General features: G+C 40.3%; 2 protein-coding genes and 1 long non-coding RNA gene across 20 annotated transcripts; 2 read left to right on the top strand and 1 right to left on the bottom strand.

Moving 5' to 3' along the window:
• Positions 1-33,655: 33,655 nt before the first annotated feature.
• Positions 33,656-45,026, bottom strand: ATP6V1G3 (ATPase H+ transporting V1 subunit G3). Its single transcript, XM_084528129.1, has 3 exons — positions 44,686-45,026; positions 37,265-37,365; positions 33,656-34,105 (listed from the first exon to the last, which is right to left on the bottom strand). The coding sequence occupies exons 1-3, from the start codon at positions 44,765-44,767 to the stop codon at positions 33,932-33,934; spliced, it is 357 nt and encodes a 118-aa protein (XP_084384255.1). The 5' UTR covers positions 44,768-45,026; the 3' UTR covers positions 33,656-33,931.
• LOC311440798 lies at positions 38,941-56,602 on the top strand. Of its 2 annotated transcripts, XR_014695595.1 has the most exons (6): positions 38,941-39,071; positions 39,141-39,239; positions 48,402-48,457; positions 50,005-50,147; positions 53,380-53,502; positions 55,884-56,602. It is a non-coding gene; the product is annotated as an uncharacterized lncRNA (long non-coding RNA). The 2 variants fall into 2 exon arrangements; XR_014695596.1 differs by lacking the exon at positions 39,141-39,239 and having other exon boundaries at positions 39,011-39,071; positions 48,397-48,457.
• Positions 56,603-71,989: 15,387 nt separating this feature from the next.
• On the top strand, positions 71,990-135,429 carry PTPRC (protein tyrosine phosphatase receptor type C). 17 transcript variants are annotated; one of them, XM_084528120.1, is made up of 33 exons: positions 71,990-72,126; positions 72,212-72,329; positions 104,036-104,134; positions 104,959-105,048; positions 105,426-105,452; positions 105,921-106,058; positions 106,870-106,956; positions 108,318-108,350; positions 109,134-109,355; positions 109,903-110,022; positions 111,267-111,407; positions 112,294-112,428; positions 113,839-113,994; positions 116,893-117,083; positions 119,438-119,498; positions 120,773-120,881; positions 122,098-122,129; positions 123,271-123,386; positions 123,888-123,978; positions 124,074-124,150; positions 124,382-124,418; positions 124,908-125,005; positions 125,355-125,480; positions 127,319-127,476; positions 127,983-128,118; positions 128,822-128,971; positions 129,418-129,508; positions 130,483-130,616; positions 131,412-131,546; positions 131,874-131,996; positions 132,423-132,601; positions 133,261-133,396; positions 134,159-135,429. In XM_084528120.1, exons 2-33 carry the CDS (start codon positions 72,263-72,265, stop codon positions 134,429-134,431), a joined length of 3,768 nt encoding a protein of 1,255 aa, XP_084384246.1. In that variant the 5' UTR covers positions 71,990-72,126; positions 72,212-72,262; the 3' UTR covers positions 134,432-135,429. The 17 variants fall into 17 exon arrangements, with proteins under 17 accessions (XP_084384246.1, XP_084384237.1, XP_084384249.1 ...); XM_084528111.1 differs by having other exon boundaries at positions 104,956-105,048; XM_084528123.1 differs by lacking the exon at positions 104,036-104,134.
• Positions 135,430-144,179: the final 8,750 nt, after the last annotated feature.

Here is a 144,179-nt window from a genome sequence, read left to right as displayed (position 1 = left end):
TCTCCTTTCTCCTGCTGTGCCCGCGGGCTTGTTTTCCCCAAGTCGTTTGGCTTTGAAGCACTTCCAGAAAGACCCGTGCGCTGTGCCAGAGGAAAAGCACTCTGAAAGATGGAAAGGGATTTCGTAGGCCATAAAGGTAAGGCCTTTATCACAGCTGAACGCAGCTTTGTCAGTGTTGGGAAAGTTGTTTTTATTCCATGTCTGAGCAATTCGTGTGTTGATTTGAGGTGACGGAAGCACAGGGGCTCACACGAGGAGCCCAGAGGTGCTGTCCTTGTACACGGGGGCTCAATGTGGGCAGAGGTCTGGGGGCACATCCCGTGTCTGTGGGGTGCCCCCCACAGGTGGCAAAGGACAGAGGGGATCCCAAAGTGGGAGCAACTGCTAGCATCACATCACAAGTCTCTCTGGTTGTGTCCCTGCAGGTGAGCTGCTGGGTTTCAGAACGAATGGGAAGAAGCAGGCTGAATGTGGCAAAGGGAGAGCTGGAAAATGCAAAGCCCAGCCATCAGGCTTGGCTGGTGATGCTGCTTTTGGGGAAGGGAGGGAATTTTTCAAATAGGGAATTGCCACTGAGGTGGTCCTCGCCAGACCTTAGTATCTGGAATTGGCCTGTCCAGCTGAAACTCCATTTTGTGTTGTAGTCGGTTATGCTCTTAGCTTTTTCACTGTCTTAATACAGAGCTTAAGGCTGAGTTTTACCAAGGTGTGGCCCCAAGCTGGCTGGTGTTTAGGACCGAGCAGAGAGAGTCGATCTTTATTTATTTAAACCAGGGAAAAGTTACTGAAACACATGTTAAAAATTGTTTTTGAGGTGGGAGATGGTTGTCAGAGTGCTGATAGCATCTCCCTCCTGTGGCGGCTGCTGTGTGATGTTGGGGGACCAGGAGCTGCCTCCCCCTGATCCTGCATGGCCTTGGGACCCCGACCGTCTTCCAGCAGGTGCTGCTCTGGGGCTGAGCCCGGAGAGATGCGATTGCCATTGTGAAGCCAGGGGAGCTCCGTCGATTTTGGATCCAGGTTTCCCAGGCCGCTTTGGGAATGCTGTGCTGAACCTTTTTACTTGCTTTGAATGGGCTTTGGCTGCGCAGAGCCTGGCGCACGGTGCCATCTGCCCAGCTTATTGCACGTGTGAGGGTGTAGAGCCGCTCTGGGAAAAAGGGACATATGGAAAAGGATAGCTGGTGAATCCCAAGAAAGAAAAGTCACGGGAAACCACCTAATTACCAGGGCTTAATAGCCAGTGAATTGACAGTAAGGAGCTTGGTCCTGAGGTCCCGTGGCATAAATGCGCGATTACGTTAACGCCCCGCTGCTACTGGGATACTTTTGTGTGTTCGGGGCTTTCTCCGTTATTGCTAAAGGCCTTCAAATCCCAGATAGTCAAAATCTCTATTCAGTGCTGCCTGCTGGGCGTTTAACAAGGGTCCTTGTAAGGGGACCCGCTACAAGCACAAACATGAATGCAGAGTGCAGGGGCCAGCGCGGCACCACGGGCTGCGGGGCGGCCGAATGCAGGCGGCCTCAGAAAGGCAGGGAAGAGCAGACAATGACCCTCGCGCCTCCAGGCATTGCTTCAAAAGGTGTCAACACCAATTAAATTGTGAAGGCTCCGCCAGCTTCTGAAAAGTTATGGAGGCAGGAACAGAAAGTCCGTAATGAAAGGGCCCGCAGCACAGCAGCCCCGCGCGCATCTCCCACCGGTGTGGGACCCGCCGCGAGCCCTGGGTGCCGTGCTGTGCCGTGCCGTGCTGGCATGCAGCTGCAGCCCAGCTCTTGCAGAGCCTCTGTCAGCACCAGCGAGTGTGTGTGAGTACACACACAGGGCTGGCAGAAGGAAAAGCCGAGCGTGCCCCCAGTCAGCGGTTGATACGTCTGAGAGCTGCACGCCGTGTCTTCCCCAGTGAATGCGCTCTGTGCCGACTGAGCAGTTCTAATTTCCCTGTAATAAATGGCAGCTCTCAAATTTCCTTTATTCGCTGCTGAGTAAAATTGCTCATTAGGAGAGGAGATGTTCTTTTAGCAGCGAATTCCTTTTGTGGTTAGCTATCTGTAACTGTGAAATCCTCGTGCTCTCTTCCCCCTTTACTTGCGGGATTGCGAGTTTCTCATCCCCATTTTTGCAGAGATTAAAGTGGTTGGAGGCTCAGGTCGAAGGGGCACACAGGTACTGTTCTGTCTTATTGACGAGGCTGTTGGGATGCACACAGAAGCTTATTGCGGTCTCTTTGGTGCCATGGTTGAGCTGGGGAGCCTGGTGCAGAAGGAAAGGGGGCGAATGTGTGGTAGTGGTGGGAGAAGCGTGTGCCTGCTGTGCAGTGCCCACACCTCCATGTGAATGGGTAAAAATCCTTCATATATAAAATAGTTTAAATGGTTTGTGCTGGAAGTGAGCTTCTAACTATAACATATACTCTCTTCTGTGGTGCTTATTAAAAAACTGCAAGAAAGGTTGATCTTTTTAAAAAGAAACTTGAAATACTAATCAAAACAAGGCATTCAAACTGTTGCTCGAGTCTTACTGTTGGTGCACTAAGCATTGGTATGGCAATTCGGGTAACTGACTGATGCGGATGTTACGTTACCTTTGTACGTATACGCAGCAAATCCGTGAGGAGGTTCATGGTTTTTGTCCAGTGAGTGCTAAATATGGTATTTTGCCAAATCCCCCATGGTACTGTAACAAATTGTTTAAACAAATGCCAGCTTGGGAGGAGGGATCAGAGGTGGAAGGTTTGGGAAAGGTGTTTAGAAGGAAAGTTACAAAGCTACTGGGGAGTTGCTGCCTTTTTGGAAGCTTTGTCCAAAAATGCAGGCATTCCGGTTGACCATACTATAAAAGTAACAGTGGAAATTCCTGGCATACGTTCTCCTCTCTATAGATAAGTTTTTCTCTGACTAGAAGTTTCGACAGTGTGTGTTTTGCATTATCTGTTCCTTGTCATTTGTCTTCAAGTTTCCTCGTTCCTGAATGTCCTGATGCAGTTGGAAACCAGAAGAGCGCTTCCTGGCAAGGAATGTCAGAAATACGCTGAGTCTTTTTCTTTGGGTTTCAGCTCAGTTCAGAGCAAAAATAATCTTCTCTAATGCAAAAGTGCTTTAATAAAAAAAGAAATCTGTACATGGTAGCATCAGCTGAACAGCAGAGCAAGGGCTGGGGGCTGACACCAAGGACGCCCCTCTCCAGCAGTGCCGAGACCATGCTCTTCCTGGCCTTCAAGCAGCGCATTTTGCATAGCTTGTGAGGAGGTTTTGATGGGTGTTTTTGGGTGGCTGTGCCCCGTGGCTGTGCCAGCCATGTCCAGAGAGCAGCAGCCAGGGGGTATATGGCAGAAACACCCCGCAGGGCTCTGGGAAGCATCGCTGAAGCCCTGAGGCTGGGGTCCGTGTCCCTTCCTGCCCTCAGGGAAGAGCAGTTGGTGGCAGCTAAACTCCTGCTCTCTGTGGGATGATTCCCAGGCTTTACTGAGGAGCCAGGACAATAATTTGGGATGGGCACCCACAGTACCACCCGCTCCTGGCAGTGTAACCCTGCTCAACTCTCCATAGTCCTGCTCAGGTGAAACGCACCGTGACCGAGGGTGGGAGCATGCAGCAAGGAGGCTGGGGGAGAACAGGAGCGTGCTTGGGCAGGTACTGGGAGTGGAAGGGAGTGGCTGTACCAGAGCTGCCTCGTCTGCACTCACTGGAGGTGCTGCTGCACGATGCTCCCCGCAGCTGCAGCTCCACCAGAAGCGAGAGGGATGGGGGAGAGCTGCGCCAGCCACAGCTCTGTGCCAGTTTCATTGTGCACAGGTGTCAGCTGGTGCGAGGGAGCTGCCTGGTGGGAGCGAAGAAGCGTGGTGGTGGTGGTGGTGGTGTTTTTCCCCCACCCTTAAAAGCCTTGTTGCAAATTGCCATCCTTGCGTGCGAATGGGTGAACCCCTCCCAGGTACTCTGCACCTGGCTGAAAGCAAGCGAGGCTGCAGGCGGGGTGGGCTCCTGCCTGCCTCCGCATGGCACAGGCACTGCAGCTCGTGCCTGGGCTGTCGGTGGGCAGCTCGTAGCAGAATCCTCTGGTTTATAGGAGAAAAAGGGATCGGTGTGCGGAAAGGCACCTGGTCGTGGTAGGAGAGAGAAAATCAGCAAGGTTTTGCAGTGGTTTAGGGCAGGCTTCCTCAGTGTAATGCTGCTCTGCTTCTTACTGACGCATTTCTCATGTGAAACAAAAGAGCTCAAGGAAAAAGGTATCGTTTGTGTGTTGTGTTCTGTTCTACAAAGCGTGCGCATTGGCTGTAGGTAAAATACACAATCAGTGGGGCAATTTTTGCCCGTCTGCGTGCATCAAAATGAATTGTGCAAGTAGGAGAAAAGGGTTTATGATTTCAAGTGAAGAAAAAGGAAATTTAGTTTCTTTAAAGAGATATCACCGTGCAGGCGTTTCTCTAGACATGGGCAAGTCCGTGGGTGTCCCCCTGGCCACCGAGAGGAGAAACGTGGCCGTGTTTTGTTCTGCAGAGGGCGAGTGGGCGCCTCGGCTCCTGTGGGGCACCTGCACGCTGCCTGCGTACAGCGCGGGGGGGATTTTACATGGCCGGGTGCGTGGTAAACTCTGTCACTTCAGGGGATCGCCCACTTAAACAACATCCTCATCATTTTTCTTAGGAAATGATCTGAGACAAAATATTGAATTATTTAGAGTACTGCTGGGAGAGGGAATTGATTCCTTGCTGTATCAGAGAGAAATAGCTGCTCTTTTGAGGTTTGATCCAAAGCCGAGGGAAGTCAATGAGAATCTTTCCATTGATTTCAATAGGCTTTAGATCACACTTATTCACTCATCAACTATTTCTCTTGTAGCTGGAACAAAACAATGCATCCTTTCATTGCAAGATTCTCAGTTTGCTGTATACCAGAGAGAAATGCATTCTGTGTATAAGAGAGAAATGCATTCTGTCCCATTCTCCTGAATATAAAATCACTTAGGCCCATGGAAATAAGTAGCAAACAGCTTTTTAGCATCACTGGAAGTTAGATTTAGCTGCTATGTATTTGAAATTCTTGTAGTATGTACGCAGCTATCTGTGTACATAATCACTGTATGAACCTGTGACGCTCTCTCCTTTATTTGCAAGTAATTTTGCTTGTTCTGAGGGGAAAAAAATAAAATCATTCTTCTTGTAGGCTTTCAGATGTTTTTTATCCTCTTTGCTGCTAGAAGAAAGTGTGTATGGTACTTTGCATCGTTTGGTTCCCGAGAGCATTGAGGAGCAACATCGGGTTGGGCAGCACGGACATTTCCCCTTACAATGCTGAGTCCTAAGGAACTAGCTGAGCTGGGCAGGGCTACTGCAAATGCCAGCAGCTTTTCCAACAACTTCATTTAAAAAGAGATGTAAAAGTTGTTTCTCGAATGTCCAGCTTGTGTCCTTCCCTTTCCTCGTGCCTTGCGTGTTTAACCAGGATTTAGCCGTGTAAACACAGCCCTGCTGCCCTGCGTGCAGTCACAAAGGAGCCCGAGAGCAGGTCATTAATCCGTTCTCTTTGTTGTCTTTGTCAAGTGACTCCAAGATTGACCTAACCCAAAAGGTAGCAGCAAAATGAGTAACAGTGAGTGCCGTGCTCGACTTGTGACCTCTCGGGTTGCACTCGAGTCAGGAGCAAAGTGAACCCATCGTCCAGCAGCCCGTAGGACATGCTGGAAGGCTCTTCTGGAGCCCAGGGGGAAATACCACTCAGCGTGACTGAGATTAAGCAACGACCACAGTCCCGATGGGTGGCCCAGCGTGGAGCTGCTGGGGACTGGGTACAGGTGCCAGGTTCAGTCCTTTGGATTCCCCAGCCAGACTCAGCTTCAGCAGGTGGAGGAGCAGCCCCGGGGACGGAGCTGGTCCGGTGCAGCCTGGTCCTGCTGCGTGCGTCCCGTGGCGAGGATCGCTGCGGCTGGCATGGCGTGGCAGGGCAGAGATGCTGCACGGGCTGACACGTGTTGTGTAACCCAGTGGTAAACTGTGCTCCGGCGTGTAGCTCGCTGCTAGGTAGGCTTTCTGGTCAGGCACTGCTCTTCAGTAAATTTTCCACTTTAATAATTCAATGTTTTCATTACATTTTGCTTTTAATCTTGAAGGAAATGTTTTCAGCTATATAATTATTCAGTCATCCAGAGGGACTTCAGAACTGCAGATTTATACTGCTCTCAATAACGTGATTCAGAAAATGGGCTTTATCAAATGGCAAACACTTCAGGACTTTAAGAAATGATGGAAGCAAAATGAGCTTATCACTCACAGCAGCGATGGGGCAGTGTGCTCAACTACCACCTGTGAGGACTCCTGCTTTGGGAGTCATCTCCACAGTCAAAGGCTGGTGAAGAGTTAGGGACCCCTTAAAAGAAGAGAAAGGAAAAAAAAAAAAAAAAAATTGTTTATCTTACCCTATGATGCCTATCTCCAAGTAGACTAATGGAAAGACCAGACTGGATTGAGGTTATTTTTGTTTTTAAGCTGACTGAGGCAGGAGTTGAGAGAGGAGCAGCAGAGCGTGGTTTCAGAAAAATGCCACTCAATTTCATAGCCAGAGGGTTCCTGTCAGGGAAGAGGAGAAATAATAGCTTATATAAAATTCTGAAATTTTATAAATATTTACTAATACTGAAATACCCACCAGGATCAATCACAGAATCAGCAAAAGGAGCAAATTTGAGATTTGGTACAAGTTCTACTGAAGTCAATCTGATTGCTTGTATTGATTTTGGGAAGGATGAGAGCAATCAAGATTTTGTCAAAGACTTTGACACAGAAACCAAGAGATTAGAGCTAGCAACCCTTCCAGCTCCGCAGTAACAGGGCAACCACTGAGGCTGGTGTACCTGGAGACCTTGCTGTGAAATTCTGATAACCATTTTGGGGGGATTTTATCAACTCTGTTGTCAGTGAGCTTCATTCCTCAGCTACAAGTTATCCAAGAGCTTGCTTCATTTTTCAAATGGGATTTGGTGCTGCAAAGTCTGGGTTGTGTCCTGTTACTGGGATATAACCATGCTGATGTCGGCATGCCAACATGCAAAGTGTTCTGGAGACAAGCTTGGGGTACCCAAATCTTTGGGTAGGATAACTAATTGTTGAAAACCTTAACTTGCTGGGATGTGCCTATTTATGTGAGTGAGACAAGCAGGATATAAGCTGTTAATCAACACAGTAATACTATAGGAAGGTTTGATTGTCTATTTCTTTAAATTACAATAACTGAACTAATTATTATTATTATTATTTTAATTCTTTAGAATTGGAGAAGATGATTATTTCTAATCAACACTGCATCCTTTTGATTTGTCTTTAAATTTGGAACTTGCTGGCAGGACTCTGATTTTTGTAGTTGCTTAAATCTACTTTCTGTTTAAGTAGCTGATAGCAGATCCATAAGAACAGAGTTTCATTCCATGAACAAGGACAAGAGCAGTTATTCCAGAGAGTGGTGAAGTTATTTTCCTGCCCTGTTTTATGTAAGCCATTTCCTTCCCTTGTGTGCTCCCCCTTGCATTACAATAGAGATTAAGGAAAACAGAATGGCTTCAAAAATGAGGTGAGAAATCCAGTCTCAAAAGCAGACTGCCTTTATTTTGAGAGTTTTTTTTCTTTTTTTTTTTTTTTCTCACTGATTGTCTATTACTAAGAATTTTTGTCAATGCCAGTGACTAAAAGATAGTATTTGAATGTAACATTTCTAAGTAGTACATAAACAGGCTGAATTTGGAATCTTTTTATTATTAATAATCTTGGTTTATTATTGCTTTGAAACATGAAGGTACGAAGAAGGTTACAAAACCTTAAAAAAAAAAAAATTAAATATTTAAGGTGTGTATATGTGGGTAACTAGTAAAGAGTCGAACTGAATTTACTGAGAACCGTCAGGGCAGGCCAAGACTGAATCAGCTCAGTGCTCCCAGCTCTGCTGAGATTCCTGCCTTGCATAACAGCTTGCAGGACTGGGTCATTGATCAGTCTCCTGACAGCACAAAGGCAGCTCCCTGATTCTTCTGCTTGCAGAACTTCTCCTTCCAAAATAAAAAGTTCAGGACATTCGGTGGAGTTAAAAAGCTGTCAGTGATTGATATTTTTATAAATATTGAAGGAAACAAAGATAATATTAGACCCATATGGAGATGCTTTTCATCTAAAATTGTTTTCTTCTTTATTTGCTTTTATTATATACTTTGCTGAAAATGTGATTAGCCCTGGCTATATGCCCATCCTGACAACCATAGATAGTTTTTTATTGTTGTTATCAATTTGTAAGCATAAATATTTAACAAATGAGTTAAAAATTAGATACTCTCGTTACTAGTGCCTGCTCTGCATTTATAATTGATAAAGATAGGAAAGTTTTTGGGTTTTTTTGATTGTATTTATAGGAAAGTGTTCCTCTCCAGATTTGTATAAATTAACTTCTTTGGTTACCATTCTGATTTTAAAAGGAAATAGTAGTAGCTAATCTGGCTGAACCTCTGATGTGGATGCAATTATCTTTAGTTTCTTCCCATACAGAATGAAATTTTCCTAACGAGGATTCTTTCATAAAGATGTAAATTCATCTATTAGCAGACAAAACCATATTGATTTAATGATGCAGGCTTTCTGCATATGCAAGAGAAAATTATTTAGGGAAGGTTTATATAACCTCATTGAATGAGTATTTGACACTTCACAATTAACAGCCATGATTTTACCTGCAAACTGTGGTTAGATTTCTGAACTGAGGTCATTGTTAGAATAATTTTTGCTCAGTCATCTTTTTATTGTCTGATATGCAATCGTTGTCATTAGAATCTACAAGTAATTAACAAACTTGCAGTGTCAAGATGACTTGGTCTTGGAAGATACTTTATAATTACAGATACGCATTCATAATTACAGATAAGCCTTCCCCCATCTTTGGCAAGCTCAGCCTGAAATTCTTCTTGTTATTTGTTGATGAATAATATTCCGATTAGGATGGGTCAGCACTGCTGGAACCACTGCAGTTTTAAAAAAGATATGACTATGGAATTTTTGCTGCTGGAGTCTGTTTCTGAAAAGAGAGCTAGATCATTAGCTGGCGGGAAATGGCATAGTTGCATTGAAAACAATTTTCACTAATTGATTAGCTGGCTGATTCAATTTCCAATCTTGGCTCTCACTTGGACCAGATGCAATATTATTTCTCAGTATAACTCATGGTTAATTTTTTACTGAAATTATATCCCTATGAAATTTCTATTTGTGCAGCAGACTCTATATTTATCTATCTATCTTATTAAAAACTAAAATAAATTGGGGCAATCCCATCCCACATTCAGGAAAGTGTCCTATTTTCGGTCTCCATGCCAACTCTCCAGAGAAGTGTCTACTATTTTGTACCGTCATTACGAGTACATTCTCTTGTTGCAGATAATAAACCTGCTCTCCTTTCTATCACACTAGTCTATTCATTTAAAAATTGTTTCATTTTTACAACACTAATGTTATTCTCACCAGCTTGGCAACCCTGGGATAATAGCATAAATCAGTGAATTATTATTTTTGTTTAAGGCATTTCTAATTTTTAATTAAAAAGAAAAGTCAGACTCTTGCTGATCACCTACAGGATTGTGACTCTCCATGGTTACCTGTCACTCAAAGAGATCTAGCTCTGAGGAATGCTAATTAGCACTGTTAAAGCACTGGTAATTGAACTGTGGAGACAGCCTGCAGAAGGAAGCAGTTTGCATTCAGCACTGCTTTGCCATTTAAATGGACTCGTACAGTCATGAAGGTACGTCGGATAAAAGCGAGAAAAGCACTCGGGCTGTAATTCTTCATTTTGACTTCAAAGTTGTTTACCAAAGTGTTTCCTAGAAACGAGTGCCCGTACCAAAAAAGTGTCACGCGTAGCAACTTCACTGACAACCTACGCCTAAAAAGTGCACAATGCCCTTCATCTCTTACTTTTCTTGTTGTCTGGAACAGCCACTTGTAGCAGTGGAGCTTAAAATGCAGGCAGGATGACCCACGCTGCTCCCTGTTTGCTGCTGAGATTCTAAGTAAGAGATTAAAAAATGAGAAAGCAGCAAATTTAAAACAAGCTGCAGGAAAACCCTAAAGGAAAATAGTCTTCCCGCTGCAGATGACGACTCTTTTCCAGGTATTTATCTGACATCCCGTGCTGTGATATCCAAATGCCCTGGAATAATACACTTCCCATCGTAGTATTTTACAGGTTTGCTGAGGTGAGGCAGAATGTCTCCTGGTGCAGCAGAGAAACCTGAGCCTTATATTGCAAGGGCAGGCTTCTTGTCTGGCACCTTCGGATGGGCTTGATTGTTCTCTGAAGGTAAATATTTAGCGTCTCCTGAAGATGTAGTACGTTTTGAGAAAAGTAGCACAAGCAGACACCCCAACAGCGAGGTAGCCATGTCATGCTGATCTAATATGGCTTTGTCATCTCTTTGTGCAATCTCTTTTTCCCATTGTGCGGTTTCATGTCTCAATTTGTTTTCCATGTCTTCAAAGAACTGTATATTTATTTAGCTTAGTAAATATGAATAATCTCTTTCACTTTCTCGGGTATGAAGTCAAACACTTACCTCGGTCCTTAGATTACCGTGTGACAGACTCGAGTCATGTATTTAGATATTTTGAGAATAATGAATGCTGATTTTAAAACGTGTGGATCAAGTAGCAAATGAAATATGGACTTTTCTGTTTATCAGACAAGTGTGTGCACTTTTAGCACCTGCAAGATCATGAGTCGCTCATTTGATTATGCCAACTGAATAGTTGCAGAACGTCGCTATACTTTATTAAGCTGGGAATATCTGAGAGAGATGCTAACTTAAGCATTTCAGGATAATGATGACTTCTCGTGTTAAAACTTGAATATATGATAATGCAGAAAGCACGACAACTGTTAGCTTTACTGATAAACTAAAGTAGAAATCCATTTTTTCTTAAGTGTAATGCTCCACCTGTTCTTGATGGATACAGTTCTGGCTCAAAATTCCTGTGAATTCAGGATTTCAGGCAGACGTTGCAGTGTGCAAGACTGTGCTAGATGGGTAGCATACAAGTGACATCGTTGTACATCTCCATTTAAGTGTTTAATTAACCCAAACTGTTCTGTGTGAGACATTGCCAGTTTTCTTTGTTCTTAGTGCTTTGTGAAGAGCAGGACGGATGGAAGTTGTCCATGTTGCAAAAAAAAAAAGAAAAAAAAAAAAAAGATCCATTGCTTCATGCTCCTGAAGGACCGTGAGGGCAGCTGAAAGTTAGGATAAGACCATGTTATATGTGGTAAAGCTGACTTAAGGAACTGTGCTATCACATCTTCACGTCACTGCATCCTCTCCCGTCTCCATGTCCACGTGTGTCAGCGGTGTGTGTGTGGTGCTGTTCTCACAGGCCTCTTGCAGGACGCGTCGTCCCTTCTGGCCTCCTGACCATGGCTGTGCTGGTGAGGTGGAGGGGGACCCACACGCTCTTTTTATATGATTTACTCTTTCTGTTATTCAAAAATACCAGGAGGAAGAAAAAAAAATCCCGTCCCAAGGTGTGCTCAGGAGATTTATGGCACGTTGCCAGCTTTTAAGCTGAATTGCCTCACACTGTTGCCTTGGGAGCACTGGCTTTTTTCACTTATTTGCAGGTTGGGTTTGAAGGGGTACCGTCTTTCTCTCATTTATGTCACGCTGTTATCTGCTTAGCCTCTGTGTTGCTTGTGGACTCTTTGTTTCTGAAATGCTTTGTACACTCTGGGACCTGTGTGAAACCCTGGCATGCAGTCAGCCTGGGGCATCAGGCAGGCCTCAGGAGCAGAGGGTGCAGGGTGGCTGTGCTCCCAACGGGGCCGCTGCTGTGTGGCAAGGAGCTCTGGGCATGGCAGAGATGTGGCTTTGCTGCTGCTCACTGTGGCCAGGCAGCACTGCCCACATCCCCACGTGCTGGCAGGCACCTGAAGGTAAGGAAGATCGTCCCCAGTTCCCACCTGTGGGTTAAGCAAGCAAAGATCAACCTCAGGGAAAGGCACTGTGACTGAGCTACCCCACAGGAAGCCTGGAGTCAGTTCTGCTGTCCAGGTATTGTCCTTGGGAGCCTGCAGGAGGAGAAGCACCTCAGGCAGGTGCCTACGGAGACCACACAGGATGTATATCAGGAACAGGGAGCTGTGGCAGGGCCTCCAGAGGTGTGTAGTTGCCCATGGCCCTGCTCCTGCCTCAGAGGTGCTCTGTGGGGCAGAGGTTTCTGCAGCAGCCCACCATGCTCCAGAGCATCTGCACAGCTCTTGGGTAGTGGCGAGTGTTTTAAATGCACAGCAGGGCTTTTGGGACAACACTGAACTATCAGCAAATACATCTGAAGGATGTTTAAACCAGACAGCGGGCTTACTGTATATCCCGTTCACCTAGCAGAGTGAGACGCTGTTCCACGATCTGTTTTAGGACAGCTGAGGTGTCCTGCCACTGTAGTGCATCTCTGCAGCACTGAAAGTAACATGTCGTGCCAAAAGATAGAACTGCTCCTTCCTCTGTGGCTTCAGAGGAAGTTTATTCAAATGTATCTTCGTTCTTCACCTCTCTCTGGAGAATTACACCAGCTACATTCACCCAGAAGAGCTCAGTTTGGGTTGTTTTTCCTGAATATGCAAACCTATTGCAAATGTCAGGATCAGATATGCTGGGCAAAAGGAGCCCCATTTGTGTGGGGAGCATGGCAGTGGGTAATACTGAAACAACAGAAGTTTAATTTTGGGCAGCATCAAGAAGAAAAATTATCAGAATTGAGGAAATTAGACAATGGCTGTATTAAATTGGCATGTCTCCTCTCTTGCCGGAAAAAATATTGGTGTTAGCAACAAACTCAAAGGGAAGAAGACGTGACTTACCTGGTTTCACTTAGTATGTGAAAACCAGGGATGAGATGCTGGTTGTCTCGAGCCTCTGCCCCTTTTGTTAGCCCACGCTGCCTGACACACAGCCTGCTACCAGAGAAGCAAGTAATCAGAGGAAAAAAAATAATCTAATGAAAGATTATTTTTATCTGCCTACTCTTTTCCAGGGCAGAAAAGCCTTTCACTTCTTAAAAAGTTGTTCACAAAGGGTTATCTCCTGTTATGATTATGCCAATGTGATAATGCTATTGCATTTTGGTAGTAGGGAGTTGCATCAGTGTGACTGCAGAGGCTTAGTGCTCAGTTACATCTGTAAAGCTGCACCATTAAATGTCCCCTATAGCCCCCAGACAAGTAGAGCAGTATGGATTTCCCTGCAAGAATCCTCTCAGAGCACTGATTTGCCCTGTGTTGATGACACTTAGACTTGGGTTTGTGGTGCTATGGGACACACTCCAAGCAGCACGTGGCTCAATTTCATACACGCCGCATTGGGTACAGTTGGGCGTAGTGTTTAATTGAATTGGGCCATGAAAATGTGTATGATATGCCCTACAAGAAAAGTTAGTATAAAGGCACAGCTGGTTGTGAGCCTGTAGTGGTTTTCAGTATTTTTTTATACCAGTCCTACCCTCTTTTAGAGTAAGGGTTGCAGTGTGTCCATGTCAATTTGAAAGTACAGAGGACTCTTGAGGCTGGCTCTTTTGCTCAGCTGAAGCCGTGCTGCTCTGTTCTCCCATGCAGTTGAGCTGCGCCGTCACCTGGTTATGTTTGTCTTACTTCTGTGGCAAAAGAGCCATAATGTCCTTCCATTTCTTCAAGTGAACAGTAAGAAACCATACTGCTCAAAAATAGCTTAATAAAAACCCTGAAAAAAACCACCTTTCTCTGCTAACTGTAAATGAATGAGGTTTGCTTATTACGTTGTGAGCATGTTTATATTCTCCTGTCAGTGGAGTTACAAACGGTTTGAGATGCTCTGGATTGGCATGTCTGTACAGGCCATAGTTATAGGGGTATTGCCTTCCGTGCCAGCCTGATTTAACCCGTCATCCTGCTCTTACTTAGTCTGCTCCAGCAGAGAGAAGAAAGGGCAAGATTTAGGATGTCTGCATCCCTTAACTGCTGCTTTTTGGCAGCCTCATGCTACACACATTACCCATGGTGTTGGGTGAATGCCCCCTGATGGGCAGTCTTGCTGGAGATGTCAGGCAGCCAGAGTTTATCATGGAGTACTGGGTGTTGTGTGCTTAGCAAGGGTGCGGCTGACCTCGTGCACTGCCCACTGCGGCATGCGGTGCTGTACACAATGTGCTGGGGGAGGAAACCAGCCCCAACCTCCTGCTTGTCCGTCTCCCAGGAGCTCCCCTAAAGCCTCATCCCCTGCTGAAGTCAGCAGGAGGAAACCCGTGACTTCAGTGGGCGTTGGACCACGTGCAGCTTCTCTTTGCTTGGATATTTGCATTTTGTTCTTCCTTCTGTGCTCTTAGAGCAGATCTTGCTGCATCACCTTTAATACTGAACAAAATTAGCTGTTTGTTTTAAATATGATCTTTCCTCTTCATATTATTAAGCCATTCTTAAAGTAGACATGGAAACCAATTTGCAGTTTTGTCCCTGGAGCTCTCACACTGGTAGTGGGACAAGGGGCTTTGTGTCAAAAGAAAGATGTCTACCTCCTGCACAAGGCTCAAATAGAAAATGATAATAAAACACTTATAAGAATGCATTTCACAGTTTATCCTTAGTGTGAATTGCTTCTTACACTGTGAACTTTTTGGACTGTAGGGCTGAGAGTTTTCCTTCAAACCTGTCCTGGGGTACAAGCAGTAAAGGTCTCGGAGGGGAGATGGCAAAGCTTCTGCTCTAAACTCCAGATAACATGAAAATGGAGCTCTAATGAGGACGTCTGTCCTGTGACAGCTTTCTGAGCAAAACAACAAACTGGCCGTGCTCTTGCTGAGCATGAGAAACCCTTAGGGGATGCTAATGTGGGTATGTACTCACTTCCTGATTAAGTGTACCTGCTGAAAAAGCTTTTTTGTTCTGGAGATCTTATGAATTGCTCCAGTCCAAAGGATTATATTATAAAGCAATTCATGAGTATGGCATTTCCTGGAACATATTTAAAGAAATATGGTGCATGTGCATATATTGGCATACAGTCTTCAACCTTCCTGTAAATAAAATATTACCAAATCTATAAAAGGACCCCCATTGAGGAAAAACAAAAACAACACAAAGCCATTAAGGGTCTGAGATGCTTAATGTGGAACATTTGACAACATTCATTTTGTCAGTATAATATTTTCAGCTTTTGAGTTTGGAATTGAAATTGCTGTTACACAGCCACATATTTGCTAGGGTAGTGCTGACATTAGCACAGTGTTGCATTTGAAGAGCTTGATGCTTCTTCGCAAGGAGATGCAGAATTTGGACAGAAGCTTATCTGCAACTCTGTGGTTGCACAGTTTGAAAACACCCGTGTCTTTCAGGCTGAATTCAGCAGGCTCCAGTACTCACCTGTGGTATAGCTCTTAGGATTGTTTGAGCGCGTTTCAAGCCTCTGGCTGCTCCACAGCCCAGTCAAATTTTGGAAAAGATTATTTCTGTTGTATCAGTAGATGGATGCAAATTTGTTTCTGTCTTTTTCTGTTTGTGGTGGGATACACCTGTGTCTGGATCTGCTGCCAGGTGGCTTCTTTCCCTCCTGTGCTTTATGGTGTCCAGTAAGGCAATTGCTGCTGCAGTGACAATGGGGAGTGCGAGCTGAGAAAGGCACTGGATGGACTGTGAGTTTCGGGAGCAGGACATGCGAAGTGGAGAACTTAGGGTAAACCTTTTCAGACTTGAGCTACAAATAAAAATATGTAAGTAAGCTTTTGGGAGAAAGTATAGGGAGCAGAAAACTTCATAAAGAAAGAACATCATTTTAAGTGGTGAGTGAATTGGAAAGGTGTGGATTTGGTCTAAGAGCCATGTTACTTATTTCTAGAGATAATTGCTAAATTGCAATAACCATCTGAATAATTTGACCTTGCTTTCTTTATGTGAAATATTAATGAAAATTCACACATACCATGTTTACATTTGTCAGAGAAAATTCTCTCTGAATTACTTAGTTCCCCTTCTAAGAGTGGAACAGCAGTTCTCACAGCAGCAATAGCGCTTCAGGCTTAAGATCAGTCACGGCTACTCTGTAATAGTACAGAAGCTGTCTAAACAGTAACCAGCTGCAGGTGCAAATAAAATTAGGAATAGCAGCAGTTCTGAAAACTAGAGACTGGTGCTAAAGGCCCGTCATGTGAAAGGGGCATGGGGTGGTAGGGGTGGCAGAAGGGTGCTGGCAGCCACGTGGCTCCCCTGTTGGAAGAAGCAGCCTTGCGGAGCCACGTAGCATTTTAAGGATACCTTTTGGTTGCTAGCTTAACCATCAGTTTTCTGGCTAAATGAAATTGCTAACAACGTACTACTAATACACAGTGGCACAAATAATGTTAATTTTCCTAAGCCGTGACGAAGATAATAATAGTTTTCTAGTTTTAAACAGCTAGCATTAAAAAGATTTTATCCAACCTGAAGCTGGGAGAAAAATGCATAGAAAAGCCTTCCTAATGAGAAGAAAAGTCTGTAGGGAAGCAATTCCGTCTTGCTAAAACGTGTGAATGAATTACCTAAACTTGTTGTTATTAGCACTGGCCACTTCCTCCTTGCCACTGAATTGTGTAACGCCAACCCCTGGTTTTGTTAGTTTGAGCCAAGCAGCAGTTGCAGGTTGCTGCATTTCAGGCATCAAGGAGGTGCTGGTTCTCACTTCATAACTTTGCTGCTTTAAGCAGGCATGGGAGGCTGGCTTAGTGAAGGCATTGCAAATGACCTGTGGGCACTTTGGCATCAAAGCAGAATTATTTCTAGTACTGGTGGGTGTTTGAGGCCTCAGCTTTTATTTAAGGCCCCACAATCTTTACAAACTTGCAAACGTAAGACAGTGTCTGGCTGCTGTATGGGCACAACCCTATACCCATGGAGAGCCTCGGTGGTGCAGAGGAACTTTGGGGACAGCTCAGGGGCCTGGCTGTGGGACACGCAGCAGGACTATGTTACCTGCTTGCAACCTGTCCTGCCATGATGTTTTGTTTTCTTTAATCTAAATAAATAAAGAGGAGGAACAGGGGGATGGATTTATTGTACCAGAAGGTATCCACATCCCCACGTGTTACTGCATCAAAAGTAAGAAGGGCCTTCCCCAGTCTACAGGCAGACTGAGACACCGCTCCCCAGAAGTATTCCTTTCTCACTGTAATGAAGCAAGAAGTTGCTGTAGTTGGATTTGGGGCTTATTTACCAATACTCTCGAGTACTGCTGATTACCCCTGCAAGAGCATTTCCAGCACAAATTTGGGAAAGACAACCCCAAGGTTTCAGTTTTCTGCCTGAGGCAGGCCAGGGCTCGCAGCAGAGGTCCCCCCATCCCAGGCAGGCAGCGGCCAGGACTGAGGGCACCTCCTCGGTTATCCTTGGCCAAGCTCTGTCCGTGCCTGTGGAGAATGTGGGCTGGGTCTATCTGCGTCTCTCAGGTGAAAACCCCAAATCTCTCGTTACCACCTTCCCAGCCAAAAAAAGACATTTTATCGGTCTGTGTAAGCTGGAGGAGCGTCCCAGGGAAAGGGTGGCCAGGCCCCAGGTATTCCTACAAGGTACTATTGTGTTGGTTTTTTTCGGCCCAGGCCTCAAACAGGAGTGTGCAGCCAGTGCCTGGCTCTGGTCCCTGGCCTCCAGCAGAGCTGCAGCAGGTTTCCACTGGTTTTCCCTCAGTACATGGTGCAGGCAGCCGGGTCTCTGCAGGCACTGGCTGCAGGCCCTCCTGCGTGCCTTTAGCAGGTGTCACAGGGAAGCCTGGAATGTCCCAGCCTCAGGGGCGAGCCGATTCCTTGATTCTGTGCTGTCACTTAATTTCCACCGCTCTGTCTTTCTCCTGAGAATATGGCTTCTGACAGTGCATTTGCTGCCATCTCAGTCAGGCCCGCTCGCACCTTGCTCCAGGGAGAGGCGACATGAAGCCCTTCTTGCTCAGCAAGCGAGGCCCTTGCGCTGCCATTACAGAGCACTGACTGGAGGCAAAACCCAAGCTGGTATTGCTCGTGCTCAATCAGTGGTGTCGCTGCCGATGGTGCTGGTAGTTCCTGAGCTGTGTCTGCTGGGCAGTGCGGGAAAGCACTAAGGAATAGCCAGAAAGAAAAAACGCTTTGGAACAGCCAGGCGTGCAGAGCCTGGGGTGGCTGCAATGTGCAGCTCCTGCTCTGTGGCCATGAGACCCGACAACTCTGCTCTGTCAGGTAGGCCCCTCTCTTTCCTGTGGTGCTACTTTTCTCCCTGAGTTGATACATCAGATGTTTCACTCTGTGTCATGGTTGGGACCCTTGATTGAACTCCCTTCTGTTGGCAGACTTTCTGTGCTTCGCCTGGTAGAGCTGTTGCTTCTCACAGCAATGCTTCTCTTACTGCAGGTTTTAATTACTGCTCACTGAGAGTCGGATAAATGGAGCTGGAGGTCCAGAGCATGAAATCTATTGGTGCCTGTTAGTGTGTGCATAGATGATGTCAGCAGTGTACTAGTTACTTAACCTATAAACGTCGCTGGTGTGATTTGTGCTGCTGAAGAAGATTTGGGTTGAAATTCTGACGCGCAGCAAAAGAAAGAAACCCTTAAGTAACAGATGGACAGACAGGATTTTCACTCTCACTGTTCTCTGTATGGGCATGGAGAGCCCACGTTAGAGGCAGCAGATTTTTGCTGGGGCTGAGCACGTCTTGCACATCGCTTGGTGCACACAGGAGCACGCCTCTCCACACAGGGAGTCTGCCATCAAAGCCCTGTGGCAGTGGGGTGGGCATGGGGAGGTGCTGGGTGGGCACCAGTGGCAAACCAGGTGTCCTACAGCACTGGTGAGGGTAAGCGTGGCCAGGCCAGGAGCAGAGTGAACACCCGTCAGGCTGAGCTGCTCCTCTGAGTGGAGTCTGCCTCCTGGCAAGCAGGCACTTCAGTGGTGAGGGCTACCTCCATGAGCTGCTGGCCTTGCGCTGTGCTCCTCAGGGATGTAGGACATTGCTGAATGGTGAGGATGAGGACATCTCTACAAGCTTTTGGATCCCAGGTAGAAATCTTGCAGTTTGGGTGACAGAAAAAGTGTCTCATAAACTCTTCTCCCCCTCTCCATGCTCAGCCTTGGAGATGCCAACAACCTGTGATGTTCTCTCAAACCCCCTTCTATGCATTTGCACAACGCTGCAGTGTCTGAGCTAACGGGCTTTGTCCATGGAGCAGAAGCCCCAGGTGAGGCTTTCCCAACCCCATGTCAGTCTCTGGGGCCAGATCTCCACCCCTGCCTGCCAGCTTCCCCTCTGTGCTTGCAGGTGGGTGCTCTTGACTCAGCCAGGGGAAGCCCTTCTCTGGTGATGCCACTGTTCAGAGCTAGGGGAGGACAGAAGAAAAGGTTATCTTTTTTTGTTCTCAGTTTCACAAGAAGTCATGAGACAATCTAGATCAAAACAGGGCAAGGGGGGACCATTTTAGGTGTAGCTGCTGTTTCAGTGCATATCACGGTGTGTTCCATAGCAAACTTTATTTGGAGGGGAGGATTGGGCAGAAGGTTGTACCCTCTGAATTTAATTCCTGATTTATATGTGTCAAGTTGGGTGTATGCTTTTGGGGAGGATGAATTTTTACTTCTTTCAGGCCTCCATGCTCTATGATGAATTCATGGTGCCATCTACTGATTAGAGATGGAAGTAGCTCTGAGTTCAGTCAGGGATTGTATTTACTATGTTCTTCATTTTAAAAGAAAATTTAACTATGGGATTAAACAACAGCTGTAAAACTTGAAAAGCACCAAATATCTGGGATTTTAGTTATTTATTTTTTCCCTGGAGGAGCTCACCACCTCTAAATCATACCAAGTGCTTCAGGGCTATGTGGCCCTTTCTGAAGGAGGCTGAACAATAATGGTACTTTTGAAATTTCACCCAAGATGTAAAGCAGAGCCCCAAGGATTCCTCTTTCTCCCCATGCTCAGAGGTGTTTTTACTCCTCCACTAATCAAAATGAGAAATAGTTTTCAAAAGCCTTTGGAGCATTTTGGAAAACTGGAAAACTGCATTATTTTTTTTTTCCTCACTTAAAAAGTAGGAGTAACAACAACAACAAAAGATTAAAATGTTTTGAGTTTGTCTACAAAACATAACAATTATTTCCCCCTCTATCTGAAATCAGCATTGTTCTACAATGTGATTGCTTGGTTAATTCTGCAATTAAAACACAGAAATCATTGGTGAGAGGGAAAAAACTGATCTCATCTGTCTTTGCAGAGGCTATTTCTGAATTTCAGTTTTCAAAAACCCCCCAAACATTTCTGAGTAGAAAATAAGTAAATTATTCAGTAAATAATTCACTGGTTCTGCTGATGGGATGTGAGCAGGGATGATCTCTATTCCAGCAGACCTTTTCTTCAGCTTTAGCTGCTGTCTCATGCTATCACTGTCTCTTCTGCACTGACTGCTCCTTCCATCCCAAACTATCTATTTCTCCTGAAGCATCCTGCTCTTCAGGTGTCTGCTTCCCATCCCTAAGCAGATGCTCAGCATCACCAAACTGAGAACCTGGTGGTCAACCTGGGAAACAGGGTATGGGGCTAGAGGTAGACATCTAGCACGTTTTTATCCCCAGGTGGCTCTTGCCTTATGAAGGACTCTCAGATAAGTGAGCGAGAGAAACTGTGTGGGGAAAAATACAAGCAAGTAGAAACATCTTTACAATAAATAAATAAATGAAATTGAGTAATTCACTGAATGCAGAGCAGCTGAGATGCTTAACTGAGATATATTGGCCTTGCTTCTAAAATATCTCATTCTTTTTCTCTCAGAAGAAAATGCAAAATGTAGCCTAAATGGCAAACAATTTCCACACACACCTTTAAAGCACAGCCTCTTTTCTGCCCTCTTTCTCCAAGCACAGTGATTGCCTGTAATAGCTTGCCAATGTTCCTAAGGTTAATAGATAAAATAGATAAGAGATAATAGTGTTCCATGTAGCGGCGCTTTAGGGAATACTGTGAATATTGAGGTAATTGGGAAGTCTGTAAGGGGGGGGGTCGCTGAGGAGGAGTCAAGCTAAGATTAGAAAAGCTGAGCTGCAGAATTTGGGAATACTTGATAAAGGTCAGAACTGGAGGCCATCGGATCACTCTCTCTTGAAATACTGAGTCAAATATAGAAAGATGAGGGCAGAACTAGAGCAGTACCCATTATTTCCAACATCTAATTATTTATAGACATTGTTATTTTATTAAGATTAGCCAGCAGTAGTGGCAAAGCAGTCCCTTCCCTTCTTTATATATGTTGTAGATTATAGTCTGTCCACCAGCATGCTTAGAGATGGCCATGCTATAATTAGGCATGATAGGGTAGTTAAGAAATAATTTAGATGAATTCAACCACTCCTTGAGCAATTAGATTCAGCTTTGCACAACCTGTTAGTGGCAGGTGGTGGGGAGCTGGCTCCAAGTCCAGAGCTGGCTCAGGTGATGCTGTAAATGGACAGCCAGCATTTGCATGAGGAAGGCTTGCAAATCGGAGAGTTGTAATTTTTAATCTAGGTCAGATCTGTTAAGTTAAAGTCTTTCAGTAAACACAATGCATTTTTTCCACTTTCAGTATGCCTTTTTAATCCTACTGCAAGGATAAACACAAGGAAGATTCTTTCAATCAAACCTAATAGAGACAGGGAAGAACTACTTGCTGCTTCCAGATGTGGAAAGGGTAATGCACTGGTTCAGCCTTTGCAGCCTCACTTGGGTTTAGCAAGGGCTTTGTTCAAGCTGCAAGCAACGTGTTACAGCTGTGTCCCCAAAACAGGTTGTGAACAATGGCTGCATGATACTTCAGGAAAGTCAGCTTCACGCTTGTAATAGTAACTAATTCTCTAAATGTATTTCTTGGCACCCAAACATAATCCACACTTGAAAAACAGCTCAAAGCAGCTCAAAACTGTTCTTCAGTTTGTCTAGAGCTTGGCACAACAGCACCAGGAGCTGTTTAATGGTAATGCTTTGTGCCTGGTAACTCCTGGGCACCAGGGTCTGGGCCAGGATGGCTCTGAGGATGGGACTCGGGGCTGAGGCTGGAGGAGAGGACGGCTCCCATCAGCAGGACTTTGCCAGCTGTAGCACAGCGTGGCAGCAGATAAATGGGGATATGAGACAAAAAAAAACAAATTATTGTGATGTTACTGGGTAATATGATAGTCAGTAGTCTCATAAGACAATTTGTTTTATGGGTGACATGTTCTTTTGTTAGGATTTGTGCTAAAATAAAGCTTTTTTCAGAGGAAAACAAACCAACGTGGTATAAAGAACTCCAGTAAGAGAAAGGAGAAAGTCTAGGAGAAAGCATGAACATGCTGGTTCAGAAAGCTAATTAGAGGGTAATGGAAGCTGTATTCATAAATTATGGAGGCTATGGTGGGAATAAATTATGATGCACCTTAGAAGCGAAGAAAAGCAGATTGATGTGAGAGAAAATGTTGGCTGGATGGACGTAAGAGACCAGGAAAGTTTGGGGGATTATACATTTTCTTTTTTTTTTTTTTTTTTGTTCTTCACAATGGCATTAGGGGATACAAAACAAAAAACAAGAAACAGATCACTGCTGTAATTGAGGAGCTACACAGGACAATTCTTATAATTATGCAGAGGAAGCACCTGGTTTAAAGACTACTTGAGCATCGGGACTTGCAGACATGCCCAGGCCAAGTGAGTGCAAGAAGCAGGGAGGAATGAGAAGCCACATGGCTGTCAGCAAGGGGTGGCCAAGCGTGGAGTTGGGAAGGGATGCAGAGGAGAGCTTTGTTTTAGCTACGCTGAGTGTGAGCAGGAGCAAGGATGAGTTCGAGGCATGGAGTGAGGTTTTGTTTGGGCAGGGGGGTCTAAGCTGATGCAGAGAGGTAATGCTGAGGTGCAGGATAAATCCGAGATCACTGAGAACCTGTTTTCCTTTTCCATGTACAGTACTCTGGGATGATATACAGGAGGAGAGGAAATCAGGAGTGGGGGCCCTGGGATCTGTCTGTACTGAACACTGCAAGAGGCTTGGGGATTACTGGAAGAACGAGGTAGGAACAGGTAGAGAAGCAGAGAGACCCAGGGAAACAGTAATAATAATAATAACATATAGTGACTGTGCTGACACTGATGAGGTTGGAGGATGAGGATGCTAGTGGGGATTAGAATGACAGGAGTGGAAGGCAAAGAGTGAGTATAGGTTGAAGGGTTTCCAGGATGCCTTGAAGGAAATGAATGGAAAGCAGTGAATAAGCTTACGGAGATCCTCTGCAGTGATAAAAGAGGGATGAAGTGGTTAACTGGAGGCAGGCAGAGCGATATTTGAGAAGTTGTGTGTTTGTAAGATGGCTGAAACTAGAAATGTTTCCTTCATCAGGAATAGAACAGGAGTGGGCACCAGGAGGAGATGGAAATGGAAAAAGGGATGAGTGGCTAAGAGCAAAAAAGACCAAAAGGGAAGATGAGGGGATGAAAGGAAAATAGCTTAGAAGGATCTGTGTCTGTGCCAGGGAGGAAAAAGGAATAGTGAAGAAAAAATGAGATGAAGAGGAAAGTAATTTTCTAATCCCTCTCCTCCTTTGGAAAAATAATTTGAAACTTAAATTAATAAAGGATAACATTAATATGTACCAGACAGGAACACCACAGATCAGATTTCTGCCTGAACAGTGAAATAGTTTTGTAGATATTGTCAAATAATTAATACAATGATCATGTTATATTCTGTTACTGGACAAATTTGTGTAGGGAAACATAAATATAAAACCAAAATTAATGAAACCATATATCAATTATATATCTTTTCCAGATCAATGTGATGTCAGTTAATATTTTCAGCCTTTCAGGATAAAGTCAAATAGAATAAGATGATTTTAAGTTTATCGGTGATATTGCTTTGGCATCTCTATTTCCCTGGTGTGGTAGGTACATGTACATTCAGCAGTGATCCCGTGGAAGGCAGATGAACCCAGTATCAAGGATTATGGAGAGATGATTTCAAGCCCTTCAGGCATGGCAGCACCTCTGTGTGATCGTTGGATAACAGGCCTTCTCTGCCTCATGAATGTACCAGAAAAAAATCCACAAAAAATATAGAGCACTGCAGTGGTTGGTGAAAGCCACTGCAGCACAGAGGATCTGGGTATCGCGCCTCTAGCAATTTATTTGGCACATTAGCCAGAGGTTTTAAGTCAAGAACTGGACTCGTTACCAGCCCATGCCATTGGAGTGCGCTTCCTTCAGTTGCTAGGTCTCTGTTAAGATGCTTTTTCAATTCCCAGCTCTTTCACAGACATGCTGAAGTCAGAACTCCAGCAGTAGCCTGTAAGGTCAGCAAATGCTTGTGTATGTACTACTAACGTTTTTGCTGTGCAAACATTTGTAACTGCTTCAGTGCCAATTTATTGGTTGACTTCTGAACTTTGTTACTGTTAGTACTCTGCAAGACTCCAGCCTCACAAGAGCAGCAAAGCGGAAGCCAGGCGTTGTAACATAAACTCAGACACGCTTGTTATGTTACATGCACCTTCAAACTGATCCTCACCTCTCATGGACCTGAACTTTACAAGGCAAAGGAATAGTTAAGAGCTGGAACAAGTCGCAGGGGGGTGAGAAAACAAAGAGGCTCATTAAACTTTATGCCTGCATCTCAACTATAAACAGCATAGTACAGTTTTTGTTAATGCTTTGAATTTTAATTATATGCTGCCTTGGCTAGGGCACGTCTAATCTCATCCTTTTCCAGCTGATATTAGAGAATGAGTCTCAAGTTTAATTTAAAAGCTGCACGCGATTTTGGGGAAAGCTGTAGTGTGTGCTTGTGTGGAGGATACGAGTGTTGCTCACCGTTTCAAGGAAAGGAAAGATATTTTCACTTTGAAGTGTATCAGGGACTCAATTTTACTATCTGCAAAGTAATTAATAACATATTAGTATATATGACTGCATTCAGTGTTTGCTGACAAGTCCACACGTTTCTGTGTAGAACATATTTTCTCCAGAATGACATCTTTCTTAGCCACCAAAGGGTATAAATATTGGTCTTAGTGCTTGAGCAAGTCGCATCTCAAAGAAGCGAATCACGTTTTTTAAGCACCATGTTATACCATGGAATTATCGAATTTCTGCTACAAAGTTTCATGTCACATTGACCATGGTCATATCAATTTGTTATGTTGAAATGGCCAGTATCCTGGGGAGTGTTTTAGAATAGCTTCTGCTTCTTAAAGTTGTTCTCATTTGAACGTAATAGAGCATCATAATTCAAAGCTAGAGCTGATTGGAAAAAAAAAAAAAAAAAAAAAAGGAAAGTTTTCTTGGCAAATGCCAGTTTTATTGAGACACACTCTGGCTTTGAAATTCTGTTTAATTCTCTGTTGTACTCTGTAGCCAGTTTTGTTGACAGTGTGCTGTTCCAGGAGTCAAAATGACTGCATGCAAGGCCGATGAAAATGGTGACTATGGACGTTGTCTTGATTCTCATGCCTTGTTAGTCCAGCAACTCTCTCCATCATAAGGTGTTTTTCTTGCTGAGTTGGTTCTGAGATGAGAAATAGTGTCAAAGGAGCAGTAGAAGCTCAGGGACATTATGGAACAACAGAAACTAGGAAGTGCCTGAGGTATATGCTGATGCAGAGCTCAGAAATTATCACAAAATTGTGTCGATTGCTGCTCCCTTGGCATCATCTGCCTTGCGCTGATTCACAGCAGTTGGCGATCAAGTCTAAGCTGATTTTCTCACAACAGTTCTATGTATCCAAAAGTGTGGAAGGAGTATTGCCAGGAAACCTGCAATTGCTTTGGAGAGCGTTCTCTGAGGTCAGATCCACAAAGCGAGGTGGTGAATGTGAGCTATTACTAGCACTGTTTAAATCGAAACTGGTGAATTATTCAAGCTTGAATTTGACACAGGCAGGAAAGTAGGTTTTGTTTGTTTGGGTTTTCAGGGCAGATAAATAATTAGGATCAAATACTGGAACTGGAAAATGAAAATTGCTTTTTAAAATGTAAAATAACTTTTAAAAATACAATGGATACCTACGGGATGTATTTGTGTGTAGATACGTTTGTATCTGTAAGTAAACATTGTGTTTGGCAGTATGGATTGGAGTACTTCACAAAACGTGAAGGCTCTGCAAACTATTTCTCTTGGAGTAAATTGTTGTATTAATGTCATGTTTGTGAGCAATTCCAAAGGATGTTTAAGAAAAGATGTGGAAGAAAAATTATTTAAACAGAGAAAAGTGCTGAATGATAATTTACTTACTGTAGAGCTGAATGGAAAACCCATTCAGGGAAATAAGCTGACTAGGTTTGGCAGCCTGTGCTGCAAGAAACATTTTCCATTGCCCATGCAGACAGAGCAGTTAAGTGTTAATAGGAAACAATGCTATTTTTTCTTCTTGAAACTAAAATTAGAAGATACATTGTTTAAGAAGTGTTAATCTGATGCAAGGCAACTATTTCATTTATTAAACATTCTTTACTGCTGCTAACTGCTGGGAAACCATGAGGAGGAGCTAAAATCCATCCCCCTCATGCAGGGGTATGAAGCAGGTGTAAGGCAGCTCCTGCAGTGACTGCAGGGTCACGGTGCATGATCCTGGGATGGGAGAGCCGTGGTGCCATGGCCAGGACCAGGAGCAGAGGAAGGGGCCATGGGACAGGACTTGTGGCAGGAGCAACTTCCAGCCCTGTGGTGCCCTGGCAGCCTCTCCTTGCTGGGAGGTGTTGCTTCTGCTCTCGTCACTGCGCTGCCACCACGTCATCTTGGCTTAATTTTAAGCGTGAGTATGAATTATCCTGCTACCATCCCTGGGATGCACAGGTACCTTTTAGTTTCTCTCAGGTAAGTGTGAATGGAAAGAAGACTGCCACAAAATGCTGAATCTATTTACCAAAGTGACACCTGCATAGTTCAGCTATGCTTACCTTATATATCTGCTGCTGTTTTTTATTTATCAATCTGTTTCCTACAATCAGTGCCATAGGACTGTAAAATAAATTTTTACGTAGACTGTAAAGAGCAGGCTATACAAATGAGACAACCTTGCTGATCTGTTTTATACTAGTGTTATTTAGTTTGTTAAAAATTAATGGAATTATAAATACTGTATTTCATTTTTTTAATTGTTTTTAATCAAAATTTATTTAATGCTAGCTATTGAGATCAGTTTTCTGGTATGATATTTGAGTTTTAACCAAACTAATTTTCTTTGGAGCACAGCTCTACTCAAAATTTCTGTTTCCAAATGTGGTAGGGAAATTTGGTAGCAGTTTGGAATATGATGTGCTGGTAAATAAATCAAATATTTTGGGCAAAAGGGGACTTTCAGGAATCACCCTGGGTCAGGTAATTCGGTTGTGGCATATCTTTCATAAAAGCAATGAGGAATCTTGGTAAGTTAATAGGCTTGCAAGTCATCAGATTTTCCACATGCAGTCATGTCCTGTAAGTGCAATGGAGTGCATTAATAGTCCTCCGATGTAACATTTTCCAAGTGTTTTGTAGTAATACTGGTTGGGTCATGTACTTCTAACAAGCGTTAACATTCCTCAGGGAAGACTCAGAGTTTGAAGTGCCTTATTCTACCATAAAATGAGGAATAATCAAATCTGTGAGGGACAGGCGGCTGTGAACTTGGCAGGAATATATGACACTTGTGTATTCTGCAGCAGGCATTTCCTCTTTTCTTGTGACGAGCTGGAGAAAATCATTTTGAAGTATATGTATTGTATACATGAAGAAGAACATAATATTACATAGCATTCATGCTTCCTACTTAATCAACACATGCCTGCGGTAGGTTCCTGGAACAGAATTGGGCTGCAATTGCTGCTGGCACCCCCAAAATCTTTCAGATTATAGCTGCCTGCTGCCTCAGTGCTTTGGTGACATGACAAGATAGTGCTCTGCTGATGGCCAGGACTAAATACAGATGCAAGCACAGTGCTTATCTCATGTAAAGCTTAAGATAATCAATTCCCACCTCTCCTCAATGAAGAAGCCTGTGTGTGGAGGAATGGTTAAGTGAAATAGGACATGTTGATGTTGGGCAGTTAAGAGGCAATGGGCTAGTGAAGCACCGTACTCAACTCACATGAGTCTGGCACGTACGCAGCTGGCTGAGAGCCAATCAGGATCAAGGACACGATGCCCTTGAGCGATTGGGAAAGTCCCTAAGGCGGGGCGGTGGCTAAAAGAAGGAGGAACAAACTGAAAAGAGCGGGAAATGTTAGCCAATGCTGAGCTTAGTTTTTGCAATATGTATGAGTTGATTATGTTCGAACTAGATAAAAGGCGACTGAGCTATCCATTAAAGTTGAAGTTCACTGTTCACTCATACTGAGCGTCTGTGTCTTCCTCCCGTCGACAACAAATTGGCGCCCGAACAGGGACAGGTCTGAACGGGATTTGGACACTGCTGGCAGTGATCCTGGGCCACGTGTTCGACGGAATAAGGGAGGATCCGGTCCTGCAACGCAGCCCAGGAGGTGGAAGGGACAAGAATCCCCGCACACGCGTCGGGAAGGTGAAAGGGACGTGGAGTCCCCGCACCCGGGAGAGGATCCCGCCGGTCACGCGTCGCCGAGGTCTGAAAGGTGAAAGGGACGAAAACTTGGAGTCCCCGCACCCGCAGCTCGGAAGGTGGAAGGGAGTCCCCGCACTCGGGATGAGCCTATAAAGGGTCCCGCCGGAAAAGCGCCGCCGAGGTCTTTGCAAAGGCTGCAACTGTATATATAAAGGTATGAAAGACAAGCGGCGTATAATTTGCTCAGATGCTTTTTAGAAAAGCGGAGCATTTTAGATATAGATTGTAAAAAAAAGAATTACCAGGGTTGTTAGCATGTGCAGTAGCGCAGGGTTGTTTTACAAATCCTGATACAGTTTTTTGAAGAAGCAGAGTGGCGTAAATTTGGGGACAAATTGTTTGATGTTATTAATGATATTAAGTCTGCTAAAAAATTTATTGAAGCCTTGGAGAACAGTCACTAACGCTTTAGCTACACATCAGGCTGAGCAGAGAGTCGCTGCTGCCGCTACAGAGCGACTGGGATTGCCGGGAAGTGCTGGAGCTGGGCATTGCCCACTGCCGTCTTCAGAAAGAATGATAACGCTGCCTCGGGGCTACGGGGCAATGGGAGCCTCCCCACCCCCCTCAGTCACCGCCACGAGCAGCGCTGCGCTTGGAGCTCACCGTGTGGCGAGTCGGCACACAGCAGAGGGACGGACATCAGGACCCTGCAGCCTGTCTGACGTAACCATGGAAGCAGCGGCGGCTGTGCTGCTTCTCTCTGGCATGTTTTTGATCTGTGGAGACCGTGCATGGCAAGGAGTACCAGCCAATGCTTTTGGAGGACCGTGTTACCTAGGGCGACTCACACTTTTCGCTCCAGATTTACACTCGTGGCAGAACTCGACAAGGAGCAGAAGAATTAAACGAGAACTAAAAACTCTGGGTTCTGACTGTAATGATGATGTAGAATTGTGGGGTCCAGCAGAAAGATTCTTTGTTTCTTTGGTGCCTGGTGTGGGAACTGCACAGGCTTTGACTAACATTAATAAGCTTGCTTGTAGGGCTGTTAAACAATCAAATGTAACAACACAAGTTTTTTCTGAAATGTCACAAGATATGGAGAGTCTAAGACATGCTGTATTGCAAAATAGGGCCGCTATTGATTTCTTGTTGCTGGCTCAGGGACATGGGTGTGAAGATGTAGAAGGAATGTGCTGCTTTTATCTTTCTGACCATGGTTAGTCAATTCACGACCAGTTGAAACGGTTAAGGGATCATACACAAAAAATTGTAGTACAAGATAGTTGGTTTGAAGGTTGGCTTAAATCTGTTTTTGGGAACATGGGTGGATGGGTTTTGTTAGTTAAAGAGGGACTTCGCTTTCTACTTATAATTATACTGATTTGTATTATTATTATTATTTTTTTAGTTGCTGCACGTATAATCCTTAACTGCCTAACTAAGAAACTAGAGCAACTCACAGAGAAGGTATTTGTAGCGCAAAATAAAAACGGGGGAATTGTGGAGGAATGGTTAAGTGAAATAGGACATGTTGATGTTGGGCAGTTAAGAGGCAATGGGCTAGTGAAGCACCGTACTCAACTCACATGAGTCTGGCACGTACGCAGCTGGCTGAGAGCCAATCAGGATCAAGGACACGATGCCCTTGAGCGATTGGGAAAGTCCCTAAGGCGGGGCGGTGGCTAAAAGAAGGAGGAACAAACTGAAAAGAGCGGGAAATGTTAGCCAATGCTGAGCTTAGTTTTTGCAATATGTATGAGTTGATTATGTTCGAACTAGATAAAAGGCGACTGAGCTATCCATTAAAGTTGAAGTTCACTGTTCACTCATACTGAGCGTCTGTGTCTTCCTCCCGTCGACAACACCTGTGTGCTTAGCTAGTGATCCATTGCTACCCAAAAAATTATGACTATTTGTCCTAGGTCTGAAGCACAGGTGAGACAGGTAGGGCTCTTTATGCACCAAGAAGGAGCATGTTGAAGAGCTTATTCTAGTTGCAGGGCATGTTGCAGTGAGGGTCATGCATTGTTCTTGTACCCCACCACTTGTTCATATAGCAATGGTTGCCCTGTTCGGTGGACAGAGCAAAATGAACCCCAGGGACCTGCCCAGAGATGTGTTCCTGCAGGCTGCCAAAAGCCCTACTGCTGAGAGACTTTCCTTACAGCTCTGGAAGCTGGCAGAGCCCCAGTGACAATGGTCTGACAGCATTTTCAACTAAACTGAAAGACAGGGAGAAGTTTCCAGGAAATGCTTGGGCTTGTGGCTGTTTAGTTAAGCTCATCCCACTTCTGATCATGTTGAGATTTTTCATCTTCACTGATGAACAAGTAATACCAGGAAAAATGCATTCCTGGAATCCTGACAGAGAAAGCATTGATGGTAGGCATGTTTGCTTATTTTTAATGCATTTAAGAGCATTTTTAAATTAAACCTCTTTGCTTCCATATTTTCTTTTTCTTTGGAGTGGAACGATTGTTTGCCATTACCCTGAATGCTTGAATGTTGCATACAAGATATTTTGTGCACTTGTAAATTCAGCAGACATTTTCTTGGCACCTCAGTATTCTATTGATGCAGCTGGTACTTTACACCCTTCATCAAAAGAAAAAGAAAAAAAAAAAAAAAAAAAAAAGAAAAATAGGTATCTTTCCAATTTACACGAAGTCTAACTTAGCCTTTTACCTCTGCACAGCTCAGAGTGGCGCTACAACCACCCTAATCCCCACCCAGAAGTAGGAATGAATGTAGGAAGAGCAAATGCACAGAGTGCTCAAAGCTCTTGGATTTATCTCTCAACATCAAACAATTTTATCTCTGGTCCACGGAGGGCACAGAGCTGCAGGTGGGTCACTGCCACGCTCACAGTGTGGCTGGGCGAGAGCTGGCGCTGAAGTGGCTAGGCCGGCACTCGCGGCCTAGTTGTGCCTGTGAGGGACCGTGTGCTTTGGAGACGTAAATAAGAAATGTGTGTGGCCTCTCGGACCTGAAGGGTAAAAAGCAGCCCTGAAAGGAGGACAGAAGCTTCACACAAGAAGCTATTGGTGACAAAGGACAGGTTTCAGCAAGACTGAGAGAAAGAGGGGGTGTCACAAATAAGCGATAACTGGCAGAAAGGGCGCTGAGGTAGCGCAGAGGGCAAGTGGAGCAGTCCTGGTCACAGCAAGGAGTGCTCCAGAGAGGTCGGTGCCAACCTTGAAGGGTGCTAGCAGAGGTCCTTGCTGGACTGACTGCTAAGTGTCTGGGAAGAGAAGAACAAATGACTGAGAATTTGTTTAAGAAATAACTCTTCCTGTTTCCAAAATGCTGGTACAACTGTGATACCTTCCCCTCTCCCTGCTGTACAAAGGAATGTCATTTCTTTGCTATCTAGTGATGTCCCCTCTGAAAACCACTGTAGGGCCTTGGGCCTACTTTCTAGCCACTGGAGTAGTTTTCGTATTAGATTTCCACCATAAAGAAAAGCAGAAAGTACTGCTATCTGATTATGTTAAATATAACACATCTTGATAACTAGTCATTGATTCCACACCTCAAACTTCAACTTTTTAAAGAAATTCTCTCTCCTTCTTCAGTCCCTGCTTTGGCATAGCCAAAATTTGAATCAGTTTCACAGTCAGTAACTTCTTTCAGTTCTGCAAAATCTGAGTATTTGTCAGTAACTGCCGAGAAGTCATTTTTCTTATACTGAGTATTCCCTTTGTGTGGAGAATACTCCCCTGGTATGGAGTTGAGGCTGTGTTTCAGCTTATTCCTTTTAAAATGTTCACTTTTTATAGTGTTCATTTAAGTTCACAGAAAATATATGCTTCACGGTTGAGCACTACGCTGGCTCTTCAGCCACGACCCAAGTCAGAGGCGTGTGTGCCTGGGCAGCCCCAGCTGTGCCACACGATGCAGAAGGGTGCTGGCACTGAGACTGGGGTTCCTTCATCCCCGCAGTAAATCAAACCCTATCACAACGTGATTCGAAGCACTCCTAAAGAAATAAGCCTTTCAGCTGATGTCAATAGGATTTCTAGTCTCTTTCCCATTCCTCCGCATCCTTGTGTCTCCAGAGAATATAATCAAGCACAGGAGACAGTAACAATCAGGGCTTTGAGACTGCGTAGCATCAGGCACAGCCTTGAGGAGTCATGTTTGCTGACATTAAGTTGACTACAGCTTTATGGTCATTTTACACATGACAGCATGTCAGCTGTGTAAACCTCTCTGGAACAGGAGATTGCCTATGACTAGCTGCTGTGAAATTGAAATGATTTATCTGAGTCTACGTGGTCTGAAAATCATGGCTATTGTTTGCTAGTCATTGCAGTTTCTCAAGCTTGTTTTCTAATTCAGTATAATTCTGTAGTGAAGACGAGGCATTAATGAGGTTCATGGCATAGGTTCATGAACCCTCCCCCCCCCCCCCCACCTCATCAGTGCCTTCCATCAGATTTAACAGGCTTCCCCTTGGAAGCAACCAGATCGTATTATATTTTCCTAACCTCAGAAATATTTATTTCAAGGGAAATCTGTGCCATTGTGGAGGGAATTATTACTTGAGGTCACTTTGGGTAACAGAAGTGAGCCCTGAGTGACCTGATTTCCATCAACTTCTGCTGGATTAAGGTACTATTTAGTGTAGCAGTGGTGAAGTTTGAGCCACTGGGTTCCTGTGCTTTTGGAGTAACTGAATAGATAATGATGGGCATGCTACAGTGCACCTTGAACCAAGGCAATGTTACACATAATGATTACTCCTGCTCTCACTTTTCAGCCTTAAAAAAGCTACGTAAAGCTTGTGATGTATTTAAACAATAGGACGATACTTGAAGTATGGCTTTTGAACATGATTGTGTACAAGTCAGTTATATATTGCTTTAAATTAGGATTAAACAGCTGAGAGTGTTTTGACTTCTTCTTTCTGACCAAAAGTGACAGTTCCTATATATTCCATAATCTGGCTGCTCCGTGTGTCACAAGGAGAACAGAAATGCTTTATTTTTTTATTTTTGTGGAGTTCTATTTCACATGACTTGAAGTACACTAAAGATTGGGATAAACAGACTTTATGCAACAACACATCTAGTACAGAACATATTATATGAGAAAAAGAAAGAAAGACTCCCACTGAAAAGCTGCTGGTGTCAAATAATCATTTATTCTGCAGTTATTGACTTGCCCCTGTTCAAATGACAGGGGCTTAACTACCACCAGGAAAAAACAATATTCCAACAAATGCTTGTGAAACTCTGTATAATTCTTGTCGCATCAAAAACCTTTCTGGAACTGTGCACTTTTGGCTTTAGGGTTCTTTCTCTCACAAATACAGAAACAATAAAGGAGGAAATATCTATGGTTATCAAGAAAGAAGCCAACTTCTTACAAACGTCTTTCCCCAGCACATAGCTGATCTTAAGCTGCTTGTCGGAAGTTTGGGTGGACTTCAGGGTTGATGTCATATATCATGTTCAAAAGCTTTTTCATCATGGTCTCCTTGTTCTTGTGGTAGCTGCTGGTGAGTTTTTGGATGGTTTCCTTTGTTTGCTCTTCTATTTTAGCAGAGAGGTCACCTTGGGAGCCCATTACCTGAAAAGCAGAAGCCCTCTAAGCAAAAAAAGGCATTGTATATGACCATGTTTATTGTACTTCTCTTTATCATCTAGCATAAACACAATGCAAACATGTCACAGTGTTTTCTAACAGTAAGGGTGTGATCTAGGTTGAACCGTACACATAGAAACAGGATTCGAGGGAACTCTTTCATATGCTCATTAGCAATGGGTATCTCCCCATGAAATGCAAGTTTCCTAGCTCGCTGTGGGAACAACGTTGTACATGTTTTGTCTTTTATACCATTCATTTTAATTTGTTTTCTATTTTAATGACTAGTCAACTAAGTTTTAGCACTAGTGTGCTTCATTTGGCCTCACTGAGAATAAATGTGAGCACCGCTAAGGAGCAAAACATGGGAAAGCCTTCCTGAAAATGCATAATTAGAGTTTCAGAGTATTTGAAGAGTCTTCAGCAGCTACTGATGTATAACCCTCAACAGGCCTCAGACAAGGTCTTTTAATGTTACATTTTCTTATCTGGCAAAATACCAGACAGCTTCTGGCACAGTTAGTATCAGGACATTCGCTTAGAATTTAATTGACTCTAGACTTGCTGAACATTTTAGCAAGGTTATGTTGTAAACAGATGCACACGTTCCAAATCCGTGGCTTTGTTCCTTCCTCCCCCACTGCTCCAACATCCCTTGCATTCTTCCCTTGTGGAAAAGTCCTTCAGATAGCAAGAGAGAAATTTGTTTTCAGCTAGAGAATTCCATGGAGGAGAGCAGAAGACGTTTCTGCACACAAAGTAAGAAAGGAATAAATAACGTATCTTTCTTATTCCTGCCACAGTTTTCTGGCATGGACTAGCAGCTGAACTAACATGTGGGGGTACCTAGAGGCTGACCACAAACAAAGGGAGGGGTCGTTAGCTTTATTTTCCATGTGATTTCAGCCCAACTTAGTACTTGAGAGAAGGAAAAGCAGCTGAACGAAGATCTCCTTTTGCACAAATCACCTTTGCAATTATCTGTACCTGGCAACGTAGTATGAAGTTTGTCTGCACTCCAGATGTAAAACATTTTATGATTTGGAAGATATACAGGATGTAGACACAATAGTAAACACTGGGAAAAGAAGATTGTTTTCTGTAGTAACTATTTTTAGCTGGCATTTTATTTTAGCTTTTAGACAAGTTGTAAGGGCCTCATGTGGGAAGGATTGTACAGCTTAAACTGGATTTATGAAGTTGATTTTTTTTCCACAGGGCAAAATAACTTTCTAAAGATCCCAGATGGTTGCGTGTTATCCAGCTACTAAATACTTTCGCAAAACCTCAGGGAGACCATTCTAATCTGAAGAAGAGCCTCTGTAGACTGGGAACTTGCTCTCCTGGACCGTGCTAATATCGTAATCTGAGATCAATTCTTACTCTCCTTTCTTCCTTCCTTTCTTTCTTTCTTTCTTTCTCCTTTTTTTTTTTTCTGCTTCTGATTTTGAAGATCTTTTTCTTGTCAGCATGCAGGCAACGTTCTGCTTAGTCTGTGATTTCTGCTGACCTTGAAGGCCTGTCCCTTATCTTGCCTATACTGGTCTGATGTTAGTGTCATTCCAAAGTTGGCAAAACATTACACGTTACACAAAACACAAATCCAGAGCCAGGGTTCACATCTCCAGAGTTCAGTGACCTCAGACCCCAAATACAAACACTATGAGCACTATCAAAATCAGCTTGAGCTCTGGGCTTAAATTTTATATGTTAAAAAAAAATCTTTCTAGTTGTCTCTAACCTCAAATTAATCATTGTTTTTGTTGCCATTGTTTGTTCTGGACTGAAGTGGAACTTCTTGTGGTATGAGAGAAGTTACCCAAGCAAGGATATGGCGACACAGAAGGATGAGAAGGAACATGTGTTTGTGCCTGGACACCTGAACCAGCAAAGTGAAGTGGGTATCAGACCTCACTGGCTTAGCTGGAACTCCTGCCTGCCTTCCAGGCACAGGTAAATAACGATGACGTTAGTCTGGGGTAGATAAATGTGCGATGTAATGGGGTCAGGGAACATGAGGGAGGACTGCAGTGATGGGTACAGATAGCCACATGCTGCCATTTGAGGAGCAGTGTGTGCTCTGGCCTGCTTGTGTAACGCGCTCAGTTGACAAACAGTGGCCTTTCCTTGCAGCTTTGTTTGGGATGACAAAATTCAATTCACACCAAAGAAAGGCTTCTGCTATTCCAGACCTAAAGCGAGAAGTTCGTTTTGACTGAAAAGGTGAATAAATTGTAGGCGTATTTTTACTTTATTTTAGTATCAGTAAAAATCTGATATTGTATGTTTGAGACAACACCACCTGGCCTGGCAGTGTGATGGTGTGTCTGGTGGCTGTGTTTGTTGGAGACTGCGTACGTATATCCTTAAGGCTTATGATCTCTGCTGGAGAATGTCTTATGTGAAGTGTGACTGAAATAGCAGGTTTATAAAGCAGTTTTCATTTGGCCTCCTTGGCTTTTTTTTTTTTTTTTTTTTTTTGGCAGTAAAAACAAAACAACACAAGAACAAAAATGTAAGAGGGAGGTCACCAAGTAAAAGAGAACGGTTTTTGAATCTTTATGAAAATACTAGGGAAGACAGCAAGATGGCATAAATGTATAAAATGAACTGCAATTCAGATAGGAAAATATTATCCAGACCACTTTTACTATGAAGATAGGAAAAACCCCAAGGCTTGGATGATTTCAGTTCACCAGAGGTGCAGTGTTGTATGCAGACAAAAAGCTAAAGTGGAACAGAAATAGAAAGAAGGATTTTAAATCGTCACTATTACCAAAACTTCCACCTTATTTCAACCTCCAGTTTCAGGGCAGAATCAAGATCTGTCTGGAATTGAAGGAAAACCTTGAAGGCATTTTACTTGAGGGAGTTAACGTCTTCAAAAGGGCAAGCGTGAACCAAATATAGAATCTAGACAATTTTAGTGTTAAAATCTACAGTACCAGGTACAAATGCATTCCACGCCAGTGAAGAAGTCCAAATGAAGCATCTGCACGTCACAGGAGATGCCTGTGTGACAGCTGGGTTCAATCAGTGTGGTCAGGTTAGGTTGTGGAAAGTGTCCAGGTAATGCTGTTTGAAGCAATTTGTTCTACTAGTGAGCATACTGACAAAAAAAGGCCATGCACGTTTCTTACTTACATTTGTTTGCTTATTCCTAAACTCCTTCTCCCTCTGCAGCCGGTAGTGGTCTATCTCAGCAATGGCTTCTTCTTTGGCCTGCTTCAGCCTCTTTCCCTTTCCTAATGGAGAGGAGAAACAAGGATTTACTTCGCAGGTGTCACTTCATCTCAAGAGGTGAATTGCTCAACATCAGAGGTATTTCTACCTGGTGCAGAAGTTTCCTGGATGAAGCTGTGAGCAAAGTGAACAGTGCTGCTATCTGCCTGGGATTGTCAGAGGGGTGAAGCGAGCTTGTAGGGCACTTTGTGCCTGACAGCCCGTCTCACCAGCACCCATCTTCTGAGCAGAGCTCCCTGGGCATCAACATGAAAAGCGTGTTGGTTTGCTAACAACACAAGTCTTTTTGCAACTATGCATTTTCTCATAACAGAAACGATTTTTTTTTTTTTTTATCACAGCTTTGTGTTTAAATAAATATCTATCTTTCCTTCATCAGCAATAGTAGCAGCCAGATAACAGATTTTAGTTGTCAGTGATTGGAAAAGACGTTATTCTGTAAGTTTTTCTGTATTGATTGGCTGCCAGGATCCCTTCATCCCGCACCAACTGGATGCTGTTTAGAGCTGGCAGATTTCCAGCATGCTGCGAGGTACATCTTAACCACTACCAAACTGAGTTGCAACCTTCAGGCTCTGTCCTCGTCTCCCCCACCCTTTTTCCCTAACATCTGCTAAACGCAGAGGTGAATGATTAAGAGAAAAAGGAAGCTGATGGTATTATTTCTACTAATGTGTAGAAAGTATGAAAGTGATTTTATATATATATATAATTTTATTTTTAAAAAGGATGGTGATCTTGCATCCTTATAGAAGTGGCATTTTAGGCTGTAGTGGAAACTAAACTCTTCTTTCTGGAAAGGGTTGTATTTGCCAACTTCATTTTGTGCACTGATAATAGTTACTTCGTCTTAGGTAAAATCCTAAGGGTATGTAAAATTAAACCCATGTAAATCATTGCAGAGCCAGGCCCAGGTACATCCCGGGTCTCGCAGGGATGTTATGCAAAGGATAAAAGCAGGATTGATGGGCATGCTATACTGAAGTTCTTACATGAGGCAAGCACTGAACATGCCGTGACCAGCCCATGGAGATGCACCTGTCTGCCTGCTTTACAGAAACTCAGTAAGGCACATGGATCTTCCCAGGGCTCTGCTTTTTTTGTGAGGAAAAAGTCACTAGCTGTAAAACCCTTGCCTTGGATGTTGATATGGATGTTGTATTTGAGGCTGCTGGGCTGATGCTGATTTGTGTTGTTGGTCTCTTTCCTCTGTACAACCTGAACTTTGTGAGCAAGAGGGGATGTGCCTGCTCCCTCACCAGGAGAAAGGGCTCCAGGGGCTAAAAAAGCTATTGCTTAGTTGTGTAAATTAGGACATCACCAGAATGAGAGCACAAAGACTGCACAACTGAAAAAGGCACCTCAATTTGGTGCATGAAGCACCCTGATATTTATCTGTTTGTTTATTTATTGGAACCACTTACTTGATATCACTGAGCAACATGAATACTTCCAGAAAGTTGTTAAAAGCAGTACCTTTTCTGAAATCCTAAACAGTATTCTCCAACTAAGCTAGGGAGAGGAGCATTACTACTTCTGATTTGGTTTTCCATGCTGCTGTATCAGATGGGCTACACCTGTACTGGGCTTCTGAAGCCTTCTCAGGTGTGACGTGGGGTATTCCCCTTCCCCTGGGCAGGGCACAACAGCAAAGCCCAATCTGTGAGGAAGACGCTGGTGATACCTCTGTGATTCCACAAAATCCCAGGTAAAATTCCTGATCCTGTAGTAAATTACACGTGCAGCTGGTGGCCCCTTCTAAAGCTATTATTTGCAGATCAGCTGAGGGATGCCTGAAACAGGGATTTCCATTTGAAGTGTTGGTTCCTGGACCGTTGGCTTTTGTGGGTGTACTGACTGTGGGACCTGAGGAGAGGTGAGAGGTGGTCGTGTGACGGCATTTTACAGCAAGGAGGAGTACGGTGGGGAGCTCAACAGATTTACTGACAGTTCACCAGTGGGGAGTGTTCTTTTGTGTAGTTTATTGCTTGTCTCAGAGTGCTCCTGCCACCAAGGCAATCTAATTTGTACGGGGGGCAGTGATGCAGGTTGAAACCTAGCACACACCTTCCCAAAGTTTGTATTTGTTTGATGAAAGCTGATTCCCTCAGCTTCTGTCTCTTGCTGTATGAAGTCTTGGGACCATTACGCTGAACTGACTGATATATGTAAAAGCCTGACATCAGTCTGGACACCGAAGTTCAAAACTAGGTTTAGGTTCCTGTTTTGTTCTTGTTCTCATCTCCAAATTTAGAGCGGACCGGCCTTTTACAGAGTTTTCCTTGAGAGAAGGAGCCGGGAGGAGATTCTGTGGAGCTGTAATTGGAGGGAGTGACTACAAAGAAGCTCTGCCAACTTCACCAGCTGAAGAACTGGGTCTCTATAGCAAATTACATTATTTCAAAATCAGTGGGATTTTAATTTCAAATTCCATCTGGGGGTCCATCTGTAGTAAATATGTTGCATATTTGGCCACAGGATAGATAAATAAATCCATTTTAAATGCACACAATAGAAAGGGATTAGCTGTAAAACAAGAGTTCATCTGCCTCTCACAAAGCAGCTAGTGAACAAAAAGTATGTATACACATACGTGGCACATCTTGACAGTGCACTGGAGTAAGCACAATACATAGGGTGTCACTGTAGGGTGGCAGCCATTTCTTTTTTTTCCACGGTGCCTTTAGGATTGGCACAGCAGGAACCTGCTGCTTCCTATTTAATTAAGTGGAAAAGCTGTGAGTAAATTACTGCTAGTTCAACAACGTTGTGGACAGAATCAGCAACTGCCAACATATGCGATCGTGCATATGCTGCACCTGATTAAGTTAAGCAGAAACTAGAGCTTAACCTGCTGTTTCACTAGAGGCAAACCAAAATTAATTAATCAGTCTGTTATTAACCACTTGTCTGCTACCTTAGTTGTGCAATAAGGGATTGCCTTTTCAAAGTCTCACTGATCTTCTGGACAGGATTCTCTGTATCAAAGAGCTGAGCTGAAATTAAAGCTTATGTCCTTACAGGTAGCAGAGCACTGAAATTCAGCCAAGATCATACAAAAAGAGGGCTAGAAATACAGGAGGGGAGTCAACCAATGTGACCCTGAGAGATTTACTCCAGGACTAAAAAGAAGAGGTGTGGAAAACTCCATGTTTGAGGAGACTTTTGCCCCAGGGGCCAGGTTTACTATTGCCTGCTTGTCTTTTCTTCCTGTGCTTGAATATTAGGAGCTGCAAAGCAGCTGAGCTGCCCAGGTTTCCTGTCCAGGGGTCTGGTAGCTGAGCAGGAGGGAAGGGGACAGTCAGGAGCTTCTAGAATCACATCAAATTGGCCTAATCTTAATCATTTTACTCTCTGGAGCAAGTCAGCCCTGTACTAGATATTGTCTTATCTAACCTGTGGGAAAGCATTACTAGCCTGGAGAAAGGTAATATTCTTTGTAGGTATTGCTCTGATGTTAATGAACTAGCTCAGGTTAAGTTCAAAATGATCAGTTTTGTTACTATTTTTTTAAGGTCTCGCAAGAGAATATTTCTGAAAATTTTGCATTCTAATTTGCTTAAACACGAAGTTATCTTACATTCCTAGAACAGAGTTGCTAAAATTGGCTTGCTGTTTTCAAACAGAACATCTAGGTTTCTAGCTAAATTTCTGCACAGAAATAATGTCATATGCATAAGTTGCCAAAATTTAATGACATTTTCTTTAAATAGGACCATTTCTGTTGTTTTTAAGAGTGCTACGTTGCTAAATGGGATTTAGGAATGCTCTTTTTGGGCAATATTAATGAAAATACAATAGAAACAGCTGATCAGTGGATGTATAGCTTTTTTGGCTAGACAAAGTATGTCCTGGATGTTATCCAAGTGAGTGTGATGGATGTAATTGATGCAATTTTATTTTATTTTTTTAATATCTTATTTTGCTTAATAGTTGTTTTTTAACCTGACTTCCTGAAAGTTTTCATCTGAGCTTTCACTTTTATTAGAAACCAGAAATTCAAGCCAAAATATAAAAAAAAAATCTATAGGAAACCAAGTTTTGCTAAACCCAGTGTTCACGTTACATTTGTTTCCCTTGTTTATCCAGAAGGATTTTCAGGAATCGACATCTTGGCTCTGATAATGTGAAGCTATTTCTGGGATCCAAATTATGCTTAAAGAAAAAATGACAGACAAAGCAGTGCAGCGTACAGAAGGACAGAGAACTGCAGGCTCTTTTCATGTTTGATCAATTTGGTAGCTTCAGCCCTGCGTAAGTGCATTTACCAACAAGCTATTAATAAATGGTCAGGTGTAAATGACATCAGCCCGTGATACGATAAAGAATATTGCAAGGCCAGATAAAGGGCATTGAGCAAGAGGTGTGAAAAGGCATGCACAGAAGAGCTGTAGCACCACGCTTCCGCTTCTCTTTATGAAGATAAACAGAATTCTGGTGTCGATTTTCCAGTTGTGCAAAGTGGGTTTTGCATTGCAGCAGCTGCGTGTGTCAGTAAGGAGGCCCATGATGTGTTTATATACAGCATTAGGCGTGTCCATGCTACCTTTTGATCTGGTGATGTGCATATCAGCTGTAAACACTGACGGTCTTGCATAAGGATAGTTTTGGTAATCACATTTCCTTGAAAATGCCTTTTCCTGGTTGTGTCCCACGAACGACCTGCTGTTCTTCCTTCTCACGTTACAAGGTAAATAGAAAAACCTGACGCACTGGGACGGTGCCGCTGCTCGAGGGCTGTTTGCAGTGACAGCAGAGGTCATGCTTACAGCTCGGCAGGGCAGGTTCAGTGCTTTCACCTGCAGCCCTGAGCCGTGTGTGCCCAGCCCTGAGCAGGGGCTGCTGATCTGAACTGGTACGGGGTGGGTCTGGGCTGCTGTTTGCTGAGCGAAGCAGCATCGCCTCGCCTCGTTCCTCCACACTGTGTGTGCTGGTTCACCTGTGACAGTGGATAGCCATGCGTTGCCTTTTGTTTTAGATTCTGTACTCTGTCTGAAACAAACGAGGCAATACCTTACGTTGACTCAACTACAGAATCACTCTGGGGAAGAAGCTGCTGAAATTATGCTGGCCACAACAGGCTTTGGCCCTAAGAACTCGTTTAGTCCCTGTCCCAAGTTATTTAAGCCATGCTGGTTTAGTTAGGTCTGTCAGGTGGCGCAGCGATGCTGCTGTGAAACACTGAAGTGAAGGACAAGGAAAACTGCTGGTACACTGGAACAGTCTGATGTGTGAGAGCAGAGGCAAGGAATAGAGAAGAAAATCATACCGATAAAATAGTTTTACTGTTTTCTACTGATGACAGAGTTTTTAATAGTTGGTTTTCTGGAGCTACTGAGTAAGTTCTACCTCAGCACTGCAACGCTGGTAGGTGCAGGCAGTGGCTCAATTCAGGCTGCTGGCTCAGGGGCTGGGAGATGGGTCACCTGCAGGAAGCCCTGCGCCTCACACGTGCTGTGCCTGCGGCCGAGGTGGGGACAGGAGTGTGCTCGCCAGCAGAGCAGAGTAAGTGCAGCTGGAGCTCGTGCCCAGATGCAGCAAGATGCTCTCATTAGCAGTCATCATTTGTGTTATTACGATAGTTTGCATTTGGTTTCTTAATTTATTAAACTTTTAAACCTCTTTTAAACCGTCTGTTTCAGAAAAAGCTGAAGTGACATTTTTTGGATTTGAAAAATAAAATAAGGTGAGCAGCATCAAGCTGTCATAGCTAAATGCCTGATTCTGCAGTCCCTGTTCAGACCTAACGCCCATTCCCTCTGTGAGGCTGTGCCTTCCCAAATCATGGGCTTTCTTGCTTCTTGCTCTGGGGAACCATTTGTTTCCTCTGCCCTACATAAGAAGAGAGGCAACATCCCAGTGAGAGCACCTCAGCTGGCTGCATAAAGGCTGAATCACTCACTAATAATTCCTTGCTCTCAAGCTAGGAGCAGCGCCCCCAAACGCCCTCTATTTGTGAGTCTTTTGTGTTATAAAGATGGAAAAATGTTCTTCCTCTGCTTTTGCATGGCTACAAGGTGCAGGCAGTGGCTGGATGCTTAGGAAAGAGGTGTTGCTTTTCTGCTTATTTTCTGTGTGCTGCTGTACAAATTAACATGTTACGCAATTAGTGAGCACACAGCAACGCTGATTTGTACTAGAAGAGATACACAAACTAGACAAATAGTTTTTCTCTAGCTTCTATTTCTGCCTTGAAAACAAAATCCTTCATCAAAGTCTCCTGCAGCACGTGATATCTTCATGCGTTTTAGTTGAGTTTGGAGGATGATGTTGTTTCCTGCTGCTGGTTTCTAAATCAAGATCTCTCCATGAAACAGTGTTAACATTTCATGGCTAATGCAGGCCAGTGACTTGTGTGGTCGGTATCTACACTCAGGAGACATTATGGTGACTATTTTGTATTAAGTCAATGAGAGAGAAATGCAGAAAATGAAGGAAATATATAACAGGAAGACCGCCAGATGAATTGTTTCTTTTATTTAGATCATTAGCGGATTCAGCTACATTTTTTCCCATTTTATTGGGATGTTAATTTCCTTTCCTTATTTGTTGTTACTACTATTTGCTTAGATTTGACTAGAATAAAAAAGGTTGAATTTGTTATTCTTGGGTATCTACACATACTTTACACTGGGCATTAGGCATTCAGCAAAAAAGATGTTTGTTTTAAAATCACCATTTGATCACTCAGTGATTGCTTATTGCTTGTAATAAGACTTACAGCAATGACCACGGTACTGACATTTCTTAGGATTGTACTGTGGCTTTTACTATTATTATTACTCTGAAGTCTCCATTTGTTTCCATGTATTTCTTTTTGAAGCCCAGCTGAGATTAAAAGGCAAGTTACTGGTTTTCATAAGTAAAGAGGAACACTGAAAATATTACGTAAAGAGAAATAGAGTTTGGAGTCTGGTTCTCCAGAGCTGGCAGCCAGAGGTGTGCAGGTTTCTCGTTTAAATGCCTGAAGAAGGATGTAATGACATTATTGGCATTGAGAAAAAGCAGTAATAAATCTAGCTGACAGGACGAACATAACAAAGAAAACCTTGTTCAGTGTGAAGAGGCACGTGCATGCACGCACACACAAGCACACGTGTGCACACGATTTGGAGCAAGCCGTGCACCAAAGGCTGGGATAAATGCCTGACTGCCGTCAAGGCACCGCGCTGATGCGAGTGGGAGGAAAGTGGCACAGAAAAAGAATAGGAGCAGCCCATCTGTGCTGCGTACAGATGAAATAATGCCGGTTTTCCATGAGCCACTGTATTTCTGAAGAGCTTACAGTAGAAAAAGACAGTAAAAACAGGCCAGATGCTTACTTTTTTTGGCTTCCTCCAGCTTGTCCTTGGCACGTTTTTCTGCCTGCAGAAGCTGCTGGATTCCCTGAGACTGGCTGGTCATGCTGGTTGCTGGGGCTGGTGCCCTTCTGCGGGGACTGGAGCTCGGAGGGAGCTTTATATAGCTGCCAAACCCTTCCCTGTGTTTTCAGTCTGTCGGTTATTACAACAGCCTTCCAGATTGCACCAAACCAGCCTGCTCTGTCCGGATTGCTGCTGGGCACAAAGGGCTGCTGGTGGAACCAGAGAAATGCAGTGGCTGGGCTCACAGGGACGCTCCCTCTTCCCCAGGGTCACCCAAGCGTCCCATGAACACGTTGGGGAAGAGGAGAATAACGCTCCAAGTGGCTTGTAGTTTTACTGGGATTTTTAAAAATCTTCTAATGCTGAAGCAGAAAGTGGTTAACCTCGTGAGAGGCACTGGGGAAACAAATCATTTTGTCTCTTGAAACTTGCTTTTAATAAAACTTCCCGTAGCATGAGGAATCAGACTCGGGCAGTCCATGAATTGTTTTGATTGAACACACTGAACTGGTTGTAGGCTTTTGTTTGGTGTTACTTGAAGGTATTTTTTTTTTATTTTTTTATCAGGGACTACAGTTGAAATAAGCGTGTGGTGGAAGAGGTGTGCTCCAAGCTGTAATCTCCCACGAGGCAGCTGAGTGTGGTGAGTGGTAGCCGTGGGAGTCAGCTCTAAGACCCAGGCTCCGGGATGGTGCAGCTCTTGGTCTAGGGCTTCCTCTCAAGCCCCGCTAACGTGTGCAGCGGTCACACAAGCGTGTGCGTGGCTGTAGGTGCACATCCTGTTCCCTAGGGTGGGCGCGTGTCTTGCGTGCTACTGCGAAGGAGCAGCACGATCATAGCTTGAATCCTGAAAAATAAAATAAATCTCACTGACAAAGGTACTTTGGGCATTACACGGGAGGGGAACATGTCAAAAATTGGGATGAGAATAGATCAAGCAGGCTGTGATGTCCTGTTTGCTTGCTGCAGGGCTCTTACCTGCCCCTTGTGAGGAAACGCGTGTTGCTGGTACGAAGGCTTTTCTTCTCCTAGTGGCTGCGGGCTTGAGGGAGAATGGGGGCAGAAACCTCTTGCCCTAATGCTGCCTTCAGCTGCATGCAGAATAAGAGTAAGTGCTAAGGCTTTGAGAAGTTCGTTTGTTTTCTGATCTGTGATATTGTGGAGTCAAATTCCAGCCAGGCTCAGTCTCGGCAAGATGCTCCCTTCTTACAGCGCGTTACTTGCTGGGCTTCTTCCTTCATCCAGAAACCGCGAGTTGCCTCCCCCTGCCTAGCACTGACATCAGGGATCAGCTCTAGCTGCAAGAGAACAGACATGGCACTATTTTTAGCGGGTTTTAAGGCATAGCTTTCAAGTTTATTTTATTTAGAAATAGAAAAGGAAGTGCTGATCAGTTGCACAGAAAAAGGGCAAGCTGCAGGGTTGGCAAGCCTGGTGTGCTGCTGGGGCTGAGCTCCAAGCCTGCTGACCGGCAGAGAAAAGCAGAAGTAGAAAACGAAAGTAAAAAGAGAAAAAAAAGCAAAGATACTTGGTTTACTTGGGGCAGGAAACTTGGGCTCAGAACTTGAAAGCAAGTTACTTAAAAATTTAATAGGAAGCAGAGCAGAGATGTCGTCAGGCCTGTCACAGCCACCAGGAGCATATTCAAGGCAAAGGGTCTTGTCAGGCAAATCTCTGCGCTCCAAGCCCTGTACCGAACCTGCTGGCAAACGGGGCTGCTTCGGAGCCTCTGGACGTGTCAGGGGTGAGGCACGTCGATTCCTCAGAGCAGGTCTCAGTGCTGTAATTATGTTACCTGGACCTCAGTAATGATCTAGATTTTGTTATTTACAACCTGCTAATTTTAATATTTCACAGAAAATAGTTCTATGTGATGGATTTTTATGGAAAAATGGCACACCCTAGAACTGATTACTAAGTTACTCCACAGTTCAAAAATTCATATATTTCTCAAGCAGATCGCCTGAGCTGCAGATGTCACATTCATGTATTTCCATGCCTTTTTCTTTTTTTTCTTTTTTTTTTCTGAATCAAAGGCTCTCAGTTTATAACTTGCCTTGTAGTCAGTTTTCTGGTCTTGGCTCCGGGTGAGCGGGCCGGGGCAGTGCACGGTGGCACGCCGCCCTGGCATCGCTCCTGACGTGGGGTACTGGGACGGCTCCTCGCGGGGGGAGAAGGGTGGTTTACTTTGGCTGGTGCTGCTACACGGTGTGTGAGGCTCCACACAAATGCTGCCACTTGGAACTCATTTTGAAGCTTGTCTGGTGATGATGTCAGGCTGTTTTGACATGGCACCTCTCAGTATCCCACTTCTAGGATAATTCATTAAAATAAAGTAAGTTAAGCCACTGACTGACCAAACAGGCTCCTACTTCATCACCAAGCAAATGAGTAACGTTTCTGTGCTGCAGTCACTGGCTTTCTTTCCAAGTCAGCTCCAAACTCATTTAATTAGAGAAGAGAAGCTGATGGGATGACTGGTGATGGGAGGAGAGGTGTTAGCAGAGAGGTTTCTCTCTAAGATGCCTCCCTTTCCTTCTCAGCATCTCCTCCAGCTGTCTCATGCCCAGAGTGTTCAGAGCCTGCCCTGGTTCCTGCCACCACCAGGACGGGAGGGCAGGCGCAGCTCTGCCGTTCGCACTCCCCAGAGCGAAACTGCGGGGCTGGAAATTGAAGAGTCTTGCAGAGGATGAGAGCCCCTGCAGGGATCCCGCTGCTCATCCTCAGTTCAGCCAGCAGAGGCACTTTAAGCCAGGTGGTTCTGGTGCAGGCTGAGCCGCGCAGCTGCTGTCTGCTGCCTGCGCTGGGTCGGTCAGGGCCAGTGGGGTAATTCACCCCAGGCAGTTCCTATTATTTTATTTGGAAAAGGGCCACTTGCTGTTGTTCAGATTGAGTTCACTTAGCATGAAAGTAGCAACGTCTCAGTGCATCCACCACCGAGCAGTCGAAGCAGTGGAGGCCGCTGGCCTCCTTTTATTGTGGTTTGTGTGCAGAGGCCGTCCTCTATGTAGGGCGGCGGCAGGCAGCTTGCGCTGAAACACGTTTCAGCTGAACGTCTCCCATGCATCATCTCTGTGGCTGCATTTCCCTAAGCACACACGTTTTGTAATCGTTTTTTAAATTATAAAAAACGTTGTTTCCAGATAGAGCTGCTGTGACTACCAAGCAGTGCGCTTTGTTCGGGCTGCGGCTTCAAAGCAGCGGCGCTGGTTCAAGGAGAAAGCGTTAAATCAGCGGCGCGCCAGGCAGGACAGCTGCCGCAGAAGCTTTTGTGTGTCAGCACGCGTGCCTTGCGTTGCGCTGCTCTAGAAAGGCCTCAGGACGGAAAGGCACTGTGCACACCTACGTAGCTTCCTACACCGCAGTCAGGGCCGCTCCTCTACAAATGGAGCACCTTCAAATGGACCGAGCTCTGCCACGGCACGCAGGTCTGCTGCTTCTGTCAGCATCCGCGTCAAATAGACTTTAAAAGGCTTTGCACATAACTTAAACTGTATGCATTGACGACCATCACGTGCCTCTCAAAATCATGCCCTTTTCTGTCACAATCAGACAACTATATCTGAAGAAAAACAATTTTGAACTTGGTATGGAAGGGGTGATTACAGCTGTAACCTGGGATTCTCGCTACAGCAGTTCCTACCGGTGATGTTCTTGCTCTGTTGTTAGTGCAGTTGACCTCAGCAGCCTGAGTTTCTCCCAGAGGCCTGAACAGCAGGGGAACAAACAGGTAAGCAAAGAGGAATAACTATTAATGAACTGCCAGAAGCAGGTTGCTGCCATAGTGTCGGGGCAAGCTCATTGACTGCTGGCCAAGTCTATTGACACAGACCCTGCTTCAGCTGCCATGGCAGCCTGCATGCCCTATGTTGAGTGTCCACCTGTAAACCAGTGCACAGTTTTTCCTAAATTTGGCCTGTGCAGTCTAGATATGAGCAGTTATGCTTGCTTCTGTAGTTGGTTCAGCATTCAGAGAACAACAGTGTTAACTAGTTAATTAGTTTTTCTAAAAATGTCTCCAACTGCAAGGAGGACATTGAAGAGAAATGTCTGCATTTTCTGTTAGTCATGTGATTATTCAGGTACAGTGAACTTAAAAAAAAAAAAAAAAAAAAAAAAAAAGGAAAAAGCAAATATAGTCTTCAAAATGTCCAGGTTAATTTATAACTTGACTATCAGTATGATTGTGATTACTTCCTATTCTCAGTGTATGGTGTGCTCACCCTAGCCAGCAGCTAAGCCCTCCCCCAGAGCAGGACGAGGAGCGAACTGAACGAGCAAAAGTGAGAAAACTCGTGGGTCAAAGTAAAGACAGTTGAAAAAGTGAGGCACGAGGAGAGGAAGAAAGAAAAACAAACAAACAACAACAAAAAAAAAAAACAGCAAAGAACAAAACCCAGGTGATGGGAAGACAAATCAGTTACCACCTCCCACAAGGCGATTGCTATCTAGCCTCAGAGCAATGGCTACTGTGGACAGAGCAGTGCCCCGGTTTCATTGCTGAGCCTTGTGTTACATGGCATAAAGTACCCTTGGGTCATTTGGGGCCTGCTGTCCCAGCTGGGTCCCCTCCCAGCCTCCTGGCCCCTTCAGCTTGCTCCTTGTGGGGGCAGAGTGAGCAGCAGAGGAAGCCTTGACACCCTGCAAGCACTAGGTGTGTTATCAACACTGATTTGGCCACAAATCCAAAACACAGCAACGTGCAGGCTGCTAGGAAAAAAATAAGTCCCAGTCAGACCCAGCTTCAAATAATGTGTTCCTCCTTTCCCCCCACCCCCTTTCCTAGTGCTGTTCTCCACTATTTTCTTACGCACCCTTTGGCACACAGAGCATGCCTCTTCTCTTACCACATCCTCTTGATGACTTTATAGCAGTGCTGCTTTTCCAAAGAGGTTTGCAGCCTCATCAGTGCACTTGTGCAGGCAGGCTTGGAGTAGAGGGGAAGTGGGGGGTCATGAAAATATATTTTTAACTGTGTAAGCTAACCAACAACTTGCATCCATGTCACAGCTCTACGTTCACTTGAAGAAAGTGACTGTAGTGTATCAAAAAATTTCAATGCTGTCTAGAATTAGATTTACTGAGCTCAACAGAGACATCACAAAGTAAATAATTCAGCTTTGCTTGCAGCCTAGAGAAGCTGAACTTGTAATCTGCTGTCCTGTACTTATATGCTGCTGCTGCTTCTATAACTCAAAGGACATTTAACCAATTTGCTGACCTTTGACTATAAAACTTTAATTTTATACTCAGTCATCTCATTGTATTTCATTCCAGCTTTGAGTAATACCAGCTTAAACTGAAAATGAATAAAAGGAATAAGAAGAATTCCTATTCTTCAAGTGAAAATATTAATACTACAATAAGAAGAAAGAAGCCTTTATTTTTAGTCCTCATAAAGCAAGTGAACATTTGGAAAGGTAAGGCACAAAACCTGGGGTGGAAAAATGCTGAATACTGGCAATCTGTCTTTGAGACCAGAATAGACATTGCCTAGTCATTATAAAATTTCCTGATGTTATTCCTGATTTTTTTTTTTTTTATGAGGGAGATGTGGTATTTTTCTCCTTATTTTTATAACAACTGCCTTTGAATTAGTGTTCCTGGAAGGAGAAATGGATGTGTGCAGTTATTCTGGTACAAGTATAGGTTCACATGCATGTGTTTGTACATTTAGATTTAAAATCTCCATTTTTCACCTTTCCACGCTTTCCAAGGTTTTCAGTTTAATAATAATAATAAAACCTTACACTCTCTTCATAAAAAAAAAAAAGAATGTGAACTAATTTTAGCCTATTCACCACTTTACATCATGTCTCTGGTATTTTTATTCTGCATGTCTCTTATTTCTCATGTGACTTTGAGAATAGCAAGTCTTGCATGTCAGTCAGTTCTTCATCTTTGGGGAAGGACTATTCTCGTCAAGGCATGATGCAGTAAACTTGATTTTTTTCTTCAGTTCTGTGGTAACGTACAGGGGTTTGAGTTTTGCTTCACAGAAAGTAATTCTGCTAGTGAGGATCTTTGTATGTTTTATGTATTTCATTTTTCCCCTTTACAGACTTGGAGAAAAGGTCAAAAATCACCATTAGTTTTGCTTTTTTTCCAAACACTTCACTTGCAAGTAATTTCAGAGCTCAGCTAAACTAAGCAGTTACAGCATGTTGAACAAGTCCTGGCTCCAAGTGTCAGACTTCTTTAAAAGTTGGATGATTTATGCTGGTGAGTGCAGAAAGTTAAAAATGTGAGCAACGCAAAAGGTCTGTGTGCCACACACTTTGTTTTCCTTGCTGGAAAATGCAGTGAGGAATTTTGCTGCTTTAACTGGTAAGGGCATGCATCTAAGACTACTGATACAAGGTGTGTTTATTTTGTGTGTGGGGGTTGGTGGTTTTTTTTTTGGTGGTTGTTTGTTTTGTGTTTTTCATTTATATTTTCAGGACTGGAACTGTAAAAATCACATGAGATTATTTTCTGCAATCCAGTTCTGGTGAATATTTTAGGCTCCTGCACAATGCATCATTAAGCAGTCTGTTTCTAATCCAGTAGCATCATTTTTTGAAGTATTGCTTTATACGTAGTATCTTTTAAGATGGAAACGCAAATGCAGAACTTGTGAAGAAAAAAACACGGGAGCTGCAATCAGAAAATTAGAACTAGGTAATGTTTCAAGCTTACAGAAAAGCAGCTTTGTGTGTGGATTGTGAGGCCTTGTGCATAGAAGGAAGCCATCGTCAGTGGATCCAAAGGCCAACGTGTAGATTATTTGCTCTCACTGCAATGCAGGAGACGACAGGTCCCTCAGAAAGGCCAGGGCCCTGGCAGAGAGCACCAGGTTCCTAGAGCTGCTTGTTTGTTGGTACAGGAACTGTAAAGCCCGGGGAGCAAAACCTGAGCTAAGGGAGCGAGATGGGGGTTAGGGGACTGTTCTGAGGCCGTGGGATTGGGAAAGGAGGCTGCAGCTGGCAGGAGACAGCTTCAGAGAAGCTGGGGCCCTCATAACACCTTTACAGAGGAAGGGCAAGACTGGCCTCTAAATTCAGCTTTTGGCCCAGCGTTTCTTGAGACCCATCCTTCACATGAGATGGTCATGATCCAGAGACCAGTCAAAGATGATGTGCATTGCTGTGCTGGAAAGGTTCATTTCTGGTAGGAGTTCTGCTTTTAATAGCAGGGGCTGCCATGGAAGAGCTCCTCATACATGTCTGTCGGAGCTCCTGTGTGGAGAAGCTGGCTCTGTATTTCTGTAGTTTTGCAGACAGGTTTTGTGGGTCAAACTTCACCTGGAAGGTGCAAAGAACAAGGAGGAGCAAAGCATTGTGCAGGAGGAACATTTTGGGAGTTCCTTGTTGACTCATAGCAAGCATTTTCAGGCGCTGCAGAGAACCACGGGATTTCTGGTAACACGCGGTGTTTCAAAGGGGAATGTTCTGACCAGAGATGTGTGCTGGCTCAAAGTCATGAGGGAAAAGTGGATGAATTTTTCTCTACTGGACAAAAAATATAATTAGACTATTACGAAAGCAGAAAACTATTCTCTGTATCTGTCTGATAATACTGTGAATATTTGCATTGCTCTTTTTTTGACACTATGGGGGAACAGCAGAAGCAGTGTGGATTAAACCCTTTCTCATAGAGCATTGCACAGGCTATAATAGGAGAGGTTTCAAAAGAAAATCCATTGCTTTGAAAAACCTCAAAAGATGCATTAAAAAAAAAAGGAAGCTTCATGCTTATAACTACGGATGAAAGGCTACACAATATTGGTTTTCAAAACCCTCTTGAAATTAAATTAAATCCATTGAAATTCTTCAGTAAAGGCCTAAAATGTAATAGCTTTTATTCTGTCAACGTGCCCCACTGGATCTTTTCCTTCCAAGCCACCTGAGCTCCTCCTCTTAATAGCAGAGGTGACTGTAGATATGTGTCCTACAATTCAAAATATTAGAGCAGTTCAGCTGTCCTTGTTACTTCTCCTCTTTTCCCAGGTAGGGATGAACACCTTATGCCAATGTATTGGTACTCTCTGAAATTATTTTTTTACCTCCTTCTGGCCACTCTACTCCTTCTTGCCTACAGAACAAAGATGACTGGAACTTGTGATAATAGAGAGAGCAGCACCTGCATGTTGTAGGTATCAGCTGTTCTCTGCTCAGAGCTGGCTGTCCAGAGCTGTGTGCTCAGAACCTCCTTTGGACAGCCTTCTGCACGCACATGCATGCAGCACCGCCAGCTCTTTCACTGGCACGTGCAGCTGTGTTTTCATGAATCCCACCAGGAAAAGACAGAGAGAGAGAGAGAGAGCATGGTGATGAAAAGGCAGGACTTTCTTCTTGTGAACTGCAGCAATTGGGGGGGGAAAGGAAAGCACTCACCTGTGCATCAAATAACTGTTATGTTACATTTTCAGTCTCTTTGGATGCTGTGCAAGCTGACTCTAGTAGCAACAGATTTGACATACTTTTCATAATGTGCACATTATGTCCTACATACTTGAGGAAAAAAAAAAAGGAACAGGCATTATTATGCTTTGAAGCATTACAGGTAGAGCACTCATTTCCCTGTAATGGTGCACTACAAATTACTACTGTCATTGTAATATCTTTGATATTGGTGTTTTCTTCTGACCGTCTCACATTTCTGTTTTTGCAGTTCTGTAGCTTGTGGAACACTTGCTCTTTCAGCATTGATGATACTGAAGAAATAACAAGGCTCTGCAGTGTAGAAAGTTGTGTCAATAGGTATGTGAATTACAGGGTGGGAGGAGAGCTGACGGTAAGACGTTCAGAAACCTGATGCTTTACAGTAACTTTGACTTCCTCTCGACAAATTTTAGCTGTTTTGAAGCTTGCAGATTAAAAAAATAAAGGGATGACTTAGTTGTGGAAACATTTCCCCTCCCCAGACAGTATCTGATAGCCTAGTACCAAGAAACCAAAGGCTTGTGTGAAAATAAACTCAAACCTATGGCCAGAGGTATTTTGTGCTGGTATTGGTCTCAAAAATCTTAATAACATCTTAACACAGATTCTTTGATAGGGAGATTTTTTTTTTTTTTTTTAATAAAGACTTGAAAAATAATTTTGCAAGAGAAACCTTCACAGTTCTGTGCAGGAACATGACTTGAAAATCCTGAACCCTACCAGCATTTGAGGGTGAAAGATATTTTAGTTCATTGTCTGTCTGAACTTTGGTTGAGCTCTGAAGGAGCAGAATAGTGGTGCAGCAAAAAGGCATCCTTAATCCTTGGAAACTAAAACCATGGGCACTATGGCATGACAGGACGTCATCCATATGGTCTATGGATAGGCTGTCTGTATCCTAGTCTAGAGAGGATGCAGAGATGGCGCAGTTCTTTTTATGTCTTTCACATTGTGTAACAGCTGCAGGCAGCAGTAGGGAACAAGCAGTGTATCCACATGGCTGTAATGAATCATTTCTGGTGTTTGTTCAAAGGACATAAAGTTGGAAAACTGCTTCATACGTTTAGTTTTTAAATCCTTTCTAGAGGTAGCGTTCTGTGGTTTGCACTAGTATCCATATGGGAAAGTGAAAGGGCCTGAGAGGCTGTATTTCCTCCCGTGAAATCAGAGTTCAGTGAAATGTTTTCAGGCCTGTAGTTTTCAATACTATTACTAAATCACAGTCTCTGTCACAGAAACCTTTAAGTGGCAGGCCTTGACATGTGAACAAAGAAATACCTGACTATTGGGAAATGGCTGGAAGATTTGTGTTTACTGCAATTACTGCACAAGTTCTTAGTGCACAGGGTTTTTGTAGAAGGTGAGTGGCAGTAGGCTTTGCACTTGGGGAAGCCCTCACATTTAAAAAGAATGTTTAAAAGCAGAAATATTTGAAATTCCCATAAGAATGGAATGATTTTGGTGAAAACAAGGCAGTCAGGGTCACTCTGGAGAATCATAAACAAAAACCTTTGATTCACTTTTGAAATCCCAAAGTAAAAATTGTCTTCATAGACTGCTCATTCCAGAGGTGGCTACGCATTTAATTATTTCTGATTTTTAGCAAAATGCCATAAAAATTGAAAGAATTTCTAAGTTTGAACATGGTGTGCCGAGGTCTCTGTACTCATTGAATGCTGATGATCTTTCAAGTCTCCATCAATGTTACCTTATCTTTTTCTCTTTGTACAACTTGGTTGTTAGATTGGTCTGTCATCTTAAATCATATGCCAGGATTAAAAGATGAGCTTTGGAAGCCTTTTTTTTTTTCTTCTACCTCACAGTCTGTGGTATCTTGACCTTCCTCTGCTGTCTGTATATTATTTGTGGTATCATTATTGATGAAATAATGGTATCAGAAATATATACTTATGGAAATTAAAAAGTAAATGAAAATATTTTTATCTTGAAATCATCATTTCAGATAGGAAATATCTATGTTTTTCTATTAAAAAAATCAACAGAGCAACTTGAAGTTTAAGGGAAGAAATGAAAAGAGTGGTACTAATTATGGGAGACCAGGTTCTAAGCAAGAAAAAAAAACAAACCAAAACAACAAACATTAGGGTTACCCCAAACAAACTTCATGCACGATTTTGCAAATGCTTGATGGACTGCCTTCAGTTATAGCTCTGTATGCAAATCTGTAAGCTGTAGGTATTAACTAGCTGTACTTCAGTTACTGATTCATAACTATCTTCAGAATTCACCATCCAAGTGCCCACAAGAAATAATAACACTTCAGCTTGCTAGTATTTCAGAGCTAACTTGTTAATTATGCAGAGAATGATAAGGAAATTTTATTTTATTTATTTATTTTGTCAACTGTGTTGATATTCACAATTACAGAACCTTGATTTTTCATAGAATGCATATGTTGGGTATGATGTATAGAAAAAAAAATTGTATTTTTTATATTTTCAACCTTCAAGTAGGCAGCATGGTTTTAAATGATGTGAAGCATTCAGGTAATGTAATTAATTTATTGGGAATTGATGATTATTAATATTCTTAAATTATTTAGGGTAGTTTTCAAAACGAATCTAACTTCTGATTAAAATTTTTCTTTTGTGGTTGCTAAAGGAGATAGGTGGGAATGAATGCAGATGTTGGGTAACTGTCTTACTTTTTAGTGTTCTTGTCACGTTGGAAAATGTTGCTGGACTAAAATACAAAATATGTTATTGTGCATAGGATGAAGGATACTGCTGTGCTTACAGCAGTGAGAAGAGAATCCCTTGATGAAATCTACAGAGCTGCTACACAGAAAGATTGGACACTTGCTGTACCATAGTTGGCAGTGTGATTTTAATTTTTTTTTTTCCTCCAGTTCTTACTGGCAGTTACAGGTTAGGAAAGAAACCTCAGTGGAAGTGTGATTGTTGGTGTGTACGCCGGTTGATGAAAGCAGTCCTTCTCCTTGCTGCAATAATAATTTTAAGGTCTCTCCCCGCCTCTTCCCGAAGCATTCTAGGGATAAGCCCAGAAATAATAAGAAACATGAAATGTGGGATGCAGAAGTATTTATGTATAAACCAGAAGTACATTTTTTTAAAAAAAGTAAACCAAAGATAAGATGCAATGATTACTTTGAATTGCCTAACTAGACACTTCTGCTTATCTGCATCTTTTATTTTTTCTAAACTGTTCTTCATGAAATACAGTTTTAGTATGTTCACAAAGCTGATCTAAAATATGCGGGAATAAGAAACCACAGAGAACATTCAGGGAGCTATTAGCTAATGATACCGGAGAATATGTAGGATCCAGTGTGTTAATACTAAAAACAAGAAGGGGCAGGCTTTTTAATCTGCATGGTTATATGTAGAGTGAAGCATGTGTGTATTTATGTGCATATAAGTGTCTTTATATACATACATACAGATAAATATATAAATGTCAATAAATGTCAACAATAGTGTGCAAAATTCAAAGCTACTCAAATACAATGTAGTAGAACTTTTGTGTTTATTGGGTGCATTTTAAATGCAATTTTTCTTTCCATATGGACTGTATTTTCAATCTCCTTTTCTTTCTCTTCACCTCATTGGTGTATTCATTTTCTTTGTATAGAAGACCAGCAGGAGGTCTCTAGAATAACTCTTTTAGTAAGAAGTACAGGATTTGGCCTATAGTTTTAGTGTGGATGAAAGAAATAATTGATTTCTTTGAAAAAACAACGAAAATCAGGAACATTTTGTTCAATACTGCTGCAGTATTTGCAGTAATTGCCTTGTACTGTTTGCAAGTCTTTCCACTTTATGTAAATACATTAACTTCTGAAAAAATCCCTTATAGCTGTGAGGTGGGGCCTTTTGAAGGAGGTGTTCTTTTGAAGGTTTGTGGGTCTCTTAAACACCCGTTTTTTTTTTTTTTTTCTTCAAAGTAAATCTTGTAGTTTCCCTGTCACAAATCCTTCTTGCTAGGAATTCTGCTTGAAGAACTGTTTGAATTTCAGTATAAGGTATTTCAAACAAATACATCTAATGCCACGATACATTTTTATGGCCAGCCAGTGGACCCTAATAAGAAAGAAAACCTCTGATAGTTTGAAATCTACTCCTACATTTTTTTTTTTTTATTTTTTTTTTCCTTTGCAGAAAATAAATAAAGAAATAACTGAAATGCATTTATAGTTACTTCTGGAAACTAAGGAGAGGAAGGTAAAAGTAAACTTCATATTTTTGAAGCCATTAAAAAACAAGCAACAAAATCCCCAACCTTTAGGAAGTAACTCTACCCCCTCTTCCTTCCCCCTCCCAACCAAATGCTTGAAACTTTCCTGCTTCAGATTTATGCATTGGTGTTGTAGAGTTATGGAATAACATAGGCTGGCAGGGATCTCATAACATCATCTGGTTGTATCCCTTGCTCAGAGCAGAGCCTGTCTCTGTGTTAGTTGATCGTGGCCTTTCCTAATAGAGTTTTCACTCTCTCTGAGGGTGTACGCCCCACTGCCAGAGTGGGCAGCTCCTTCTGCTGAATGATCATCCTTGTGATTTTTTTGTTGTTGTTGTTCTTAATGTGCAGTCATAATTTTCCACAATGCAAATGGTGCTTGTTGCTCCTTGTTCTTTCATTGCACACCTTTGAGAAGAGTCAGACTCTGTCTTCTCTGTAACCACCAACCAGGCAGCCGAGACAGCAGTAAGATCTCCTTTTAGCTTTTTTTTTTTTTTTTTTTTTTTTTTTTTTTTTTTTTTTTTTTTTAAATCCAGAATGACAAACTTAGCTTTCTTATTTTCTGTTTCCTAAACATGTGCTCAGGTTTCTATACTTTTATAATTGTAGAATATCTTAAGTTGGAAGGGTCCTACAAGGATCATGGAGTCCAACACCCGGCTCCACACAGGACCACCCAAAACTCAGGCCATGCGTCCTGCGGAGCCTGTCCCAGTGCCCGACCACCTCTGGGTGCAGAACCTTTCCCTACCCCCCAGCCTGACCCTCCCTTGTCCCAGCTCCATGCCATCCCCTCGGGTCTTGTCGCTGTCCCCAGAGAGCAGAGCTCAGCGCCTGCCCCTCCGCTCCCCTTGTGAGGGAGCTGCAGGCCGCCATGAGGCCTCCCCTCAGCCTGCTCTGCTCGGGGCTGAACAGACCACGTCACCTCAGCCGCTCCTCACACACCTTCCCTTCTAGGCCCTTCAACATCTTTGTTGCCCTGCTTTGGGCACTTGCAAATAGTTTTGTGTTATATTGTGGCACAGAAAACTGAACACAGTGCCTGAGGTGAGGCCACAGCGGCGCAGATAGAGCGCACCATATATAAATGTAGTAAATGAGAGGTACAAAACTCTGTGACAGAAAACAGGCAATATCATATTGTAGGTTTATATCCTGACTCCTAAATAGAGGAAATAATTCATTATAAGCATCTCTGTCTTTATCAACTTAATCTGTAAAGTGAGTAACACTTGTATTGAAGGTTTCTATTCTGAAAAAAATTACTGTTCTGGCAGATTATATTAATTGCAGTAGATTCTGTGTGGATATGGGACATCACACATGAGTGAGGCCCTAAGGCTTGAAAGTATTTAGCTATGAACTATCCCTAACGGTTGCTGTTCGATATGGTTTTGAAAATTCTGATATGCTAAAATGCAAAGGTTTGTTTGCAGGCTGCAACCCTGGAAAGAGAGAAGGTATTTTTAAGATTTGGATCTGAAGAGAAAGAATATCATAATCTCAAGAAAGCTTCAGAATAAAAACTAGAATTTTCACACAGTATCTCTATGCAGCTAGAGATACAAGGAAATACAAACACCAGCTTGGATTTAATGCACTTCTATATAAAACAGTTAAGAGAATATAGGGAATATGTAGATTATCAAGGGAATATGTAGATTACTTGAAAGCTTTTTCTGGTTTGTATTTAATTGTTACAAGATTCCAGGTTGCTACAGCTCAAAGACACATCTCATTTCTAAGAAAAACAGAAGTGAACTTTCTTGAAGTCAAACCTCAATTTTCCAGTCAGGGTCTCCAGAAAGGAGAATTGTAAATCTGTAACATTGTAAGATTTTTTTCCCATCATTCAAGGTCTAGCTACAAATCTAAGTTACCAAGTTACTTGCTAGATATTTTTTTTTCCTGGTTATTAGACCTGAGAACCTTGAAGACATGACCCTTCAAATTCTAGCTGTGGTAATTTCAGCAGGAAATATGAACGTTACCCTTGCTGGGCTGGTCAGTGTGAGTTGCTTAAAACAAATATCTGATGAAGGACTTCTACATAACAGACAAATGGAACATAAAAAAAAAAAAGTCCTCTTATCCTGATAACACTTCCATCTGAAAATGACAACTATTTTTGCAATTTCATACATGTATTCATGCTCGTGTATACATTCCTGTGTATACCTATCCACGTATTCATGATCCTGTATATCAGTATCCCTTTGTATCACTGCTTGGAACTTGCCAAATGCATGTAGTGCAGTGAGTGTAAAGTACAACCATCTGACACCTAGCAGGAGGTGAACATAATGAAGCATGTCATACCAGCACTTGTGCTTCCTCTGCTGAGATTATTACAAGCATTTTACTTTCAGTTGCAGTGCTCTGAGTGATCACACCACTTACTTTGTGACCTATTCTTCTCTGCTCTTCTCCTCCCCCTTCCCTTCCATGCACATTTGCACTGTTAAGCCAGAATATGAGTGCTGCATGGAGCTGGATTAATCAAAGTGTGCGTTTCTCTGAAAGGTTATATGATTACAGGACACCAGCTGAAAAATGAAAGATGCTGTCAGTGCTTGATCCCTGTTTAGGAGAAGGACAACATTGGTCTTGCTACTAGTAATATATCTTCTAAAGATGAAAATTTTTAAATTATACCAAAGGATGCTGCAGATATAACCATAAAGCAACAGTTCCAGCTTTCTAAATACAGAAAACCTCACACCCCTTAGCTGATGAGGGAGGGAGGGAGGTACTAGTTGTGTATACAGTAGGTAGATCAGGCGTATGGTTAAACTACAAGCCAAAACATGCTGAGATATAACAGTTTCTTCTATGGAGACAGGCTGAGGAAGTTGGGGCTGTTCAGCCTGGAGAAGAGGGCTCCAGGGAGACCTTAGAGCAGACTTCCAGGACCTAAAAAGGATCCTATAGGAAAGCTATGGAGGGACTCTTTGTTAGGGATTGTAGTGGTAGGACTAGGAGTAATGATTTAAAACAAAAACAGTGTAGGTTTAGATATTAAGAATAAATTATTTTCTATGGGGGTGGTGAGACACTGGAACAGGTTGCCCAAAGAAGCTATGGATGCCCCATCCCTGGAAATGTTCAAGTTCAAGGCCAGGTTGGATGGGGCTGTGAGCAACCTGGTCTGGTGGGAGGTGTCCTTGTCCATGGCAGGGGGTTGGAATTAGATGATCTTTAAGGTCCCTTCCAGTCCAAACCACTCTATGATTCTGTGACTTCTCATTGACTGCACTGCTAAAAAGTGGTATTGGGATATTTCGTTCTGTACAGCATGTTCAACTCCTCTCTTGTTGATTGGAAGATGTCAACTAGCTGAAAGAGCAGCCAGAGGCCAAGCAGAGCAACAGCCATCCCCCAGCACTTGGACTGGGCTGATCTTCAAGTTTTCTGCACACTTTTGTAACTCCACCACCGCCCCAGAGCTGGGTATGGTACAGTGGTCCTGCAGGACCTGGGAGTCAGCGTCTTGTATGCTTTAGTTCAGTGTAAACTTGAAATAGTTTTGAGGTATCTTGACAAGAGATAAGAAACCAGATTATCAACGTAGAAGAACATGAAGCAACTGATGAAAAAATTTTGCTGAATTTGGGTAGCAATTCACTGTCACTGTTCTTTCCCACTTCCATTGAGAAAGTGCTGGCTCTTGTGGCACTTCAGATACAAAGCCAGACTGGTGAAAATGAGTTATGTACCTCTGATGTACAAAATGAAATCTGAGGTATTAATTAGATCTTCATGAAAGGAAGGATGTTTTCATCCAAACGGTCCAAAGATAAGAAGGCAGATGCTGACATAAAGCATTTTAATATGTTAAATGAAGGCTGGGGAGTAGGGGGGCTGGATGTCAGACTGCTATAGTTTGCTCCCAGAGTATTTCGTAGCAGGAACCAGCAGTGGGCTGCTTCAAAATGCCTTAGCTGTTCTCCAAGGTCCATCTGCAGAGAGGTTGACTACAGACATCATGAGAGCAATTGTGCCTTCACAGATGTAGCTTGGATTTCACTTAGCCAGAAAAGTTTTGAATTTCATTAGACCTCTGTTACAGACTTTGCAGCTCTGCCCCAGTGCTAGGCCTTACTCATTATCATACAGGAACCAGAAAGTGAAACTGCCTTGGAAGGCTGACAGCAGCCCAGCTTTGCAGCCAAGCTGAAACAGAATCAGAAAGCAGAATTTTCATTGTTCAGTTACGTTGACTTCAGCTATAGCATATTTGAGCCGAATAGTTGTAATCAAATGGTCTTGATAATAATGCTGCTGCCAGTCTTTTGTGGAGAAATTGACAGCAAAGACACGAAGTGCATCTCAAGGTGCAGTTGACCAAACTTGCTTCCAGTACACAAGCTATTGACAAACACAGCATGAAAAGCAGTATCAGCAGTGAAGTAGTTTAAGGGATATTTGTTGGATGCAAGATAGAAGTTCTGTTTAACAGGGCTTTCAGTGTTTGCTTTTCCTTTTGGGCTTTCACTTGCTAACTGAGCACTTTTAAGGGGTTTTGAAGCTTGGTGTAAATGATCTATAAAAATCAGATTTACACAGTCTGGTTATTGTAGATCATGCAAACCAAAGTAGTTTATTCCTTTAATAATTTGAATATTAATGAAAGCATGAAATTCTTTTAAAGAAATAAGTGAAGATGCGTCACCTTCAGATGCAGATGTTTGGATGGCTGTACAAAGAATACTTGCATTTTCAGCCTGTTCATCTTTCCAATACTGTCCTAGGACATACGTCAAAACTAAATTTTCTCAAAACACTTTTTCTACTTGCCATTGCCCTTTGGAGCAGAGCAAAGACCACTGTGGAAGCATCAGAAAAAGGCCCTTCCCATCTTATTTTGGCACTTCTCTTTTCTCACCCTGCTTGTGTTCCTCATGTGAACAAAATGGAAAGAAGACTTAACCCCCCCCCCTCCTCTCTGCCGTGCCCCTAACTCAAGGGTTTGACTGGAGCTTGGTTTCCTCGGGACTGGTACTGGGTGCTTTCACTGTCCAAATATTGTAGTAGCATGCAAAAACTTTATTTACAGCTAGAAGTATAAGTCTGACCTTAAAGGATTAAGATTTAAGAAGGCAAACACTCTCTCAATAGTGAGAAAATAAGCATGGTAAGACTTTATGGGTCAGAGACCATGGAGAACAGGCTGGTCTTATTTTCTTCACTGTCTTTGTCTGTCTTTAAATTGTATTCCTGTTTACAGCAGGAGAAGAAAAGGAAAATGAATACCAAATTAGTTGTTTTTCTTATAAAAACTCCTTTGTGAATCTGTATTTTTTGCATAGGTGTTGGTCTCCTCTCCCTAAAATGTCGGTGTGCTGACTGAGAGGGTAAAATCTGTCAGAAACTTCTCCTCTTTAGAATCAGTTTCTATGGATCAGTCTGGAGCAACTCACTGAAAACCAGCAAACTGAAAACGAAGCTGATACATTTCTTGCTCTAAAATTATCTGAAGAAAAAACTGAACTCTTTGTTTACCAGTTTACAGGCCTGATAGACTGACTAACTCCAGGAACTATCTATATTTAACTAACAAGTTTTACATAAGGAGAGTTTTAAATAACGTCTCTGCATTTTGATTCAGAATTTCATGAACTCTAAAGCGGATCTTATCAGCAGATGACAGAGCCTCTTTCCAAATAATTGTTGCACAGTTTCATTTGCAATATTTCCTAACTTACTAAATATAGGAAATAACACTTGCTGTAAGGCAGAAAGAGGATGTGAAAATCTTTTATGCTTGTCTTTGGAGGGAGAGCACATTACCTCAGTTGGTCTGCCAGCCTGAGCTTGGTATGGGAAAAATTAGATATTCTTGCCATGCCAGTATTTATATTACTAAACCTACATCAAGTAAAAGAAAAAGGAAAAAAAAAAAGTGATAGTAGGCCAATGTTTGTTTGTTTCTTGACAAACCAGAATTTTGGTGGTTTATATGTGAGCATAAATTATAAAATTAGCTGTCATTAGATTTTAATATTCCTATGTTTCTTTGTGAGACATGGAAGTTTTTTTTCTTCCCTATGACTCACAGAAACTGCTACTATTTTATTCCCATTGTGATGCAGTAGTTTATATACTGAGAATTCCTGGTGTTTTGGGAGTATCACGGCATGAACTGTTTCAGTGTGATGGATTACGAGCTTTTCCTGCTCTTCCTTCATCATCCTCTTTTGGCCTTTTTTGGCCATTCTGTTACACTGTGTGCAATAAACACACCATATGCCTTTATAAGGGTCCAGCAATATGTTTCTTGAAGTTTTCTGACATGGTTAAAATAGCCAATTTGTGCTAAATATTTTTGAGTGGTTATTACAGAACGTCCTACACTGAAATAGAAATAGGGTATGAAACAAAAATATTAATGAAACAAGTCTTTTTATTTCAGAGTGTTTAATTTCCCAGTGCTGTCTTTCCTCTTACCTGTCTTTAAATCATTCGGCATTTCCTTGGCTCTCAGCCACAATTTCTCTTGCACAAGAGCCCGCTGTTTACCTTGCTTTTGCTTTACAAGTATGTTTTTCAATTATTTCTGCACCTCTGTCAGCTGACTTTAATTACACCCATTAACAAGAAATGATAAAGAAGCATTTGAAATTGCATAAATGACCTTAAAGAATACTCATTTTAATCCATTTAATGAAGTTGAAATGCTTGATTGAGCCTCTCCCACTTTTGCTCAGATTTATCCTCTGCAGTTCTCATTCAGCCTAGAATCAGTCTACCCAATTGTGAGGATTTTCAAAGAAATTTATGAATGCCGTAGAAATTTGGAGAATGTCAAATGAATATGTGAGCTAAAAAAAATCAACCACACCATCTCAAATTAGTAGGTCCTAACTGTAGATCATGGTTTCACCTAAATAATCTAATATTATCTTCATTTTTTATCTCTTCCACTCTCATTTTTATTTGCAGTAAGTTCCTTTAGTGTCCCAAGACAGTACTATTCTTGATTAAAAGAAAGTACAAATTCAGTATGGATGTAACAGAGAAAAGGCTGATAATTTGGTAAGTTTGATTTAAAGTAAATGTTATTGCAGAGTCTTTACCAGCTTAAAATATTTTGACCAAGAAGCACGTATAACGTGGCAAATAACCTTTTTTTTTTTTCTTTTTTTTTTTTCCCCCAAACTACAGCACTCCATCCCACACGTTTAATACCTCTGTCCCCACCTCATCCCCATTTCTTACCTGTGTCATGAAACTGCGGTTTTATTTGTTTATTTAAACATCATTGACTCATTCTGGGTCAGTCAGGGTAAGACATGTGGTAAGATCAGATTTTTAGCACTTCTACTAAAGGAGCAAATAATCAAGGCATGTACTTTCACAAAACTGACTTGAAAATGTTGCTGGGACAACATCTAAATATATTTTTAACAAACATGTTTCTGGATGCAGCTTCATGAGATTTTCAGTGTTACAGAAATCTTCATATGCTACAGAAAGCTCTCAGAAAAGTTAATCTCTGCCTATAGTTTGCTTTTTAAAAATATTTCAAGATTTACAATTATTTTTGTTTAAAGAAAATTTCAATTTACTGCATGCATTAATTACTGTGTTGTTCTTGTGATGTGAGGATAAACAAAGACAACCAGTGTATCTTTAGGTAGTCTTGTTTTTGAGTATCCTCAGTAGGAACTTGCTATGTTTTGTGTTGGCTTAGTGTGTGTGTGTGCACGTGCACGTGTGCATCAACGTAACTAAAATGAAGAGCTTACAGGCTGGGAAACCGAGGCAGGGAGCTGTGGCACGGACCCTGATGTGCAAAGTAAGTCTGTGGGATCAGTCTGGCTTTCTAACTATTTCAAATCCAAAGATGCATATTAGGAGTTAAGATTATAGAAATCTTCTGGACTCTTCTGGCTTTACAACGGTAGCTTCCTGACAAGTCACTGAGGAAGAAGTAATGCCTGCCACATGCTTATCTTTGGAGACATGTATCTAAACCATTTGGACAGCCCCAGAGAGAAAAATCATGTCAGAACTTGGAGAATGATAAGAGATGGGCTGTCAGAAGATGGCCAGCAGCATTACTGCGAGCAGACCAGCCTTCTAGGTAAATATTTGTGGTTTATGCTTGTAACTACCTTGCTGAGAGGCTTTTTTCTGTTTCTATACCATAATGACTGCAATCAGCTGTGGGAACACATTTTTATCCACAAAATAATCACAGTTTGGATATTACAAAGGCATTTGGTATAAAGTCATCTGGTATCTTATTGAAAAGATGAACACAAATACTCTTGGATATGAGCACTGTCAGCTGACATTGCAAAAACATTGGGAGGATTTGCCAGCCCTAGCTAATAGTATATGACAACGAATCTGGCATCCTAGGTGGGAAGCAGTCTGTGTGGAACAAGAACATAGTGCTAGATTACTTGGAAAAAGCTGAAAAAAATGAACAGAGAACTCACAGAAGGAAAGCTAACCTACTTCTTCAAGATAAAGGCTAACCAGCAGTTTCTTAGAGGTATCGTTTTGAAGAAAGGCAGCCTAAAGCACAGGTTCAGTAACCCACCCTGACACTGGTCCTGGCTTTCTCCAGCCAGAACCACACTGAAGAAAGAAGAGAAAAAATCCCCACTCTGTTTCAGAATAAACAGGCATCTCTTGAAGTATGCTACGGAGCACACAGGAAACAATGTCCAAGAGATAAGGGAACGTCCAGTGAACCGTGATAAAGTATGTGACTGCTTTTTTGAAACCAAAATGGAAATAGTTTGGGAAAGATTGTTTCTATAGGCTTTTTCTTTCTTTTCAGTGTGTGTGTGTGGGCTGGTGTTACTATTGCTTTGACTCACGTTCTGTCAGGCTTTCAGTAAACATGGCACAACTATGACTTTCCGTATGTGGCAGGTAAGACAGCGTTTCCTGCAGAGTGTCATGGATTATATATAATATATATATATTTATATGCCTGTATATTATTTTATATATAAATTCATTTTTATATACATCAGTTTATGTATTTATGTATAATATAATTTGGGGAAATTAACTAACAGCACAGAGTTAAACAAGGAGCTTGTGGGTAGCAAATACTTAAATAATTGTTCTGTCCCTCCTATTTATTTTCCCTTTCAAACTGGATGATGGAAGGATAAGATGAAATCCTTTACGCTGTGCATAAAAATGTTTATTTCATGTTGCCTGCATAACTTGTAATGAACTCATTCATAGTGCAGTGTCTGAAAGCTACAAAGCTAAATTCTGAGCTGTTCTCAGATCTAGCCCTCCTCCAAAACCAGGAGGAGGAGCAGATGTTCAGCAAAAATCTGATGCAATGCTTCTGGGTACGCTGCCACTGTCTAAGGGAGCAAATTCTAAAGGAGTGTGTTAAAGAGAGCTATTCAAGAACACCCAGTTCAGAATAGCTACGCCTAGTGTTGTCCCAGAATGATTTTAGGTGTAAGGAAGAAGCAAGTGCCTGGCAATTCTGAGTGTTTATCATAGATGTGTTGCTCGTTTGGGGCCAGATTGTGAATAGTGCCTCAGGGATACCAAAATCTGATCTCTGTCCTGAACAGGTATAATACAGATCATGCAGACAACATATGAAATGAAGATGTCGAATCATCATTGCCTGAGGGTTGATAGTAGCAGAGCAGGATGCCTGCACAAAGAGATGCATTGTTTACTCTTGAGCTTAAAATAATTTGATCCAATACGACAGATTAAGTAAAAATGTCTTCTTTCTTCAAGAAATGTTCCTTGGCAATTGCAAACAAGCTTGAAAAAGTATGTGCAAAATAGATTCTTTAGCAAATACTCAACACAAATTTAAAAGCAGTATAACATATATTCTTTAGCATGGACAATGTTTTCACAGTTATCTCAGCAAATTAATTTCACAGGATGAAATGCAGTATGGAGGTGGCTCCCTTGATTTAAACAGAGTTGCCCTTGGGATGAATTTGTCCTGTGCCTCGTAGTGTTTGCAAAGGTGTGCGACTTCAGATTTTGTGGAACTGCTTAATTCTGATGTGCAGCCATGGTGAATGTGAACATAACTGAATTGAGTCATTTGAAATGACTTCCATGCAAGGAAAATTATGCAAAACAAAGAAAGTGTGCTTAACTTGTCATTTAAATCCAAGTGACGAGTGGAGATCTAGAGAGTTCCATTTTTATTGAATTGTGTGCTCTGTGCTTAACGCTTTGAGGCCTCTGGATCAAAAAAGAAAACAAAGGTGGGCTCTCAGAAGTAGAGTTCCTTGAGAAAACTAATTTATACAACATCCTGTAAGCACATTAGCATAAAGTAGCATCAGGTTATGTAACTATGGAGAACACCACCTCCTAAATTACCATAAACATGCCCTAGTTAAAATTCTTTCCAATGAATGCTGAAGTGACAGCTGTTGAGTCTGGCTATTATTTTATACTTGATGGCACATACAGCATGCCACAGTCTTTTCGGGGCATCCTATGACAATCCAACCTGAGACAGAAATGTATTTTGTCTGTGGCTGTATGAAAACCCTGCTCATACCCAGGTTACTACCACTCCTGGTCTTCACTCTCTCTTTCTGGTCTTCCCTAGCTCTACCTGTTGTACCAGGTAAAGATAGGGAACAGCTCTGGGAACACCCTGTGGGGGTTGAAGTGTGAAGTTTCAAAGTTCCCTGCATGGATGAAGTGTTTGTGCTCTCTCTGCCTCTTGGGTAAATAGTGGTTTTTATGGCGAGACTCTGCTTTCCTCTGCCCTTCATGGGAGCAGGGCATGAGCTCCCCAACCAGCTCCTCCCCAACGAATAGCAGGGGATTTTGAAGCTTCATAAACATGTGATGGAGCTATTTGGGGCAGGATGTGACATGATGCACACACAGTCTTTCTCTTTCTCTCTCTCCCTCGCCCTCCCCCGTGTTATTTAGGACAGAGGAAATAAAGCAGAATTCTGTACTGACAAGAGCAAGATGCCACACATGCCCTGAACCACCTCCTAGTAAAGCTATTGTAAAGCAGGAAGCTATGGAGCAGTTTATGTGGCCTACATGGTTACCTTGTACTCCCCCGTTATTGCTCGTGCTTGTCCTGTCTTAGATGTGTTTGAAAAACGTGGTCTCTTTTTGCATGTTGCCCACTCCAGCCTAATTCAGTGCCTTCCTCACTGACTTCATTCCCTGTGACTTCTGCATAAGCAGGTACAGCCCAAACTTCCCATTTGGTTTTGTCTGAAAGTGGGTGAAATGCACAGGGAAAGGCAATCTGCTTAACCATGCCAGCAGGCACAGCCAGCTGAATTTTCCCTTCCTTGCTTTTGCCTACACAGTGTGATAAGAGCTGGCCGAGCAGGACAACTGCTCCGTGCCGATGCCTTCAGAAGTCACAGAGGTGAAATGCCTTGTGTAGCAGTGTCGAGGTTCACACCATGCCTGGTGCACTCTAATCTGATGCTTTCGTGCTTGCCACAGCACAGCTTAAAAACCAGACCTTCAGAAACACCTCTTAGTAGAAAGGGTGTTGTCAACAACTTGGGAGGCTATGAGAGAGCTTGGTCTCTTTCTGCAACCTCTGAGATTGTTTGGGACCTGGTCAGGGCTTTTGCACCATCTAGGATCAGTCTCTGAGTAACTGCAGTGTTTTTTCCCGATGCTTTATGCGAAGTTGTGGAGGCATTTGCAACAAGGACATAATGTTTTAATTCCTTCTCCTTTGAATTCCCCTTATTTCCTCTGTATGTCAAGGACTTGGTTCTTTACTAATTTTTGGCATAAAACAGGAGACTGCAGTGACAAACAATATCTTGATGTCTGTAGATGTGTATTAGTAATTGCTGCTGTGAGCTGTAGGAGGTTCATATTTGTCTATTCCTCTGTCACCACCCACAATTTATAGCAGAAAACTTTATTTAAAACTGCAAGAAAATATAAATGACTTCAGTGTACCTTTTCTGCAATGCATTTGTGATCTTTTCCGAAGGTTTTAGGTATAATCTGAAGGGAAAATTATTAGCACTTCATCCTATTCTTTTTATATTTTTATTTTTTTTTAGATTTTTTTCCAGTTGTGACACAATTGCCCTTTGAACTGGTGTATAACTGTACAGATTTTTTCTTATGCTAATTTAACATCTGTACTGTATAGTGAGATAGGTAAAGCAGACAATGGAAGACTTACTTGGACTAGGATAGTTCAGTTGGAAGGGACCTCCATCCAGTCCAACTGCCCGAGCACTTCAGGACCAGCCAAAAGTTAAAGCACGTCATTGAGGGCATTATCCAAAAGCCTCTGGGCAGGTCTGGGGCATCAACCTCCTGGCTAGGAAGCCTGTTGCAGTGTCTGACCCCCCTCATGGTAAAGACATTTTTCCTGATGTCCAGTCTGAACCTCCCCTAGTGCTGCTTGGTGCCATTCCTGTGTCCTGTTATCTGCCCAGGGAGCAGAGGCTGCCGCCTCCCTCTCTGCTTCCTCACCTCAGGAGGTGGCAGAGAGCAGTGATGTTGCATCTCGGCCTCCTTTTCTCCAGACTGGGCAATTCAATTATCCTCAGCCATGTGTAGCCATAATATATTAATCTACAGAAGGTTGCAGACTGGTTCTATATTTCTGCTTAGATGCAAACTTTCTTTTGTGTAACTTCTAGCTTTGTGTATGTATTTGATAATGACTGCTTTCAAAGGCTCATTATGAGGGGAGAAAACTTGAGAGAGTTTGCTTCTTGTCACACACTTTCTTCCTCCTTCTTAGGCCAGGTACACAGCTGTTCTAAGGACTTGGTGAGTAAAATGCACATGGCGAGCTTCAGTAAAATATCAGCTTATTAATTAGAGTCTTTGAAATGCAGTGTTTTAGTACCATGATAGCCTTTATTTCTCCTTCAGATGTCCAAATAGACAAATGTCAAATAGGCAGACTACTGAGATTTGTATTTTAAATGCGTTGCAAGCAGATTGAATATTAAAACATCTGAGACTAACCTAAAATCAAAGGCACTATGTATTTTTTGTGAAAGGTGTTTGTTCTCCCTCAGATACAGGGCAACTGTTAAACTCCTTGTGAAACAATGCCCACTGAAATAGTTTTGCTAATGAAGGGTCTGCTCCGGGAAAGAGATTTTTCTTTGCACTTCACTAAGACTTGGTATATGGTTTGAATCAGTGAATCATCTATGAGTTTCATTTGTAACCTTAATCAGTAATTTAATGGCTGATAATGGTTTATAGTTTCTCAGCTATCAAGTGAGAGTAATAATAATATGCAATAATGGTATGATGGCTAGAGTGTGTGATGTTATCATTAAGTAATAATGTGATATGTTGCAATTTTTAAATGATGTGAAGGCTTTTTAAATATCACACAGCCAGGAAAGGTCCACTATGAAGGACTTTTTCTTGAGGAGACAGCTGGAGAAGTCAAGCAGAGGTTGTGTACAACTGCTGGGGCATGTCAGGTAGAAATGGAGCCTGGTTGTTGTTGAGAGCCTTTGCACAAAATTCTCCATTGGCTGCAGTGCACTATATTCATCAGCTGGGATGCTTCAGTAGTAAGGTTTCATCCATAGTAACAGGGACTAAGATGTCATGCTATGGCTATATTCCAAGTTCAACTTACACCTCTAGGATGATGGAGTTATGTATCAAAATTGGTGTCTCTGAAGCATCAGACTTACATAAGTTTCGTTCTAAACACATTTACAATGTCATTACTGTACTCTTTAATGGAAGCTAAGATTTTGGCCTGTGTTATAGGACTTCACTCAATATTGGATGTGTAGAAGTTGGATTTAATCTTATGAGGAGTTGGATTCACTTATATGATCTAAATTATTGTGTGAATATGTGCAACATTTTCAAGTATGATGCTTTAGGAAGTCTCTGAAGTATTTATGACATGAGCAATAAACACAAAATTTGTGGGATGATTGGACCAGGTGTTCTTGGAGATCTTTTCCAACCTTAATGATTCTGTGATTCTACATATATACTCTTCCTTTCCCTTTTAATTTCATGACAGCATTCTGGTGGATCTTTTAAAAACTTTGCAGCCTCTAATAAAAAAAAAAAAAAATTCCAACATTTATTCCCTTTGTAAGCTACCATGTAATGGGCATTTGTTATCCAGTTATTGAATCTTAGCTCAGTGAATATAGTGGGTAAATGCCTTTGGTCTACCTTGCATCTACTCCAGGAAAGGGACCACAATCCTCCATCACTCATGGTAGAGAATTGCACAGAGAATACCAAGTGAAGAACTGACCATCTCAGAAAGCAGAATTAGATGACCTCTATCCATTTGTTGGGTATTACTGTCATGCCTAGAACTGCATTCTTGCAGAAAGATTCAGAAATATATATTTTTATGAAGGCCTGTTGCCAGAGAAAAGATTTTATTCACCGATTCTTTGGGTTTCTCTTTCTTTCAACAGAAATCTCAAGAGTCCACAAATGAGAGGTCTCAGTGAAACGCATACAGTAGAAAAGTGAATACAAAGAAAAAGAATGACTGATTGTTTGTTGGGTCCAGTCCTTTGAAAAGTTAAGTCTTTTTATTCCCTCAGTAGAAATGGCTGAAAACAACCTGTTTCACTCGAATTAAGGAAGCTGAGCATTACTGCAGCAACTTAAGAAAAACCCTGTTGACTTCCTGGAAACTGAAAGAATTTTTTTTTTGAAGAAGTAGTTGTCTCTGACATCACTAAACTGCATAGCAAGTTTGTGAGTGGTTAGTTTGGGGGTAACAGAGGAAGCGACTCCTTCACAGATAAGCAGGCAGTATAATGTATGTGCCTGGTTATTCTCCTTTTTGGTTCAAGTTTTGCTGAGAAATTATTTTGCAGACAGATAACTCTTATTTTGCTTTCCAGTGAGAGACACATGCTGCTTCATAAGGATACGCCTGATTTCCAGAAATAACCATGTTTTTGTGGCTTAAGCTCTTGGCGTTTGGCGTTGCCCTCCTGTGTCAGGATGCTTTTGTCAAAGGTAGGTAGCAACTGATACTTCATTCTCGAATTTTGATCCCATAATGTCCTCTGTAGAACTAAAACAGATTCAAAACTTTGCAAAGTGGAGAAATAAGTTCTTTATTCAGCAGCTAGAATGCAATTATTTGCAGTGGTGTCAGAACCTGGATCAAGAAGATCGATGCATAGCGTACACGGCTAAAATGTCTTCTGTGTGGTCATTTCATTCGTGATTTTTTTAAGAACAACTTAAAAAAAGATTTGTAGTTGCATTTAAAAGAGAATACATTCAGATCTCTTAGGTGAATGTGTTCAATATAACCTTTATGTTTGTTTTCATCTCACAATGCAGTACTTTGTCTTCTGTGTTTAAAATCTTAAAAAAAATAAAAATAAAAAAATGTTCCCATCCATTTAAGCTATTCCCTGATCTTAGAGTCTACTTGTGGTTCCTCAAATTTTGATTTGTATTGCAGTGGGGTTAAGAAAAAAATCTCAACCATTGTAAGTTAATTTCTATATCTGGGAAATTACTTTTATAATTAATTAGTTTTTAAAAATTGCTTCTTAAAAAACTTTCAGAATTGTAGATGTAGATATTAGGCCACTGCAGGTGAATTTGTCACAGATACTGTAAGTAGCAAGAAAAGCAGTTAATTTTGAGGTAGTACTCTTTATATAGATAATAACTTCATGCACCTATGTTTAAGAAGACATTTTTGTAAAAAGAATGTATAGCATTTTATATTCATGTACCTGCCATCAGTTTAGTTAGTTAATGAAATTAGGGATTATAGTAGACACAAAGGGCTTTTTTTCCCTTAAGTAATGTTTGCCCTAAAAGTGGCTAATAACATGTATTCTGAAATGGTAGTAGATTATATGCAGCACTGAAACCTCTTCTCACATGCGTATGTATGGTTCTTATTATCATGTCACTGTAAAAACTCCAGGTTTATAGTGATGCGAGCGGGAAAATTATCTGCCTTTAGTTGATAACTAGCAAAGAAGAGCCTGTAAAGTCCAAGCATTAGTCTTCTTATCCTTCAGAGTCCCTGAAGAGAACCAGCGCTGAATAAATCTGGTTAGTAGATTACATTATAAGAAAAGTGAATGCCATACAGTAAAGGAAAAGCGTGAAGTTTTTCTTTTTCTTTTTCTTTTTCTTTTTCTTTTTCTTTTTCTTTTTCTTTTTCTTTTTTTCTTTTTCTTTTTTTTTCTGAATCTTCTGTCCTACTTTCTATTTTTTAAGTCTTAGAAAAAGACTTCCCACTGGTCCCTTTTCTTCAGGAAGGGCAGGTTAGTGTCTGCTCTCTCACAGCTACCTCCACAGTCAGTTGATGTGTTAACTAACAGAGAGGGCTGGAAGACTTAAAGAGGGTTAGCGATATTTTATTTCAAATAGTAATTATTTTCTTGGTCTGCACACAGCAGTCTAGCTTGAGCGAGTTCCTCTCTGTGTTTTTTTTTTTTTTTTTTCTTTTTTTTTTTTTTAAATGAAGAGCATCAAAGAAATGATGTTTTAACTCTTCATTAGAACACTTAAAGCAATTAACAGTTTGATGCTACAATGTCAAGTACTCAACCTCACAGACCTTGTTTTCACCGCGCAGTTTGGCACATGCACTTGTGATAACACAGAGCTCCTCTCCTTCTGTCTGGTATTACACTTTATATTTATGACCCATCTGCGTAAATTCCTAATTTCATTGAATTTTGATGTGGGACCCCTTTATATAAATAATGGTCAGAGTGGGAAGGGTCGGAGCAGGTGTCTCAGAGAGGTTGATTCTTCCATCAGGGAGCCAGAACCATTATCTCAGCGTTGCTGCATAGATTACTCTGCCTGGTGGCTAAGGACTGTTGTGCAGTCTTCTCCACAGGAATTTGTTACTGGAGGATAAATGTTACGATATGTTGGCGTAGGCTTTGGTTTTATGGCAAGAACAATTTTCAGTCACTTATTAGTAAGAGTTGGGTGTGCTTTGGGACTCGTTTTTGTATTAGTATTTACTCAGCATTGTAAGCGTTTGCATTGCTGAAGTGTTTCACTAAACTCATCAGTGCTTTGTGCACTGTTCATTTGTCTTTCATCTTCACCTGCTTGGCATAGCTAGCTCTCTGAAAATCTTCAGCAGACAGCTGCATGCTTCTTTGAAATCTTCAGTGTGAAATTGATAATATAATACTTTCAAATATCTAGGCTGACTTGCTTTTCAAAAAAGTCATGCGAACGTAACTGATGCAATGCAACAACAGTATTGTCTTTGCAACAACGACAGCAGAACAAAACAATCAAAACAACAATTAAAAAATCCTTTACTCCCATTAAATAATAATAATAATAAGGAAAGCAAAATAAATGCTTGCAGGACTAGCACTTTTTTTCCCATTAGCTTCTTAATTTAGGTATCTCCCCCACAAAAGTATTAGCAATTTGGCAGCTTTCAGAAAGCTTCGCCCACTGCTGTGCCACTTCCTTTATTTCAGGAAGTTAAAAAATTGCTTGGTAGTTTTCGATGTGACTTTTTTATTCTCCAAGTAAAAAGTATCGAGCTTCAGCAGGCATGCAGAAATCTGAGGCCATGGAGTCTCTGTTCTCAGCTGTGGAGGTTCCCACCTAGAAGCGTTATGTTTTCTTTGCACAGCCGTCAGCTTCGGTATGGATCATGCTATGGTTCTGACTTTCTGTGAAAAGGTCTATTCCTTTGGAAAGTGTCTGGCAGATCTACTTTTTAAGTGGCAGAACTTTGTAATATTGGCTCGTTTTCTGTGTCCAGTAAAGGATAAGGGGAATTGCGCAGGCAGGAGGATAGGCAGTAGGGTAAAAGAAAGTGAAGTCCGGTGTCTCCACAACACCCCCTCTGAGGTTTTCCTCTTAGAGGCACCCCACTGCACGTTCCCTCTAGGACTGTATCGTATTCTTTATTTCAGTGGTGAACTTGAGGCTTTCTGAAATACGTGTCTCAGAGTCCTGTGGACAGGGACCTGTTAATAACCTGAAACAAATTACCTGCTTTTCACATCCTGCATGCTTCAAATACTTGCTTCAAGATCAAGAGTTGGTGTCTGCAGGGAGCTGCAGGCAGTCCTGCTCACTTCCTGGGCTGTCTGAGACGCAAGCCAGCTCTAAACTGGAAGCCACTCTGATTATGGTGGAGTTCTCATTATGAGTTATGATGAACTCTACTCATAATGAACTCCACTCATTATGCTGGAGTTCATCATTAACAGGATGCTCATGTTAATCCTGCTCTCAGTGGCAGGGTGTATTGGAACCATTTCGTCTAGCTTTAGTTTTTCTTTGGTGAACATAAGTTTATATGTTTTGATTCTGAATAACGTATCCATAGTGAATGGGTTAGAAAAATCATGTATATAACGAGGCATGAAGGAGGAAGCAGGATGAAGTGACTTTTCAAAATATTTCTTGTATTAGGAATCAAGCTATGTTTGTCTGACTTCAGTGACCTATCTGCAAAGCTGTCTGCCTCCCTGAGAGTGTGTGCGCGCGTTAAACAAGTAGGCAACCTCCACACTGAAACTGTGAACATGTTCTGTGTGGCGCATGAAAATTATCCTGTTCTCTTTTTCTGTGCAGATGCATTGTGGCATGCTCTGTACCCTTCTGGAAGCAAGCAAAGGAGAACAGCAGGCCGTGAAACTATTCTGTCCTCTGTTTATATTCTTGGTCTACTTCAAAGAGTTACTATTAACAGGCATAGATCTGGCCAACCAGGCAGGCAGAGCAAATTAACCAACACTGAGCTGTCTTGGTGTGACTTTTCTTCATACTCATTTAACTGCCTTGTTCAGCATTAGCTCAGGTGTCTCCGTATTACCCTGCATTTTGCAGAACACACACACCCTGAGGCTTGCTGCTGCCTCTCCCCCTAGCTGTGGTGTCTGTTCCTCCCCTGCTGCTGGCCCTGGGGGTGAAGACCGCAGCGCACCGGGGTGGCTGCAGCAATGATACCCAAGACAGCTGTGCAAAGAGGCAATGTGGGAAGGTGTCATGTGCTGGGCAAGGCTTGCTAGCGTGTGAGTGCCTTTCAAACCCTAGCAAGAACCGCTGTGTGTTAAGGGAACATTAACACGTTAACAGATTCTCTAGGGTTGGACAGGATGCCTGTGGGCTTCTCAGGACTGCAGTGTCCTTGAGCTGGCTGCTGAGGTTGGGACTGGCAGCCCTGCCTGGGAAGCAGTGGTTGTCCCTGAGCTCTGCAGTTTTCCTGTCACGCGAGTTGTCAGTTGTTTGTGTTTATTCATCTTTAATTGTATATAACTAGAAATCAAACAACTATTTCTTTTAGGCAAACTTATGAAGTACAGAACATCAAAACGTTTTGGGAGGTAATTGTCTACTCTCTTCAAGGCAAAGGTTAGGCCCTGAATTCCTTCTTTGCAATCACTGGTAAAAAGTCTCAAAGTGCCAAAACTGACTTCCCCCTGTAAATATCGAGATTAAAGTAATCTAAACAGGAGTGAAAGCTTTTTTTTTTTTTTTCCTCCTTTTTTTTTTTTTTTTTTTCCTCCTGCAACTTAACTGTTCTCAGACTGCTGCACTGTGTGTCCTGATACATTTCCAGGCTATCCATACACTGGTAAACAGATCATGTTCAATGGGGTTTCAGTAACATTTACAGCATTTTATCTATTTCCAGGCTTCCTTCTGTTTCAAGTAAAGCAGCTTGGGGCCCTCAGTGCCAGGATTTTAGAACCTAGCTGTGAGCAGTGCCAGCACATATTATCCATAGCTCTGCAGATAGCTAACGGAATCCGCTCCTTTTCTGTTCTTTTATGCTGCTGCTTTGCAGTACTTCCACAAAAAGTTCTTCCACTTATTCCCTCAGTGTCAGTGCCTCCTCAGGTAGCCTGCTTGCTTAGTTTTCAATTCTCTACTTTCAAAGACTTCTGTTACAACCTGTCTGTTATTCATTCATAATCCCACTGCCCTGCACAGAGCTCTAGAGGTATATTTTGTTGTGCATGAATAATTTCTGTTGTTGCAAAAATGTGGACACCATGGAGCAATACTTTTAATTGCCTTTGCAAATGTATTTTTTTCCCTGACAAAAAAAAAAAAAAATCAGTCTGTGTCTAATAGAAAAATGAAGCCATACAAAGATGCTTTCTGTACAGCATATAAGCAAATAGCTTTTTGTTATACGAAGCTTTTACTTCTTACACAACCTGACAGATTTTAACTCAGGGAAATGTAGTACAATACAGAATCTTAGCTGAGATGGTACAAAAGCGTACGGTGAGTAAAGCCTTTCCAGCTCATCATATGCATTGCTGAGGCAATGCTGAGTGGAATATTTAATGTGTTGTTATCTCCTGAACTGTTTCTGGGTGTTTGTGAGTTAAAATATATGTAGGTGGAGAAAAGAGTAAGATAAATGGCAGAACATATTCAAGCTTTTAGAATAAGGTGTAAGAGACAGAAATCATTGGCTATCTCAGAAACTCATGGTGTGAAGTGTTGTCTTCATTTTTCCAGATCTGTGACATCATCTATAAAGTTGAGGGTACTAATGGCTATCATATTGCAACATGCAAAGTCATAATTCCTTAAATATTCAGAGGGATGCTTGTCCTTTGCAGCCTGTAAGTTACCCCAAATTAATCTGAATAAACTTTAGAGTGCATTAGAATATTTTGAGTAGTGTATCTGAGCAATGAAAATGAAAAGCATGAAACAAATGACTTCTGCATAAAGCTCTGATCTGTTCTCCATTCTAAAGCACAGGTGTTGTCAACAGGGAGTTGATACTTTTGTGCTAAATAAGAGCAACCCATACTGTGCTTAATGTCAGCCAATCTGAAATTCTCTAAAATGCGATCACGTCCAATGTAGTCTCCATTTTAACCATTGCTGGGTGAAAGAACTGAAGCCAGTGAGCCCTTGAGAGACAGAAATAGATCTGCCAGATTTTTACTTGCATTGTCTGCAGTTGAGGTGAGATCAACATGTGCCACATGGACCAGAGTTGCAAAAGGCTTCACCTTACAAAGCATCCTCCCCACTTAGGGGTGAATACTATACTGAGTCTTTCTAGCAATCTAGGTGTTTTAGAAGTTGTAGTCGTAACATTTATAAATATAAGTCAACTCTCCTAGAGAAGTGCTGGCCAAGCTGAATCCATTTAAAATCATAGGCTCACAAAACAGAAGGAAAGATGGCCAATATTGCTGCAATTCAACTTATCTTCTTGAGATACACCTCAGATACCTTAAAACACATACAGAATCACATGCATGCGTTAGATAAATCTTTTGTTTTAATGAGTTTTCGTTAGAGTATCTGGAGGATTTCTCTATTCATACTCTTGGAAGCATTCAAATGATAATAAATCATTTATATTTTAAATGGTAGGCAAATTTCTTACTAGGTTCTTGATGGCGGTGATAGAATATTGCCCTAGGTCTCTTGTAAGCAGTACACAAGCTCCCCCATCCCAATAATATTTCCCATGTGTGTGAATTTGTATGCCTGCACAATGTACCTGGGTATGCAAGGAGGGAGATCACGTTTAGGATACTTGAGTCTGCCCAGTATGTACATGAAACGGTTTGGCCTTGTTTGCAGTTTCATTAATGCTTCTGTGCTCAACTGTGCTGGCTCAACAGAACTGAAAGACTTTTCTACATTCTCCACACCTGCAGTCTGGTGTTCTAGTCTGGAGTATGAAATGTGGTTGAGGTTTGGGGAAAGATGTGAAATAGCAGTAAGAATTACACATTAGTGCGAATCGGTGGCATAGTGCGACAGTAGCATTGCTGGTTTTGCAGCTCTAGTCTGCTAATCAAAGGACACAGAAATAAACGTTTCTAGGAGCCAATGCACTCATTTTCACTCTGAGAAAACATTAGGAATTAATAAGTGCTTAACCTAGTATCCGCTTGAGCTGATATACACGTAGCAGAATGACAAAATAGCTCTGAGTTCAGAAGCTTTGCAGTGGAATTGTGCTGAATATGAGGGATGCAGTTCAAGCAGATGAATGTGAGATCCACAAGTACCTGTGTTTAGTTTGTGTTTTAATATTGGGAAGAGAGCTGTTTATGTGAGTAATTCTCGAGAGGTCAACAAGTGTATTATCATTGCAGGAGTGTGCCTTAAATGGCAAGGGAAAGATTGCCTGCAAACCACAGCTTCTAAAAAACACTCTCCACTGAGCAATGAGGACATTTTAAAAGTAGAGCGCATGTCAGATACGCCATTTTCAGCTGCTCTCTCTGCAGTTGCTGCTCTTGGTTTCTCTTCGCAACAGAACTGCTGGTTACCTAAGTTTTGCCTCAGTGGTGACGTCAGTGGAAAGTCTGCAAAGGCAAGCCTTTGAAACTTTTAAAAGTGTTATAGGGTTTATTTTATCTTTGTGGTTTATACTGTGTTTTTTTTGAAATTTCTTTGGCTTTATATTAAAATAAGGAAAAAAATTATACACACACATATATATAACCTACCTGAAGTCCTTAAACTTTAAGAGCTGCTTTCCTGTTTGCTTCCCTGAGAAGGCTGCCCGAAGGAGACACCCCTGGTTTTCACTGTCAGTTCCAAAACACTTGAGGGCATTTTTTAATAGTAGAAAATCTTCAGATTTTCAGAAGACCGCTACATGTTGGTCACTCAGATAACGTGAAAAATTTGAGAGTGCAGCTGCAAGTTAGTCTTTTCTGAAAGTTTTGCTGCAGCTGTGAATACTGAGCATTTGGAAAATCAGGGGGGAGCTGCTCGTGTGTGTGCTTGTGACAGTCTGACCTCTGTGTATAGTAGGACTAATGACCTCAGGCATGATCAAGCGTTCCTCTTGGGCCAGGTGCTGTACTAACAGAGGATGAAGGACGGCCTTGTCCACAAAGAGTTTGATCTGATTCTGAACAGCATGGACGTTTCTTGAGAAGGAATGGTACAGAGGAAAGACAGATGAGGGAAAAAAGCAATAGTAGCACATGTGCCCAGCCAAACACCTTGCCCAATCCCATGTTATTTCTTCTTCTGCGAAAGGAACGTACAACACCTTATTGAGAGGAACACAGAACTGAATAAATTATTCCCTGGATCCAGAACAAACTCTCCTGCATAAATCCATGTGTTGCAATTCTCACACTTTGCTCTTACAACTTCTTTACGTGACAACAACTGATGCAGCTTTTTCATGGCAGATTATTCTTAATGATAAAATAGCCCAAGGTAAAAACTTCTGCTTCTCTGGAGCTCTTTTCTTGCTAGATAGAAATAACAGAATCAGTTCACATATGAAAGCACTAGATTTGTTTGTAATGATTATTTTCTCCAGCTGTTTAATCCTTTCATTAACAAATTGTATTCTCTAACCAGTGAGTGAAATACAGAAAACAAACAACAGAATGTGTGGATGATGTGTTACAAACACACTCACGCTTTTGTTTGGGAGAGCATATGATTTCACCCCACTGATACTCAATTCTTGTAACAGCTCATCCTCTGTAGATATAGTATCTAATGTGAATAGCATCTGCATGTGAAAAAGAGGGACCACATTTCATGTTCTGCTCAGTTTCAAAATTCTTTACATTCTGTTCAGCATTCTTATATCTGAGTGCTCATAAACAGTAAGAACAATAGCTAAATGAATTCTGACTTGTCATTGTCCCTAAATATTTATTTAAATTAGAAAAAAAAAAAAAAAGAAAATTTTTCCTCTTGAAAAAATAGAGGAAGAAGAAATACAGAGGTTGCTTTCAGGAGCACAGAGAATGACATCATATTTCTTGGATATCACGTTGTGAACTTTGTAGACATCAGCTCTGGAATTGCCTCTAGTTAATTCAAGTTTGGCCGTAGTGCGTTATAGAATAGTTTTGAAATACTTATTGAGCTCCACAGAGGTGGTTTGTGTGAGTGTGAGATTGGTTGTGAGCTGGAATTCCTCAGGGTATAAGGACTTTGAGGTTCTAGATTGCTGCAAGTTTGAGTAAAAAGATTTTGTTGTGAAATGCTGAGGGCTTGGAATGGCTGGGGCTGCTATTAAAACAGCTGATCATAAGATATGGCTATCACTAGACTTCCAAATGAAATTGATGTAAGATATACTTAATAATACTGTCTTTCTGTAAAATCTGAGCTCTATCTGTTATGTCAGGTTATCCTTGTGACGATGTACAACATAGGTAGCAGGAAACAGGTACAGCCCTGCATCCTGTTTAAAAATCACTTAAAATCTTCATGGCAGCCTTTGAAAAGCTCTGCAGTGATTGATAGAGTGATAAATCTTTTAAGTTATCGTTGATATCAGATCTTCACAGTGTTAGTGGATGTAATTATCTTCTTTTAGACTTTTTTTTTTCCCCTGTAGTTATAAGCATATAATGTTCAGAAAGCAGTTCTAAGGACATATGAAGCTAAGTGATGAAACTGGTTTAAGAGAAGAGGTTGGATGCTGAGACTGAGATTGCAGTGGAGAACAGAGCAGCTGGAAGGAGCAAAGGAAAGACCTGAAAAACTGCTAGCCAAGCCTAGACAGGGTGTGGGAAAAGACAGGTCTGTGGTAGGAATCAGAAGCCTAAGGAATTGGGTCTAACTAGATGAGATAGCTCAGTTTTGATAGAAAACACGCCTTGAGCAAAGACAGGCCAGTAAAGATATACAGGACAAGAAGTAAGGAAGTAAGAAAAATTGTTTGTCTCTATGTTGTACTCAGCGAAAGTCTGAGTTTCACCACTCTTTTGCTGTCAGCAAATACCTCACTGATGAAAGTCTTCTAGCACCGTCCTGCACAGAAGATGAAAACATGCTAATGCTATCAGTACTCCCCTAACTCCAGAGGCAGACCTGAGCAAGGAGATGTATACAAGTCTCAATCTTGCTGATAAAGCCTAGGAAGAGTACTATTGTGCCCTCTCATAGCGTGTTTTTATTTTTTTATTTTTTTTATTTTTTTTTTTTTTGAGCGTGTGTTCTGTTTTGTTTTTGGAGGGTGGAAGATGTTTTTAAAAATAAAAATTCACACACACAGAGTGATGTTAAAGTTGTAAAGCCAAGCACTCACAGTTTTCAGGACTCAGCCTTCTCTGTATGTCTTATGGTAGTTTTTACTGTCACACAGTTTTTCCCCTAAAGGATTTGCTTTTCTGTGTAGAGAATGAAAATATATTCAGACAACGTATTTGTCTGTGTTGTTCAATGCATAGTTTGGGCCATATTTATTGACTCACTATTCAAAACCTTTTCTGCAGCTAGAAATGTTAGTTTCCCCTTGAGAAAGGGTGTTCCCCACCCTTTCAATGGAAATGGTGTTCCTCATCTGTGTCTCAGTGCTGTACAAAAATGGATTTCCAAATTCGGGATGATTAAGTGATCCAAAGAGAAAGCTCAATCTGAGATCTACCAGGGAGTATACTCTTTAAAGCATCCTTTCTGTTAATTTGCTGGTTTGAAGGCTCACTGTTTCTGTAAAGTAGGGTGGTGTAATGAAAATAAGAACCTGTTAAATGCAGAACAGTTCATGGCTGCTGCATGGAACATTTAGCATAAGTAGGTTTTGTAGCATCATATAAGAATCCTGTGGTGAGCTGCTATATAATCCTCTTACCTAAAGCAGAATTTTACTACTTAGCTATGAGACCTCTTTTCTTTTTGTGGTCCCATGGCTCCTGCATAGCATTAGCTCTGCAGGCAGAAGGTATCTTCATGGCATGCTCTGCGGTGTTTCTGGGCTGTGCTGGACAAAAAGAGCAGCCTGTGATCACCGGCTAAAAGGTCTCAGCGATGTCCATAGGCTTTGGGAAAGGGAAAGAGCCGAGGCTTTACAAGCTAAGGCTAAGACAATACCAGTGGACATTTGCCAATTCTTGAATAGTTGCTACTGCTTCCCAAACAATGTCTTCTGAAACAGCTTGTGTGCGTAGGACTGTTGTATAAAATAGTCGCTGTGTCTGTGAAAGTCACATCTATCTGAAACTTTATCGAGTGTATTTCTGTGTTGAAATCCTTCTGGTAATGTTGTAAAAGAAGCAAATTGAGATTTTCTCATAGCTACTCCTTGACGATCATTTGGTGGTTGTTTTTTTTTTTTTTTTTTTTTTTTTTTTGTTTTGTTTTGTTTTGTTTTGTTTTTTGCTAAGACATCTAGCGAGGTCTGGTAACACATCCAGTTCTTGGCAGCAGTGTGATGTCAATCCTGCACCTCTTGACCCAGCACAACACGCTGGTGGCTGTCTTCTACTTATTTCTGAGGAGTGTGATTATCTCTATTGTATTTATGACCAATGAAACTGACTTGTGTATTGTTAATGTTTTCATTGTTTTTGTACTGCTTTCTATTATTGTTTATCAAAATGGAAATGGCATTTGTTGTTGTTACATATTCGACAAATGACTTGAAATATTTGGAGGTATTCCTGCTTCCTGCAAAAAGGACTGAAACATTGCAAAGTAGATTCCCATTCAGTGGGGTGTAGAACTGACATGGAAGTAGCAGGAAGATGCTTCAGAAGAACCACCACAGTTTAAAATCAAATCAGTCTCTGGTATGTTTGGTGTTTTAGCCTTTGTTTTTATATATTTAATCAGCACCAATACTTGCAATGTTGAAAGATAGAGAATACAGGTGCAAAATATTGTGCAGAAATAGTTGTTATCTTTGCTCAGGTGTAAGAGAGAGGTTTGAGGATAAAAAACAAAAACTTACGTTTTTTTTTTTTTTTTTTGACTATTTCAATTCTTTCAAAGTTAAGACATCTAGCAAATTTTGTGTTACTGCTGGAATGCCAAAATAAGAAATAAATATTAGAAAATATGTTGGCCTCTCTGGATCAGGTTAACATACTTGCAGCATAAAGTGATTTCTGCCAAGTTGCTTTATATTGTTATTCTGCTGACAGAAGCTTTCCTGATGGATATACTGGAATTCCTGAGGATCACTTAGGCTCCTAATTCCCCTACCTGTTTTGGAACTACAAGCCTTTGAAATGTCTTACTATGAATGTACTGACATACTAATACCTTGTACTAATAATTGCAATCCTGGTGTCAAAACAAACACTGGAGTTTTTTTTTTTTGTTATTGTTGTTGTTTTGTTTTGTTTTGTTTTGTTTTCCCTAAGAAATAAGTGGAATTCTTGCATATACAGGGAGTAAACAAGTTTTGAGGGCACAATCACTATTTTATATATTAGAATTAAGAGAATAAAAGTGTAATGACTAAGCTCCAACATTTTAGTGCTAGGACAAAGAAAGCATTTTTATTTATTTATTTATTTATTTTTCTTTCTCCAAGGTAGCACTTGGAACCTGTTGCTCCCTAGTGACCTCATACTTTCCAAAATCCAGCTCTTAGCTTTTCTAACTAGTTACCCACTTACTGGCTGATTTGCTGCTTGGTCACTTGTCTCCTGTCACCATCTTGAGAGCTAGGGAAGATCTGGGCCCACAGTGGAAGGACATGCAAAGATTGTAATTCTGAGCACAGTTAAAGTTATGGAAAGAATGTCCTTCATTTTCTCAGTGATTAAATCAGATTCATTTTGAGGGACAAACACGAACGCTCTTGAACTGATTCATCAAGATAGGTAGCATCTTTGTCTCTCTATGAGTATGGAAAATTACCTGACCTTTGATGGATATTTGATAAACGCAGACACACAGGCCTATGCTTAGTTTCCAGGAAGTGTAGGCAGAATACTACCATTCTTCCACTTAAAGATTAAAGACAATTCTTACAGGGGAGGGGGAGGAATTCCTGCTCGAAGAAGTTGCTGAGAATGTCTCTCTACGGAGTAAGCATATTGTGCAGAATGAATGCAAAGGGGAAGAAGAAATATCTAGTTAAGAAAAATACATCCCTTTTCCAGTCAGGAAGGCGTTTATTTCATATTAATAATTGATGTAATGATTATAGTCTCCCTTCTGCAATTCTTACCTGGAGAAGTTTTCAGATGATATGTATGAGAGGTTAACTGAGGAAAAAATAGCTTGTCTTTAAGAGAAATGTTACTAAGACTTTGGCAATTTCACTTATTTAAGTTCTGTGCCTCTGAGAAAGCAAAGGGTTATTCGCTATCTTAAATTTAAGAGGCAATTTCAGTGGAGTTCTTTACAGTGAAGGTAAAATACTTCAGTGTCAGGCTAAATGCACAAGATTTGATCCCTTCTGTATATTCACACAGCAGTGACAATCACGGAACATTTTTCATTACATTATTAGCTTGTGAGATGCTTGTGTCGTTAGAAGGTATTGTATGTGTTTGCAGCAAGCAGACTGCGTGTTTATTGTACTAAGTTGGGCTAAACAGTAATTATTAGAGGAAATGCAAAACAAAGAGCCTTGGGACACCTGTTCATCCTCACAAATTGTCACTTTGTGGAGTTGATATAAAATATTTCTGCTTCAGAAATGGACTTCAGTGAACCTTCATAAATATCTTGCAGTTACACAGAGCTCAAAACATATTAGTTAATCAAAGTCATTATTCCCAGGTTAAATGGAAATGGACACAGAGAGCTGATGTCCACAGTGTCACCTGGGAAGTTGCTGGACAAAAAGAAATACTCTGTAACTTTTGCAGAGCAAGAAAAAGCAAAAAGAGGAGGGCAAATGAGGGCACAAGAAGAGCATTTTTAAAAATTCAAACTTTTAAGTCGTCTATTTTGTAGCAAACAAGCAAAAATCATATTGAAAAATACAAAAAGGAAAGTAGAGTCCAACACTGATTGTTGTGCAAAATTATCTATTCATTTAATGAATCCTTGCAGTCAGTCAGCCAAGTGGGAGGAGGGGTGTATATCACCTGAGACGCTTGCAGAAATCCTCAGTAATCTTCTGCATAAAGTACTTGTTACTCTAGTCGAGGATGGACACAATAATGTCGCCTGAAAATCAGCAAGGGCTAGTGGGGAATGATGTAAGGGTAAATCCCTCTTCCTGAGAGAGCACTGCTGTCAGCTTCGATGGAAAATTTCTGCCTACTTTCAGGCAGGGGTGTTAAATTGAAGTACAAAGTAAAGTGCTGCTAGGACAGTTGGGTAAGATCAAAGAGTGGTACCTTGTATATGTTCTGGAGCATAAGTTAGCATAAGTTAGAGAGAAATGAGTAAATTAAGAGCAGGGAAATAGCAGTAATGCAAACAGTGCTGGCCATTTTGCAGCACCAGTCCTTTTAGCAGCTGCACTTAATTTCATGTTCTGGAATTACTGTGCTACTGCAGAAGGTGAACGCAAACAGGAATTAGCATGGTCAGGACTATACTGATAGGTCTTCACAATCTGGGTTTCTATTAAAGTTACTATCTAATCTCCTTGTAAAACAAATGCAAAATCAAAACAGCTCAGCCACGCTGGTGCAGCAGACTCCTCATCTGTGCTTTAGGTCAAAGTGACACATCTCTGCATCCTGTCCACGTGCCAGTCCGTGTGCACATAATGGCATTTTCACTGGAGGTGGGAGTTGTTACCGTGTGCACGTGGTTGCAGTGTTGGTGCAGTTTAGAGACAGATGAGAAGTCTCACTACAGGAAACGTGATCGTTAGGGAAATGATCTGTCACAAAATTCATTGTAATGATATGTTTCAGAACAAAAAGTGCTTCAAAGCCTTTGCTCAAAAACAAACTCAAAACCAAATCTGTGTGACTTCTTCTCATACTGAGACAGGAGATTTCACTCATAATGAAGAATACTGGGAATGACTGACAGCGCCTGATGCTGAGTATTTGAAGTGTTGGATGTTGGTTTCTTGTCTGCACAATCCACTTAGAAGCTTCACAATGCAGTTGCTGAAGAAGAAATCAGTTTGACTGCAAATAAATCCTAGCTTGGGCTCTCCACATATTGTCTTTATAATAAGGTGCTTTTCATATGCCTGCTGTTATAAAAACCAAAACACTTTCAGAATTTCAGTTCTTTGATGATTCTTTGCCTAAAAAGCATTAGATTTAATATGATTTAAATGTCCAGTGTTTACAGACTTACTAGTGCATGTTTTTGATATTGCTTTTGATACATTTATTAATGTAATTGAAGTGGTGAGCATCAGCCAGGCCCATGCCTTCTTTGCATATGAAGCCTCGCTATGTGGAAAAATAGAGGAAGTAAAAATATTCCTTAGAATTTCTCAGCTAGGACAGGAGTTTTCTGCAGAGTACAGGAGAAAAGAAAAAAAAAAAAAAAAAGATTTGAACATCATAACATACAGATCTGGGGGAATTTTGAGGATTCTCTTGAGATACAAGGGTTGTTCGTATTCTGCAAAATTCAATTCCTGCTGCTTTCTTGTTGGCTCACAAGGACACATCCAGGTCTGTTGCATTAGCTCTGTACTGTCAGCAGGCTAATAATTAATCAGACTGAACTTTCTGTATTTCTTTATATAAATATATCCTTCTTTTCAATGGCACTTACGATTTGCCTATCAGGCAAATTCATTGAAATCAATCTTTTTTTTTTTTTTTTTTTTTTTTTCTGTTTTCTAATACTTATAAATCTGTTAAGCAGAGAGAAACAGTTGTTTTCTTTTATAAAATTAAAGTATTTTTATTGCTACCAATCTTTTCCAAAACCTCAGTAATAATCCAAACTATTAAATTAAAAAATAATTCTTAAAAATGGTATGGTAGATAAGAAATATGATGTGAAATGCCTAGGTGTAAACATCTGTGGATCTCTTCTGCAGGTAAAAAATGCTCAAAGCTTCCCATTGCGGCCTGGCCCTGTGACTGTCGGGGGACATCCAGGCACACGGCACTGCCCCCTTCCCTCCTGCAGGTTCAGGCTTCCTCATGTAGCAGCCAAGGCATGGCAGATGGACCCTTTGCTCTCTGGTATGCTTGATCTGGACCTGCAATCTTGGAAGCCTTTTTGGATTTGTTGGTATAGGGCTAGACTATTGCCTTTTTGCTTGATGCTAGATTTTCTTTCAGGAAAGATCTCTGCATAAAGCTTGTGCATCTTGTCTTCAGAAAGTTAGCTTCAGAGCTGAACGATGTGGTGTTCACTCAAAAGTTCTTGAAGAGGCTTGTGAATATGAACTTAAAATAAAACCAAAAAAACAACTGCCTTATCATTAGCATCAGTTGTTAGAGTGGAGCTCGGTGGGGTAGTCAGTGTACTCCAGAAATCATCTTTTTGAGGGTGGCTCTTTGCATTTCAGATCAATGAACCTTCAGTAGTTAGTTAAAGAATACTTGAAATGTAATATGGCACAGAAGGGGGAAAAAAAAAAAAAAAAAAAGGAAAAACAAAACACATTGATTCTATTAAAAATCTTTAATCCAGCTTGTACAGTGGTGGTTTAACAACTGATGGGCAGCTGAGTACCCCCAAGCTGCTCTCTCTCTCCCTCTCCTCAGAAGGACAGGGGGAGAAAATATGATGAAAAAAGTAAAGCTCCTGGTTTGAGATGAGGAGCAGCTTAATGAAAGGAAAAAAAAGCAAAGTCTGTATGGCAGCAAAAGGAGAAAAAAAAAATCTCTACTTCCCATTAGCAAGAGATGTACTGCAGCTTCTTGGGAAGCAAGGACCTCAGCGTGCATCACAGCTGCTCAGGAACACCTTGATAGTGGGTGTCCCCCCTTCTCCCCTGGATTTCTTGCTGTGTGGCACCATACAGTAGCGGATATCCTTCTGGTCAGTTTAGGGCAGCTGTCCTGACCGTGTCCACTCCTCACCTCCAGCCCACCCCCAGACTACTGGCCCCTGGGGGGTGGAATTGGGGAGGGAGCCTTGGTGCTGAGCCAGCCCTGCTCAGCAGCAGCCAGAACATGGGTCAACGCTGCTCTGGCCATGAGAGCAAAGCGCAGCGCTGTATGGGCTGCTGTGGGGAAAGGGAACTCTGTCCCAGCCAGTCCCAGCACACATACATGAAGGAAGATGTGGAAAGAGTGAATAATAAAAAATTAGCTAATTTCATTTCATTGAGGTTGTTTCCAGTCAGAGCTGGAAAAGAAAATACTGGTAGTAAAAAGCAATCGTGTAATATTGAAGTGCCAATCTCTTTCTCAAACAGCTGTCCCATTGATAAAAGTTTCTTATAAAGGTTTAAGGAACAATACAATGGGGAAAAGTGATTGTATGACCAGACACCTGGGATGGATACTGGATAACAGGCTATGTAGCCGTGCTGTCGTAATTTGTGTTGACTGGAAGCTGATTAGATGAAGGAAAATATATGTTTATTTCCGAAATACTATGGAACTTGTATATTTACTTTTGGCTGAAATGAATTTTCTCAAAATCAGGTCTCACAAAGTGTTTCTGGAGAGGGAACAAACCCACAAATGTGAATAGGTATTTCAGGCAATAGCGTGCATAGTACAGCAATCCTGAAACCCATCTGAAAGCCCTTGACTGGGAGAACTGTCTCTTGGCAATGATTAACTGCATTCGTAGCCAGCTAGGAAAAGCAAGTGGATTTAGGTAAATATTTCAGTGTCACTTTTACGGGTGGTATATGGTTGAAAAGAATCACATATCAAATACATTTTAATATTTGCTAGTGGGTTGTATGCATTTCTTAAGTGATTTCCCCATATCTAGTTTGCACAGGCATACTTATTACTTCAGTGGCCTTCTGTAAGGGGGTGCAGCTCTTTGTCCCCGTTGGCAGCGGTGTGAGGGTGGTCTGTCATGGCTCGGTGTGTTAGCTGAGGTACCAGCTTGGAGAAGCAATGGCAAGACTATGAGAGAAAAAAAGTACATCAGGTGTTTGTACTGGGTGACTCAAATGGTCCTAGTCCAGGACGGTCTCGGGATTTTCTCTGTAGAGTAACGCTCACAGACATTAAAGCACAAACCATCTCATTTGTTAGATGATGACTGTCTCGTACTGTGATGTACCATGAGGCTTGTGTCATTGGAGAGGCTGCTTATGGACTGCTTTGTAGCTAAAAATGAGAGATGAGTCATTAGGACAATTGCACTGTCTGGTAGTTTAGTTTTGTAGGATTCTGTGTTTTCAAACGCTGTAGGCTGAAGTGTTAATATTTTTGTATGTTGCTGCTATTCACCTTACTTACCTCAGTGAGGAAGTTTACTCATTTGTGGGTTGACAAGCAGCCTTGCCATGGGAAGGGGAAGGCGCTTGCTTAAAATGCTAGCTGAGAGCTGGTTTGCTAAATAGAGACCAGCACACTGCAAAAAGGAGATAAAATTAAGACACCCACATCCTGTGATACCATATAGTTCTTGTAGGCTGCCATTTACCAGGAAATGAAGAGAAGTCCATTAGTTCCAAACAGAGTTAAAACCCCACAGTGCTTATATTATGCTTGATTTGCTTTATACAGTTGAAAGCATGCCTTGTGAGCTAGATCTTCTGATGCAACTCAGACTCTTCCTGGTGGTGTCAGAGGAAGAGCAAAATACAGCTCTGGCCACTTGCCAGCCATTTTAGCTCTGCAAATGAAAATAAGTACATTGCTGTAATTTGTAGTTGATGCAACTGCTCATGTACATCTACAACCATTATTTGCTGTTATTTCATGTCTCAGTTCTTGTCCCTGTTCAAAAAACCACCACCACCAACAAAAAACAACAAAATATCCAGCCTTAAACCATTAAATGATTTGGACTGTGCTCTCTTTCTGGAACACGTACACGTTTCTGAAGTCACAGACTAGGTGGAAGTGGGCATTTCCTTCTTCTTCCTGTGGTTGGCAGGAACAAAGCTAGGAATTTAAATTTTTATCTGTCTTTAACAATAGATGATTAAATGGGGTCAAATGGGTGAATTTGGAAATCCCTTTGAAATTAAGTAGGTTAGCTTTTGAAAAGAAACAATTTTTCATTGAGCTTGCTAGTCTACCTGAAGTCAAACAGTATTCCCCTGGTGCAATCTGGCTAAGACTAGGAAGATAATCAGGGTGACATAGTCATGTCACAGGCTTGCTGAAAAATCACTTAAATAACTTTATAGAAGAATTTATAGAAGATTTAAATAACTTTATAGAAGGCCAAGCCAATCTCTTTGATCTTATCATCTCTAAATCTCAGGACTTTTGGTCAAGCTGGAAGACAGAGCAAACTTTCAAGGCACCCCAAATTATGCAATCTACATTGAAATTCTAAAGCAACTGCAAGGTTATAGTGAGACTTGTGTATGAAACAGCCAGCATTTAGGCTACAGAGACTGAACTCATCTTTAAGATGGGAATATTTGTGCTGTGGAGTCAGAGACCAGTTTCCTAGAGTTTGATGTAAGCCCGTACATGATGGCAAGAAAACAAACTGCCAGAGCCTTGCCCGTAACACCAGGGACCATTGCAGTTTAGAGACAGGACACTGAAACTGTTCCAGAAGAGGCAGAGAATTAGGAACTGTATGGCAAGAGAAAAAAAAAAAAAAAAAAAAGCTAGAAGTAACCAAACACTTCCTGTGCAATTTTAGGCTTCCCAGCTGACGGTACCATTGTCTGGTGCATGTGCGCAAAGCAACAGAGCTTTGCTGGACCTACAGCTGTCCCCAAACCCCTCTTTTAGACCACTAGTATATTAACATGTCATCATAAGCTGTTGTGAATGTCAGCATTATACATAACCTGGACAGGACCACAAAAAACATATTGCTGGACAAAGCTACTAGTAGAGACTAAGCACGTTTAACTACAATTTTGTAGTGTTAAAGTGCTCAAATAATTTTTCTTCCACTTCCTACACTTCCTAGAGAGGTGGTGATTTGCCATGCATTTTATTTACTTTATGATAGCTCAAAATCTCTGCCAAACTAACAGATGAAGACCAAGCAAAACTCCAAGCTGACTGATGGGTAACCACCAAAACTGACCTCGCAGTTTTGTCCCCTAAGGACAGAGGAAGAAAGTTCACACACAAGACAAAAGGAACCCTCCCATAGTTTAGCCACTCAAATCCAAACTGAAGCTGACTTATACTGAAACGGGTGTTTAACCATTTAGCTGACTAATGACTCATAGCCAAATAGACACAACTACAGGGCACAGCAAAGCAAGACTGACACATCCCTGAACACAGCTAGCTGCGTAAGCAGGATCTTTAACACTACGTTTGGTAATGTAGTACCAAAGCTCAGTAACATCGATGTGGTAAAAGATGGCTTTCATTGGCAATTGCCAGTACCTTAAAATTGTGAGACAAAACATGCTTGGCTATTAAGCCATTGTACTACCTTTGCCAAGTAAAAGCACCTGCACTCCTGTCTGGAGAGCAGATGCTCTGGCAAGAAGCCTACATTCCTCACGTAATGTAGACCCATGCTCACAGGGGGAACAGTGTGGTCAAACAGACTGCAACTGGTCTCGGTTGAGAAGTTCCCATGAGGATCCCACCGGGATCCCACTCAGCCAGCAGCACCTCACCTCTGCACAGCCAGCTCCTTCGCTGCGGCCAGATTCCAATCACCCATGAGGAGGCTGAGGGGATGTCAGCTGGTGTAAGAGGCGTTAGGGATCCTACCGTTGTTTCTTGCGTTCTTTGGAGGATGCTTTCATAATAGTTCCATTTCTGTTCTCATTCATTAGAGAACCATATTCCCTTGGGGCAGTTATCTACCCCAGGCACCTGCCAAAATGAAAGGACAGCCTTTAATTCAATTTTCTTCTATACCTTCTCTGTTACACGGGGCAGTGTGTCATCCATTCTTTACCATGGGATTTGTTACAAACCCATCCTGTACAAAATGGGAACCCAAAGATAGAGTTTTACTTTTTAATAGATTTTTCAGACTTTCTGGGTGTGAAGCTAATCTTGAAAGTCCAAACTGAGTAGCTGCAGCTTTCTCAAGGCTTCAGGTGTAATGGTCTCAGCTGCTGTGCTGATGCTGGGCACCATTACAAACTGTCATAATTTCAATTCGAATGAAATTACCTTGAAATTTTCAGTTTGCGTCGCGAAGTGTTATAAAAATAGACGAATTATTGAAGTTTGGCAGTGGGTCCTGTAGATCATGACGGGTTTTGATTGTAGTTCAGTTTATTCAAGCATTCACATCTGGTGCAAACCAGCCCACAGAAAGCCAGGCACTTCCACGCTGGAGCTGGTCTACGTGCACCAAGAGGCAGGCAGAGGAAAGGCTCACGTGCCTTCCCCAGCCAGGAGAGCTGAATGCTGAATTCAGCCCTGTCAGTCCCTGATACCCATTCCTATTTGTTGCTGGGGTGATATTAGGGATCTGTCCCGTGCTTATACCACAGCCTTTGTAGCACTCCTCATTCAGAACATCGTCTTAATTTAAACTATGGGCTTAATTCCTACTGAAGGCATTGATGAATTTGGGTGTGGAAGTGAACACTTACCAGAACCTTTTGTCTTTTTTTTGCTTTGTTCATATAATCACATTTCTGTGGCTGTAGGGATGCTCAATAAACTCTGCAAGTGTCTTAATCTACACACCAAAAAAATTCTGATACATTCCCTTGGTTAAAAAGGAAAAAAACAGTTAATTTTACCAGGTCAAGTGGTCATAAATTCATCACTATTTCACCCAAATGCTGGAAAATGATAGACCTGCAAAGAATAGATTTCTTACCCACATTTGCACATTCTGTGTCTTTTTGTGTCAGCTTTTCCATCTGTCCTCACAGGAGACGTTATACATGCTACGTCCACAGTGCTCTGTCTGCGTGTGTGTCTGTATACAACCTGATACTCATTTTCCTGCTCACATAGCTTTTCTGACCTCCCACTTCCAAGTGGGAGTTGTACTTGCTGTTGTAAGATGTATAGTTGCCACTACATACATCTTTCTTTTTATTAGACATCAGAAATGTTTACAGGTCTGCTAAATTTCCTGGCCTGTGCATTTCTGTGTCTAAAGCAAGAGTTTAAATTATCTGGAGCATGTAATTGGATGTTCTCTTGGCTTTGGCCTGAGGGCTTTCTCTGGGTCCCTATACTTTGAAAAGTCAATAAAACTCTTCCTAAATAATTTTTTGTCCAGCATTCTTTACTTAGTATCTTTGATTTTAATCTTCTCACCCAGACCACTCACTTAGCGTTTTTAGGTTACAAAATTGTGGTAAAGAAACAAACAAAAAAGTAAAGATTTATGAAATGCTAATAAAAATTACTTGCTACATACAAAAGAAAGAAACAGACTGTGCTTCTGTTGCTTTAAGTTGTTTAAAGAAGTACTGAAATTAGTCCTGTTCACATCCTGAGAAATGTGAGCTTTAGATTTCACAGGTTCTTTGCTAGAATACTGGACACTGCAATCCCTGTGAGCCCAGTGGAGTCGTTCTGAGCCTCTATTTTCATCTCCTGACATCTTCAGCAAACACAGTCTTTTAGAAAAGAATGGCCAGCGCAGAACTGAAAGCAAAATCAGATGAACTATTCCACCCACTCACCCCCACCCCCTTCTTATCATTCCCAGATAGATGGGTAGGTTAAAGCTGGGGCTAGCGTCTCGTGATTGCTTGAATTAAAATAGCAAAAAAAAAAAGGTCAAGGGGATAGAGAAACCCCTTTCACTCAGTTTTTACTGGTTCTAGGTGGAGTTGTGGGTGCTCAGCACTGCTGTGTAAGCTGTTCATCACTGTTGCTTCTGCTGTGACATGAATCACAGGTCCATTCTCCTGAGTGTTGGCTCAGCTTTCCTGAAGGGGCAGAGCAATCCAGATTTTGAGATAATGTGAGATTTTGTATGTACGTGCATGGCGTTCTGGGGAGTTCAAGTCTGAGTTGTCTCTCTTTGAGAGTCTATTTGACTCTTTGCAGTCTCACGGCTCTCCCTGTTTGTGCCATCAGATGGGTCTGAACATATTTATTTTTTATAGCACTGTCAGGTTTGACTGCAAACTTCATGATTTTTAATGAAAATGATTTTCTGACCACAATATGCCAGTTTAGTAGGATAGTGCCACTGTCTCCACTTTGCAGATGATGTTATAGAGGCACAGAGATGGAGGCTATGTCCGACTGCTCACACAGTAGTAACACTGAAGCAGTGTCTATGTAATCACCGAGCAGGGCACAGACCCAACTGTCCTCATGCTAGCTGAGTACAAGATGGATTTCAGGTTATCCATCAAACATTGGAAGTTCTGACTAATTTAAATACTGGTAAATGTCTGCTTTTACATTAAAAAAATAAAAATAAAAACAATTCCCTATTATTTTACATAGGGAACATATATACATAATTTTTAACTGACAGTTTTTCTTAAATATATTGATATGCTTCAATGAATAATTTACTTTTCAAATCATTTTTGTATAACGGTGGTAAAATCTGATCCTTAAATGATGCTTCCTATTATGTGTCACTATTTTACCGTACTTTAAATTGTAACCTAACAAGTGTATGGTTGACTTAGCTGTTGATCAGTGAATGCTATTAGTCATAATACTTCATGGACAACAACAAAGGTATTCAGTAGTGTCTCTGACGAATGGTATTCATTTGACCTTGTTGGTCATTTCTGGCCTGAACGTCTGTAGGAAAAAAAAAAAGGAAAGAAAAAGTAAGGATACTCACCAAGTAAAATCACTCTCCCTTGAAACACAGTTTGAGGGCTGCAGCTGGCAGCCCTGGGTGGGCAAGGGGGATGCCCGGCAGGCAGAGTTGGCCTGGGAATGATTCTCCACTGAGCCAGATGAACAGATCTCTCTGTACTCTCTGTGCTTTTAAGAAACAGAAGCTAGATGTATATTAACCAATTCTGGTTAGGATCTTCTATTAATGCTGCAAGAAATTTGGGTCATGGGAGGTGACTGAGAGTAGCAGGATAGTTTGGAGCACTGCTGATTAGCGACGTCTCACTGGGACGTTGGCTCATGGGGCACAGGAACTGCCAAGGGTCCTGTTAAGCTTGGAGCAGGAAGACGAATGCCGGATCACTGGAAAAAATGAAATTTTCATGGTGGCTTTTCAGTAGGAACATCTTTATTCTGCTTCATGCATCTCTTCTTTAGTTAAGATCTTGTAAACACCTGGGACAAGTTTTCTGGTTTTTTTTTTTGTTTGTTTGTTTGTTTGTTTTTGTTTTCCTTTGTAAAACTATAAATATTCTTTTCCATTTTTCCATTATGTCTAAATGAAAACTTTGCAGGCATAACTTCTTGTACACAACCAGAACATAGCACCAAGCAGTTATATTTGTGATTGGCGAACATTGATATTCCTGCATTATAAATAAAATAAAATTAGTAGGAAGCAACCTTGCCTTGAAAGTTAGTCTCCCAGCTAAAATTCTTTATTGGCTCTGAATACAATATGCTTCTAAAGTTTTAAAAAATAAAATTAAATTAAAGGAAATGTTATTGTGTCTTTTCACAGCCTACGAGCTTTCTTTCCATTTTTGATTGTACTTTGATCCTATTTTGTAGGAGAGCTGAGTGTTTGCAATCCAGGTGATGCCAGTTGGAGACATAAATGTTCAGAGCACCTGAAAATTATTTGTTTATCTCTGTAAGCTACACTCCTCCCTCAGAACCCCTAGGACAGTTAGCCACATTATATTTATTTGAGTCTTTAACTCAGCAACTGATCAGAGAAAAATATTATTACGTAGAGTAAAAGCTCATAGGTGGGTATCATTTCTTGAAAGAAATGTTAATTTATTTTTAAAAATTTCTAGCTGCACTTTTTTTGAAATTCACTGATTAAAACTCACTGATTTCACCTCACTGAAATAATCCTTGTAGATACAGAGCTGTTGATCGAAGGACTTCCTGCTAACAGACCTATACCAAAGGGGAGATTTATGATTTTGATTGATTTTAGATTATCAGTGGCTCAAATGCTGCAGTTCTTACAGTATGTATTTAAACTGTTTATGGTTTATCATTTGAGCTGACTAGAGAGAGTTTAGAGAAACATTTCCAGGACCCATTCTTTTTTTATTGCTGGCAAAATTATGTAAAAAGCAATTTGTAGTCAGGAAAATGTCTGCAATACAGCAATACACTTTTATCGTGAAGCAGCTCAGAGGTGGATAGAGAACTAAGTCAGATATTTAAATAAACCAAGGTCCAATGAGATAGTCCAAGATAAAGAAGTTTGCCCTTAGCTCGCACTCTCTCCAGTATTCAGCCAGTTCTCAGTTGCAGCTTCTTTTTGTGGTCAGAAATCTTGGGAACTGATCTGCCTTCAACTCTGCTGAATACATAGAACTAGCAGAGGAGGCAATTGCAAAAACATGGGCACAGAAATTGAGAAGAGAGTGTAATTGTTGCAAGTCCTTCCTTTCTTTTGTTTGCCACAAACAATATGCACTCAGCAATTCCAAAACCAGCCTGTCTGTATCATAAGCTGATAGTTTGGATCAAGTGTTTCTTTCTGCTTGTGGTAGATTTGGAGCAAGGAGAGTTATACCTGAGGTTAGGTACTGCTGCTTGACATACGGTAAGTTTTGCACATGTTCTCTGGCTCTTGGCTCTGCACATGCACAAACACTGAAAATATACAAAAGGCAAAGCAACATTAGCACATTTTTTCTTTTGTACATATCATGAAATTACCGAGCAAGTATGACAGCCAATCTTATATTCCTCATGTATAGGTGTTTCTTAGTGGCTGTGGATGGTAGCCAGCGTTTCACAGCTGAATTAATTGTTCCATCAGGATTTGATATTCTCCCCTCTTGCAGACAGTTCACATCATTGCACATTCTCCCTGCAAAGCAGCCTTGACTGTATCATATTAATGAATTTGTACAACTAAAAATAATTATAAATGCAAATTTGGTGAAAAGGAGTTTAATAGGGAAATTTCATGACTGCACTAGAGAAGTTGTGGTTTAGCACTGAGATAGGTCTGATTGCTTGAGCATGTGGGTGCTATGGTAACACAGTTTCACCATTTGGAAGTGCTTAAGCTCTAAACCACAGTATGCTGCACCCTCTTCCTTTTGAGTAGGGTTCTGTAGAAGAAAAACAGAAGTAAACAGCATGAGAGAAACCACAGAGCAGCAAAGGCGTTGTTAGCTGTAGTTGAACAAGTGGGTTACTGTAGTTAAAGTATTCCTATGAAGACTGAGGATGTCATTTAAAATGCAGTGCAATTGATAGGAATGCCTTTATTCTGCTTGATAAATTCTTGATATTTCTAGGTATTTATTTTAAGTTTGCAAGATGTGTGTACTTGGCAAACTGAATTTGAATTGCTGCCTTTGGTTCATGTTCTACTCCAGGTTTATGGTTTTGTGAAATTCCAGTTATCGTTTGTAACAAATGTTGCTTCCATAAATGTGATATTTCTTGAGGGAAATTTCTGTTTTTCTCTGCATTTTTATTTTTCTGTGGGAAAATTAAACTCTTGCATTGTATAAGTGGAATCAGAAAATTCTGGTTTTGAAATTATTTTTGAAATATAATTTCAGGTTAGCTGAGAAAATATTTCAGCATTTGTAAGCTTTTCTTCTTATCATTTCCTTAAGAAAGGCTCTGTATAATAGCAGAGTTGACAAACTTTGATGTTTGTCCTTCCCCCTCTTTCCTAAGTCTGCAACATTGCGGAACGCAGCATTGTGTTCTTGTATCTGCCAGCGATAAGTTTTTCTTAATTCTATCTCCTGCCCTCATACTGGTTTTCTGGCCAGTTTGAATTCATTGCCTTCCCTAATGCTCTAACTGCTGCTGAGCTCTTCTAGTTGGCTCCGAAACTCCCATCCTGGAAGATGGACAGCAAGAAGTGCATAGGTGTTGGCAAGCAAGAAAAAGCATTAATTTTAAAGGTTGATTTTCATTAAAAATACAGTACTATGTCCTATTATATTGAGTTGTAGTGTAGGCCTGTGCTTATTCCTGAGACACGGTTTGCAGAAAGACTCCGCCTTTCGTGATGCAATTCAGGTGGGAGCATAGGTTCCCTGGGTCTTGGGAAGGACAAAGCCCAGGGCTCCTCCGAGGGATACTCGTGCTAGGAAAGAGTGGCGAGATCAGGTTCTTAAACTGTGATTGCAGTGTGTTAAGGAGTCACGTTGGGGACGATTATTAATGGACTCGTGTGACAGGAAACGTTTTGACAAACTCACACTGGATCTGTTTATTTCAATTATAATTTTGGAGAATTAGAATGAGCACTTACAGCCTGGTGCCAAATGGAGACAATTGGCTTTTCTCAATCAAATCATTTCAGAACTTCTGTTAGATTAAAATTTACAGTTTCAACTGTTTATCCCAAATTTCTGGTGAAAATAAATATTGTGAATATGTCCCATGGGAATAGATTTTATAATATTTGTTTAGTTTTAATTCTCAGCTGCTGTACATTTATATCATTCCTATGACTGCTGTACAGCTACTGAGTTTTTTATCAGTTAGGATTATAGATTATTTTGAAGTGCTTTTGTTGATAAATCTGCAATGAAAAAATATTAGGCACTTTTTTTTTTTTTTTTTTTTTTTTTTTTTTTTAGGACTATCTGAAATGTTCCAGTTAGAAACTGAAAAGTTTCTACATGTTAATCCTAAATGAATATTTATTGATTTTTAACTCAGGGCATGCAAAATTTCACATATTTTTTGTGTGTGAACCTCACGTGGCTTTCTTTTAACCAATTTTCAAAAAGCAGCAGTTTGCCCAGAAAACAGAAACACTTTTCTTCCCCAAATACAGATAATGATAAAGGCTGAAGTTTAGTTCTGCACTCTGTGCTTATGAAAGCACTTCAGCACACGTGATCCTTCTTATAAAATCTGAGGGGTCTTCTGTGATATAGAGTTACTCAGATGTTGAAGTGTTTTCAAGCCTGTTCATAGGTTTGCCCAGATTTATTTATAAAGTAGCAGAGGATCCCTTCATTTTGTGTTTGCTGCCAAAAGCAGCAGTAACATCTCTGGCCCTGATGCTCATTTACTTTAAGGTCCCTTTAGCTGGTTTTGGCAGCGGAAAGGAGCCTTAAAATAGGTGTGAATTATATCCTATCCCACTTGAAATTTAAAAATAAACCAAAGAATGGAGGTTGGCAGCACTTTGTGTAGTTCCTTGCCTTACTCACCCTTTACCTCCCACCAGGAACTGTTCTTTTTTTTCTTTTTTTTTCTTCAATTTAGCATTGGCTTGCAGTGGAGCTGAGTAATGTCTGTGCTGTTTGCTAGAAGACCCCCTCAAAGAGCTTTACTCCACCTGAACAAGGAGCCCACATCCTGTTGCTTTCAGTGCAGATGTGAAGAGCCCTGACCCTGCTGAGGCAGAGCAGGACTGTTCAGCTGTAAAAGGAGGGCAGACCAATTCTGGACCTACACAGGCTGCTTAGTGTGAAGTCCTGCTTGGTGGGGGATGCTGGGGTCTGCCCAATATGCCAAAGGGTGAGGAGGTCCTGGGAAAAGGGCAGCAGCTCTGCAGAATCACAAAGCACTTTTCCTGGGAGAGAATAGCCCTGGGCAGCCAGCAGTTCTGCAGACGTGAGGCTGAGAGGAAGAATGACTTCCTCCGCCCCTCCCCGGGTCTAGCGAAGTCACGCAGAGTGCAGCTGGTTGTGAAGAGCCAATGGGTATGGTACCATGCTAGATAAAACACTAAATATGCTATTAGCAGAAAGGGACCCTCTTTCTCCTCATTCCTCTGTGTTGTGTGCAGTCCGGGACGCAGTACTGCAGCACTCCTGTGCATGGAGGAGAAGCTGCCTGACATACCTGCCTGCAAGCTCAGTCCCCTGCCTAGAGCAGCAGGAAATAGAAAACTGGGGCCATTTTACCCACTGTGCAACATACGAAGCAGAAAGTAGTTAAAAGGCATGTTCCCTGCCATCAGTTAAGGCATTTTTGCCTATAAAAACATGATAATATTTTGCCCATAAAAACATGGTAACGTTTTAAAACATGGTAATGTTTTTAGGCTTTTAATGCAGATTCTCCAGTTTCGCTATCTTATCAGTTGGAGTTTCCTTTAATAACACACAAGCACAGGAAGTATGTGCTGGTGCTTCCTTCTGCTTGAGAAGATCATACCCTGGACTTACTTGAAACACAGTATCTTTTAACATATCCTAGGCCTGCATTGTCTGCTCTTGGGTTGCTTGGTCCTTCCGAATGGAAAGTGTTTTCACTTTATTCTGTCTTTCCTTAGAGAACAGCAGCAAATATTAACTTCTTATGAGGGTGCAACCATGGCTCACGGCAGCAGGTGCAGAGCCATGACTGCGTCAGTGATACAGCTGCTCCTGGACCTCCAAATGTGCCCTACAGCTTGTTCTGCTTGGAGATTAAGATGTTTGGCCTGATTTCTTTCATAGTTCTTCCATCTACTTTTCTCGTTGAACACTGAAGGGCTTCTTCAAAATATAATAGTCCCATATTTCAACCTCAGGGCCTGCATGCCTTCAAGCTTCCAGGAGAAAGGATGGTTAGCTCGTCCAAGTTAGGAGCATTCCGTGGAGAACCTGTCATCTCATGTCAAACCTTTTTTTAAGGCAGCAGTTGCACTTTGTCTGCCCACCAATAGAGAGAGATTGGAGAGCAGAAAAGCAATTAGCCAAGCTGTCCATTTGCTGGTTGTGCCGGGGTTATCTTTTTGCAGGGCACTCGACCGTGGCCAGAAGTGCTCCAACACTGCTGATAGGTCTTAGCTTTTGGGTAAGTTAGTAGGAACCAGCCAGTGGCCAAATCAAGAGAAGGTGAAGAGAAGCTTGCATACACCTTTTATATTAGCAACTTTTTACGTACTTTAATTCTTGCACTTGGAATGTCTGAGACTATCCTATGTATATTATCTTAAAATGGCTTATGGCTGGGTGCAGTTTAAGATGTGAGGAAATAGACCAACTTGCTTAGTTGGTGATCATCAGGCTTTCATACTGCACATGATGTTTTCTGGGGGCTGAACATCCTTATTAAAGATATTCTCAGATTTGAACCTTTAAATTTCCAGGTATGTGTTTTAGAATTTAAGCATGAGCAGACAGCTGTGACTTCGCAGTTAACTTTGTTACCCAGAGGTTAGATCTGGCTGTGGGACATTTTGGGAAAACTAAATTAATTTTAGCAACATGTCTATTAATACTGGAGAAATATAGTCCAGTGTGTCGGGATCCTTCTTTTATTTTTTTTTTCCCTTTGTTTTATCTAATATCCCTGTACAAGTTTATATGGGGAAATGTATCTTGCTGTTACTGCAATACCTTTGCTGTTTGAGAGTTTTGTGTTTTTTTTTTCAGTGTTCTGGTGCCACCTACTGAATTCTTATTAACTGCATCCTATTTCATTGCTATGAACATGATATAATATCATTGAATCACAGAAGAACAGGATAATGATGAACTGCTTAGAATGGCACAAAACTGCCATGAAGTTCTGTTAAAATGCCAGTGGTTATTTGGGGGAAAAAAAGGGTAAGGGTGATCTAGGATTGTTATTTTCCAAACTGTCTTAAGAGCTGACCCAGGTGTGAGCAGGAGGATTGGATCAGACGATCTCTTCGGGTCCCTTCCAACCTCAACAGTTTTGTGATCATGCGTGGCATGTAGTATCTGTCGCCGTGAGCAAGCAATAAACATCACACTGTATTTAAACTGGATGCTTACAGAAAGCTGATTTGGGGCTTGAGGTATGATTTATGTGCTGAACTAAGATCTGGGAAGGAGAGGGAGTTATTGATTTTTCAGCTGGTAAGCAGGTTGAAGAAAGCAAAATCATAATATGAAACTGGAAGTGAGCAACTGCTGGCTTTCAAACACCAAATTTTAAAAATATAAGAAGATACTTTGAGATTGAATTGATCATGGCAAATATGATTACACATTAGCTTTACATGGTTCTTGGCACCTTAATACATATAGTTAGTTTATACAATTCCTGTTAACAAATTTCCAGTCCTTACCTGAGATTTCAGACACTGAAGTGATATATGGAGATCATCTGTACTTTTGTTTCTTATCTGTAACAGAAACGTAGGGGAGGAGAACTAGTAGAAAAAGGCCAAGAAAGGAAGAGACATGAGTGAATGAAAGTTTGTGGACAATTACAGTATGTGAACAAGTGGAATTTTTCTCCTTTTGAAAGCCTGGCAATAGTGTTAGAGAAAGATGTCTCCAGGAAATGAGCATGGCTTTCAAAATTTGTATTTCAAAGTGGAAGATTCTAATCCTCTAAATGAGTAAAAGACACAGTGATGAGAACAAACTTCTGTTTTGATGGACACTCCTACGAGTAGTCCTTATTCTCCTGGTTCCAGACAATTGCCATTTATTTTTGTCTCCCTTTATCCTGAGAGAAATTTCACATTACACAAATTAAGAATGTTTTGGGTCAGGATTTCAAAACTGAGTGTAAAAGTGGGGCTTATTTTTATAGCTGTGAAAAGGGCATAACTCCCAGCTGAAATCAGGCAGTAGTTTATGAAAGGTTAACCTGGAGACAGAGTTCTCTAGAGGGATTCTTAATATCAGCAGGGTGGTCCAGGAAGTGTGCTGGGATTTAGAGAAGAATATTAGGTAAAGTAAAGGTCTTTTAGGAATACCAAGCCTTGGATTACTGGCTTTTGTATGATGAGGATTACAGACAGGTAAGATTTTTCTTGAGAAGAGAATTAGTGTTGGTGTCTCTTCTTGCTAATAAAGTCATTCTTCATTCATGCAAAATCATGCTTTATTTGTTGATGTTACTTGTACATGCTGCTGTGTGATGAAGTGAAAGATTTTGAGGGTTTTGGTTTTGCTGTCGCAAAATGCATCAATAAATATGAAAGTGCCATTTAAGTACCCTCCAGCCTCACCTGACCTAAGAAGCATGGTTTAGAGAAAGTCATACAAAATAATGCCCTCTTTCTAATGTAGATGAGCTTCTCACCTTCATGCATTGCTCACTCAGTCGTATTTTTTCCTCACTAAACAGCAGGAAATGAAACTGCAGCATCTTCCAGCTCTCCCCCCTCCCCTACGTCTCTTACACCTGCACGCTCCACGTCACTCTCACCTTCAGGCACCACTAAAGGTAATACTGAAATTTGGGACCATGGCACTGCTACTCTTCGGTTTCAGCTGAAGTGACATCTACTTCTATCAAACACTAACTCTGTCACTGTTAAAGCAATCCGGTGATTTAGGTTGTGCTAGGTCAATAATACTGCAGCAAAATTTGTTAATATGATGAAGACATATGTAGTTTTATTTTTTTATTTATTTTAATTAAATCAAATGTGGAAATTTGAAGCATGCGTTTTAAAGAAAGCAATTACAATTCCAGCTGCAACATGCTGTTGTTATGGGTTCGTGTTTTCCTTATGGACACCCCTTGCCCTTGAGTTCCCAGCTGAGAATTTCACCCTGAGCTCTCACAGTGCTACTTACCTGCAGTTACCTCAGGCACCACAGCGGTACCTGAGGATCTGTGGGAAGAAGGTCCTTCCCAGATCGATAGCATGAAACAAAACAGCCCCATTCACGTGCTTTCTGCAAGCTGCGTGTTAACTCACGTCCTTTAGCTGGTGTTCTCAAACACGTGAAGTCAGTACATCCCCTTACCTTGCTAAAGGATTGTCAAATCTCATTGCCACAAAGGCATCCCAGAGAGATTGGTAGGAATTTGGCATTTCATGGTTTTGCAGACCTCATTGTAAGCTACGCTCTTGGGATAAATCCAAGCAGGTGTGTTACATGCTCTGTGCAGGAACTGGAAAGCAATGCAAACTTGTTCTTGCCAGTGCTGGAGGGAGGCATTTGATTCAGAAGACAAGTGGTAGTCTTTCTGCTTGAAATGAACTTCTCATGATCACACATTGCTCACTCAATGATATTTTTTTCCTCACTGTTTAGCAGGAGATGAAAATCAGGCACCTACCAGCTCTTCCCCCTCCCCTCTGTCACCTCCACGCTCCACGTCACTCCCACCTCCAAGCACCACTAAAGGTAACCATGAAGTCAGGACCGTGGCACTGCTGCTCTTCTGTTTCAGCTGAACCAGCATCTGCTGCAGCCTTCCTGAAACTATGTCCATCCTTCAGGATGCACAGCAGACTCCCTGCTCAAGGAATTGGGACTTCTAATATGGAAAATTAGAGCCTACATACATGTATATACTTGATGTTTTGGGGGTCTAGTAGTTGCTTTAGAATAAAGTTTTAAAGTTTAGAATAGAGTTTACTTTAGAATAAGTAATTATCTGGGGAAAGCTCAGCTGATAGGAGGAAAGAAAGTTTCTTTTTATTTTAAAAAAATTAATATAATATGGTTGCCTGTGATTCCTTGAAAATGTAATTTACACATTTTCTCTTTGTCTTTTTCAGGAGCTCAGAACGTGACAACACCAACTAGTAAGAAACTTTTTATTTACATTAAGAAATTCACTGACACTTTTTTCAGGTTGTTTCTTCTTTCCATTTCCTGTGTATAATTGTCTTGTGTAATGTGTGCAATACATATAATGCTTTTTCATTCAGCCCGGTGAAATGAAATACACTGTTTTAAGAGGGAAGAATATCAAACCAGTTTGGTTCTGAGTCATGTACTTGAGTGTATTTTAAAACCTAGCATTTGTCATGGAAGATGTGCAGTCCGTGCCATAAGGGGTTACACTTACTGGATGTTCGGTTGCTGCCTGTTGTTCTCCCTTACACCATGACCCTTGTGCATTCAGCGTACCTTTGATTGCTCCAAACGCACAGTGCCTCAGCGCAGGAGAGCTCCCAGTGGGGCTGTCCTGTGCTGTTTGCAGTTTTGCTTCGTTCTGTGAGTGGGTGACCTCCGAAACACTAATGAAACCGCTGTTCCTCTTGCCACAGGTGGCATCCCCTCAAACAGCACACACCTCTCCACGCACACAGGCTCCGACCCAACCACGGGACCCAGCAACTCACCACACAGCAGCCCTGCTGCCCTTACCACACGCACTCCCACTGCCTTCAGTCATGCTTCATCAGGTTTGCCGACTTCTTTTAGGTGCCACATGCTGCACTCTGAGCTGTAGGGGAAAACTGAGTAATTTAGCCTCAGGGTAGCCTTTTCCAGTTTGTGGTTCATCAAATGGAATAGGTACCTGCAATTCAGCATAGGAGCCAGAGCCAAATTGATTATTTTCAGGATCTGGTGTCTGATGCTCAATCTTGTAGTTACCTCAGTAGTATCAAAACTTGTACTACTGTCAACAAGGTTGTTGCCAAAGCAAGAATAGGAACGGACCTAAGAGAATAGAGAAACCCATCCGAGGCTTATAAGCAGGGAGATAAATACTAAGATATAGTAAGTGATATAATGAGCAATGTGTCTTATCTGGCATTTAAGCATTACTGGATTGCTTGTTTCTGAAAGAGCACGGGCACTGTTCATAATTGTGCTGTACTGTCAGAACATAGCAGAATGTTTTAGTTCCTAGTTCACAATTACTAAGGTAGTTCTTATTCTGTTCTGTTCTACGCTGTTGACTCCAATGCGGATTATGCCTAAAAAAAAAAAAAAAAAAGGAAAGAAAAAAAAAATCAGTGTACATTTCAAAGATCATTAGTAAATGCTATATTCCTAAAAGTTTGCTTTCTCTTTATATAATGTATTTTCTCATTTTCTGGATATATGAACATGATCTTTCCTTCAGCACTCTTCTCTAACTTACAAAAACCCTGGAAGGAAATAAAGGGGGAGGAGGGAGTGTAGCGTAAGACATTACTGATGATGTAGCCATATGAAATAGTGAATTTTGCTTTTTTTAATGCTGACGTATTGTTTATTTCCTTACAGATGATAACAAAACAACATCCTTGCACAGCACCACCTCACCAGTCAGCATGCCAGCAAGCACGGGGACCATCCCCAGTCATACAATAGGTGACAAACTTGCACACAGTTATCGCAATTATCACACTACAACCACAGAAAATGTGTTAGAATGAAATAAATAATCTTGATATATATTTTTAAGTTATACAAATTAGGTATGCAAGTAGGCATACAACTGCATCAAACTTAAGGTGTTTTTTTTTTTTTTTTTTTAAGGAGTATTATTAATATTTTAAGAGTAGGATTAGAGGCACCAAATTTACTGCTTGTTAAGGAAGTGAAAAACATAAACTGTTTCCATGGAGTGGCATGGTAGGAAAGTGAATCTGTCCAATTACTCAGTCAATATTACTCTCCTTGTTACTCATAGAAGTTTGCTAAAGCAGCAAAAACATGAGATTACATCCAGCGACCTGTGAACTTCTGTTTTCCAATGGCTTCCCTGTTGTTTCACTCAGCATTAATATTTTCTTGGGACCTAATATATGAAGCATTTACATGTATTGTTGTGGCAATTGTGCTGTAAGGAATTATTCAGGTCATTGAGGTGGGTGTGTGTGTTTGAGTAAAGTACATCCAGGTGTTTGTCTCCTGTCATCTTCATAACTGCTCTTCAAGTAGCTGTAGGCTGTCATTAGCTGTCTTCTTTCACAGACTGAGCTTAGCTTCTACCTGTGGGTCTCCTGCCCTGAGCCATCTTGGCCCCTCTTAGCTAACCCTCTCATTAGGGGCACTGCTCAGCCATCTGGTTCCTAGGCCAGAGGGAATAGACAAATCCAAGACACTTCTGTGAAGAAAATTAGATATCTGTCTTTTGATAGTACTCACACCTTAGTATATTTTAAATAATTGGTTGCAGGATGATGTTTTTTTTGCACAAGCTTCCGTACAGATTTCCTAAATACCAGCTCTTAATTTCTTCTGGATATTCCAGTGTAACAATAACTGTAAACCGATCTGTACTCTTGAATTAGTCTGTTTCCAGATACACGAGTAACTATGCATAAAGTAGATAAAATGTGTTTCTTTGGTGACATTGGAAAGTGCTCGCTTAGGCATTCCATAGCATTTGTATCCCAGCAAACTGCTGTAGCTTATCATACCACTGCGAGAACGTGATTTTGGAATATTCTTGTGTAACTTTGTATGCTGAAATGTTATGAAAAAAACAGTTTGGTATCATTGGAGAATGATGAAATGCACATGACTAAAATAGCTTGTAGAAGAATTGGTATGTATGTGGCTGATATATTCCCCTTTTTCAAATATGAATAGGGTGCTGAATATAATTACTTGTAACGTGTTGAATGAAGAGTACCAGTTTAGGCAGTGCCAGTTGTCTTCCTCTAATGCTCTGTGAAAATCATACTTGCTGAAGTACACCTTCATTTTGTTTTCTTTTCTTATAGAAAGTCCCTCAGTGCCAACTGAAGAACCTTGTGGTAAGAACCAAACCCCTTATTTATCTCAGCCCTGATATTTGAACATATCAGTAAACTCAGGGAAAACTTATCACTAAAACAAATGAGCTACCATTTCAATTTGCTTTATAAACTGTCTCATGCTTCTGAAAGATTTGCATTAAAGTTATTAACAGTTCTGGTCTTCTAATCTTCATTTAGAGTTATGTTGAATTGCCTTTGAACTAGGCTGTCAATGTAAGGGCTGCAGAAGAGATCTGCTTTCATTCAACTAGGCTCTCTCTAATTTTTCCCCATACTGCCAATGAACACATGCTGCAAACTGCAGTTCATAACTATAGTAAATCCAAAGCTTGGATATTGGTTTCTCTTTCTTCAAAATGAGAGAGCTGTCCCCTCTCCAGTTTTCAGAAGTGGCTTTTATTATTTAATGGTTATGAAATGTTTTAAATGAGAAAATCTGAAGTTTCTGGACAAACAAAGGTTTCAATGTGTCAGAATAAAATATTTCGCTTTGAATTGACATTTTAAATTAAAAAAAAATGTAGTTCTGGAATGTTAATCTTTTTAATTCTTCGGTTTCCTTTACTAGAGAATGACTTAAAACAATATTTTCCTAAGGAAATTTTCTCTTTTAAATATTTTTAAGGTAACAAATAACACTAAAAATAAACGAGGCAATTTTGCTGTATTTTCTGATTCTTTAGCACCTGTGATGCTGGGGATACCAGATACCGCAAAACATTTAAGAGTCCTTAAAATTGTCATGAAATGATTGTTTGCTTTTTTATTCTTCTCTTTTAGATGATAATATATCCTACAGCACAGGAAATGGAACAGACGAGGAAAACATGGTTGAAGTTACACTGAAGAATCTCAAAAACAACACAGAATATGCTATTTTGCTCAAAGATGAGGTGAAGTCATGGGTGAATGTCAACACCAACACAGCAAAACTTAACAGATGCAGAATATATACACTTACATCTAACAACCACATATGCAAAAGTATAATTATTCCACCTGGTAGGTATAGAAGGGTCTTAGTAATTTCCTCCCTCCCTCCCTCCCTCCCTCCCTCCCTCCCTCCCTCCCTCCCTTCCTTCCTTCCTTCCTTCCTTCCTTCCTTCCACATGCAGTAATACAGCTTTCATGGATTTCATAGTCTATTATTGTTTTTACAGAGAATCAGACAGAGGTTTTCATGTAAAAAATACAATTTTTTCACTGTAAAGGAAAAGTGAACTTCATCTGCATCAGTCATATGCAGCATGGCTAGCAATAACAAGGCTGGCCAGCACTTGAGAGCTACTATCTATGTTGGATGTTTTGTTCACTAAAGTTATTGCTTTTGTTGAATTAAAAGTTTCATTTATGATTTGAATACAACAATTGTTTTTGTCTAATGAATACTTTTTAAATTTCATCTTCTTGTTAAATTCTTTGCACATCATTTTGTGCCAATTATATCTTCATATTGCAGAACAAATTAACAAATATAAAAGAACAAATCAATATTTAAAGAATCAATACAACTAATGTCACATTGCTATTTAATATTAATCCTTTCTAGATAAAAGCCACTGTTCTTTAGAAAAGAAGATTCTTAACAGCACATCTGTACAGTTCTGTTTCAAAGCCTCAGATACAGATTGCTCAGGTGCCTGTAGTAATGTGAATGTTAGCTGTGAAGGTAAGAAACTTCTAACATAATTTAAAATGCTTATTTATTTATTAAGCAATATAGATGTTGTCTTTGGATGAGACTGGCAGGTTTCATTAATTGTGCCAGCATGAGGGAAGAGATGTTCAGAATTTCTGGAGTGGGCAGGTTAGGAACTACCATTCCACACGCTGCAGAAGATCTGGGGGAGAGTTCAAGCCCAGAGAGCTATTCCTTTAGTTTACCAGCTTCACAAATTGCAGACTTTTGGAGGTGTTGAGCTCCTGCTTGATGGCCTGAAGGGGAGCTGAGAACTTGGAAATCCGAGTGTCTCCTGTGAGCTGCTCCCTTGCAGACAAAGTGGGCAGCTGGCTCTGCAGGCTCGTGAATAGCTGAGTACAGACACTCTGTGCTTGGAGCTTGCCAGCCTTGCAGACTGAGAAAACATCGGCTTAAAGGCAAATGGTGTGGTAAAGAAGATATGTATGCTCCATATCCCCATGTTCTAGAAAAATGCACGACAAATATTCTCTTCAATGTTTTTATCAATGACCTGGACACAGGAGTTGTGTGCATACCAAGTACGTTTGCAGATGATACTAAACTGGAGGAGCTGTCACTTGCCTTGAGGGTAGACAGGTCTTGCAGAGAGATCTTGATAGAATAGAGCACTGGACAATCATCAATTGTATGAAATTTAATGCTGGATTTTGCACCTGGGATGGTGTAATCCTAGGTGTATATATAGTCTGGGGAACAAGTTGCTGCAGTGCAACCCTCTAGAGAGGGATCTGGGGGTTTTGGTTGATGGTAAGCTCAAAACAGGTCAACAATATGGCCTGGTTACCAAAAAGGCCAACCGCATTGTGGGGTGTGTTAAGCAATATATAGCTAATCACTTGAAAGAAGTGATTGTCCCACTCTGCCTAGCATTGGTAAGGCCTCACCTTGAGTACTGTGTGCAGCTTTGGGGTCCACAATGTAAAAGGGATATAAAAATAGGAGTGTTAGATGGAAAGTAAAGATCTATGCAAACTGAATTGGTGTAAAAGAACCTAGAACTCAGTCACTTGGGTTCACTAAGTCGTACGCTTTTCTGTTTTGGATATTCTGGTAGTGTACTAAAAATTATGTTGAATAAATATGGTAGATAAAATCCTAGTTAAGATGGTATAATATATTTTTAGATATGATTTGATATACTTTCAGATATATGATATATTTTTAGAGTTGTGAAAAATATGGGTAAGCCATTTTTGTTTCTACCTTTCCAGAAACATCTTGGCAGTCAATTGGATCTTGCGTATTAATGAACAATTTAACAACCAACCATCCTTTTAAATGCAAATATACAGTAAAGTATTCTGGAGAAGAGTTTGACCTCGATTCCTTCAATATAGAAACAGAATATGATGGCAAGTATAATGCTTAATTTTGCTTTGCATTCCACGTATTTCTAGAAACACCCATTGCAAATCCAACTGTCTGTGCTTCCTGTAGGATTAAGATAAATTTTGAGCAGCATGCTCAGCCAGTTTAAGGTTCTCCTCCAGCTCTTATCACCTCATCTCCTGTATTTATGGTAGTTCTTTGACCACAGTCACAGTTGTCCTTTCTCCCTCCAACCCCAGGCTCAGACCTGCAGTCTCAAACCTTCCTCTTCTTCCCTAAGAGACTGTGACTTTTTATTTTTAAGGATGAGAAAGTGGCAAAATGTAAGCAATTTTCAATGAAAGTGAAGACAAAAGAATAAAAAAAAGTGCAGCCCTAGAGAAAAACAAATATCAAACTCTTGCTTGTGAAGAAAGATGATAGAATAATTGCAAAGAATGTCTCCAGATAAAATGATAAAGTATTATACAGTATTGTCCTTGGAAATGGCTTAGCATTATTTTATCAATTAAACAGAAAATCACCTTAAATCAAGTAACCTGCAAAGAAAATTTAAGGATAGAAATTTAAAGTTGGTTAAAATTATAAGGAAATCAAAACAATGTATAATAATTGGAATTGTTGAAGAATTTTAGTAAGATGTGATGTTGCTGTATTCACCTATATCCTGAATTGATTAAATTTATGAAATTACTCTAATTTGATGCTGTTATATGTACTCTATAATTGTGTATAATTTCTCTGAATGAAATAGACTATGCAAAATCTTACGTTATTGCTATCTTGCTTTAATATCCAATGAAACTGAGTTTAATTAAAATAGAAATAAAACAGAATATTTTGCATTTTCATTCTAACTTTTCCCTCCCATCCATTTTTTTTTTTTTAAACAACAAAACAAACAAACAGCTCCAGAAGCACCAGAAGATCTTACAGTAGAAAATGATGTCAATAATGTAACAGTTAAATGGACACCACCCAGCAAGACTCCGATAACTCTTATACGTGGCTATTATATAAACTGCAATGGCACTGATAACAACAGTAAGTATATCCTCTGTTGGTACAAAATAATTCCTCACATGTTTTATTTAGTGGGCACCAAGCATGAGGCAGTGTCCAAACATATTGGAATTTCTTAAAAATGTCCAGTAAAAACACTAAATTATTATTATTGTTGTTCTACAAATCTTTTTTAAAAGTTTCTTGACTTTGAGGCTGCTTCAATTCAACTATGTGGTTATTTAGTTTATCATTTCAGGACATCACTGTCATCTTTCATTTCTCAAGTATCTTGTATTAAAATGTGACAAGATCATCAGTTGCCTGATCAGTTTTTAGAATGGCATTGTCTGCCTCAGAAAATGCACCCATAGCTTGTTCATTTATTCTCAGAGAAGACGCACATCTAATAGTTTTAATTTTTCACAAATCAGAAGTTTGTGGAGAAGTGGAATAATTATTCTAGGTGAAAACCTTTTTATTTATTTATTTATTTTTTTATTTTTTATTTTAGCAGTTTTCTTCCCTTAGGATTTTTCTTCCCTGTTTCAGCTTAACATAGTAAGCTTGACGGGTTCTAGTAAAGCAACACTGAACCTATTTATTCCTTCAAGAATGACGACAGGAATTTCTAAGGAGGACTATGGATCTGTGTACACTTACTGAAATGGTGGCAAGAGCAGAAAGGGAACTGCCTTCTATGTAACATGTAAAAGTCAGTATGTAAAAGTCAGGGAGTCCTAAGTACAGAGGGTGGCATATTCATGCTTACAGAGGTAAAGCCAGGTACTTGTTTTCTACTAAGCATTCTCTCCTTTCATACATGTATGTGCTGTTTCTGTGGTTGGTCTGGCTTGGCCAATGTAGGAGACCTAGGTAGTATGCTTGGGTGTGAGGAGGTCTCATCTGAAGCATCTGTGCTTCGTGGAGACATCAAAAAGCCATTGCTCCTCAATTCCCCAGGCCACCAAAGCAGTGTTGGTAGTAGCTTTGCTCATGCTGCTCCTTGGGCAATACCTTTCTGTCCTGCTTGCCACCACTGAAAACAGATGGCATCTCCTGCATCATTACTAGAACAAGCTTGTCCAGCATGCAGAGTGACTTTGGACATCTAGTAACCTCTTCCCAAGCTGAACACAGAAGAAAGTACCAGCTTCTCTTTGTCTATGTGCCTTACATTAGTTTTTAATTATGCTTGTCTTAATGACATACTGAGGATGTAAAACAAAACAAAATAAACAAAAAAACTCAACTTCCTACCTGTTTGTTTGGGGAATACATGTATTCTTCTTCCTGAGCCTTCACTTAGCATTAATGAGCAGGACAAACCAACCAAGCCTCCTTAGGACAAAGTAATTAAAATGGAATTACGCAACAGTGGTTTTAGGTAGCTCTGATGAGGTGAGAGAGTTTCTGTGCTCCTAACATATCTCTTTTTTTTTTTTTTTGAAGGTATAATTGACATACAAAACACGACTGAGTTTACTTGTGATAACTTTACAGCTTATGCCAAATTTAATGTGTCTGTAGCTGCATATATAAAAGGCATACATCAGGAAAAAATTGTGGGAAAATGGAACAAAGCCAACTCTAGAACAAAACCAGGAGGTAAGTCTTGTTTGCTAACTGTTAAGGTCAAGGTTGACCCTAACACAGGAAATATGTACTTTCTTATTGTACGTTACATTTTTATATATGTTATTACTACTACTTGATAAATTGATTAACATTAGATTTTTTTTTTTTTTACTAACATTTATGTCATTAGTGTTTCATTTCTAATTATTTAATGTTAATCTATTTTTAATTTATTCATTTACTGTTTTTATCTATATTAGACTTTTCAAAATATCTGTGTTCATTTGGATTTTTTTAGAAGACTTTAGAAAGCTTTATGTCTTCATGTAAAGAGAACATTCAAATTATGCAAAAAAGAGAAAGAAAAACATCTTTGTGGAATGAAAGCTACAAAGATGTGCAGAATGTACCTTCTCTTCTGTAGCTGCCTGGTTGCTCTAAGCAGACCTGCATGGCCAAGGATACACCAATACTAATATCTGTACTGTGTTTCAGTTAGTTTGGCAGTCAAATTCTAAGACTCCTCATTAGGTTATAGACAAAAAGCATACCTAGCATCGTGCTGTCAGAAAGGTCTGTCCTCCATGGAAAGCCTGTCCCCATGGCCATGATTCTTTGTTTCACATGCATGTTCTATCAATATAACTACAAGAAGAGCTGAAAAAATACAGATTTTAAAGATATTTACTAATTTTCAGATGCAGACATTACTACTTCCTAATTTATTGTTGCCATTTAATTAGTTTGTTAGTTTGGAAGGGGGGCTGGAATTATTTTAGTGTTTTTTTGTTTGTTTGTTTTTTAAATTATTATTATTATTTATTTGTTTATTTGTTCCTTGTTATCTTCAGATGTAGGGGCTCTTACTGTTCTCATTCTTTCTTTGAGAAAAAAAAAGTTTATCTAATTTATTCCAGTGCTTTTTTTTTAGCTCTAGTTCCACCACCTCTAGGCTCATCTAAGAGAGAGGTACAACTACAGGGAAAATATAATGGAAAATATCCTAGCAGAGAAAATACCTGCTAGGATACTAAATCAATATTTTCTTTATTGCACTGAAAAATCAAAAATTACTTTTTAGTGAAAAATAAAGCATTATTTTTGTGTTAGTGATGGTAGGCTTTTTATGTGTGTGCATGTATATATTTTTTTGTGGGTGTGTGTTTTGTTATTGTTGTTTTCCTAATATTAGGAAAAAATAAAAATCTTTCATTGCTTTTAGCACTTCTGGAAAGTACGTAGAGTTGGATATATAAGAACACTGAATCTGACTCCTGTTGTTATTAAATTTGTTTCACTAGGTCTTTGGGAAATAGTTCTGACAGACTATTATTTTGAATTTTGAATCCTATCTCTCTTTGGAATATACAGAGCTTTTGCATCCAGTTTTAAATATAAAATATAAATATCCTTGAAAACAATGGAATTTCCCTATTACTCTGGGAATAACTGGGTTAACAAGTTTTAAATTCTATTTGGAACAATATGGAGATCAAAATTATCCCCTGAAGCCCCATAGAAAAATAAACAACTGGTAAATGGATGCATTGATAATGTAATATATTTGATCAGAGACTTAACTGTAACCAAAACTGAAAAATATATTTAATTTTTAAACAGTCCTAATATGAGCACGATTATTTTTTTATGATTTATGATTATTTCTTTATAGTTATGATTTATCTAGTATGAGCATATTTGCATTTTGGAGACCCCACTTTCTGGGGATATACTCATATTTTAATACCTTGGGTGGAGATTGTGTTCCGTGACACAAGTTTAAGGGTCTAGAAAATCAAAACAAAACAAAAAAACACACAGTTCTCTTATTTTTTGAGGAAGTAAGATTTTGCTTGCCTTCATGAGTTAATGGTATTACACATTCTCCATGTATGTAAACATACAGCAGCAGATAACATGATCAATCTGATACTGCAAGAGTTTTATTTCTTGAAGAGAAGAATATATCATTAGAGCCTAACTCCTTGGGACTAGGAAAAATGACATTTTGTAAAATATTTTTCTGACCTCAACAAACACATTCCCTCAAGAAATGCTGACTTTCTCCTTGCCACAGCTTTTTCAGCAGCATACTGAGTAGGAAACTCACAAACTTGCCCTGTACAGAAAAGTGAGCAACTGCCACCTGCCCAGCCAAGTCATACGTCCTGCTAGTTCCTAGATGAAATCTGCTCATAAAGCCACACACATCTTAACTCTTCATATGAAGAAAAAGACAACTGCATCTTTTTTTTTTTTTTTTTTTAATATACTGGCTTGCTGAAGGTTATTTACTTCCTGACTTTCTGAAAGGGTTAAAAAACTTTCAAGGAAAGATCCCACGTCCCCAGTCTCAAAGCCTTTTCCTGCAACATACAAAATCAGAGCTAGGAAACAAATTCACCTTAACAGATTTATAATCATTAAGAAGTAAAAAGTTTCTTTTTTTTTTTGGCATTTTAGGACAAGGTGACGCTCGTAGCAAAAGAATACTTTTGCAAAATGCACCAGTAAGTTCTGATAGGAAAATCAAGTTACAGCAGCTTTGAAACTTAGACATTGACTTACACTGAAAAGTTTGTTTGTTCCCATGATTTGTTTGTTGTCTTATATTCCTGAAATGAGAAAGTGGTGTCAGTAGCAAGAGGTGAAGTTGCCATCTTATTATCTTTGGCAGCCTGACTGTTGGTAGAGTTCTGGTCCTCCCAGCTGCTTCAGCTCCCCTTTACAGCTTTTCCAGCTTGGATAAGGCTATGATTAACCCAGCATTGATTTTATTCGTATTGTTAAATTGCGACTGAAATTTTTAAGGAAGCAAATGTATGACATTATTAAGAGAGAAGATAACAGACATGAACCCATGTGGTTATTAAAATATTTGGTTTTGAGTTATGAGAATGGAAGGAGTAACACTTCTTTTATAAATAGTACCAGATCCGGTGGTTGACTTGCATCTAGAACTGAAAGGTGATAATGTTGTCAGGATTACCTGCAAAAATCAACAAGTGTATGGGGAAAAAACAGAGTTTGTATTATCCTGGAATGGTCAAAAAAAACATGATGATACTTGTGCTTTTGAAATACGAGATCTCTCATACTCAACACATTATAACTTTAAGGTAAGTAAGCATATGAAGCTAAACATCTAAAAAAATATATTTTCTTTGTTTAGGTGTATTATATTTGATCTTTGAGAAGAAGGCAAATATGGTCCATCTGTAGGCCAGAGATGTAAAGAAGTAGCTGTTACTTACGAAATAAAATGTCTCTGCGTATGTTTCTAGCCCTATCAATAAATTCCTTATGTGCTATTCCATATAAGTTCTGACAGCATGAAAAGTACAAGCTGAATAGCATGGGACAGAGAGAAATTTGTGTGTCTTAAATGTATCTGATATTACAATTACAATAATTACACATTTAATGAATATCTGGTTGTCATTTCTATCAAAGAGAATAAATATGAAACTTAAGTCTTGAGATAATTGCTCTGAAATTAATTGTTCAAAATTTTTCATTGTACACTGTTCTTCAGCTGTCCCTAATGCTTTAGGGACTAGTTATCATAAAGCAGTTTGGATTCTTTTTGTGACGTGTTTTTACATCAGCCTTTCACAAACCTGCCCATGTATCCATCTAAAATATATCATCCTCTGATTTCCCTATTTACAGGCTTCACTTTCCTGGAGGCTTCCTACTGTGTTGTCATCTTTTAGGCATTTCATCCTTTTGGCTTTTGTTTGTGAAGCCAATGGCCTTGTGTCCATCCCTTAATGTGGACAGCTGGAGTATTTCTTTTTGTCCTGATAGCTTCTCTCAGGAAACATTAGGTTAGAAGTAACCAGTAGGAATGACAGAGTTTATTACTCTTAGGAACCAGTTTCACTCATTTTCCCCCTTTTTAAAAAACTTTTTCCCCCCTTCATGTCTTCCTGAGGAATGCATTGTCAGAGAGCTTTTGTAGTCTAGACTTTGTTCTGAGCCTTTGTCAATATTTCTCCTACAGATTATGATCAGAAAGCTATGTATTTGGAAAATGAAGATGATCTCCAATAGGAGCAAAAATACTTACGTTCCTGTAGGCCCTTCTCCACAACTTGCAGTGAGCAGCTTGTCTGACAAGAAGTTGGCTTCCAGTTGTGTCAAAACACTAGCTTGTGCTTTGAACATATTTTGCCCAATTCTTTCTGGAGAAACCAGGGAAAGCCTTCTGGCCTTAGACAGTAATGAAAAGATTCTGGGTCAAGAGGATCAAGAAAAACAGATATCCTGTGAAAGCTGGCAGATGTCACAATTTCCTTCTGCCTACTTTCTGAATCGTTCAGGGAATAAACAGAAGGGTACCCACAACACTTTTTGGTTTAGTGAGGTTTTGACTGACTGCTGCAATGGGTTTCTGACTTTTGCAGTTGGAGAAGCTTCTTGCTTGATTTCCCTGCTGCCCCAGCTACTCCTCTGGGTGCTGCCACTTACTCACTGCTCAGAAAATGTTTTTCTTCCCAGCCGCAGAACTCAGCAACCACCAGCCCCCAGGACACATCAGCCTTTTAGAACAGAGGTGGAAGGCAAGGTCCTTCCAGATTTCTCTCCAGGGATGGGATAGGCTCAGAGAGAGCTCAGCCTGCAGCGAATAATTCAATGGATTTGCCAATCCTTCTCCTCCCCTTCCTACTCATTTGCTTCAGGAGACTGCTTTAAAATCACAATTATTTAATCCTGCTAGTACTCTCCCCTGTTCAGTACTAAATCTTTACATTTAATCGTAAGATTCATTTTTCTTCACAAGCAAGTGTCAAATCTTTGATGCACAAAGGTCCAGCTGCCTATTAGATCTAATCAGACTTTCTATTAAGAAAATGAAAAATAATGGCTAAATGTAAAATAGCATACAAAATATGAACACGTCTAAACAAAGCCAGTATTTTAATATCAGTTAAAGTACCCAAAAGATAATGTTGCAAGAAAGCAGCTTATTTAAAAGTTTTCTTTGGCATTTATAATTTAACCTTTAATGAATTATTTCCAGTACAGGAACTTGGGTTAAAAATATCCAATTCAGTTAACTATTTAGATATTTACTGTTGAGGCAAATAAAATGATGTTCTATTACATATCACTTGGTTACTTTTCAGAGCTGAGAGATTTGCTTTGGGATAGACTGGATTTTGTTGCTGTTGAGATGCATCTGATTTTGACTTTGTAAACTGTCTCTCCTCTTGCACTAACATTTTTATTCAGTCATACACACATTTCTGGATCTAGATCTTGCTGTAACATAAATGGAGATCTGAGATGCGCTGTAAAGGGCTGTATAAAGATTGACAATAGATCATGCTGTCAATGATGTTTATTCTTTGAAAATAGATGGATGTGTTTCAAAGACCCATAGTTCTTTGCTTTTGGAAACAAATTATGCAGGCATTTTTACTTGCTATATCTTAACATTGTTATTATTCTCACCTGCTGCATGCAGATCCTTGTGTCTAATGGCGAATATAAAAGCAAACCAGTAGAAAGAAGTGTAAAAACCAGATGTAAGTAAATAAATATGGCATTTTTACTTTTTGTCTTTAGCATAGTATAGAGTAATAGTGTAAATTGTGAATTCTATTACAATTGTTTCTAAATAAAAATCCAATCTGCCTATTTTTATGGTTAATAATTATTCTGCATTCAAAAAAAAAAAAAAAAAGAATATCCTCCTTCAGCGTTAAGGTAATGAATGACGTTGACAAGTCACCAAACATGACTCAGAATAACTACATACCTGTGGCTTCTTCAGGAAACGTTCTAATGTGATTAGAGATTCATTCCTCTGACCTATATTATTCACTTTAGAATTATTTTCCTGTGTTCAGATACTGTGTTTCAGGAGCTGAACATGTGTGAGTTGTTGGGGATTCCCCACTCCCATGGAGTTTATGTGTCCAATGCCAAAAATTATGAGAAAGTCCAAGCATTGTAGACATGGGAAGTATTATAGACAAGAGAAATAAATAAATAAGAATTTTATATATTACTTATATCGAGTAACTTATACACCTGGAAGGCTTTTTCCATTGAATCTTTTTGGGAACTTTACCTTCATATTTGCTGTTGGGGTCTAATCAACAGTAAGGGTCACAGGGAACCTGTCATTGATGCTCCCAAATGAGAAGGCCTGTTTTGAACTCAATTCAAAACCGGAAAATAAATTGGATAAAAGACGTTTTTATTTGAAGAATATGTTACTGAAATGTCCTTGTAGCACTGGCAAGAACTGACAGGAAAAAAAAAAAAAGATTAAAAAGAGGTAAATTAAGAAATTAATTTAGGAACAGATCCTTCACATAGGATTTCATATAATGAGTAACTGATCACAGGATAATTCAGTCCTGCAGCTGGGGGATGAGGCACCACATTCCCTCTGTCAAACAGTGAAACAGCCTTGAAAACCAGGAGCAGCTGGCAGCTCCCCTGCTCACATGTACAGCTCACGCAGCCCATGTCAATGCCAGGCCAGTGAGTGAGATGTAGCATCTCGACAGGTGGGCATAAAGACCTTAAGTGAAAGTTTTCTTAATGAAAAAGTTCTCTCCTTGTCAGTGAGCTTGCCATTTTTAAACTTTGAAATAACAAACCTAAGTTCAATATTTAAAAATAATTACTTAGTTCTTTTCATTAAAAAAAAAAAAAAAAAAAAAAAAAAAAAAAGAGGCTGGTTCTGTATACAGATTTTTTAAAAACAAAGAGAGAAAAAAATTAAAGTTTTTATGCTCTTAATTATTTATTTGAAAAATAATATATTTTTTTCTTTTCCTGTTCCTAGATAACTCTAGGGCCCTGATCATATTCTTGGTGTTCTTGATCGTTGTGACATCAATTGCTTTGCTATTGGTTCTGTATAAAATCTATGACCTTCACCAAAAAAAGCTTAGGTAAGCTTCATATTTCTCTCCCTTCCTTATAAAAATGTTATTTTTTATTTTTCAAAGATATTTCACAACAGGTAGTGCAAAAGTGTTAGAAGTTTCATATTTCACTAATACATGGAAAAGACATCCTTTCATCTTTTCATCCTTTCAAAAAAAAAAAAAACAAAACCAACAAAACTCAAAATCTCTCTTGGTGGTTTGTCTGGCAATGCAAATACAACGAACAAGATTTAAAATCTCTCTAGCGTACCTTTTTTCAGGCCACAGAAGAATTAATCTGCCAGAACAATATGCTTTGTTACTACTTTTGTGAAAAAATATTCACAAGTATCTGCAAAACCTTTCCTTCATAAAGTAAGTCAAAAGTATTAAAAATAATACATGCAAAACAAAGTGGCCAGCAGGTGTAGGAAGGTGATTGTCTCCCTCCACTCTACCCTTGTGAGGTCCCATTTGCAGTGCTGCATCCAGGTCTGGGACCCCCAGCACAAGAAGGACGTGGGGCTGTTAGAGCAGGTCCAGATGAGGGCCACAAAGATGATCAGAGGCCTGGAGCACTTCTCCTATGAAGAAAGGCTGAGAGAGCTGGGGCTGTTCAGCCTGAAGAGAAAGCTCTAGGGAGACCTCTTTGCAGCTTTTCGATACTTAAAGGAGGCTTCTAAAAAAGATGGAGAGCAAATTTTGCTTGGGCAGGTAATGATGGGACAAAGGGGAATGGTTTTAAACTAAAAGATTTAGATTAGATGTTAGGAGGATATTCTCACTCCAGTGAGGCACTGGAACAGGCTTCCCAGAGAAGTTGTGGATGCCTCATCCACAGCGAAGTGTTCAAAGCCAGGTTGGATGAGGCAACCAGAACTAGTGGGTGGCATCCCCGCCCATGGCAGAGGGTTTGGAACTAGGTGGTCTTTAAGGTCCCTTCTGACCCAAGCCATTCTATGATACGATTCTATGAAAATTATGCAAGCAGTAAGACTCTTTAATGCAGCTCCCTTGCTTCTCCCCCGTGATAGCGCTCATTGTAGGGCAGGGATCCCAAGAACCTCTGTACAGGGTCTGAAAGTCCTAGCTGTCTCACTTTTATTTCACTAAGATCTTGTAATGCTGTCTGTTTACTGAACAGTTTTGGTGGGTGTTCATATATGAAACTGTATTTATTTAACTCATCAGATATGTCTTACTAGTCAAAGCTTTTACAGATGCTTTTGCTTTTCTACAGCAATTCTTCTGAAGACATCAGCCTCGTAGGAGGTGAGTATCTTTATATATTTAGCAGGTGGAAATAAAATTAGTCACATCTTACTGCCACTTTTGGATTGTTTACATTCTAGGTTTTATATGTAGATTACAGATACTGACATAATAAAACCTATTATAGAGAAAAACAAACAAACAAACAAAACACACATTCAGTATTTCTCTACGTGATAAAATATTGAACTTCAAATATATTCCAGAAGTATTTATACTTAAATGAACTGAAAGTTTACCAGTTTGAAAAACTGGTATTATTTCATTTAAAAAAAAGTTACCCCAGATTTCCCGTTTCCCTATACCTTCTTAAAATCAAGAATTTTAACATAAAGCAGTACTTTATCGCTATAAATTTTGAAGGCTTTAGAATTTCAAAGACTGAAACTAAACATAATGTGTAGGTTTTTGTACAGGATTTCAAAGCTTATGAAGAAAAACTGATTAAGTCAATACCAGAAAGCTTCAGGAAAACATCTTTTATTACATTCAAGCCCACAAAAATTAATTACATTAAATTGGGAGTAATACTGTATTGGTACCCAAATCCACTTGCTTGGATACACTTAATTGTTTAAACAATCTTTTAAATGGAACTGAAAAATCAACAGATGAATAGTTAGAGATGTTAAGCCTTGTTCAATCATTATTATAAAAGATAGTACAGATTATAACAACTCAGAATAAGTTGGAGAAAATTAGGAAAAGTAGGCAACATTTATTGTTATATTTCAAAAGAAATGTTAAGCAGGTTGTTTGTATAGTAATTCATTTAAACATTGCCAGGAAATGATTAGAACTAAAGTACACCCCCATCATTATTGTGGGTGTTTGGGCTGTCTGTTGCCGTGACCCAAGTATGACAACGGCCACTTTGTACAAAAGTGCTGTTCATGCAAAGTCCCTGCTTGTGGCCTCCTTCTGATGCATCCACAGTTGAACAAAGCCTGTTATTCCCAGGATCTGTTTGCTTGTAGATTGTCTGGGGAACAAGTTTTTGAAAAATAAATATACTCAGTTGAAATAACCAGGTTCATCTTTTTGTTAATTTAACTGACAATTTGAGAAGCACGTTACATTACTGATATGTAGTTTACATTTTGAAAGACAGTAAAAATAAATGTTCAACATATTTACACAGTTAAGGATGATGAAAGACAGCTTCTGAACATAGAGCCAATACCTTCTGAGAAATTGTTGGAGACATATAAGAGGAAGATTGCTGATGAAGGAAGACTTTTCTTGGATGAATTTCAGGTTTGTCATTGGCTCAAAATATACCACAGATTTGTAGCCAGGTGGTTGGAAAAATTCTGTTGAGGAGCATGTCTAAAGTATATGCACTAGATATGCACTAGTTATAAATAAATAACAAAGAACCTAGAAAATTGAGTGAATTCTCATCTGAGGTCAAATATGGCTTCAGCTAATTTTGCTACCAAGTACTTCTTATGATCAGATGAAGAAATATATTTTTTATTTATCTTTCTGGAGTGGTTCAAAAGTACTTTTTGAGGTTAACTTTCTACAGTCTCTTTCACTAATTAGACATGGAGATATAAATAATATAGAATTGTGAAGATATATAATTAAGGGAGAATACTTTTCATTTATTTTAAATAGAAGACATACATGAAATAGTATTGTATGAATGTTATCTTCCAGATTCTTAGCAGCAAATTTCTTTCATATGTATTTGATTGTAAGTAGCTCTTTTAAGTACATGATTACTAATTAAATAAACATTGTATTTTACAGAGTATTCCTAGAATTTTCACTAAATTTTCAATAAGGGAGGCCAAAAAAAGCCATAATCAGAACAAAAACCGTTACATTGATATCCTTCCATGTGAGTATTACAGTTTTTGCATAAATTTTCTATAAATATTTGTTTTCTCAGTGCTTTGAGACAATATAATTATTTTGTTTAAATACTTTAAACAGATGACCATAACCGTGTTGAGCTCTCTGAGATACCAGGAGATCCAGGATCAGACTATATCAATGCAAGTCATATTGATGTGAGTGATTTCTATTTATAAAACCTCTTAGATGCTATTGAAGAAACCCTGTGGTCTGCACATTTCATGTATCAGACACTCTGAGGATTTCCATTTGAGTTTTTTCAGTCTTTTTAATGTATTTGATATTATTGGAGTGTTGCATATTTAATTGATTTCTAAATTTGCAAATCTTTTAAAAATGTTCTTGTTTTCTTTTTAAAAGTTGAATAACGTTGTACGTTTTTACAGGGCTTCAAGGAACCAAGAAAATATATTGCTGCACAAGGTAATTTCTAAACTTAAAAGAATCTGTTTTCTTCATTCAACCACTTAGGAAGTAGTCACAAAATATTAGTGAATTTAAAGAAAAATGGAAAAGCTCACATTTTGAAATTAAATGTGAAAAAAATTGCCAATGAGATTTGACTTTGGGAATTTTGTGAAGATGAACAAATTGTACTTCACAGTCTGATTTCTTATGAGGTGTAGTTTTATGCAAGGGATTTTCATATTTCACAGATATATATATGTACAGATATTCACAGATATATATACAGATTTCACAGACATATATATACAACTTTATACACAGACATATATATACAACTTTTAAAATATTTTAGCCTAATGGCTGCAGTCATAAAGAAAGCAAAACTGTGGCTGTTATTTGCATGATCTCTGGTTAGTTTTTCAGACTGTGTGGCTAAACATATCAACAAGGCGCTTTTGTGTAGCTGGACTCTTTGAAAAAATCCCTTAATATATCTCCTGCCAGGCCCCAAGGATGAAACCACGGATGATTTCTGGAGAATGATCTGGGAGCAGAAGGCAACAATTATTGTCATGGTTACCCGCTGTGAGGAAGGAAACAGGGTGAGAAATACCCGTCCGTCCATCCGTCCGTCCATCCATCCATCCATCCATCCATCCATCCATCCATCCATCCATCCATCCATCCTTTTATTTCTGAAAACAGAACGTGTTGCTGTGCACCTATTGTACAGTATTGTCACTTTATGTTACAAGTTAAATTCCATGGATATTTGGAATTATTTGGCAGTGATGTCCTAAGTAGTGACCACCTTTTCAGGAGAGGACAAGACCTATGAGAAACTGGAAAACTATACTAAGTTGCTGTCTATTTAAAATCAGACTTTTAGCTCTCTACTGTCTGCCAGTTTGCTGTTATGCTTGCTCACCAGTTAACTTCATATCTTTGTAGAACAAATGTGCCCAGTACTGGCCATCAATGGAGAATGGTTCTGCGACATACGGGGACATTATTGTGAAGATCAATGAAAGTAAAATGTGTCCAGACTATATAATTCAGAAACTACATATCACAAAGGTAAGTTGACTCAGGAGTATAAGACTGGCTGGAGTTGGAATGTGTATTTGGAGTCTGTAGGTTTTGTTAAAAAATTCTTTTAAAGCGTGAGAAGAGTCAGCTGTCATTGGAAGATGCCTGCTGTTTTTCCCCAAGCAATAGCTGGTTTAAATAAAAACTTGCCACATGTAGGTGTCATTCATTACAGAAAATATGAGTTAGACATGCATTTCCCTACTTAAAACTGTATTTTCCCTAATACTCTGGAATCTACATTTAAGAGGACATTTAATATACTAAGTATGGAAAACCTAATATCATGTGTTTTCATTAGATATTTAGCTTGTTTTTAATCCAGAAATTTACATGGTTTTTATGTATCTCAGCATTGTCTTTTATGAGTAAAATTAATGTGACTCACAGACCAACATTATCTACACTCATAATAGTTGTGCAGTTGTACAGTGTACAAATTCTGGTAATCTCAAGTACATTTATAAACATAAGCATTTTAAAATTACCATTTGGCTATGTGAAAAGTCGCTAAGGCTGGTTAACCAGTCTTTTTTATACGTCTGAAATCATATTAGTTGCTGTATTTGTAATTGAGAAGAAAATTTGCCATCTAAGGCTAAATGTTCTGCTCACACTCTGCAAATATATTCCAGTATGGGGAAGTGGAATACAAATCACAGCTCTTCAGCAAAATACTCAAGCAACAGACTCCACCCATCTTGATCCATGATTACAGCTGGGAATTCCTACTCTGCTGTCTCATTGCATGTCAGTAATGCCAAAATTGCAACTTTATGTGAAGACAGAGAGAATATGATGATTAACTGTTGAAGACACTGCTCTGTGACTAGAACAATCTAATAGTAGAAGGGAAAGATTGCTGCAGGCTGACAACTAATATTTTTAGAGCTGTCTGTTCTCTGTTTGGCTGACGTCATAATAATATAGATAAAACTGAATATGGTTGTGGAATTTAAGTCGTCCCTGGCAAGAAATTGGAGACTTCTACATTTCTGGTGCAATAGTGATGTATAATTCCTGAAAGAGTGGTGAATAACTGTATGAACAGCTGTGTCACAGCTGGATACTTCAAATCTGAGCAAGAATTTGGGGATTAATTACTGGAAAGATACCCATGTAGCCACAATGAATCTTGGCCAGTAAAAAAGCCTTAGGAAGTCTTTGTCATTTTGTTTTATAATGATTATCAAAATGTGTGTCTTCTCTTTGAATCTAGCAGCAACATATGAAAATAAGACGCAACCCTAGACATGGTTTAAGCCTTAATCAAGTGACTTAAAAAAGAGAGTTAGTATCATTGAAAATCATAGGTTCTCCTGTACGTTTTTCTATTCTAAGTTAGTTTAATTTAATTTTATTTTTAATATGTGGTACATTCAGCAAAGTACTTCTAGGAGACATGAGAGAATTACTAGCCAGTATCCCTTGAAGCAAGCAGAACTATAAACTAGCCAAGTTATTCATGAATAGAATGGGGAGACATACTCTGGATCATAAGCTAGCCTGAGAACAAAGTACTTGTAACAACATTTTGAACCTCCTGCTTGTTCACTGTATAAGTTATTGTGAATTCATGGTTCACAGCTCTCTTCACTGCTACTTTTTTAATTTAAATGGAATATGAAAGATGTTGTAACCTGAGAGACCATTGAGCACCACATGACAGCACACTATTTGAAATTTCTGTTTCAACATTTGATGACTGTTGTCCTTATTTTTCTTTTGCTTTGTGTATCTGCACTTGATTTTAGCTTTGCATATATAGATATGTTAAAAAAAACACACAACCAACCAAACAAAACAATATACATCTTTTTGTCTAGGGAAGAGAAAGGACAGCTGGAAGAGAAGTCACTCACATTCAGTTCACAAGTTGGCCAGACCACGGAGTTCCTGAGGATCCTCATCTCCTTCTTAAGCTCCGCCGCAGAGTTAATGCTCTAAGCAACTTTTTTAGTGGCCCAATAGTGGTTCATTGCAGGTAAATCTTATATATGTAAATACGTTAAATGAACATGAAGTGAAACTATTCACAAAAGGGAGCTAGGAAAGCTCAGTAGTTTTGATATTTTTGATCCCAAATTTTGTGATTTGATTACTTGAGAGTGAAATAGCTAGAGAGGCACTGAAAAGCCTGTTTTCTGAAGTCCCTGAAGTCAAGTCAAGTCAAGTCTGAAGCCCTGATTCAAGTCAACTAAACTTGAGGATACATAGACTTTTGAAAAGCAGCCAGGTAAATGCCACGCTATTCTGGCTATAAACACCATTTTTGACAATATCGGCCTTATTTTCATTAAAAGATGCTTAAAATCCAACCTTATAATTTTTAGTGTTGCCAATTAATTCACTACAAGAACTATTTTCATTTCCTTTCTATCCACTTCTCATGTGTTTTCACTTTCTCTGTCTCACTGACTTCTCCTCTCTCAGGGAGGGACTGGAAGATGCCATTCCCCTTCAATAATCAAATCCCTTTGTGCTTTGCAGTGCTGGTGTTGGGCGCACTGGAACCTATATTGGAATTGATGCAATGCTGGAGGGGCTGGATGCAGAAGGCAGAGTGGATGTTTATGGCTATGTTGTGAAGCTGCGTCGGCAGCGGTGCCTCATGGTTCAAGTAGAGGTATCTTGCTAACATTCCTTTCACTTGGAACTCTCCTTCTCTAAGTTCTTCATCAGTTTTTCTCAGAAGTGCTCTGCTCAGTCTTGGGTACTCCTACAATTCAGGTGAAGTTTTTCATATAAAATATAGCTTTAAAAATATTAAGAGAGAGAAAAACTTCCACTACAATTTTTAAGTTTTAGAAACTTTAGCTTTTTAAGTTTATATATTAGAGAAAAAAGACAGTAACATTTTGGATTTGATAATCCAGCTTCTGGCATACACTTCATAAATACAAAGGAACAAAGGTGAATTTACATAATCAAACTTAATGTTCATATTCAAAAATCTCTCTGTCTCCTGGGATTTTCAGTTGAGTTGAGAGTACAATATATGTCATGGACTGGTGGAATATATGTTTTTAACTTATTTAGACATTTTTCAGATCAAATTTTTCAAATCTCAATTGCATGCTTTTTGAAAGATATGATGTTTATTTACAGAACACTGTTCATCCAACACGCTATGCTCCAAAATATTTAATTTGGAAGCCCCTATGATTTTTAATAGTTTAATTTAATGCCTATATAAAGTTAATGTTTAATGTTATTACCACTAATAACATCATATAAGTAGTTGTTTTTCATAATTGTTTTAAAAAGTGCTATGATTTTTTTACTCATCAATAACTTCATTTTTAAATCCTTCAAATGGGAAATACCAGTCACAGTACATCCTTATCCATCAAGCACTAGTGGAATACAATCAATATGGAGAAACAGAGATCAGTCTCTCAGAGCTGCATTCCTATCTTAACAATCTGAAAAGAAAAGATCCTCCAAGTGATCCATCTCTGCTGGAGGCAGAATTTCAGGTAAATAAGCATTGCCTTCAAGTGCACTAACCTGTCACTCCCATTAACATTAACATAGAACATTAACATATAGCCATGAAAAAGAGGTACCATATAAAATAGATCACTTCTGTGCTATTTTCTTTCTCTGGCACAGAAACAATTTCTTTACCTTCATGAAAGAAAACCATCCTGTAAAATGAATTAAATTTGATTCTTGCTTTTGATTTCTATTCTTGCTATTTTTAATAAAGATTAGGGGCGTAAAATGATTACTTGTGTCTATGTGCATATTGTCCATGCCATTGTACATGTAGTACAATGTAGTCCAGATGTGACCAAAATTTATAGAATTATAGTAAGAAGTGATGCGCTGGGAGATGAAGACAGGATATGGGTGTCCAGAGGGGACAGTGATCCTAGAAACTGTTTTTATTCCAAGCATAATGCCACATTTCTTTCTTTAGAGACTGCCTTCCTATAAAGGCTGGCGGACACAGAACACTGGAAATCGAGAAGAAAATAAAAGCAAAAATAGGAATGCCAATACAATTCCATGTAAGTATTTTCTATGAACATTTTGTTATTTTATCTATTATCTTCTTTATGGAAACCTATATATTTAGAACAAACGAGGACAGTAAATTACCTTACTGAGATGTATTTGATTAATTAATTTTCTCAATGTTGTAAAATTAGAAACTTCTCTTAGTGTTTTAAAGAAGATTTTTTAAAAAAACTGTGAATTCTCATGAGTGTTTAAGTTTATTTCAAATAAAGTGGCCTTTATTCTGCAGTCTGTTATTGAACAACTGGACTTTTTCTGCTTACAGACTCCATTAAAACATCAGAAACCAACTGCCTTTTTCTTTGGTGAAAATGAAGAACTAGAACTTGGTGACTGACAAGCTAGTGAAGGATCACAGGGGCTAGGTTTCAAAGAGCAGGTCACTGTCTTATGTATAGGGTAAAACTTTGCTCAGTACTTGGATGCAACACATCCCCAAATGTCTGTGGCTCACTTAAAAATTGCATTAGGAGAGAGAAGGAAGAAGCCTGATGGGTGGGAACCAGGAGGATTGGCTTTTGATATTACCCAAGGTGGAGGAGCCCTTGGCCCTCTTCTGTCAAATCCTTTTTTCCTGATGCCTCTGGCCTTTCCCTAGTAAAGACGCAACTGCCTGGGAACTGGTTTTAGCATGTATTGCAAGGGTTTTGCAAAATCAGCCACCAGTTCCCTGACTCCCTTCTACTGCTTAGGAAGGCACAAACACACTTAGTAGCACAACACCAAGTTCAGAAACTTGCTACAGTTCAGGGTCATTGGAAAAACTCATCTTTGCTCTTCTCCCGGAGCAAAGCAACCAAGCCACAGGGGAAGCCAGGCCACCACGTGTGTGGCCATCTTCATCCAGCAATAAAAAACAGTAGCTGGGATTCCTTGGAGGAAGCAGAATGGTGATGTGGAAACAACCCTCCTCTAATGCTGTGTATGAGCAGCAGTGGCATAACTGTGACACTGTCTCATGCAGATGACTTCAACCGAGTGCCAATCAGGAACGAAGAGGAGCAAACTAAGGAGGGTGAACATGATTCAGATGATTCTTCAGATGAAGAAAGTGACTGTGAAGAATCAAGCAAATACATCAATGCTTCCTTCATAACTGTATGTATATAGAGGGTCCATTTTAAGCATCTCACAAGCTTTCAGATAAAGCTTGCCTATGATAACTATATACTAGCTTGAACTCATTCTCTTATTGGCTTCACAAATAGAATAAGTTTACCTGAACAGAGGAGGAAGATCTGATGGTTGATTGGCAAATCCATTTAGAATTTTAATAATCAAAACTTTCTACATTTCACTACTACAAGACAATCCGTATTAATATTTTCTCTGGGAGTGAAATGTGAGTACAGTTATTCACATACACAAAACTGTACTAGTAAAAATTTGGGCCATCAATTTTTTGGTGTCATATTTACCTCCAAGGAGAGCAGTTATCAGTTGCTAATTGGATAACATATGCTATGAAATTATTAGGTAAATTAGATTTATCTAGATTCTTTTTGCTTTTGGATAGCTCAGTGTCAACTGACTGGTGCACTAAGTCTAGTGTAGTGTTTAAACTTCTCATTGGTGTAATTAAACAACTGTGTAGAATTAAATATTTGTTTTAGTTCTGAAAAAATATGCTTTGTAGATAATAGCAGGTCTCACCATAGCATGAGTATATCTTGTTGTCAGTCTGGAAGTAATACTTTGGAAGTGATATTGGGAGTTTAATGTCATTTGGCAGTTATAATTGCTGTAAGATCATTCATTGCCTATTGTGATAGGCATATTTTCCCTATGAACAAATGGATAATCACTTTACATTATATAACGAGTTCTGCTGCATGACAATCACATTTCAAATGAATTTAAGGAAAGAAAAAAAACTTAAAATCTCTTTTATAGGGTTACTGGGGTCCAAAAGCCATGATTGCAACACAGGGACCACTTCAGGAAACTATCTCTGACTTCTGGCAGATGGTATTCCAAAGAAAAGTCAAAGTCATTGTTATGCTGACAGAGCTAAAAGAAGGAGATCAGGTGAGGGCATCATTTTCACACTGGTGTATTAAGGGTCCTCTATATACAAGGAAAACACTGAATTTCATTCTCTCATTCTCTTTCTCCACTTAAGTGTGTTTCATGGGATGAGGAATTTGTATTTCCAATATAATTTTTTCTATTGTTTACCTCCTTAATTTGACCTCTAATTAATTTTTTGAGGGAAAGTGTTGTTTGATGCTATATTTTAAAATACAGAGAAACTCCTACTACTTTGAAGTGAACACATTCTGTAAGTGCATGTGGAAGATAAACTAAAAGGAAGTTTGAATGGTAAGTGCTGACTTGTACTTTTATCTATTTTAGGAACTCTGTGCACAGTACTGGGGAGAAGGCAAACAAACATATGATGGCATAGAAGTTCAAATGACGGATGTCAACTGTTGTCCTAGCTATACTATACGAGCATTTGATGTTACACATCTGAAGGTAAAAGTTTCTTTGCAAATTATGAAAGGAAGTTTTACACTAGTTCTTCTAATTATAAGCCTAGCACAAAGAAAGGGGGCAGGGACAGTTCCAAACACACGTACCCCCTGCGCTAAGAAACTGAAGTATTTCTCTTCAAGACCAGCAGTTAATCATGATAAATGTTACAAATTGGCTAAAATTTACCACTTAGTGAGTTGCTGAGATGGTAGTAGTGGAGTCTCAGGAGGTCAGCTCTCTTTTGTACTTTAAGCAGTGCTTAGACCTCTGCCTAGCTCATATTTGCACAAAGGCAGAACTCATATCACAATATAGTTCCCCAGGAATAAAAGATTTCTTTTGTAAAATAGTTGCAATGGGTGTTCTACATGTATCTTTAATTTTAGCCTTAACATTAACTACGCTATTTCCACTGCTGTTTTGCAGAGGAAAGAAACACAGAAGGTGTATCAGTATCAGTATCACAGGTGGAATGGCTTGGATGTTCCAGAAGATCCTAAAGATTTAGTCAGCATGATTCTAAACCTTAAACAAAAAATCCCAACCAGACCAGCCTCTGAGGACAACAGGAACAACCGCAGTGTACCACTTGTCGTCCACTGCCGGTGGGTATGAATGCAGCACGCTCTGTAACCTGGCTCTAAGTTCTGGATATACTTAATAACCACAATTTTGTGATACCCACCTTTTCCCACAAGCCTTGCTTGATATGGCTTGTGGGAGACACTCAGCTCTTTGTATAAAATTCCTTAAAATGCTCAGAACTGAGCTTTTTGATTATAGTGCTGAAAGGTGAGTGCACTTCTCTTCAGCCGGTATGGGTGTGGAGTAGGTGGGTAGAGCTGGGTGCTTTTGCCTGGTACATGTATTTTGAGAAGAAATGCTAGCTCAGAGTGTTCTTGTAATGTACTACTAATGAGGACCCAGCAGAGCTGTTAGTTCAACCCAGTGCATAAGTTAGGATCATTTCCAGGAATTTCCTCACATACTGCTTTAAAGAGAAGATAATCCTGATAATGATTGCTGAGATTTTAAGACTAAAACTTCTAATTTCTCTCTTATCTGTTAAGTGTTCAAATGAGTTCCAGATGGAATCTAGATAAACTGTCTTGTGTGTGTCCTACAGATATTCTTAATTGTAATAATTTCTGTCCAGTAAAAAATGTTTTAAAAATGTAATTCATTATATAGACTTTGAATTAAGCTATTGTTTAGTGAGAAGTCTTGCTGATTATACATTTTAAAAAGGCGTGTTTTCTTCTAGTGATGGATCGCAGCAGACTGGTGTATTTTGTGCTTTAATGACCCTCTTGGAAAGTGCAGAAACAGAAGAAGTAATAGATGTTTTCCAAGTAGTAAAAGCTCTTCGTCGCACCAGGCTGGGAGTGGTCTCCACCTTTGTAAGTAAATCCTGTGACTTAACAGGACAAATCACAAGATTGCTTATCACAGTTACAAATATCCTTATCATGTTATGCATCGTTTCTGCATAGGGAATACTAATTATAATCAAGACATGCACAACCACTAATCATTACTTGGAAATTGGCATTGCTGTTAAGAATAAAGAAGTCTGTGAGATATCCAGCGATGTAATGCTATAACACCTAGTGGAAGGCTGCACATTATACAATTACAAATTGCATAAATTGGTATTTCTATAGTTGGTTTAGAGACATGTGTGCACAGCACCCTGGGTTAGGAGGCGAAATTCATTTCACAGGTTGTGAGCCATCGACTTTTTTTTAAGTCACTCCAGAGAATTTGCGTCTCTGTGGCATACACTTTTTATTTACTGAAAAAACAAACCAGGTTTAGTTTAAGATAAGATATAACTCTCCCAGAGATAAATGTTGTTTACAATTTAGGTACTCTGAAAAACATATCTGGGGACTTTGCCTTGTGAACCAAGAGGGTACTGAGTGACTCAACTTGGAGCATCTGATAGAAGCAGCTACAGAGATATTATATACACATGAAATCAGAATAAACCATAGAACCACTATCCTGTACGCCAAAAACTGTGCAAGCTGCTTCACATGTGGTTCTGCATGTTCAATTGTGTACTATGTTTCTAAAATTTAAGAAAAGAAAGAATGAATGGGCTTATTTGTGGGCTCTGTGTGTTTCATTCATACTAACCTCTTCTCTTTATATTTAAGGAACATTACCAATTTCTGTATGACACCATTGCCAGTATCTACCCTGCACAGAATGGACAAATAAAGAAGAACAGCCAGCAGGAAGATAAAGTTGAATTTTGCAATGAAGTAGAAAAAAAAGATCAGGAAACTGATTTGATCACTATTGATCTTAACACATCAATACCAGAGGAAAATGAGGCTCCTGAAGTCTGTGAGGATTCTAAGGCTGCAGATACTACTAAGGGAACAGAAAGCTCAACAAATGGCCCCACAACTCCAGTTTTAACTTAATTTTTTTTGCTAAAAAAATAAACAGTACATTTTCATGTGCAAAAAATCTTAACCAAAATAGGAAGTATATGATTTTTTTTCCCTCTTCATACCTTTTTGGAAGACATCTATTTTTATATCAGATTTTCAAAGTTACAAATTTAACGGAATACTTGAAACTCAGAGAGAGTGACAAAGAACTGTGAAAGTTCATTTTTTGTGTAGATTTGAATTTAATTCTTCAAAAACTTTTCACTGCTTTTGTGCTTTTCATTTTAAAAATATGTACAGTGTAATACAATGTTCTTATATTGCGCAGTGGGAAGTGTTTTTTTTTGTTTTGTTTTGTTTTGTTTGTTTTTTTAACATCTGTAACAAGGAGGAAAACAACACAGCAAGAGTAGTGTATTACTAAAACAGGCCTGTCTTCAAAACTATTAGCAAGTACTCTAATTGGTAAGCATATGTTCTATCACTTCAGGAGTGCTGACCAAGCACTGTTTAAATAAGTGGAATTTATGGGACTTTGCCAAACAACTTCAAGAGCTTATTGTTTACATTGTGTGCTAATTCCAAGGGTCAGATTTTTAGTAAATCCTCCCAAATCAACGTGGAGTAGAAGTTTTGCATTTTTCTAACTTGCCTCAAGATGTCCTTGTTGCTCCATATAAATTCATCTGAGATTTCAATATTAGATTCAAAGCAGAAAGTTTGGAGATTTGAATGATTACAGTTCTGACAGAAAACACGTTCTGTTTACTCTTAGAGCTTGAAATATTGTGTGCTTGCACATTTATTTTGTATGCTTATATCCTGTAATTTAAAGAGATTACTTCCATGAATGCATATGACCTGTTTTCAGAGTAGATGCTTTTCTCCAAACCATGTATATTTCAACTAGTACAACAATTTTTTTTTTTAAGAGATTTTGTATGTTATAGTTGTGATACTTCTACTGTTTCTTGCTGAATTTTAGCCTACTGTTTTTAAGACAAATAAAAATATTAATTAATAGTTAACATGGTGGAAATTGTTCTAACAGTCTGTAAACTGGTCATTTCTTCTAAATGCACAAAATCTTGTGCCGTCCAATATATGGATAAAAATACAAATTTCAGTAGGAAATTCTTATAATACTGTGTATGAATCCAGGTAAGTGTTGTGATTCTCTCGTTACAGGTGAACAAAACCATTTTTCTCTTGCTTGAAGTCATTAAAGAAACTCAACAGACTTAGTGCCCCTCCACTTATCAGGGCATGCTCCTAATTTCTCCTTACAAAAAAAATAAAAATAATTGAAAATACTTGAGAGCTATGTAAAAAACATACATGGTCACAGTTAAAACATTAATTTAATTTTGCAGCTAATTGAGATCAAATAATTAATGCACAATTATCAGTTAGGTGCTGCAGCTTGGTAGTCTTATCAAGGTACAGTGGCAGCAAACATTCACATGTGTATATGTGTGTGCGTATATATATATATATATATAAAATAACACTTCATACAATCCCAATGTGACAATTGATGGAGTCTGCCTTAATAAGTTTTAGAATTTCTGATTACTTCTAGGAACTTTCTATGTATACATCAGGGTGCCTTTTATTTTTTTCCTTTTCTATTGCCATTTGAGTTTCAAAAATCCAAAAGGTGGTGACAGAATCTGTAGAAGAGTGCCATTATGCTGGGATGCTCTGTATTCATGTGGGTGATCTGTGGTTGTATTTTTATGTCTCCCAGGAACACAGCGAAGCACATCACAGGTGAGGCACAAAGCCCAAGCTAATAATCTCCTAAGAAACCGTTTTGTTAAGGCAAGAACAACATTGTAAGCAGGCTGGATACCTGGCATTGCCTAGAAACTGAGAAACTAACATGCAAAGTAAGATACAAAACTTTGTTGACTTTCTCAAGTAGAGTTAAACTGAAAAATGACAGGTAACCACAGCCTCAAGCTAAGAGTTAGCTGTTGTTCACAGGTATTTTATAATCTGAAATCCAGGATGGAAATAGCTAAGCAATGGGTGAGTTAAGCAACAGGTAATCTGGGAGACCACTTCAGTTAATCAAGGTTTAATGTGATCAAAGGGATTGGATTTCTGCCACAATTTACTGGATAGAAACCAGTAGAAAAGTGGAAGAATGATGATGTGTTAGTGGAGCCAGGTGTAGGAAGACGTGGAGAGAGGAAGGGTCTCAGAGCCTTCACAAGGTCTTTCTTGGTCAGGTAACTACAGCTGGGGATGAACCTTGTGTTTTTTCTCTTTTGTTTATATTTTCATAACTTTCTTGCACTCTGTAATGAACAAGGTAGTAATATTAATATCTTTTGCAGAGAGAGTATGTTATGAATATCAGCCATATCGTGATTCTTGAGATGAATGTTATACGACATAAAAATGTCCAGCCCACTGAGCCTGGGACTGGTCCAGGCTGTGGTGGTCAGAAAAATGTAAGGCTTCAGAGGAAGAATGGAACCCAGTACATCATAAACGTATAGCAAGGTATAAATGAAAAGTTTTATACAAAAGTTTTATTAGTTGATCTTTCTTTTCAATGCAAATGAAAGGAAGATTACAACTGCAACATTATTAAAGAAATTTAATTTAAAATATCTCCTTGCTAGGGACAGAAAGAAATTCTACAGTAATACAGTAAGTTACTGTAAATAAATCTTAAAGTCTTGTTCAACCTTAATGAAAAGGGGGGTTATCAAATAGCTAAGTCCTCAGACTCAGTATTGTCAGCATCAGAAATACATAACATTACTGAATTTGTGAAATTAAAATAATAAACCTTTTTCAAAGGAACAGGCATATAACTATTTACAGCCAGGTTGTGTTTTGAATCCAAAAGTGTGACTGTACAACACAGAGGCAAAGCAGAAACAGGAAATTTACTTTGGACCAATTTTAGAACTCAGTATCACAGTTTTGGTTTTGGAGGGCAAACCTCATGCTAGCTTGACCTTGCCTGTCAGTTAGCTGAGATCCTGGCCACGTAGAGTGTGCCCACAGCAGTGCTCCCTACAGTCCCTTATTGGCCCTGCTGCATTTTCTCAGTTTACCCGCCAGGCTGTGCTGAAATTCTTCAAACACCTCTGTTCAGAGCTCTGCGCTACGTTCAGCTTGCTCCATCTCAGTAGCATGGAGCCATTTGAGGTAACGAAGATAGCATTTGTTTATACAAATGCATAGATTGTGTCTGTGTAAGACAAAGCTCTGGTTTGGAGTGCATGTTGTAGCCGAACCCTCCATGCTTAGCCTCGATAATTTGGTTGTGAACATAATTCATTGCTGTATCAGTGAGATAACATTCCCAACTTTAAACTGATGTTTTTTTTCAGAAGCTTCTTGGGCTAACAAAGAAAAGAAAAAATGGAATAAAGTAGTGTGCCTGTGCTAACTTTTTTGTAAGGCAATACAGCATGGAGTCAATATTGGATTGTGGGGCTGATAGACTTTATAATAGTGGTTCTCAGAAATGACTGCAAAAAATAAACTACATGTGAGGTACAGCAGACTGCATACATACAGAATAAATCAGTGGTAGCATCACAGTCTACCAAGAAATCATTTGTCAGATCTCTTGTTGACATAGAAGTCATCACTCATACTTTTCAACTTCAGAGAAATATGTTAAAAAAAAAAAAGGACAATAGTAAGTTTTCACTCAAAAATGAAGTTCTTGCCAAATGCAGAAATTTGGCAAGTGTTAGTTTTGAAGTTTAAAAAAAAAGAAAGAAATGAATCATTTTTCAGCCTATTTTACTTATGTTAATGTCATTTTGAGAACAACCGTATCTTGTTATAATTTTGGCACTGAATTATTTGTCTTTTATGAAATATATAAATGTCATATTTTAATGTTATGTCATTTTGTCGTTGAAACCACTTCAGGACTACAACAGTTCAGCATCTTTAAAAGTGTTTCCTTTGTCTATGCTGATTTTCAATATAATTCCTATTCATCAGTAAAATGAAATTCTGACTTTATGTATTGATTTAGCATAAATAAAATTCCCACAGAACAGAAATTCAATTTCTTAAATGGCATTAAAAATTATTCCATAAGTTCTGTCTGCTTCCCAAGAGAGCAAGCAATTTCCACTACCAAATCATGCCTTGCCCCTGCTCCAACCACAATGGAAATACTTTTTCTGTGGACATGGCAGGCAGGCAAAGTTTGCAGCCCCCTTTCCAGCAGACAGCCCCATTCTTGCCTCCTCAGTCCAATTAGTCAGTCTCTGCCTTTTCCTTTGGTAGCTCTTGCTTGAGTTACTGAATGGTGGCCTCTTCATACCTGAATACCTGAATGTCAAATGTATAGTTTTTCTCATTCTTTGTTATATCAAATATTTCATTGACTTGAAGAGACATCTGTTTTCTGCCACAGCCTCTCCACTTCCATCTCCATCCACATCTCTGTCCTCCCTGCTCCTTTCTGGCATGGATGTCATCAGTGCAAGGTGCCAGGGAGCATCAAGAGCTGGCTGCCCTGCCAGGGAAGCAGAGCCTGGATCAAGGGTGAAGCAAAGCAGACAGGGAAGGGATTGCATCGAGGGCACAGTGAGCAGGGCAGGGCTGGTGACACCAACCAGCATCACACAGTGGACCACTGCTCGCCATGCAAGTGCAAAGCAATGAAGCAGCTGTGAGGCCAAGGAGATGAGGGTGAGTCAGGATCAGCCACGAGCGTGGCCAGGTACAGGCAGCCCTTAAGGCACAGCAAGTCTAGGCAGCGCTCCTTAACTTAATGCCACAGGCTTCCTGGCTTGTGTCAAGAAAAAAGTTTATGTTACATCTCTTCTAAAGGTCTTATGCTGCTTTGGAATCACTGACTGTATGAAGTTCATATGCCACTTGGCTAGATGTTACAGAGGTTGATTACTCGTCGTAGCATGCCATTTGTTGGGGTCTGTGGCTCAGCCTCTGATACCAACCTGCAATTGCTAAGGTAGGAGATGTCAGCACAGCTGTCATATCATGGTGCAGGATTCCATGGGCTCTGCTTTAGCATTTCTGAAGATTGCCGAGATTTTAGATCTTTCATTTTTAGCTGTTAGGACAACCACTGAGCCCTGTAAAACCAATAATGCTGGCTAAGTGCTGAACGACTATTTACACTAAAACTTGAATCTTTATTGATATAAAGTTTATGACTATCTATGTAGAATTTAAAGTTAAGCATATAGAGATGTGAGAAAAACAAGTTAGCTGAATTCATGTACTTACAGATAGGAGGTTCATATATTTTCATTCAAGACCCATTTCTACTCTGTGTGCTACATCTGCACCTCTGCATCCCAAGTGAATACCAGCTGAGATTTTATTGTGGAAGTTCATCTTAGAACAGGTACGAAAGAAATAGCCGCAAACTAGATATTTTGTTCTCAACTTTTCCATCTAGCAGGAATAGTTTTCTGACGGTGTTTTGTGAGAGTCACAGTTTCAAGAGTGCTATTTTTGACTTTCCAGCTCAGTAGTCCTTGAAGTCATGGGTTTTACACTGCTACACAGAAATGTATTAACAATCCCCACATCTCCTTTTCTGGTCTCTCTCCATAGCCTTCCAGTAGGCTTCTTTTCATAGCAAGAAGCTTCACTAAGTTAAAGCAGTACAGGCACGCAGCCAGCAGCGGTGCTTGCTGCATGGCAGGAGGCTTCTAGCAGGAGGCACTGTTGGAGAAGGAGTAAGGAAGCTTGAACTGAGATGGCCTCACACTTGCATGCTTTTTATGTAAAGAAATACTCAGGAGTCATCAAATGAGTGTTATTCAATAGCCATTTCAATCTCTTCTCCCTTTTCTCCTCCAAAGCTTTTGGATAGAGCAGATGGGTATGTTTTTCCTTATATTTATGGAATTTTCTCTTGCTTTGGTTCCTTTCTGTATTGCTTTTTTTTTTTTTTTTTTTTTTTTTTTTTTTTTTTAAATTGCAGCTAGCACTCTATTACTCAGCTTCAAGCTTTTGCTTGTAGCTAAAAATATAAATAAATCAAGAGTTTGTTTAGTTTAATTCCTGGTGCTGCGATTTTTTTCATCCCAACTGTCATTATGAATTAGTCATTTCTTTGCTCAAAACCATCAAGTACAACAGCATCCAAGGTAAATACTTCAATAAATCAAGTCTGATAAATTAAATAGTTATAACTTCAAAAATCTAAGATAAATAGGAAGGGGGAGAATATTTTTATAAGGTTTATTCAGGTTTCCTTGGCAAGAGCTTGAGCTACAGTAGACGTCCCAGCCAACACATTCCCCTGCAACCTGACACTCTTGGCTGAGAGACATCACAAACACAAACGAGTGACCCTGTGATGGTAACTGCTCTGAACAGCTACAACTGTGTGCTGATGGCTCCTCTGAAGTGATTCACAGCCAGCGCTCACATATAAAGTGCTGCTAGAAGGTAGCATGAGTAACCCAGCCCAGAAGCTAGAACAGGATATATCTCCACATTAGGGAAGTGGGCTGTATGCAAGAAATAGATGCAGGTGTCCGGCTGTTCTGCTGGACTTCTACATGGGAAAAAGGCGTACCAGATTTAGCGCAAAGAATGTTTAGCCAATTATATCATTTGATAGCAGCATTTAAGGGAAAAAAATGCTAATCACACCACTTGCTAGACACTAATCATGTCTACAGCAAAAAGTAACACAATCACGTGGTAGGAAGGAACTTGTTCACTCCCATTGCTTTCTGGTACTGGTTCCCTGCTTTCCTGTAAATCCAAAGTGCACACACTCTGTAAGGCTGCTCTGTGATGGTCACGGAATCACAAAATGTTAGCAATTGGAAGGGACCTCGAAAAATCAAATGTCAAATGATCAAGTCAGTTTCCGCAGAGAGGACTAATGTGCAGGGCCAGCAGTACATGTTGTAACAAATATCTGAGCAGCCATTGTTTATCAAAGACTAAGAAGAGTGGAAAGTAATATTAAAGAAGAAAAGAGCAAAAATTCCTATGGCGATTACTCTGAGGTAAAGGAAGAGCCCCAGTGTGTCAGGGTTCAGATAGAAAGAGAGATCTGGAAACTGAGGATTTTTTAATTTTTATTTTTTATTTTATTTTTTTTTCATGTAGGGACTGCCCAGAGTGGGGATTCTGTGCCATTTAGGACATGGTCTTAGTCCTCTGTTAAAGAGCACTTCTGATGACGTTAACCAGACTTTGGAGGGCAGCTGTTATGAAGCACAGCTCAAGAAACTGTGCTGCCTCAAGGCCCTGAAGCAGCCTTTTTACTTTTATGTCTTGGCTAATGAATAGTCTGCCCTTTGGCATCTCTTACATAAGCTGAGAGCTTTTTAAGCCCAATGCATTTCACATTCTCTAGAAAAAAATAAATAAATAAAAAATTGACCCAATAGGATAATGCGTAAGCAATTCCCTGAGTTACAGCCTTCCCTCATTTTTCCCAGTGTGGGCTTTTGCTCCACAAAGCACATTATGAGCATGGGGGAAGCAATTCCATGGGTGAACTGATTTTGCAACATTGCTTGAAAGTGTCCAGTGACGTCAATATGATCACACCATTCTTCCAAGCCAGGACTCTGTCCTGTATCAATGAAAATTAGTGGGATTTTTCCCAGTGATGTTGCTGTGTTGTATGTTGGGGTTTAAATAAGAGAAGCAAGTATGAATAGGCTACATTCAATATATATATTTTTGCCCTTCTGTACCGGAGATACTGACATTCACAAATATTGCCTCTATGCAGAAAGTTTCCCTCCTGTAATAAGCTCTTTCTTCTCTCCCCAAAGCAAGGGAAAACAGAGGTTATCTACATAAAAATGTGCATTTGGCACACTACTGTGCCTTGAAACAATTCAGTTTTTGGATTCTGTTGCCCTGTAAGTGAAGAACAACACAGGGTATGTAAAACTTGTAGTTTTAACTTTCACATTCTGCTTCTTTAAGAAAAGAAAGGCACAAATAATCGGTTTCAAGTTTTACCTGGAGCCCACTGTTGAATTGGCCCCTAGCCAACAACAATCTAAGAATATGCCTTCCTGCTAATTTGGCTCAGTGATAAGATCCCTGCCAGCAGTATATAGCTGGGAAACTGTATGTGGTTAGCCTTGATTCCTTGGCAAACAGGCACAGAATTTGAACAGCAAGTGGGAAATTCCTATTGACCTGGTTATAGTGTTTTTCAGAGTCTAACACCTGTTTCTTTTTCAAATCCTCTCTTCCTTTGCATAAGGTTTTTGTATGTGTGTCTGTGTGTAAAAGATCAAAGCAAGAGGCAACATGAATTTGCCCTTAGAAGTGGCTTCTTTTACATCAAGTTTCAGTCGAGCATATTAAAAATCAACATCTAGTTAAAACCAACCAACCAACCAACCGTCATCACAGATACAATTTTTGCTACCTCCTGGTTTATTCTTGGATAGGGGCAATTACAGGAGCATAGCTGGAGGACAAACAAGTACCTGTTAGAATTTCAGAGTTAAGCAACAGAGAGGTATAATTAAATGTGCTGTTCTGATGGGCTTGAAACTCATTTGCAATCAAGCAAACCGTTGGGGCTTTTCAGCAGATTTGGCACTCCCCTCGGAAGAGGTCCGGTGCTGGGACAGCAGCCACGTTTCACTGCCCCTCCTGACTGAGATGCATTGATGGAGATGTGTGGGAGTTTATACAGGGTCCTTTTGCACCAGATTTTGCTCTGACCTGGATTAATCTCCCACTTTTGTGAGCACCAAATGTCACCAATATTCACACCTCAAACAAAAACTAACCCAACCTTATTGATATAGCAAATAGGATTTTATTACTACTTTTTTTTTTTTTTTTTTTTTTTTTTTTTTTTTTTTTTTTTTTTTTTTTCTGCATAAATGAAGTCTTATTTAATCTTTGTTGCCTTGGATGAGGAGAACACGGTGCTGGGAGCCAAACCTTTCACAGCTTCCTAGACATACCTGAAATTAACTCTTCAAGAGGAAAATGAAAATTATGAGTCCACATCAGTTTGCAGTTCCTTTTTATCCCCCGTATAACTAGGGCGAACCTGTCAAAAGCTTGAATGTTAGCAAGAGTCTATATATGATGTATGTTCACTGCAGTGCTGCTATCTGAAGGCTTCATACAGACGAGCACAGCATTGGAGCTCCTCAACCAATGCTGAGCCGGTGAGCTCGGAGCCACAAATCAGATGCAGCCTAGCAATGTTATTCCAGCACTCTCATCAGAATTAATTAGCCTGGCTGAGAGGCAGGACAGATTTGTCGGGGCAGACTGCAAAGACAGAGCAGCTATAGTGCTTAGTACCCGAGTGAGTGAGTTTGGAGCAACACGGAAGTGCTGTCAGTGCTGAGAAAATCGTGCTGACTTAAGTGTGTGTCAGATCACACTGTTCATTAGATCAGTTGTCTCAAAGAAGCATGCACAATATTATATCTAGAATAAATATTTTTGCTCCTGTACTTTCCTTTTTCGGTACAGTTTCAAGAGAAACAAGAGTCTGATTTCTTGAAAGAAATTAAATCACCTTTGAAATCAAGCAAAATAGTTCCCTCTCCCATCTCATACATTTCCCATCTCCTACCTCAGATGCTGCAGTAGTTTGGCAGAATGAGCACAGAATAGGAATTAGGACTTTCAGAGCTATCTATTAAATTTGCATGTCCATTTCACTTCAGTTAATGGAATCAAAATCCAGGACTGATGTTGAAAACCAGGAATCTCTGGAGAAACACACAGTATATAGAAGATTTAGGTAGCTCAGAAAGTAGCAGTTGATGCCCACACTTATGTCCAAAGCCAT

This window comes from Aythya ferina (assembly GCF_964211825.1).
Source record: "Aythya ferina genome assembly, chromosome: 8".
NCBI classification, from domain to species: Eukaryota; Metazoa; Chordata; class Aves; order Anseriformes; family Anatidae; genus Aythya; species Aythya ferina.
The sequence above is the reverse complement of the archived record's forward strand: the minus strand, read 5'-3'. Positions and strand labels throughout refer to the sequence as shown.

Excerpts from the sequence above, each read along its gene's own strand:
- ATP6V1G3 (XM_084528129.1), bottom strand. The coding sequence starts at position 44,767 with ATGACCAGCCAGTCTCAGGGAATCCAGCAGCTTCTGCAGGCAGAAAAA. Across the intron at positions 37,366-44,685 it reads GCTGGAGGAAGCCAAAAAAA|GAAAGGGAAAGAGGCTGAAG; the intron begins GTAAGCATCTGG and ends CCTCTCCATTAG. Across the intron at positions 34,106-37,264 it reads TTAGGAATAAGCAAACAAAT|GTAATGGGCTCCCAAGGTGA; the intron begins GTAAGTAAGAAA and ends TCTGCTTTTCAG.
- PTPRC (XM_084528111.1), top strand. The coding sequence starts at position 72,263 with ATGTTTTTGTGGCTTAAGCTCTTGGCGTTTGGCGTTGCCCTCCTGTGT. Across the intron at positions 104,135-104,955 it reads ACCTTCAGGCACCACTAAAG|CAGGAGATGAAAATCAGGCA; the intron begins GTAATACTGAAA and ends CTCACTGTTTAG. Across the intron at positions 123,387-123,887 it reads TTTTCTTGGATGAATTTCAG|AGTATTCCTAGAATTTTCAC; the intron begins GTTTGTCATTGG and ends TGTATTTTACAG.